Source organism: Mesocricetus auratus, unplaced genomic scaffold (genome assembly GCF_017639785.1).
Source record: "Mesocricetus auratus isolate SY011 unplaced genomic scaffold, BCM_Maur_2.0 Super-Scaffold_100010, whole genome shotgun sequence".
NCBI classification, from domain to species: Eukaryota; Metazoa; Chordata; class Mammalia; order Rodentia; family Cricetidae; genus Mesocricetus; species Mesocricetus auratus.
In genome coordinates, this window is record NW_024429194.1 from 71,996,849 (window position 1) to 72,115,625 (window position 118,777).

The 118,777-nt window shown below is 40.6% G+C and overlaps 2 protein-coding genes across 12 annotated transcripts; one reads left to right on the top strand and one right to left on the bottom strand.

The window, feature by feature from the left end:
* Positions 1–4,121: 4,121 nt before the first annotated feature.
* On the bottom strand, positions 4,122–98,766 carry Pphln1 (periphilin 1). Of its 10 annotated transcripts, none has more exons than XM_040753933.1 (10): positions 98,535–98,766; positions 84,654–84,745; positions 75,244–75,450; positions 72,474–72,535; positions 55,513–55,631; positions 48,636–48,692; positions 45,480–45,559; positions 37,219–37,338; positions 30,468–30,608; positions 4,122–6,643 (listed from the first exon to the last, which is right to left on the bottom strand). In XM_040753933.1, the coding sequence occupies exons 1-10, from the start codon at positions 98,764–98,766 to the stop codon at positions 6,449–6,451; spliced, it is 1,305 nt and encodes a 434-aa protein (XP_040609867.1). In that variant the 3' UTR covers positions 4,122–6,448. The 10 variants fall into 10 exon arrangements, with proteins under 10 accessions (XP_040609867.1, XP_005067194.2, XP_012966765.1 ...); XM_005067137.4 differs by having other exon boundaries at positions 55,513–55,724; XM_013111311.3 differs by lacking the exon at positions 98,535–98,766 and adding an exon at positions 98,296–98,457 and having other exon boundaries at positions 55,513–55,724.
* Positions 98,637–110,013, top strand: Zcrb1 (zinc finger CCHC-type and RNA binding motif containing 1). 2 transcript variants are annotated; one of them, XM_005067133.4, is made up of 8 exons: positions 98,637–98,776; positions 99,708–99,793; positions 101,479–101,507; positions 104,723–104,834; positions 105,125–105,232; positions 107,675–107,784; positions 107,878–107,953; positions 109,832–110,013. In XM_005067133.4, the coding sequence occupies exons 2-8, from the start codon at positions 99,710–99,712 to the stop codon at positions 109,961–109,963; spliced, it is 651 nt and encodes a 216-aa protein (XP_005067190.1). In that variant the 5' UTR covers positions 98,637–98,776; positions 99,708–99,709; the 3' UTR covers positions 109,964–110,013. The 2 variants fall into 2 exon arrangements, with proteins under 2 accessions (XP_005067190.1, XP_021081137.1); XM_021225478.2 differs by lacking the exon at positions 98,637–98,776 and adding an exon at positions 98,863–99,017.
* Positions 110,014–118,777: the final 8,764 nt, after the last annotated feature.

Below are 118,777 nucleotides of genomic sequence, written 5' to 3' on the forward strand. Positions count from 1 at the left end.
AGCAATTTATTAATTGCTGTGAGACACTTTCCTATGTTGAACTATATATGCAAGGTGGTGGTAATCTGTAAGCTTTGTTAGATATATGTATACCAAACAGCACATATGTACTGGGGTCAAGATTTGAACCAGTACTAAGTGACAACCTTTTCTATTTCTTTCAACAATTATGAGATCAGACTGGAATGTTTGGCTTAAAGCCCTGGCCCTAACATGTGCTAGCTGCAGCAACGTTAGGTAAATTGTAACTTCTTTTGTCACTGACAACAACAAAGTCCTCACTGGGCTTAGGCTTTATCCCCAGCACAGGGGGAACAAATACATTCACTGGCAAAGGATCGCATGCTAACAGATTTTGAGAACCACATACACCACAATGACAGTTGAACCAAAGTGAAATAGATTAGCATCCATGGAGTTCTATAACAATCTCCAACATAATAAACCTCAAGTACATTTGAAGCTATATTCAATATGGTATAGCATATTCTACTCTACAAAAGTAGTGGAAAGGTTTTTCTAATGATCGGGAAAAGCCTTAGACAACTGGAGTACCAATCTAGAGTTTTAGAGCACCATCTGTGGGGAAGAGCTCAGCTGCAAGCGGGGCCTGCTGTGGTATAATGCACACTAGGCTGTAACATCTGTCACTGTCACATACAACTAGATGTGCACTGTAATCGCAAGAGCTCTGGTGAGGTCTTTTATACCAACGCTTCCCCTTAGCCCAAAGTCGTTAAGGACAATGGCAATGTAGGACAGATGCCACCTGCATAGGCCAATACTGTTGAAGCTTAGCTTTGGATGTTAGTTGACAAAAATCAAGTACTCAATGGCAATAAAAAGTTTCCACACCAACTTGTCACACAGCAATATGCTTAAAGACATTTACCCTAACCTCACCCAACAGCTCAATGCAGGGACTAAGGTTCCCTCTATCAGTGGCTTCACACACACAGGAAGGCTGTACTGTTGTTGCTCACAGTCTTGGGAATGGACAAAAATGAAGATGAGGTACCTCCACTGCCCTTAGGCCCCCAGTCCAGAGCAGCACTTCCTCTGAAATTCCAGTTAAGAACTGAGTTCATATACTGAACCACGAGGAGGTCATAGTATCCAATAACTACCATGGAAAAGTGGAAGAATCTATGCTGGTAACTTTAGCTGCCATTTCACCGTCACCCCCAAGCTGTTTTTTCGTGTTTACTGAATAGGATAGGATAATATCAGGGCTCTCAAGAGCTGGCAGGAAGGGCATGTAAAATACACACCATATGTAGCCCAACCTAGGTCTGTCAAGCAGAATGTAGACTTTGGTTTCAGCAGCTCCAGCTCCAAGGACAACTGGGTGGCTGGCTGTCTATATCACTGACTGCCAACCACCACAAATCCTTCAGAGATGAAAGATCGGCAACCCCCAAAATGGCAGCCAAAGAGCTGTCAGAACCTACCTTAGAGGTCAGGGTGTTACAGCAGAACCTGGAGTGAAACTGACACCAGCATCCATTCTGGCATCTAAGCAGAGTTCTTCCTCAAGCTTGCAGCTCACTGAGGTTCAGGATCTGTGAACTTGCTTGGGGCTAGGAAGTGGTTGAAGGCTATGAAAAGTCAACGTACTTTGGCAGTAACACTAGTCATGTAATTTCAAATTTCATTAATTTCTTAATGCAAATTTCTTAAGCAAAGCAACAAGTTCGATGCATCATCCTTCACATTCCGCTCTAACCTACCTTCTTCCTGCACACGGGAGATGTGTTTACTCTTCAATTACACCTGTAGTTAGAGGGCTGGAAATGTGGCTCGGTGCTCTATCAGGACCAGAGTTTGGATCACAGGACCCACACAATTGGGTTACAATGTGTTAACTAGCTCCAGAGGATCTGACATACTTCTGGGACTCTGAGAAAACACATGTACACACACAGACACAAACACATCTTTAAAAACAAAACAAAACTCTGTAGTTGGGACAAACCCCCTGTAGATTAACAACAAGAAAAGATTAGCAAGAATATTAACATGTGCTCAGGAGAAAGAAAGCAACTCAAAGCAATTGGGAATGAGTATACCTTAAGTGCATTTCAACTAAGAATACACTGCAGAGAAATGCTAAAAGAAAACCAATCCTGGGCTGGAGAGATGGCTCAGAGGTTAAGAGTATTCTTCCTGAGATCGAGTTCAATTCACAGTAACCACATGGTGGCTCACAACCATCTGTAATGAAATATGGTGCCCTCTTCTGTCCTGCAGGTAAACATGCAGGCAGAACACTGCATACATAATAAATATTAAAGGAAAAGAAAAGCAACCCCAAACTTGAGAAGTGAAAAATAACGTGTATAAAGACACACCACAGATTTATAAAAAAGCTAATGGCTACGGAGGTCATAGGCGAAATGTAAAGTTGCTGCAAAATGAGCATGATATTCTCATAAAATCACCTTCTAAAGGATATGTAAATGTCCACAGATTGCTGCCAGGTTTGATTTGCAGTGGGCAGCAGTAACTGGAGATACTAAAGTCATGAGATCAGCCTGAGAAAAGTTCAGAGAATATCAGAATAGAACAGAAAGGATGGGATGGAATGTTGTGACCGTCTTCTAGGCAGGCCATGCTATCAGACTCGAATTCTCAACAGATCTGCCTACGGGTACAGACCCTTGTCCTGGAGTGGGGAGGGGCTCACGAGGGTCTATGAAGGTTACTAATGCCATTAGTAAAAGTGTCTATGCTCCTGTATACAAATTCTCATCCAGGCTTCTGTAAGAAATCCTAATGATACTCATTGCCCCCTGCCAAAAACAAACAAACAAACAACAACAACAAAAAAAAAAAAACCAGGAAAGACTAGTTGAGAAGGTGATAAAAAATAGGACAATCGGGTGTAATAGGAGATAAATATGAGTAACATATATTTTATATATACACATATATATGAAAATAATGAAACTTACTATGTACAATTAATACAAGCTAATCTATGTAAAGAACGTCTGCTGTAGCAGATACCTTCCAATTTTTAGATAAGGGAAAGGGAACTGACCTTTTCTGTTCTTGGTGGGACAGGGTTGCCAAACACTTTATTCAGAGGTTTGGAGAAGGGTTTAATAGGTTCACATGACCTAATGTCCTCAGCAGGGGAGATTTTTCAAGGCCTCCCCATCACCATCCGTTTTTTTCCTGTGCTTGCACAAACACAGCTAGACTTCGACATTCTGTCTTCAGGGCATTTCCTTCACTCCTCATTGTGTATCAAGTCACTTATCACCATCAGTGTCACAGGACTGAGATACACCCTAGAGGGTCACTTAAAAAAGCACACTTCTGGATGTCTATGAAGCTCCTTCTAGAGAGATGGCATTGAGGGGGATGGGGATGACACTCCCTCAATGTGGTGCCTAGAGGCTCAGGAGGAAGGAAGAGGCCCACAAGAGTAAGACATCCCACATCCCTACCCCATGCTTCCTGGTTGCCATGGGGTGAGCAACTCAGCTCTGCTTCAGTCCCCCATAAATCCACCGAAGTCATACAGATCTAGATACAGTGAAACCCAGTGACAGTGCACCCACACACTTGAAACCACGATATAAAATAAACAACCCTCCCCCTCCTCCCCCATTTCTCTCAGGTACTTGTCACAGCAGTGAAAACTGACTGTGGCCACACAGGTGCATACCGACCTTTCACTACTGCGTTCCCTTCTTCTGAATTTCTGATACTTCTCAGTCTGAATGACTTCTATCTCGATAAGACTCGGGAGTCATATGACACTCGAAGGCAAAGACACCTTTAAGTTGACAACATCCTCAACATCCCCAGCTGTGCTCAGAACAAGAGCGACAAAAACATCAAGGCCTTGATCTGCAGAGTGACAGCTCTGATGAAGGACTTTCAATCCTGCAGTTCTTTGAAAATTACATTCGCAATCATCTAATTCCCAGGCATTACTGCGCCAGGCACTATCAGAATCGCTCCTTAAAATCATAGTTCGTAGTGGCTCCGTTCTCTCGCAGCACGCTGCTGAGAGGGGATCTGAATAGTGAAGCGTTATCCTGCAGGCGGACAGTAAAGTCCACTCTTTATCATAGACGCGCCGGGGAGAATGAGAGAAGACAAGTTCATTATTTAGCATTGGTTGCTTTATTTTGCATTTTTAAAGTTCACAAAACCTTTACAGTATCTGCCTCCCCCATGTTGATCATCAAGGCTGATCAAGTAAGACATGAATTAGGCATACTCAAAAACAACGGATAATTTACAAACATCTCTCTAATCAAAAACATTTTACAAAATACATATTCTAGTACACATATGAATTTATCTACCTAAGACTTTAAAACTTATTTAAAAAAACAAAAATAAACAAAACATTTAACATTGACAAGTCTACAGAATAACGCTGATGGCAAGCTAGAAATAGCTTCAAATGCTGAATGTAATTTGAGGGAAGGAGATTATTGGTTGGACCTAGATTTAAATAGTACTAATAGTAAGATTCTGTTTTTAATGAATTTCTACCAAATGAACAATTCATTTGCCTTGGCAGCTTCTCAAACTTAATAGTTGTGCATGTTGACAACTTGATTAAAGGAGCTGGAGACTAGTGGGAGGGAAAAAGAAAAGTAGCATCAGTACTTCCCGTCTTTCCCAAGGAACCAGCAGTTCAGTTATTGCTTCCACTGAGGAGGCATATGTCTATAAAAGGTATGTATAGAATATCAACGCCAAAAACAGCTCCAAGTGTTCTCACTTAAGAAATGTGAAAAAAAATAAACGTCCTCAATTAGATTTTAATTTTCAAAGTGGCATAATATATATCTTCACACATCCATTATAGGGCTCATTAAAATTACTCATACTGCTATTTCTACATTAAATATAATCTGTATGTACTTTGGGGTATCTGTGAGGACAGCATCAGTGGAGGCCACCGAAAGTAATGGCAAGCATGGTGGCTCACAGCTGCAAGCCGAGCAATCAGGAAAGACAGGCAGGAAAACCAAAGTTAGAGGCCAAGGCAGGAAAGTCTGAAGCCAGCCCAGGATACACAGTGACACCCTATCTCAAACTAAAAGGTAAAAAAGCAGAAATGAATGAAAATGGGGGGGAAAAAAAGGAAACCGAGTATGGTGGCACATGTGCTTAATGCTGGTCTATACGGAGATATTCAGGCTAGCTAGGGCCACACTATAAAATCCTGACCCCCCCCAAAAGTAGATAATGAACTAGGACAGGAATTAAAATCATGATTTTTTTTAAAGGTACCTAACATCACAAGTTATGTGTTTTGGCTCAGTGCTATGCCGGAATGGCCCAGGAAATGAGTGGGATGCAGTAATTGTCTCTTCACTTACTCACTGGCTCGCTCCCACGGTGAGGGGAGGAGCTGTGCTGGCCTCGCTGTTTTCTGCCTCATGTCTACGATAACACTTTTGAAGAGGGAGATTCTCTAAGTCTACAGAATTGAGATCATGGAAACTAGCAGAGAAATCTGTTGTTTAATCGAAAGCACGAGCTCCTTATCAGGTTCTTCTTTGATAAAGAACGGACCTAAACATAACTCCAGGTTCTTTTTTTTTTTTTTTTGGTTTTTTGAGACAGGGTTTCTCTGTGGCTTTGGAGGCTGTCCTGGAACTCACTTTGTAGACCAGGCTGGCCTCGAACTCACAGAGATCCGCCTGCCTCTGCCTCCAAAACTCCAGGTTCTTAAATAGTCTAATTTTTCAGTGGAGTCACCAGAAGTGTTTCTGAGAAATCAACTTCAAATGCATCTCAGATTACCCCTCCTATCAGTCTTTATCTATAATGTTGTTCAGAGAGAGCAGTCAGGACTTTCACCTCATAGGAGAAGTGCAGGAAGTTCGCCGACTTGAGAAGAAGATTTTGTTCTAATGTGTCCTCTAGAAATTTAAGTGCTTCTTTCTTATGCTAAATAAGAATGAGTCTCAAAGTAAATATCGTAAGATAGCAAAGTTCTAATTCATTAACATAGCATATTTTGATGTCACCAAAAGGTCCAAATTGAAGAAAAGCAGCAGCAAGTCAAACTCAACAAAAAATGCTAACAGTGCCATGATATGCAACCTGGAATGATCTCTATCTAGAAATTATACTCCCGAGACCAACACACCATGGAAGACTATCGAACATGAATTAAGTACAGAAAACTGCTCTCCAGAACTGCTTTTTTCAAACGCTAAAAAATTAATTGAACATTATTTTGGGGAGGGAGGAGGTGTATGAAGATCGATGAGAATATTCTACACACAGGGAAACCATTCTAACTGAGATACTTTAAAAGCTATTGTACATGTTTATTTGATACTAGAAATGTGGTCAGCTATCATAAAGTATTTCTCTTCATCACAAAATAGTAAAGATTTAAACAATCCAAGGAGAAAACATCTAGAAGCTTTAAAAAAACTTGTTTGACCTGGGCACTAATTCTTTAAAAAGAGTCTCCAAAATCTTGAGTAGAATTATCATACTCAGTAATGAAATGTTTGAGTTCTTCAACACATCGCTCACCTATTTCATGTAAATTCTGTCTCAATGCAAACTGTATAGATTTTTCTAATGAAGGGTCTTTTTCAATCAGCATTTTCACCACCATCCCGAAAGTTTCACAGTCTTGTCGGTAAACCTAGAATGTTCAAATATATTTTGGTTAGTATTTCATTAAGTAATTACTTATTTAAACGCTTGGCTGACTGAGCTGGCAGAACTCTATGATGCTGAAATCTAGAAGGGATACATAGTAACTTGGCTGAACCTCCACAAAACAGGCATAACCACTGCTGGAACCTGTCTTGGATATCTATCTGTTCACAACAGAGTAAGGACAAGGAGACACCCATCACTGAGTAGAAACATGGCAGGCATCTGGAGCAATGCAACCTATCTAGAGGGTGTTGGACCCAAGGATAAAAGAAGGTAAGAACAAAAGCAAGGCAAACAAACCACTCACCTATTTCTTAAGAAGGAAAAGGCTAGACAGAAGTTGTCAACACACCTTTAATCCCAACAGAAGCAGAGGGATCTCTGAGTTGGAGGCCAGTCAGGTCTACATACCAAATTCCAGGTCAGCCAGGCTATGTATAGTGAGACCCTGTCTCAAAAAAGAGAGGGTAATGGGGAAAGAGGGAGAGAGGAAGAGAAAGGGAGGGAGGAGGGAGGGAGGGAGGGAGGGAGGGAGGGAAGGGAGGGAGGGAGGGAGGGAGGGAGGGAGGGAGGGAGGGAGGGAGGGAGGGCAGTCCAAGGCTGCCAAACCTCTGACTTCTAAATGCTGGGATTAAAGGTGTGCACTACCACCACCTGGCTATATTTTAGTTTTCTAATGTACAATAACATACCACCACTCTTCAAAAACTGATTTTATTCATTGTGAAATCATAGATTTGAGATGCAGATGAGTTTTACCACAGGGTTTTTGTTTTGCTTTTGGTGGATATGTACATACACAGAGTGTGGAAGTGAAAAGCCCACCTCTCCCACCTTTCCGTGTTTTACAGAACTGAACTCAGGGCGGCAGGCTGTGAGGCCAGCACCCCTACCCACTGAGCCACGGTGCCAGCTGGTCACTACTAGTTTGTGGGGAATACGGTTCTGAAATCTCTGCAATATGTCTTGGTTGCTTAAAAACCGTATTTAAGGACAAAGGCAAATGTAGTAGTGTAGCTCACAACAAACTGAAGCATCGGTTTTAGGCCAACCCTGTAGTGATATAGTACTTATGATTTATTAAAACTTGACTGTGGATTCAGAAAAGCAAAGTCAGTCACAAGCCATAGAGACCAGGCGCACACCTTCATTCCCAGCAGCTAGGAGCCACGAGGTGGTGGTACACACCTTTAATTCTAAAACTCAAGATCAAGAAATAAATGAATTTCTTTGAGTCTAAAGCCACCCAGATCTACACAAGAGTGAATCAGTCTAAAAGAGAATTACAGCTCACACCTTTAATCCCAACATTGTTAGGGAAGTGTATAAGACAGAAGCAAGGTCTCAGAGAGGCATTCATTCTCCAGCCACACTGAATAGGAACCCTCATTCTCCAGCCATGCTGAGTTGGTTACAGTTTGAGACTTGGTGAAGAGTTTTGTGAACAGCCCTTTCAGCCTGAGCTAGAGCTGAGAGCTAGTGGCTGGCTGTTTTGCTTTTCTGATATTCAGCTTGAAGTTTGAACCCCATTATCGGTCTCTTATTTCATGTTGCAAACCCGAGCTACATTACAGGTTCAGCCTGAGACACAGAGCAAAATCTGTGTGACAAAAACAAGACAACAGGAGGGGAAGAGAGGACAGGGGAGGGAAGGCAAGGCAAGGCAAGGCAGGCAGGAGGGCAGATACACAGAAAGATGAACGGGGGAAGGGAAAGAGAAGGAAGGGAAAGAATTTACCAGGTCCAAGGAAACGGAAAAGAACTTCTATCTATGAGGCAGCAAGATGGCGCAGTGGGTAAAGGAGCTGTGCTGCCAAGCCTGAGGACCTGAGTTTGAGCCTACATAGAAGGAGAACGAACTCCTCTGACCTTCATTAATGCGCATGCACTGGTACACACACACACACACACACACACACACACACACACACACACACACACACACACACACACACACACACCACTCCACTCCTAGTGGTCTTGTTAGCAATAGTATAAAAACATATATACTTTTCTAATATGATAAAGTCAGTATATAACCTATCATGTTCAACTCAACATTTTATATTCCAGTTTATCCCGAGGTGAGGCTTCCTGGAAATGTAACTGGTATTATTGTTGCACAAACCTATCAGAAACAGTGTATTAGTCACATACATCACATGTAGTATTGTGGCAAGAGGCACACTAACGACTGATCTCACCGCACATGATCCCCAAGTCAGGTCAACAGAGTAGTGTGGGAAAGGGGTCACAATGCTAGAGTTGTGTGAAGGTGAATCCCAGCAAACACAGAGCTTACACAACAGTGCTCTAAGGCCAGCCACAGGCTTCGGCAGACTGCTTTGTGGGTGGCCTACATTTTACTGGCTGTTTAGAAAAGTAACAGATGAAAATAATGCTACACTGAAATAACCTGCATAATCTTTAATGTCAATCTGCTTCCTACTTAGACTCCACTTCAGAACACAATTGTTCCACATTTCTTAGTATGAAAAAAGTATCCTGAAATTCTAACATTGAAACCATGACCTCCTGTCACAAGAAACAAGTTTTGCTTAGTGTATGTTTTAAGTCCTTTTTGAATTATCCACTGGAATATAAAAATGTTTGTACATTTTTTTGGGCAGGAATAACAAAACTATTGAAAGCAACATAACTGTCGACTTGAGGGAATTTCTCTAAAAGACTGTTTAAAATGCCCTAGTTGGACATCAGATAGGAAATAGATTTAGTTAAAGGAAGACCTCACCCTGAAACATTTTATAAACACAACTTGAAACTGTCAGGAACCTATTTCCGAAATCTGTTCCACTGTAAATCCAATCCCCGGCAGGAAGGGTGTAGCTCTCTGCAGCAGAGCTTGTTTGCCTATGGTCCCTAGATGGAAACGCATCAATAACCTGCAGGGCTGATCGCTACAGGCCACACAGGAAGACTCTTGCTGTTGTTGTGCTTGGACCTCATCAACGTAGGAAGCAGGTCAGTGTCCGGGTGGGGCTCATACAAACTGCACTGAGAGCTAAATCTGTCAGTGGAATGAAAACACCATCCAAAGCTGTTTCACAGTCTTTACCATAATGGCAGTGTTAACAACCAAATTCTCACATAGTACTTTCAGGAATAAATTCTGGTTACTAATTATGTTTTCAGACCAAACAAAGATTTTCAGTTGAATATAAAGGATATCTTGGCAAAGCAAACTCAATGGCAACTCTGCTCTATTTAAAATTGCTTGTCAGGGCAGGACAGGTTGCAGAGTTGGTAGAGTTCTTGTTGAGCATGCATAAACTGTAATTCAGCGAGTAAATGAACAAACACAGCAGCTTGGTAGGGCAGGACGCTACGTTTACTCGATGTTCCATGAGGGGAGGGAACACAAAATTAAGGCAAGATAAGATGTGGTTAACACATGCATTCCAAGTGTGGAAGATTCGGGGAGGGACATGATTGCTGCTTTATCCAACAAGACTCATTTCCTCTGCTGTTGCTGTCTCATTTCAAATCATTTCCTTTAACCAAACTCACTTGCTTAAAATACTGTGTCCTGCTTCAAGAGGGTCACATCCTCATGACAGAGGTAAACAGGGATAATTAAAAACCAGCATAGTTAGATGAGCAGGGTAGGCAGAAAAGGAGTTCCAAGGCATTGGATTCCCTGGAGCTGGAGTTACAGGCAGTTGTAAGTCACCATGTGGATGCTAGGAACTGAACCTGGGTCCTCTACAAGAGCAGTCAGTGCTCTTAACCATCTCTCTAACCTCATGGAAAATCTTTTATTTAGCACTATTCCCCTAAAATGTCAGAAATATGAGTTAAACATGTTACTGAATTACTCCTTAGAAGAATCAACAGTCTGTGCTTTCCATGGTACCTTATCTTAAGTTAGGAATCAACAGAATGCAGCTGTGAAAACTCCAAGTATTAGTGGAGATTAACGACATATTTCCAGGCAACTGAGCTCTGTGTCAGATAGTAAGTTTTCTGTTTGTTTTTTTATAAGACTAAGGATAGAACCCAGGTTCTTACTTATTTGGCAGACACTCTACCTACCACTGACTTAAACCTCCAGCCTAGTAACATAGTTACAAATATGTCAAGGGAAATGTTAAAAACATTTTTAATTAAATAACAATAAAATGTCAAAATTTGCAAAGGTCTGTCTGGGTTGTGGCGTGCACACCTTTAATCCCAGCATTCGGGAGGCAGAGGGAGGTGGATCTATGTGCCTTTGAGGCCAGCCCCGTCTAGAGCTCATACCAAGACAGGCTCCAAAGCTACACAGAGAAACCCTGCCTCAAAAAAACAAAAATTGCAAAGGGCAACAAGAACTGTATTTAGAGAAATAGGAAAGAATCAGTAGTTATGACACTAGAAAAAGAAATAAAATTCAAAGTAACTAAAAAAAATTAAAAAACTACAACATAAAAGTTAAATTTAAAACAGGAAGTAAGGATTAGGAAAATGGCTCAGAGAGAAAGCCGTGTTACAGAAGCACAAGCAGAAAGGTCTAATTCAGGCTCCATCTGTCCCAGAGGATCTGTCTCTGAGGCAGAGACAGGAGGATCCCTGAGGCTTACCTCATATAGAGACTACAAGCACACATCACTATGCCGTTTGTGTGGTGCTGAGAACGGAACCTAAGCCTCAAAGCTACCACAGTAACCACACAGTCACTAGAAAACAAAGGGGTAGTAGAAACTCTCGTCCCACTAATCAGACGAAATGGACCATTTCAGTGAAAGACATAATCTGCTAGAACTCTTAAAAGGAGAGACAGGGTCATCTGAACAAGTCACATCCACCTCATGGCACTCACAGAGCAGACAGTTGCAGATGCAGGGTTCCACTGGAAATTCTACCAGCACTTGAGGGGATGGAGTAGAAACTTTCAGCCACCTCTTCTAGAAAACAGAGCTAGAAGTTCTCCCTAACTCAAAAGGCCTACAATATTCAACTGCACCAACTCCAAGATGCAGACTAAGGAGTTCAGTTCAGTGAACAATACATGCAATGCTGGCGTGCCAATCACATCAGTACTAAGGAGAGAGCACCTGCAAGGTGAAAGGTTGTTTGCAAAAGTTTCCACAACTACAGGTACTGAAAGCCATGCACAGAAATTAACATTTTAATTAATACCGATTCTTTTAAATTGGAAAACTGATAAGCACACAGATGTTGAACACTGCAGACAAGTTTAAACATCTAATTTGAGTCTACAGAAATGAAAAGGCATCAAAACTATTGTAGCTTATGTTGCTCCCAGCACTGTATTAACAGAAAAAGATGTAGTGTCTTAGGGTTTCTACTGCTGCAAAGAAACAGCATGACTAAAAAGCAAGTTTGGGAGGAAAGGGTTTATTCCATTTACATTTCCACATTGCTGTTCATTATTGAAGGAAGTCAGGACTGGAACTCAAACAGGGCAGGAAGGAACCTGGAGGCAGGAGCTTGTGCAGAAATTATGGAGGGGAGGTGCTTACTGGTTTGCTTCCCCCGGCTTGCTCAGTCTACTTCCTTGTAGAATCAAAGACCACCTGCCTAGGGATGGCTCCACCCACAATGGACTGGACTCTCCACCATTGATAACTAATAGAGAAAATGCTTTATAGGTAGATCTCATAGAGGCGCCTTCCTCTCTTCTGAGGACTCTAGCTTGTATCAAGTTGACAAATAAAACCAGGCAGTACATAGAGGCTGCTAAGAAATACATTGTGAATACAGAGATGTCGGCTACTACTAACATTTAATATGTAGATGAAATTATTATAATCACAAATTCTAGCACATAGCCTAGTATTTATGCGTGTGCGCACGCACACGCGCGCGCACACACACACACACACACCAAAGCTATAAGTGCTGGTATGTAGCTGGTGGCGTCCTAGCATATGTGCAAAGTCCTGGCTTTCATCTCCAACACCACAGTGTAAACAAATACAAAAACTAAATAACAGTTCTGAAAAGAGAAATGTTTATCTGAAGGCTTTATATTTTATATAAAGAAGATAGTCACAAATATTAAACTCTACCCATGACAAATATATTAGTGTGTTCAGAAATGAAGTACATTGCGATATACAATATACTGATGCATGCATTAAAACTAAATGAACTAACCAGGGCTGGAGTAAACACACAGACACAGACACAGACACAGACACAGACACAGACACAGACACACACACACACACACACACACACACACACACACACACAGGGAGAGACCTAGGCACCTGTGCTGCTGACCACACCCATTTTGGACGTGGCTACAGGTGCATATGGGCGTGTGGAATTAAGGGCTGAGGAGACGGACACTTGCCCTCTCTTGGGGTTCAGTCAGGTCTCGGAATGCAGTTGAGACTGGATTTCTCAGAGCGCCAATTTGGCTATCGGTTTCTCTTGTGAGTGGTTTTCTTTGATAAATTGATCACCAATAATCATATCCCATAACCCCATAACAGTTGGTGTCAGAATTGAGATTCTCAGCACACTGCTGAAGGAGTGCTCAGGCTGACCACAAGCACTGCTTGCTGAGATGCCCGTGGCACCAGGTTGCATCTGCCCAACAGTAGCAGTGAAGCCCAGCAGCACGGGCCCTGAACCACCGCAACTTTCCTACGCCCTCCTCCCCCCAGTAGTCACAGTCAGGTGCCTGCTGCCATCCTGCAGCGGTCCAGGCCAGCCACATGCTGTCGCCACAGCTGCACTTGGGACAGCACGGGGTCCAGCTCCTTGACCAGCTACCGGTCATGTCCTGCTGCCTGCAATTCACATGGGGCTAGTTTTCACTGCCCCTTTAACCAAATCCTGCCCGTTCTAACTTTATGTGAAAGCCACTTAGAATTTTTCAGATTCCATCTGGAACGGAAAAACCATCTGTGACTGGATTCTGCCCCGGCAGTACACCTGTGCCACCTGCTGGCCAAACAAAGCTACTACAAGTTGAGATCAACAGGTTAAAAACAAACACCCCAGCCTCGAAACTAGAAAATCTACAAGGCAAGTAGGTACTTTGGCCATTAAAGACCAAATGAGCATCACTGGATGAATGAGTTCTGTATACAGCTAACCTTGTGTATTAAGATCACAACACAAAAGCATGGGTAGGAGAAGCAATCTTGAAAGGTATGAAGAGGCACCAAGATGCCAGATGCCTTAACTTTGGTGATACAGAAGCTTGGGTAGGAGAAGCAATCTCCAAAGGTTTAAAAAGACATCGAAATACCAGATGTTTTAATTGTGGTAGAATAGAAAATCTAAGAAGAAATTACAGGCAAAGCATTCCTAGAAATAATGCTCTTCCTAGGAATGACTCAAAGACAAGGCCTCAGCCTTCGGGATTATGTAGGAGATGTGGCAAAGGCTGTGAGCATAGATCAACCAGAGACAAAGTAACCCTTTACAATCAGGAAACTCCTTGGGGGCCTCTCGAAGTCCCCCACGTAAAGTGTTTCGGTCATTCACAGTCACTGTGGAGGACAGTCTCTCCCAAGATAATTAGAAGATCCACTGCCTATTGTAAAGAATAATACTGCTCTGGATAATAGATTAGCTACTGAGGTTGAACCAATCATTAACTGGAGGAAACAAAAACATATATTTTGGCCTACAAGAGGCAAATGTTCAATTCTTAGGGACTGGAACCCTATCTCTCAAGTAAAACAAAGCATGAGATAGGCTGAGTGTATGGGGCCAGAATGACAAAGGAGACTGAGGCCATATGTCGTAGACATCGAAACAAATCTCTGGGGTCATGATGTATCGCAACCAATACCCAGGTTAACATTCCTCAGGTATCAGATATGAATCATAAACAAGCTCTTGGTGGTGTAAGGTACTACAGAAAATAGATACCAACCATCCAGGCTGTACATAAACAGAATATGTGTGCCAAACCTACAGAGGAACCAAAAGTCCTACCCTTAAAATGGCTAACAGAAGAACCTGTCTGGGTAGGGCAATGGCCTATGACCTCTGAGAAGCTAAAGGCTTTAGAAAAGCTGGTTCAGGAACAGCTAGATGCTGGACATATTGAAGAATCTACTAACCCTTAGAATTCCCCTGTATTTGTTATCAAAAAGAAGTCTGGTAAATGGAAAATGCTTACAGACCTGAGAGCCATCAACAAAGTAATTCAGCCTATGGGATGTCATTGCCTTCTCTGATACCTAAAGGATGGCCTATTATAGTCATTGATCTAAAAGATTGCTTCTTCACTAGACCTTTACAAGAAAAAGATGGGGAAAAATTTGCCTTCATAGTGCCTACCTATAACAATGGAAGGTCTTGCCTCAGGGAATGTTAAATAGTTTTACACTGTGCCATTATTTTGTGCAAAACCTTTGAAAACAATTCACAAACAATTTCCACAATCCATAGTTTACCATTATATGGATGATATGTTGCTGGCTGATTCGAAGGAATGTTGGAAAAGATGTTTGAGACAATAAAGGAAAATTTATACCTTGCTGGGGATTACAGTTTGCCTTTGAAAAAATACAAAGAGGAGATTTTATCAATTATTTAGGTTATAAAATAGATATACAAAAAATTAGACCACAAAAAGAGCAGACCGGGCTGGAGAGATGGCTCAGAGGTTAAGAGCACTGACTGCTCTTTCAGAGGTCCTGAGTTCGATTCCCAGCAACCACATGGTGGCTCACAACCATCTGTAATGAGATCTGGTGCCCTCTTCTGACCTACAGGAATACATGCAGGCAGAACACTGTATACATAATAAATAGATCTTTAAAAAAAAAAAAAGAGCAGACCAGGAGAGATCGTTAACAGATTCTTAACGATCTCCAAAAACTACTAGGGGAGATTTCTACAGATAGTTACTGGAGAAGAAGGGCATGATTTGAAACAACTAAAAATGGCCCTAACGGGGGACAAGAACTTAAATAGTCCACGAATATTATCAGCTGAAGCTGAAGAATTAGAATGGGTAGAAGAGAATACTAGAAGCACATGTGGACCATGTGGATCTAGAACTAGGGATTTTGATGTAGAGGGAAATTATAGTACCTTGAACTAACGAGAAAATTTCCTCCTAATGGAAGGATAATTAATACTGGCAAAGGGCTTGCAGTAACTTTTTGGGAACTGTTCTTAGCTCTGAAAAGCTGGATTCTGTATCACACATTTATTAGAAGTAATGGCTATTCTGGGTATATCTGCACAAATAAAAACTGACAATGCTCCAGCATTATGTCTCCAGGAAATTGGAAGAGTTCTTCAAATATTATAACATAAAGCACATAACTGGTACACCACACAAACTCACAGGACAAGTCGTGGTCAAGAGTTCTAACCGCACTTTAAAAGAAATGCTCCATAAACAGGTAGGGGGAACAAAGACCCCTAAACACATATTACACAAGTTTTATTAACATTAAACTTTCTTAATGCTAATGAGAAAGGACAAACAGCTGCAGAAAGACACTGGACCAAAGAAAAAACTTCTGAACTAAATCAGCAAGTATATTTCAAGGATGTAATGACCTCAGTATGAAAACCAGGATATGTGTTACGTCAGGGAAGGGGTTTCGCCTTTGTTTCCACAGGAGAAGAAAAGCTTGGATTTCATCAAAATTGATCAAGACCAGAGAAACCTTGAGGTAAGGAAAGATGACAGGAAATTCACAAAGTCATATCCCATGAGTCACATGGAGACCTTACAAAGGAAAGGGAAGTGTTTTGTTTTTGTCTTAACATGAAAACCCATCTCCAAAAAGCAAGAAGACACTGAATGTGTAGATGCCTAAAGAAGAGAGGATGGCTATCAGAAAGAACCATCACACAAAGAGGAACTGATATTTGGTACCAATGTCTAATTCTCTTAACCCATATCTTTACAAAACTCTTATTTCTCTTTACTTTCTAGTACTCTTTTAGTCCCAATTCACTTCACCCAACGCTGGCTTTGGAGTTGGATCTGGCTATCCTCCTCTAAATCCAAGCATGTTGTTAACATAAAATTCAGAGTTTTTGTATTATTTCAAGAAGCCAACTGACACAAGAAAACAAAATCTAGGGACTGTCTTTTATCTATACTTGGTTCTTTCTCTGAAAGTCTAATTTTCCTCATATTTATTATCTTCCTTATTGTTCCCTTTCCCAGTATGCATACCGACAAAAGTTGAAATTTCTTTGTTGACATTAATGTTTAAGTCCTCCACAGTGAATAAAGACTTTTCTAACAGCAATCTTCAAACTCTCCGGAAAGAAAATGGGGCCCCACTTTATCAATTCCATATCTGATCCAACTTAATGCATCTGAACGGACTATTACCAACCCGAAACCGGTTTGGGACAACATCGCTCTAGACAGCTCTAGACAAGCTAACTAACTGATATGGCGCACCTTCTTATTACACTCTGACCAGAGCCTCAGACAAGAACTTCAGTCAAGCATCTCCCGCCAAACAGAGACAGGGTACAAATGTTGTAGCTAGTCCACTCAAGACATTCACTACTCTAACATTTTCTTCCTACAGGACCCCATGAGGTTATCGTCAGCCCATTTCAGCAAGAAGTAATTCTGAGATTACTACACCCCCTTTCCATACTGTTGACATTAAAGGATAATTTACACTTGTTTAAGGGTTAGTTTTCAATTGTTTAGGTTGGGACTGGAAGGAGGTATTCAGACTTGGGCATCTCTTTCAGATAAGTTTAAGGTTTATGAAATAGATATGCCTAGGATGGGATATAGGTAGATTACTATAAGTTCTGGTGATTTACAATTTGTACATCACAATTTATAATACTGTGTAAGGTCTTCTTTCTATTCACGATGTTTGATGCATAAATATCCTTATCTTCTATGTTTATATGCTTTATATATGTTTAAGACATTTTGTATATTGACAAAATTTAGTTTTGTTTTAAGTATAAATATTTTCTTTAGACTAGAAGGGGAATTGTAAGGAGAGACCTAGGCACCTGTGCCGCTGACCATACCCATTTTGGGCGTGGCTACAGGTGTGTACAGGCGTGTGAAATAAAGGGCTGAGGAGAGGGGCACTCGCCTTCTCTTGGGGTTCCAGTCAGGTCTTGCTTGGAGTGCGGCTGAGACTGGATTTCTCTAATAAATTGATCATCAATATTCATACCCCGTGTATGGTCATCTTTTCATAACATACATACATACATACATATTCAGGTTCATATCCATAGCTATGTACTCACATGCACACACTTCTTTTCATTAGAGAGAATATCAGGGTCTACATCCACAGCTATGTACTCATATGGACACCCTTCTTTATTATTCCTTACAGTATTTTACATTGAATTATGTCCGGCAAGTAATCTAGAGATGTCATAAAGTACATTGACTGTTATATTAGTACAAGGCAGGGAGAGGAGCAAAGACCATGCTGGTAGCAAGTAGGGATCAAAAAATGCACTGAGACAGTGTTCCCCATTCCAGGCAGTATGGAAAACCAAGCAGGACAGTATGTCTAAAGAGTATTGACTCTCAGGATCCTCTGAACTTTGGAAGTGACACTACTGACAGACTAGGGTCAAAATGGATTTGAAATGCACAGCAAAGGCAAAGCTTACATGAAAAAGCAAAACAAACATACAAAAATTACATCCAGGGTTAGCAATGCAGCTCAGATGGTACAGTGTTTGTCTAGCACAGACAACGCCCAGGGTTTGAACCCTAGCACAGTATAAAACTGGACTTGAGGAGCACATTCTCCTGATGCTATCTTTCATCTCACTGTACAAGTGCTGGCCGTACAGATGCGCACCACCACATGTGGCTTTTTATACACGGCTGAGGACTTAACTCTGGTGTCAGGCTGTGAAGATAGTGCTTTTTACCTGCAGAGCTATCTCACTGGCCCAAAATGCCCTTGAGAAGACGCATTAAGTACAGGCAAGGATTTTATGTAGAATCTAGGAAAAGAAAACGTATATGGTAGTTATGCCTATTTGTGTAAGAATTGCTGAATATCACTCAATATTTCTGCTTATAATAAATTGAGGGCAGATGATAATACAATTAAATTGAAATTCTACAAGAAGCCTGAAGAGCAAATCATCTTTGCCATATATATTTTCACTATATAGTACATTCTATTTAAATGGGATTGTTTTCAAAGTTGAGCTATTGGTGTAAAAACTTTTTTGCTTGTTTGTTTAGTAAAATCACTAGGACTAGAAACACTGAATAAATATGGAATAAGAATAACAGGGAAATCAGAAATAAGACATTTTGTTTGGACGAGTGTCATTGTGACTATGTGATTGGTTCAAATAAAATAAGGGTCAAAGGTTGCCTGCCATATCATGTGAGGCAAAAGGAACGGCAGACAGTCATTTCCTCTTTAAGCTTCCTCTCACTGGACTACGATGTGCTCGTATAGATAGGACAGACACAGAGGGTTTTTCATATAAACACATTCTGGAAAAACACATTAAGCTACTCTCATCTCCAAGCATATTTCCAGGATCATATGATAAAATACCAACTTTAAAATAATGTGGCTTTCCCGTTTGAGTTCAATGAACTCATACTGTGATATTTAAAGTCTAGAAGTTACTACTTATAGCAACAATCATCTGTGAGTTAACTAGTAAACTAGACTATTATTCTATATTTTTAAATTTTAATTTATTTGTTTGTTTATGTTTTTGAGGCAGGGTTTCTCTACATTGCTTTGGAGGCTGTCCTGGAACTCACTCTGTAGACCAGGCTGGCCTTGAACTCACAGAGATCCATTTGCCTGCCTCCCGAGTGCTGGGATTAAAGGTGTGCGCCACCAATGCCCAGCTAGACTATTTTAAAAAGCAGTATTCATATGTTTTCAGAGGTACCAACCGTACTGGAGAAACCCGATTTGATTATGCATACTTAATGTCTTCTGGCTCATGTATGCAGTCATAGCATAAGAATCTTAAGCAATACGATACTGTCCAATTGGAGTTTGCACCATAAACAATGGACACAAAGAGAAATGTTTTAAGAAAATAAGCTTAAATATTGCTAATATATCTTTTGTAAAAACCAAAGCAAGTGTGGAAACTGTACCATTCAGGGTGCACTATGTAAAATCTCAAAAGGATTTTAAGATGAAGCAGTAGTTTAAAGAAAATGTCCTAGTCTGGGCTCCTGCCTCCATTGTGCAGCTGTGACAAGGCAGTTCTGGAATTCTTTCTCAAATACTGAGTCACCTCCAGTGAATCCAGCCAGTATTTGTGTCAAGCAGCTCAGCTGTGTCCCTGCAGCTGGTTTACTCTTGGCAAACCGTTGACAATAAAAACTCTGTACCTGTGCCTGAGTAAATTCTACCACAAATGTGCTTGTCTACCTTTCTGACAGTGTGCTCATATGTCTTCCACAAACACTGAAGCTGCAACTGGAGTTTTGCTTTTAGTCAACAAAACATGAATGTCTAGCTTAAAAAAAAAAAAAAGCCCAGTGGTTAAGGGCAAGCACTGCTCTTCAAGATGGCTGAGTATAAGCTCTGGAGACTGCTAGTGCTCACTTCTGTCCCTCTCTACACATTGATCCTGGGAAGGTGGCTTATCAAGTGTAGGCACTTGGAAACCTGATGCTGGGAGTTTGATACCCAGAACCCATGTGAAGACGGAAAAAGAGACCTGACTCCAGAGTTGTCCTCTGATTCCAATAGAGGCACCTACTCTTCCGCATCCTACAGACATCATGATGATGGTGACGATGGCAATGACAACAATAATACTAATGGGTTTGTTGATGTTAATTTTTAAGAAGTCCATGTTTCCTTTCCTTTTGGAAGGCCTTTCCTGATGCAGAATTTTTCTTTTTGACTTCTCACACAAACATTATTGGCCATTTCCTTCTTAAAATATTTAGCATGGGGGTGATGTTTTCTCTTCTCCCCCATCCTTTGAATGCCTTATGATTAATATCTAGAGCTGAGAGTTACGGGTATAAATTTATTTTTATTAGTTGCTTCTTTAATTCTAAACTGTGGAATTTTAGCAGCTTAAGAACCTGATCATAGCCAGACGGTGGTGGTGCACGCCTTTAATCCCAGCACTCGGGAGGCAGAGGCAGGCGGAGCTCTGTGAGTTCGAGGCCGGGCTGGACCGACAGCCTCCAAAACAATACAGAGAAACCCTGTCTTGTAAAACCAAAAGAAAAAAAAAAAAAAAAAAAGAAAAGAAAAAGAAAAAAAAAGAAAAAGGACATACAGTTAAAGGTTAAAGACTTTGTAACTCTCTTTAATGAAATAAATCATCACTTTCGCAAAGTCAGTGAGCATTTTTGACTACTTGATACCACGCAGAATATTTTCACTTGGTCAACCAGCAAGGTTACAACTTGTTAATTAAACAGTTTGGTTTATCCTGCTACCTTTACTCCCAGGGTGCTATGAATTGTTGGAAGAAGTCCAAAACTACACTTATTCAATCCCCTGAGAACTACTTAGATCTCTCTGGTGACTTCTCTATCAGCACATAACACACAGAGCATTCTCAGGCCTTCTTCCCACGCCCAATTCAGGAACTTTGGATGCCGATAGGACCCCCTCCTTCCTATCTCGTTTCCCTCTGCTCTTAGCAGAATTGCTTCTTTCAGGACTTATCTTATTCCCCACTCTGCTCTCCTTCACTCTTGGTCTCAGGAAAGGGTTGCTCTAAAGTTTTAAACTTAGCCTCTCTTACTTCAGCAATTACTGTTATCTTAAGTTTCCCTCCTAACCCTTACACAGAAAGTCACTCTCCTCCACGCTAATCCAGGCTCTCTGCATGAAAAGGAAACAAACATGTCTCTATAGCTAAAGTAATCTGTCCAATACACACTGATCACAATATGCCTGTGCTAAAAACCCATCAATAAGCTATTCTGTCCATCAATAGAATTTAGATAGTATGTTCCTCCTTTAGCATTCAAATTATTCAAAAATTCACCTCTAACCCATACATTCATTATATAACCATCATGGAGTATTTACTCTATTTTTTTCTACCCTCGAGTCTCAGTAAATGTACTCTATACTCACATTGTTCTGTTTCCCATCTAACCTTGTCAACTGTGCCTTTCACCTTGTGGGGTCTATACTAAACTTGAGGAGTCAGGGATGAAACAGAACTCTTCTTCCCGCTAGACCCGTTACAGTAAAATGTAGACATATGGTGCCTTCCTGGGTCCTAACTGTTCAAGTGAGGGCATGTCATTTCCCCTGGAAATCCACATAAACTTGAATTTTTAAACATAAACTAACAACTCCAAATCTTTTTCTAGTCTGAGCTGATGTCCTTCTTGCCTCAGTTTCCCAAGTGCTGGGATCACAGAATTCCAGAAAGCACCATTTTGCTGTTGCTTTGTTACTGGTGGTAGAAGTGGGGTACATTGGGATCAAACTGAGGGTTGGTTCAGACTGGGAAAACATTTTACCATTGAGAAACATCCCTATATTTGTCTATCTCTTTAAAAATCTTAAATTACAGGTTATCTTGGTTAGGACTGGCTCTTTAAATCTGTCTCTGATATACTGTTTAATCCATATATCGAGGGTTTTTTCTTTTACTTTTTTTTGTTCAAGTTACATTTTATTTAATTATAAAAGAGGGGTTGCAGAGATGATTGCTGGCCATGAAGAGTACCTGGGTTCAGTTCCTGGCCAAAGCCAGATTGAAAAACGATATTGTCAAGAATAAACTTATGGGGCTATGTACAGAGTACATGCAAATACTGATTATGAAAATTTTCCAAGAAAAAAAAGTTCCAAAACTAACAAAAAAAAAAGCCACAAAAGAACAAGAGTAGGAGAGAAAAAAACAAAACAAAACCCCAAAACACATCAACAATAAATAGGGGCCAGTGAGGTGGCTTGGCAGATGAAGGCAGCTGCCACTGGTCCCAATAGCCTGAATTTGATGCCCAGGGCCTGTGTAACTCCACAGACGGTCCTGATACCCTTCCCCCACCTACAGACAGAGACAGATAAGGAAGACCTGAAAACATAATCAGCCGCTCCAGCTCTGCACATATTGATATATGACTAAGTTACCTTTAAACAGAATCACAATTCTACAAAGGTCTTCCATAAAATACCAATGGACTTGCACTGTATTGAGTGTGGAGAACACATGAGAGTCAAGTTTGCTATTTCCAAGCATGAAAGCCATACATTCAACAACTGCCAAGAGAAGACAGCAGATGTTAGATATGATTATTACATCTTGAAAAATAGGACAGCACAGAAATAAAAATAAGGGAATAGTTTATTTTTTAAGAAGGGAAAACAGAGCATAAAACTCTAAGGAAGAAATTATTTTTAAAAAAATTATTTATTTGTATTTTATGTACATTGGTGATTTGCCTGTTTAAGGGTTTCAGATCCTCTAGAACAGGAGTTACAGACAGTTGTGAACTGCCATGTGGGTACAGGGAATTGAACCCAGGTCCTTTGGAAGAGCACATAGTTCTCTTAAACACTGAACCATCCATCTCTCTAGTCCTGAAAGAAATCATTTTTAATGTTACATGTTTTACTGTGCTAAAGAACAGAAATAAAGAGAAAGCCAAACATAAAAGATGAAAATAAGATCAGAGTTACGAAGAACAAGCAAGGTATTCCATACTAAATTTTTACATACATTTTGAAAAATTATACATGAGAGGAGGAGAAAAAAAGAGAATATGTTCGGCATTGGAGGCGCACGCCTTTAATCCCAGCACTCAGGAGGCAGACGCAGGTGAATCCCTGTGAGTTTGAGGCCAGCCTGGTCTACAGAGCAAGTTTCAGGACAGCCTCCAAAACAATACAGAGAAACCCTGTATCGAAAAAGAAAAGAGAGAGAGAGAGAGAGAGAGAGAGAGAGAGAGAGGGAGGGAGGGAGGGAGGGAGGGAGGGAGGGAGGGAGGGAGGGAGGGAGGGAGGGAGGGAGGGAGGGAGGGAGGGAGGGGAGAGAACATAGAGAAAAAAAAAGTGGGAAATGAAAGAGCAAGCCAGGAATAGTAGAAAGCTAAGGCTCTCGTGGGCTCCACAGAAAGGAAGAACAGAAGGAACAGAGGCAAGAGGGTCCAAGCTCTGTCACAGGTGAGTGCTAGCTACAAAATAATCCCAGGAAGGAATCCAAAACTAATCATCACCTCAGAGCTACAAAGAATCAGGCAAGGATTACTTAACACTGGCACAAGCACTTGATTTCCAGTGTAGGGAGGGCTTTCAGAGACAGCTTGTCAATAATGCTATAGAACCAGTACTTACAAATGTGGAAGGGACCCAGAAACCACTAACAGAAAACAGTGGCAACTAGATTGTGCTTTATGAATGTGTGCAATGTTTTATTTAGCAACAATCAAACTGCTGACTTACAATAAACAGAACTGAATGGCAGGGACAGTAATTTATACCACTAGAGAAAGTCTTCATAGAACCCCGAATAACTACGGCAGTGTGCTTGGCCAGATGCTACTGGAACACTCACCAAAACAGCTTTTTCTGCATTCCCTTGGGGCAGCATCCCAAGAATAAGGTCTGTATTGGACTCCTTGTACCAAAGCATGGTTCTTACCAATGTTTGGAATGTATACTATATTTTGACTAAAAAAAAAAAATCCAGTAAGCTTATTATGGACTTATGCCAGGTATAACTACTGAAATGTTAAAGACTGAAAGACTTAATTTTGATAGTTCCAATATGACAAATTATATCAAGTTAGCTATTTCTCTTTCAGACCCCTAAACATGATAAACAGAAAAGGATAACCTTGGGCCTTCTGCCTCTGCCTCTGCCTCAGATCGCAGGCAAGCACCACCACACCAAATTTAGGCTTTCCTGAGGCAATCAAACCCAGTGCCTCATGCATGCTAGACGATTACCAACTGTGTTATATCCCCAGCTCCAACTACTTCTCCTCAAATGAAAACTTTACCCCAATTCTTCAGCAGTAAGTTCCCATAATAACAGCACAAATGAGATTTAACTGGCAAACTGTGCATTTCAAAAAACTTTAAGATTTGGCCAAAATCAATTATTTTTAATTGTTTTAGAAATGCAATTTTTTTTCCAGAGGCAAATCTAAGGAATGTGTTTTACAAAATCTATATGCAAAGTCTGAAGAAGTGGCTGGAAATGGATTGTAAAATACAACTGAGTAGACTTGATGGCTAGACAAGATAATACAGAGGGAGAACTCTACATTTAAGAACATTTGTAACTTAATTTGTCTGATAACAAGGAAAACCAGAGAATGTTTCTATTATGTGAGGTAGGCTAAATGCTTCCCTCCTATACATATGACAGTAGATATTTCTTCCTCTATTTGAAAAGTTTCATTTTAATCTACCACAAACTAAAAGCTGATTCTTCTCTGTGTCTACAACTCCCATTCACATTTCTAAGACAACTGTCCATCTGACTACCCCTTATTTATGGACATAGGAGCTGGTGCAAGTGCTGGGACTCACCAGGCTGTGGACAGGAGCTGTGGGCAGACACTGTAAGAGGAGCCACAACTCTGATAAACTGATCATGTACCAAAGAATTTTGAGTTCCACTCAGTAAAAGTGAAGCACTAACTAGTGACCCGAGTCCAAGAGGGTTTCTTCAAAACAGTATTTCATTTTTGCATAGGATCCCTGGGTCCACTAAGAAGGTTACAAATTAAAAGCACACACAATTCTAGTGTTAAATGAGAAGTAGCATGCGACAGAAAGTACAAAGGACTGCACACAGACCTCAACAGCAGTGTGCCTGCTCAGCATGCGAGCGAGGGCCTGGGTTTGATTCCCAGCACTACAATAAGACAAATCAAACACACCCAGCTCATAGACAAAAAGAACAAGAGCTTTGAACATCAAATATGATTTAAATAAGAAATGTCAAAGATTACCTAGTCTAACCTTTGCAGAGAAGCTAATAAAAAAGCACAGTTAAAAAATGGAATTTAAAGCAAACTAAAAATTGATAAACTAATTTTGGAGCAGAATAATATTTACCTATCAGTTAAAATCTCGGCCAAAAGCAAAACGATTTCTAAATTAACTTGACATTTCTTATGTAGTTGGAGCTCCTGGATAGTTATAGCCTACAGTCATAGAACACGTACCAAGGCTGTGACGAACAGATCGTATCTGACCTCAATGAGAGCATGTGTGTATGTAAATATTCTCACACACACACACACACACACACACACACACACACACACACACACACACACACACACTGATAGGTATACATAGTCTGAGTCTTTTCAAGTTAAAAGAAAATCAGAACAGTCAATCCCTTCATCCAATGCTATAGAGTACACACTACTTTTTATGATTAAGAACAGCCATAGTACCCTTCCTTAAAATGTTTCTACCCTCCAGACAGGCAGTGGTAGTATATGCCTTTAATCCCAGACTTGGGAAATCAAGGCAGGTAGATCTCTGAGTTCAAGGCCAGCCTGGTCCACTGAGTGGGTTCCAGAATAGCAGAGCTACAGACAAACCTTCTCTAAAACAAAAAACAAAATAGATGTTCCTATTCTCACCACATTCAATTAGGTATTATCAAACAAATACACAATAATCCAATTTTAAGTAGGAAAATAAACAGTTTGGTAAAGCAGTAGTATTTTGGATTTATGACAGAGCCGGGGGTTAGAAGTAAATCCAGAGTTCCTTCTATTATTATTATAAAACAAATAAAAGGAAGACATCCTACATACATGGGGTTCCCTAAAAACAGTAATTTTCTTTGATTTGAGAATACCATGAACAATGCACTAAGGCGAAGCAGAGAATTCACCTGTCATCTAAATCATTGCTTAAGCCACAAAAAATTAAGTTTAGCCTCTACAAGACAACAAGGATAAAAGGGGTTATTATTTTCAGCCACATTACTACAACTATATTGGTTTAGATTTTATTAATTATATTTACTAACTTCAAAATTTCACAAGTGATTTGTATATGCAAGAAATTAAGAATTCTCTGCAAATTCATATAAAGCAATTAACTCTTCAGCTTTACTTGTAAGTAGTTTAATATAATAATGCAGACTCAAAAATCTATAAAAATAGGAATCTACTTACCAGGTTCTCTAGTAAACTCCCAAGCACTCCAGTGAACTCTCAGGCAGTATTTAAAATCCATACTTCTTATTTATAATTTTCCAGTACAGAACTAACATTTAACTAAGAAGATGATTTTATTCAAAACAGCACGCAGAATCAGAACTAAACAGTAATATATGAGAAAATTCAAATCTTAATGCCCCACTTAGACCTACTGAGTAAGAATCAAAAATTCAAGTGACCAAGTGTTTTTAAGGAGCTCTGGTACCTAACAGAATATTTATACTGAATTCAAAAGGCACCACCTTTCTTTTTACAAAATGTAAAACTTAGCATTACTGTGTACATGTGCACATTATATGTGGGCCTGTGCCTCTGTTCCTGTGTGGAGGACAAGGCACAACTGGAGTTGATTCTCTCACCTTCACATGGGTTTCGGAACTGAACTAGGGTTGCCGGGCATGTGTTACAAAGCACCTTTACCCGCTGAGCCTTCTTCCTGACCCTCCACCTTACAAAATAGCATCTGGGAATATAAAATAAGCACTTTGGCATTGAAGGTGAAGAACCAGAGGTTCTCTTTCCTTCATAAAACTAATTTTATACACAACTGAATTTAGTTACATGTGTGATAGTTTGTAGAACATCTCTTAGTCAAGAGATTGATGTCAAAAAACATGAATGAATGAATCCCATATAACCTTGAGGACTAGACCTCTTCAAAATTAATAAAAGGCCAGAAGAAAATCTAAAACTTGTGCTCTAAACTCTGAATGCAGGAAAAGTGGACCAATAATTTAGCATGAAAGATGGACAGATCTTGGTTACAGATAATCAGAATACACGAGGGGAAGAGGGAATGCCTAGGATCCAAAGCATAAGGGAGTCAAATGTACTGGGGTAATAAGGTAGACCATACCTAACACAGAATGGTGAATAAAAGTGGGATGGTTTGAAACTGTTCATCTCCACAATACAACATTTCTAGACACAAAAGAATGTCTTCTGGATGGAGAATTTATACTTAGCGCTCTACCACATTTAATTCTAATCTTAATCTTTTATTTAAAAAAAATCACCAGCACTCTTAAAACTAATAAAATTCTCAAATGTCCAAAGATGACAATACATCAAAGCCGTATGTCCCCAACTGAGGTGATTCTGTGAGAGTCTTTAAACTTCAATGTGCCTGCCTTTAAACTTCAAGGAACTGCTATATTGTGATCACTATAAAATTCTGAAACTATAATATTGCCTCAGTTAAAAAGACTTGGGGTTTCAAACTTCAAGGGGAACTGGAGAGATGATTCAGCAGCTTAGAGTACTGGCTGTTTTTTCAGAAGAATTAGGTTCAATTCTAGCACTTACATGGTGGCTCACAACTGTCTCTAACTCCAGTTCTAGGGATCTGATGCCCTCTTCTGGCCTCTGATGGCACCAGGTAGGCAAGTGGTACATAGACATACACGATGGCAAAACACTCATACATATAAACTAACTGCTACTGTTCACTTAAGATATTTTAAACAATCCACGTCCATGAGAAAATAATATAAAGAGGTATTACTGAACACCAATGTAGCTAACCTCGTTTTTACAGACCTTCTATCCGTTGATATTTAATACTTAAATTGGAAAATCCTGAAAATTATTTCCTCTATCTAAAAATATTTAATAATAATTTCATAAGCACATCTATTATCATGTACTAGCTTCCTGAATTTGGGAGATTTTGGCTTTAATTCTTGCCCAGGTGTGAAGGCAAAGTCTCTAGCAGAGACTTGTTCAAGGTAGGGTCTCATGATGTGCTCAGGCTTATCAAATTATTTTTCTCCTGCATCCACAAGTTTGGATTACAGGTACCTGTCACCATGCCCAGTTATTTTATAACTTTTTCAGTAACGATTTGACTCCTCTAGTAACACCAAATGTAGTGATTCTGTTTTCTTTCTTTATTCCCACTTTGTGTCATTTCCCCTCCTCCTTCTCCCCTCACCGTCGCTTCAGTCCCTCTCTGATGGAGTCTCTGGCTGACCTGGAACTCAGAGATCCTCTTACCTCTGCCTGAGTGCACTGCCACACCCACACCGAGCTCCCTTTATGTCATTACATCACTTGCCACTCTACACTAGCAGCTATTTCACATGCTTTAACAGCAGCTCTAAATAGTCTTTCATTTCGAACGTGTAGGTATCCATAGAGAGCAAGAAAGATTAGCTTCATGTTAAACAATTTTCAATGTATCATCAACCTAGTTTGTATACCTTACTGATAATTTCCCCACAAACAAAGAGACCAACTAAAACAATGTGAAAATATTCATACATGACAACACAAAACACTTAGTATTTCAATCAAGTGTTTCTTTCAGTTAACATTCTTAAGAGAACTTGTCCTTAATAATGCTACAGCTGGGCCGGGTGGTGGTGGCGCACACCTTTAATCCCAGCACTTGGGAGGCAGACGCAGCCAGATCTCTGTGAGTTCAAGACCAGCCTGGTCTACAAGAGCTAGTTGCAGGACAGTTTCCAAAGCCACAGAGAAACCCTGTCTCAAAAAATGCCAACACTAAGCAGATAGATGCAGGTAATCTGTGTAAACTCGAGACAAGCTTGGTCTACACAGCAAGTTGCAAGTTCCAGGACAGCTAAGGCTACACAGAGAAACTCTGTTTCAGAGAGGAAACAAACAAACAAACAAACAAACCTACAACTTAGGGGCTAGAGCAGTTAACAGCACTAGCTATTCTCCCAGAGGACATGGTTTCAATTCCCAGCACCCACACAGCAAGCAGCTTGTAACTAACTGCCTGTAACTTCAGTTCCAGGGTTGTAATCCCCTCTTCAGACAAATGAGGGCACCAGGTGCACATGTGGTACATAGACACACATTTAGGCAAAGCACTCATATATAAGAGCATATAAAATAAAAATTAATAAGTCTTAAAGAGAGAGAGCTACAACTTAGGAAGAAAGAGAGTATCATTAAACCATTTACCCTTTTAAATAACACTGTGATCAAACACTGTTAGGAATGGAGCCTAAGCAACGTAGGTGGTAACATAAGGCAACCTCTGATCTTGAAGCATTCAAAAGTCACTGTCAGGGTTACGACTTTATCTGTCATCCAACCAAAAACTACTTTCTTGTGTCTGTCACACATGACTTACTGCTTAAGTGGTAGATATACCTACCCCTAAACAGGACAAAGTCCCTGTCACATAACTCACTGTTTTAAGTGGTAGAGAGTACACCACATAGCAGAACAAAGTCCCTCTCTTGTGAAGTCTCTATTATGGTAAAGAGAGACAAGGAAACAAACATGTGCCAGGAGAATTTAAAGGAAAAAATGCTGATGCAGTAACTCATAGCAATAACCCATTGTATAAGAAACAGGTAGCAAGACTGTAGTGAGTTCAAAGACTGCCTCAGGTTCATACCAATCAGGGCTACAGCATGAGACCCAATTTGGAAACACAAAGGAATTGCAAGGAGACGAGACTGGCGCATCCTAGGTCTTTCTGGCTCGCCAATGTCAGCCACTTCATTGGTTCTAGACTAAGGAGAACTCTGTCTCAGAAAAAAGAGAGAGAGAAAAAAAAAAGAGGGGGGGTAATAGGGTGTTTCAAGAGAAACACCTGAGGTTGTCTTCTCATCTCTACATACATTCATGGAATTTTGAAGTTACAAGATGAAAAGACAAACCAGTTTATTTATTCAGCACAAATATACACACAGAGTGATACAAACCAAGAGCTGTGTCTACCAGAAGACTGCATTCTTACCTGCTCAATTTCTTTGGTTTTTGATGCAATGGCTTTAGAACGACTGCTAATCTGGCTGTCTTCATACAATTCTGTGCCATCTGTTGTGTTTGACTCGGGTTCTTCTGTCTGGTCGATAAATAAGGGTGCCATGGATCCCGTCTTGAAAACAGAGGAAGTCCTTTGTTATTTTCTTAAAGGACATAAGAGAATTTTCGAGATAGCATATGTGGTCACTAACAGAAGATTATCTACAAAGAAGTGCTGTTTAATTAATTTTAAGAAGAGAAAATATATAATGTCATGATATGTAAAGAGCATATGTATGAAGGCTGGAAGATATGATTTCTACTTTTCTGAATTTTTGATGAGACTAAGCCTTACAACATTCTAAAATATAATAAATATACTAAATACTGAATAAGATACAGCTAAAAGGTTTTGTCCTATGGTTATTCCTTAAACATATATTCATGGAATATGGACAACATAAGAAGAAAAAAAAATCCGAATATGAATGAGAGCACAAGCTCACATAAAGGAGCACGGTAAGAGAAGGCATGGGAACACATGCCAACCTCATAAGATAAACACCTGTAACTTTATTCAAAACCATTAGAAAGGATGTGACAATACAGCAATGATTAGTTCCATTACAAACAATCCAATAGTGAGGAAGTAATTGAGATTAACCCCAAACAGTGATGGTGACTGCCTTCAATATGGGAAGTGTAGCCGGGAGTTGGTGGCGCACGCCTTTAATCCCAGCACTCGGGAGGCAGAGGCAGGCAGATCTCTGTGAGTTCGAGGCCAGCCTGGTCTACAGAGTGAGTTCCAGGACAGCCTCCAAAACAATACAGAGAGACCCTGTCTTGAAAAACCAAAAAAGAAAAAAAAAAGAATATGGGAAGTGTACATAATCATACTACGTTGTAATGTATGAAATTCTCAAAGAATAAAAAATGAATAAAAAAGTAAAAACAACAGCAACAGGGAGTATTAATGAAGAATAATATTGGTAATGGGGCATAAATACGATCAAAGAGTTATATATGAATGGAAATAATTTCATACAATTAATAAAAATTCTCCTTGTTTTACTCCTTAAAAATAATCATTAAATTTCTGAATTTAATGAACACAAAGTAAAAGTTTTAAATAAAGAGCTGGTTCTATTAAAAAATAAAAAGTAACAAGTACTTTGCCAGATTAAACAAGAGAAAGGAAAACCCAAATTAGTAAAACTAGAAATGAAAAGGGAAGCATACCAACAGATACCAAAGAAATTAAGAAATCATAAGGATATACTTTTTAAACTCTATTACATTAGCTACCTTGAGAGGTAGCTCAAGGGTTAGAAGCACTGAGTGCTCTTGCAGAGGACCTGGGTTCAATTCTTAGCATGCACATGGGACTTATAGTAATTCCAATCCCTAGGGATCCAACACCCACTTCTGACGTCTGCTGACACCACATACACACACACACACACACAAAACTGATACACATAAATAAAATAAACCCCCAATGTATTAAATTGAAAAAAGCTTTTCTAAAAAAGGATAAATTTCTAGATGCATACAAACAAAGATGAAATAAACAGCTGAAATGGATTCATTACCACAAAGGTCCATAACCAAATATACTCACCTCAGAATTCTACCATAATAGTAATACCACTAAAATTATCCCATAACATAGAGGGAAAAAAAGAAGTCTTCCAAACTGTTTTTTATGAAGTCAGAGTTACCATGATACTAACGCAAAAAAAAAAAAAAAAAAAAAAAAAAGGACAAAAAAATATCAGCTAATCAATAAGATGCCCTACAGGCTTATGTATGTTATGTGCCTGCTTGTCTGTATGATCACTGTCTGTGCAGTACCCAAGAATGCCAGAAAACAGCATTAACTAGAACTACAGATGCTTGTTAGCTACCATGTGTGTGCTAGGGACCCAACCTGGGTAAATTCTAACAATCAGCCACCTCTCCAGCTGTGGCCCACCCCTCAAACTCTTATTGTTCACAGATACTTTCAGTAAAGTTAACAGGATAAAAGGAATCTGAAACCTTGAACCTACTAGAGCAGTGGTCCCTAACCTTCTTAATGCTGCCACCTTTTAATACAGTTCCTCATGTTGTGGTGAACCCCAACCATAAAAGTAAGTTTCATTGCTACTTCATAACTGTAGTTTTGCTACTGTTATGATTTGTCATGCAAATATCTGTGTTTTTCTGATGGACTTAGGCAACCCGTTTGAAAAGGTTGTTTGACCTCCCAAAGGGGTCATGACCCACAGGTTGAGAACCGCTGTGGTAGAGGATAAAATAGGGAGTGCATGGTAACAAACATGGGTAAAGACTTTCTGCATAAGGAGTGCAGAAGATAAGGCCAAAAACTGACAAAGAAACACTTCCGTACAGCAAAGGAAACTGTCAAGGGGGTGAAGAATGGGAAAGAAATCTTTGCCAGCTGTAAATATAAAAGAGGCTGAGTATCTAGAACACACAAAACCTAAACATAAAGAAAAAATTCAATATTAAAATGAATATAAAGTTCTCAAAAGAAATCCAGTGACTAGTAAACACTTTCAGTACTCTTTTTGCTTTTGTTTTTTCAAGACATCATTTCTCTGTATAAGAGCTCTGATTGTACTAGAACTCGTTTTGTAGACCAGGCTGGCCTTAAACTCACAGGGATCTACCTGCCTCTGCCTCTCAAGTGCTGGGATTAAAGGTGTGTGCCACCACCTTCTGAACAGTACTCTTAATTATAAAGAAAATGCAGATGAAAACTACTCTAAGGTTCTATCTCACCCCAGTCAGAATGGCAACCAGCATCAAGAATACTAATGGCAAGAAATGTTAGTGTAGATGTGGAGAAAAGGGAATCCCTCTACACTGTTGATGGGACTGTAAACAAATAGCCATTTTATAAGTTGATCTGCAGCAGTCCTAAAAAAAAAAAAAGCCCAGCAAAACAAAAGCAACCCCCCAACCCCCCAAAAAACTAGATGCACTTCTCCTGGGTATAAATCTATCAAGGACTTTGTATCTTGTTCACTCTGTTCATTTAAAAGTTGGAATAAACCTAGTTACCCATCTACTTATGAGTAGATAATAAAAATGTTGTACACAGACACAAGTAAACATTACTCAACTGTAAAGAAAGGCAAAATCATACAATATGTAGGTAATGGAACTTGAAAAAATTATGCTGAGGTCACCCAGGTGACACAAGACAAATGCTCCTGCATGTTCTCTCTCACATGTGGGTCCAAGTTTCAAATCCTTTGCTTTGTGTGCTTAACCTGGAGTATATGTGAAAGTCAGGAAGCTGAGAAACAGGCCATTGGGGTACATTTAGACATAGGGACTAGAAGACGGGAGAAATGAAATAGAGGGAGAATGGTGGGAGGGGCAGCAGCAAAAAGGTACAGGCAATCAGAGGAATGAATGATGAGGGCAGACAAATGAGGGGACGGGAGGGGAAACCAAAATGAAGGTTCAACAACAAGCCAATGATATAACAAGCCAAGTAAAAGAACTCGAGGGGGGAATAGATTGCATGTGATATGAAAAACGGGGTTTGGGGATTTGGGGGACTAAAGGTTTAAACTAAGAGAGGGAAAGCGGATGGAGGAGGGAGTAAGTTAACTAAAACTAAGACTGTGTGAAAACTCCCACTAGTTTGCAAGCTAACTAAAAACAACAAAAAAGTAAAAGGAGTTTGAACAGACAATGCTGCTCCCCAAAGACAGTAATTATTATATAAAACTCTCAGTGCCAGCACAGGTTATCATCCCAGAGATGTTGAAAACATTCCATTGCTCTTGGTTGTGTACCATAATGAGATGGCTAGACCTGATTACTGAAGACACCATAAACTGGTTGTAGGACATAGAGAAATAAATCTTGAATTGATTAGAAAACTCACTCACAGAGCTCAAAGACGCTGTGCTGCCTGTTGGAAGCTGACATAAATAGTCTTACCGGGCACTGGATCTTGCATGGGCAGTATGTGCTCAAAGGCACAATATGTCAAGTCTGAATATGGGCACAAGCATTCTCTTAACTGGATTTCAGGAACATTCCACAGCAATGAATCCACACCTTATACAGCAAACTAAGTCAAAATCAACTCTGGGGAAGTCAGGCCCAGGGGGTAACCTATTAATGGTGTTTTGTTAAATGGTCATGTTTTCAAAGTGCCTTCTAAGAATCTGTGTTTATGCCCACAGATTTGTATTGCCCACCATCTTGATACAGAACCTGCTTATTGCAATGGGTAGTACTTAATGCAGACATTGGAACCTGCTCAGAGTGCTAGAATAAGCAACCGTGAGTGCACACCATACAGTGTTGAACATCTCTATGAACCTTCTCCCCAGGACTCAGGGAACATCTCCTAAGATGGCATAAGAAGAATAAAAAGCCAGAGGATGGGAGATAAGACTTGAAATGCTGTCTTCTGGACAAGATGACATAGTGTTACACACATGGACTCACAGCACCCAAATAAGATCTCCCGAAGGTCAAGATAGTCAAAATCCTGTCAGGGACAGAAGAGGGAACAAAAAGTCCCATTCCTAAAAGAGTTGATATTGGAAGCTGATAGCTGCTTAAAAAAACAGGGGGTGGGGAGAGTCAATTATCTTTGCCAATGGCCACTGGTGGGCTGTTCCTGTCTCAGTGGATGACCCATGTGCACATGAGAAGCCCTAACAGACTCAGTGGGTTTGAACAACAAAAGTAGAAGAACATAAAGCTGTGATGGATAAAGTTAGGAGATACGTTAGGGAAGCCCAGTTGTAGCTGGATTGGAGAGTAAGATTGGAAGAGATTGGAAGATATATATGATCAAGATACATTACACATATGTATGAAATTTTCAATGAAAAATAATAAAATTTAAAAGATACACTCAAAGGGAACTTTAGGAATGAGCTTTCTGCTCTTGATTGTCATGTGAAGAACAGATATTCTCCCCTCGAGAGTATGCAGCATTCAAGGCATCATGTTAGAAGTCAAGACCATGTGAGATACCAAGGTTAAAAGCATCTTGATATTAGGCTTCCCTGAATTCTTAACTGTAAAAAGTCCTGCTTTGTGTAAACTGCGCAGTCTCAGGCATCCTGGTTCAGCAGGACAAAAGTGAACACACCATCCTATATTCAAATAGATGAGAGTTTGGGAGTATAATGAACACATCACAGGTAACAGGAGATTTTGTGAAAAGCAAAAGTCAAGTAAGGAAAGAAGAATTGAGCTAGCAAATGGTAAGTGCTACCTCACAAGCTTGATGGTAAGTCTGACTCCTGCGTCCCACAGTGGAAGGAGAGAAGCAACTCCAAAAAGTTGTCCTCTGACCTCGACATATACTTAGTGACACACACACAGAGGAAAATCAGAAGACAAGAGAGACGGCTCAAGTCTGGCAACTGGAGTTTATATGAATGTGTCTTATGTGGACACAGATGAGCAGAGCATAGCCATATAAGTTAAAACTTCTACATATATTAATAATACCAAAAAATTGAGTAGACAAGAAATCAGTCTTGCTCCAAATTCGACCTCTGAAGTACAAGTATCTACTGTCAATATAAACACTATTAGTCTAAATTATTAAAATAATCAACATTAAGTAAATAATCCAATATTTCTCTTGTCTATGTGTCAACTATTTCTAAGTGCTAAGAATAACAGCTTGATACGTCTGATGTATTTACTTAAGAATACTAAAAATATCTGTTATTGCACCTAAAATAACAAGAAAATTTTAACATGCTTAACAGAAAATCACTATCTAAATGATGAGCCAGCATCGCTCCCGCCTCAACAAGCAAACCAACAAAAGGAAGAAAGTTCAGACATTCATAAACAAGTCTTTCTGGACTCCATGTCTACCTATCTGAATTATGCACATTATACAGTAGACACTTGGGAAAGCTTTTCTCATATTGAAGATATGGGTTAGTACACTGTTGTTATACAAATGTTTAATCTCATGTATCATAAAACCTTCCATGAGGATTGGAGATGTAACAGACAGGTGTCATGGAATATTAGTTTAGGATGTGCTTAATTTTTTTATGCTGTGGAATATTTGTTTAACGTTGCAAAGATGTATTTCATTATTTTATGTTGCATTTATTTAACTCTGTAAAGCTGTGTTACTTTGCCTGTGTAAAACACTTGATTGGTCTAATAAAGAGCTGAACTGCCAATAGCTAGGCGGGAGAGGGATAGGTAGGCTCACAAAAGCTGGCTAGAAACAAGGCAAGCTAAGGCTGGGCATTCATAAGTAAGAATAACTATGTGTATTTGAGAGCTGGGTGGAGGACCCTCAAAGTGTAAAACAATAACAAACAACAGATTTCATCCCCACGCAAAAGGTCTGGGAGGAACAAAGCAAAATTGAAAAAAAAAAAACCCTTCCATTCAGATCATCCAAAAACATACTTTTCACACTCCTACTTTGTGTAATAAATTCAACAATTCATAAATATTTTCTTTTCAAGTCCCTGTTGTTGAGGTACAAGAACAAAGCAAATACATTTTTTTCCCTCTTGTCTTTCTTTTTTTAAGGCAGGATCTCATGCATCCAAGGCTGTCCTCTGCCTGGGATGCTCTGATGATGACCTTGATGATTCTCTGTCTGCACCCCTAAATGCTGGGATTCCAGGTGTAGGGAACCACCCAGGACTTCCATTCAGTTTAAAATTCAGATGAAATGTTCAGGTGTGAAACGCAGAGATCAAATTAAATCATACCTCAAACTCGGAAATCTCAGTCAAGTTATTTTCATCTGCCTTCTCCGGCTTTTCATTAGCCCACTTGCTTGCAGCCTCAGCAAGTTCCTTCTCAGTTAGCTGGCTAGGTTTGTCTAACACCTATCAGAAATAAAGAGACATCTTGGTTAGCATTCTCAAAGCACAATGAACTGGGAAATTTCCCCTTTTCACCCTTCAAAACCATTCAGCAGAGAGCCATGCAAGACACCACGTGTGTATTGCTAGCACAAGGAAGGCTGAGGCAGGAGAAATGCAAGCACCGGGCTAGCCACAGCTTTAAGTAGCAAATCCTCTAGGACACATAAAGTACACATCACTCACAATGTCATTTATATAAAACTTCAATACCCCATCTAAAGGGCCAATGCAAACAACCTGACAAATACATACAAATTGACTAGGCAGTGGTAGCACACACCTTTAATCCTAGCACTCTCGAGGCAGAGGCAGGCAGATCTTTGTGAGCTTGAGGCTAGCCTAGTCTACAAAGTTGAATTCTAGGATAGGCTCTAAAGCTACATAGAGAAACCCTGTCTCAGGGGAAAAAACAAACAAACCAAACATCATATAGATGACAACTTTTAATCTTTTATTATGTTCAAATAAAATAAAACAATGGTTAAATTGTATTACAGTAAAGCCTTCTCAAAATGGATTTATTACTTATTTTTATGTGTATGTGGGTGTTTTTGCCTGCCTGTATGTCTGTGCTTCACATGGGATCCACTGCTCCAAGGTCAGAGCAAGGGCACTGGATCCACTGTAATTAGATTCACTGAAAATTATGAACCATGTAGTTAGAAGGAACCAAACTCTGGTCCTCAAAAGAGTAGCCAGTGCTTACTGCTGAGCCATCTCTCCACCCCTAATGTAAATTCTTAATGCACAAGGAAGGCCCAGATATGTCATCATTACAGTCTGGTAAATTATAAGTCACATTCCTTGCACAAGACTTTAAAGATTTAAATTTCTTTGTTTTGGCATAATGCTACTTTTCTCTGAACAAATACAACATAATCAAAGCATGGGCTTTGGAGCTACAGGCAGATCTCAGCATGCAGTAATAGCTTAATCACCTGTTAGATGGGACTTTCTTCCTTTTACAAAGCACTTGTGAGAATAAAGATAATGAGCGTAAAAAATATCTATAATAATATCTGGTACTTTATCTTTTCCATATTCACTGACATAAATTTATTCTACTGAGACTAAGTTGAAAAAGATGAGTGAGATCATGGAGGAAACAAAGACAAAGAAAGGTCTTTCAGGCTCACTCACAATCGCAATAAGGGCCTTTGCTGTGGACGAATGAGTGAAAATACAGCACAGATTCTAAAGTCTTTCCCCGAACCTTTATGAGGACATTCTGATTCCACCCTATTTCCTAGAACAACGTTCACCAACTAAGTCCCAGCACCCCATCTCTTCCCTAAGCGTGTGTCACTGATTACACACGTCTTCCTCCAGATGACAGTCTATGATGATCAATCTAGACCTCCAGCTTGAAGGGATATGGCATAAGAAATATGCCTGTTGGGTTCATAAGGCTGCTTTCAGTAAGGAATGACTGAGTGGGGAAGACTTGTGCTCATAGGGCCTTCAAACAGGTAGTCCATGTCTATGAAGAAGCTCAAGGAAAAGGTAATGCTGCAGCTGATGTCCTCCACGGACATCTGAGCCTGGTTTCTCTGGCCTTGCATGCCAGATTTACTATTAGCAACTTTCCAGTAATCTTTCAGGCCTTAACACTGGTCTGGAACCACTCAGGCATCCAGCCAAGAGGACTGAGCAGCTCAGGTCCTCAGCCTCTCTAGTGTGCTGCCAGTCACAGACTACCCAGCCCTATCATGTAAACCAAGGTAGTTCTCACTTACCCTTTTATAGTATGTACACATTGCACTACTTCTTTTATCCAATCCTCCAGTGAAAATAAACAAAAAGAGAAAACCACCTTGGCAGTACTGGTACACTGTTATGAATGAAGAACTTACACAAACCAAAGACTCTGTTAGAACTCCATGAAAAGGACCAGGGCAGGCCTCATCACCTCAAATGAGATACAAAACAAAGTAATTTGTCTAACCTCACTAATAAATACTGACAGAAAGGGGTATATGAGCAGCATCCATACCTGATTAAGCTAAAACCAAAGGGAAGGCTGGCCATGGGTTATATTTACCGTATGGGTTTATACAGCATTGTGAGGAAAAAGATATTTTGCTCCAAATACACTTGACTATTTTGAGTTAACTATTCAGAGAAACTGCAGGACTCTGTAAACCCAGGAATGGCTCCGAAAAGGTGCCTGTTGCTTTATAGCAAGAAATCAACCAAAGCAAAATGAGTAATTCTGTAAAAAGAGGCCTTTTCTCTAAGATACCAGTGACTGCCTAGGAAAGATTTTCACATGACAAACACTTAGCCTACAGAGAGGCCACCAAGTGGTCTTCAGAGATTTCCACCTGGGAAAACTGGTCTGCATAATATAGTTTTGGGGGCTAGAGAGATGGGTAAAATGACCAAGAGTGCATAGTACTCTTACAGAGGACCTGAATTTGGTTCCTAGCGCCCACATGCTTGGCTCATGAAATCACCTGTAACTACGGCTCCAGAGGGTTAGAAGCCGCTCATCAGTGACACTAGCACTTACGTGCACATACCCATACATGTATAATTAAAAAATAATCTTTTAAAAAAGAAAAAAGGCAGCCAGCAAAAGTCAACACTAAGCTCCCCTGCCTTTGCATGCTTCAGGACACAATATCAACGAGGGGCTAATGCTCTGTGTATGGCCCCCGTGTACATATACAAATTTTAAGATTTATTTCCTATAGATCTAGTATCAGCTCACATCAGACTAAAATTGTCAAGCCTTCAGGAGACAAAGAGAAAATGTGAAGCATACCTCCATAGTACAGCCAATAAATAAGGATTAAATCCCTCATTTCAATTCTCTACCTATACAGACAATTTTGTTTTTTATTCCTTAGGTTTGTTTGTTTTTAAGACTGCCTCAGCCAGGCAATGGTGGCGCATGTCTTTAATCCCAGCATTCAGGAGGCAGAGGCAGGTGGATCTCTGCGAGTTCGAGGCCAGCCTGGTCTACAGATCAAGTTCCAGGACAGCCTGCAAAACAATACAGAGAAACCCTGTCTCAGAAAAACAAAAACAAAACAAAACAAAAAGATAGTCTCAATCTGCAGCCAAGGTTAGTACATGCTTATGCAATTCCTTTGTCTCAGCCATCAAGTATTGGGATCATGGATATAAGATGCCTACCCAGAGCCAGGCATAATAGCGTATGTCTTTAATCCTAGTACTTGAGAGGCAGAGGCAGGTGGATCATTGAGTTCAAGGCCAGTCTGGTCTACAAAGCAAGTTCCACGACAGGCTGGAAAGCTACACAGAGAAGCTCTGTCTCAAATCCCCACACCAAAAACAAAACAAAATATATCCAAGAAAATAATGTATATTTAATTTCAAGAGAGTTATAAAGCAAAACCAAGCTAACAACTTAGGAGTTCTTGTAAAATGTAAAGAAACCCTACCATAGAAAAATTTCAATCTGTTCATCTGTGTGTGCGCACTATCACATGGAATTATTTTCTAATGGCTAAAAATAAACGGAAAAAATATACTCCCAAAGCCATAATGTTTGCAAGAAAGAGCCCTCAGTTGAGAAGGTAAACTAAGAACTCAGGAGGCTGATTCAGGATTAGCAAGACCAGCCTGAGCTACTACTTAGTAAAGCCCAATTTCAAAAACAAATTTTTCAAAGTGCTGGGTTTCTAGGGCTGGGAAAATATCTGTCAAACATGTGCAAGGGCAAGAGCCTCAGTCCACCCATGCCACAAAACACAACAAAAAACAACCTGACAGTACTGAACCCTCAGATTTCTAGAGATAGGATTTGTTGCAGAAAGGTTACTTTTTCCTCTCAGGCAGAGAAACTGCTGTCCCTGCAGATCAATGGCAGACTGACAGGCAGTAAGTATTTCTGCTAAAGTCAAAAACATTAAAAGAAAAACAAAACAAGACTCCCCTGCCTGCTGGAGCCTATGCAACCCAGTTTCCTGGTCTTCCCTCCACCCGCGGGACCATGTAAACTGGGCCCTGTATCTGGGCCTGCCTTTCACTGCCACTTAGCCTCCCCTCCTGGCAAGTACCTATGCACCCCAGTTTCCTGGTCTTCTTCTCCACCCAAGGGACCAGGACCAGGAAGAGGAGAACTACCAGAATATTGGACTTGTTTGTACCCACTGAAAGGGAACTCTGGTCCCCTAACCACCAGGCCAGGAAGAGACTCTTTCTTCACCCACTAGAAGAGGGGATGGGAAGAAGACAATACAAAACACACTCAGCAACAGAAAAACAAATAGGATACCACCAGATTATAGAGACTCTATACCAGCAAGATTCCAACATTCCAATGCAAATGAAGCAGAAGACAATGACCTTCAAAACAACTTCATGAAAATGATAGAGGCCCTCAAAGAGGATATGGGAAAATCCCTTAAAGAAATAGAAGGAAAAAAAAATCCAAAAAATGCAACAAATGGAGTAAAAGACAAAGCAAAAATTGCAAGAAACAATTCAAACAGTACAAGGGTTGAAAACTGTAATAGAGACAATAAAGAAAACACAGTCTGAAGGAAGGTTGGAAATAGAAAAGCTGGGCAAATGTTCAGGTACTACAGATGCAAGCATAACAGAATACAAGAGATGGAAGAGAGAATCTCAGGTATTGAAGATACACTAGGAGAAATATATTCATCGACCAAAGAAAATCTTAAGCCCAGCAAATCCCTACCACAAAATATCCAGGAAATATGGGACACCATGAAAAGACCAAACCTAGGAATAAGAAGCCACCTCATCAAAGGGACAGAAAATGTATTCAACAAAATCATAGAAGAAAACTCTGCTAAAAGAAAGACATGCCAATGAAGGTGCAAGAAGCTTACAGAACACCAAATAGAGTGGACCACAAAAAAAGTCCCCCTGCCACATAATAAACGCCCCAAACATACAGAATAAAGAAAGAATATTAAGAGCAGCTAAGGAAAAAGGCCAAGTAACATACATATAAGAATCACACCTGAATTCTCCATGGAAACTCTGAAAGCCAGAAGTTGCTGGATAGATATTCTACCAACACTAAGAGACCAAGGATACCCGCCCAGACTGCTTTACCCAGCAAAGTTTTCAATCACTATATATGGAGAAAACAAGATATTCCATGACAAAACCAGATTCAAACAATACATATCCACTAACCCAGCCATAAGGTAAGTTCTGGAAGGAAAACTCCGACCCAAGGAAGTTAACAACAACCAGAAAAACATAGGCAATAGATGATCCCACCTTATCAACAGCCAAAAGAAAAAAGGGTGTAAATCCACATATAATTTCACTACCACCAAACATTCCAAAACAAACAAGAATGAGCAATCAATGGTCATTAATATCCCTCAATATTAATGGTCTTAACTCGCCCATAAAAAGACACAGGCTAACAGAATGGATTCGAAGACAGTACTCATCCTTCTGCTGTATACAAGAAACACACCTCAGCCTCAAAGAGAGATACTACCTCAGAGTTAAAGATTGGAAAAAGATTTTCCAATCAAATGGACCCAAGAATTGCCACAAACAACATAAAATACCTTGGGGTAATGCTAACCAAACAAATGAAAAACCTGTATGTATCACAAGAACGTTGAGACTTTAAAGAAATAAATTAAAGAAGATACTAGAAAATGGAAGGATCTCCCATGCTCTTGGATAGGTAGGATCAATGTAGTAAAAATGGCAATCTTGCCAAAAGCAATCTACAGACTCAATGCAATCTCCATCAAAATCCCAGCACATTTCTTCACAGACCTTCAAAGAACACTTCTGAACTTTATATGGAAAAACAAAAGACCCAGGATAGCCAACACAACCCTGTTCAACAAAGCAATGTCTGGAGGCATCAGCATCCCTGACTTCAAGCTCTATTATAGAGCTATAGTCCTGAAAACAGCTTGGTCAAAAATAGACAGGTAGACCAATGGAATCAAATTGAACACCCCGATATTAACCCATACACATATGAACACCTGACCTTTGACAAAGAAGCTAAAATTATACAATGGAAAAAAGAAAGCATCTTCAACAAATGGTGCTGGCATAACTGGATGCTGGCATGTAGATGAATGTGGATAGATCCATGTCTATCGCCAAGTACAAAACTCATGAATCTAGCCACACTGAACCTCTTGGAAGAAAAAGTGGGAGGTACCCTTGTACAAAGTGGTACAGGAGACAGCTTCCTGAACATAACACCAGTAGCACAGACACTGAGGTCAACAATTAATAAATGGGACCTCCTGAAACCGAGAAGCTTCTGAAACTGGGAACTTCTGAAACTGAGAAGGCAAAGGACACAGTCAACAAGACAAAAAGGCAGCACACTGAATGGGAAAAGATATTCACTAACCCCACATTTGACAGAGGGCTAATCTCTAAAATTTACAAAGAACTCAAGAAGCAAGTCTCCAAAACATGAAAGGATCCAATTAAAAAATGGGCCACAGAACTAAATAGAGAATTCTCAATAGAGGAGTCTAAAATGGATGAGAGGCACTTTAAAAAGTGCTCAATATCCCTAGCCATCAGGGAAATGCAAATCAAAACAACTCTGAAATACCATCTTACTCCTGTCAGAATGGCTAAAATCAAACACACCAATGACAGTTTATGCTGGAGGGGATGTGGAGAAAGGGGAACACGCCTCCACTGCTGGTGGGAGTGCCAACTCATACAGCCACTTTGGAGAGCAGTATGGAGATTCCTTAGGAAAATGGGAATTAATCTACCACAAGACCCAGCAATTCCACTCTTAGTCATATATCCAAATGAGGCAAATTCATACAACAAGGGCATCTGCTCCACTATGTTCATAGCAGCATTATTTGTAATAGCCAGAACCTGGAAGCAACCTAGATACCCCTCAGCTGAAGAGTGGATAGAGAAAATGTGGTACATTTACACAATGGAGTACTACTCAGCAGGAAAAAAAAAACAATGGAATCTTGCAATTTGCAGGCAAATGAATGGCACTAGAAGAAACCATCCTGAGTGAGGTAACCCAGTCACAAAAAGACAAACATGGTATGTACTCACTCATATATGGGTTTTAGACATGGATCACGGGAGTGCCAAGCCTACAATCCCATTGCCAGAGAGTCTGGGAAACAGAACCTTCAGCCAATGACTGATGGAAGCAGGGGCAGACACCCATAGCTAAAACACTGAGCTGAACTCAAGGAACCCAGAGACAGAGAGAGAGGACTGATGAGCAAAGGAGTCAAGACTGAGCTAGTGAGACCCACAGAAACAGCTGACCTGACAAGGGGGAGCTCTTGAATCCCAGACTGATGGCTGGGAATCCAGCCTGGGACTGATCCAGATCCCCTGAATTTGGGTGTCAGTAAGGAGGCCTAGGTAATCTATGGGACCTTGGGTAGTAGATCAGTATTTAGCCCTGGCACACAAATGGACTTTGGATGCCCATCCCACAATGAGGGATGCTCTCTCAGCCTGGACTCTTGGGGGGGGGGGGGGGACCAGGCCCTGACCTGATGAAATGACAGACTATGGATACCCCCATGGAGGGGCTCACCCTCCCTGAGGAAAGGAGTGGGGATTGGGGGAGGGAGGGAGGGAAGCTGGTAGGAGGATATGGGAGGAGGAGAAGGAGAGGGACCTGGGATTGACATGTGTGAAGCACCCTAGTTTCTAATTTAAATTTAAAAATAAAATAAAGACATAAAAAATAAGTGGAAGAGTATCTGAAACAAGCTATGAGCAGGAGAAAGAACGAGGGCTGATAAATGTAAGTAAGTAAGCAAGTGAAGACACACGGCTCCATCTTTCCAACACAGTTTGAGATGCTGGCAAATAAGAAAAAAATGTATGTGAGAAACAGCTACCACTTGGAGGAAATCATGTGCTCGCATTTGGATATGGTGAAGATGAGAAAGGCTACAACAGCAAATACTAACCGTATCAACACCTATGGAAAAATATCAATGAGAAAAGTGATAATTTATTTTGGCCTGTGTAATATGATGTGATGACTTAAAATTCAAACTTTCAAATGAGTCCATTTAGTACTATGGTACACATAATATTTGTGCTGGGCAACCCATCATCTCTAGACTGTAGTTCTACCTAACCTTAGAGAAGTAACAAACCTTGGATGAAGAAACTGCTGAAGAACTTGAGGGTGAAGTATCTCTTGATGTTTTCAAAGACTGGATGGACCTCTCTTTACCTACATAACAACGGCAAGAAAGAATATAGAACATGAAACAAACTAGGATTTGATTTTCTAGCTTATGTGTTTCCAGTTGATAATTAGGAAACTCTAACACTGCAAGTTCTCATCACATTACTGTATAAACATCTAAATCTACCTCTCAGTAACACCACAAAATGTTAAAGTAACATAGAATAAAATAATACCATCTATGGTATCTACAGCACACCAATGCCAGCTGGTAAGTGTAATCATGGAAATGCTGAAAAGGGCAAAATACCTTTTTTAGAGGTTCCACAAACTTCCTTGCCACACCTAAGCAAGCTCTAGAGACTCAGGTTTCTAAACACCTTGGATGGTATTAAGCAACAATTCTTCCCAAAGTCCTGAAGACAAGAAGTCACCCTCCACACCAGTGGTTCTCAGCCAAGGGCAGTTTTGTTCTTCCCACCCTGACACTGGGCAGTATAGAAACCATGTTTTCTGTTGCTGAGAATCTAACATATCATAATACAAATGCACCAAATGTTATTACAGTTAGTATATAGATTCCATAGAGCAATCAGTTAAAAGGCAGTCCAAAGAGTATTATACACAGGAAATTTAGCAGATAGTCCTAAAACTTTCACACTATTTAAAAGAATTTAGAAATCCATTAATTTGAAGCACTGACAGAGAGGCTGGCATAAATGATGTTAACAATTGTTTTTGTTTAAAATAAACCTCTATAAGATAAAGTCACCATCATTAGTTATTTAAGATACTCACATAACGCTGCATGGGATCATTTTTAGTAGAAACATAAGCCAGAAATTATATGAACATCATTATGCTAGTAGGTTCAACAACCAAAAATTTATTTAATTATATTATCTTCTAGTTAGTTAATTAAAATGCTTTAATATCATATTATAAAAATTATAAAGTAAGCTGTTCCTGATTTTTAAAAAACCTTATTAATAACTTTCAACATACAACCGGTCCTATAATCTTAAGTTCTGGGAAACTAATCATATTAATGATACAAAGCTGCTTTAGAAAGTGGCCACACAAATGCTGCTAAAGCCTAGAAATGGGAGAGAGCCTGGGGAGCAGGCAATAGCAGAAGCAGACACCAAGTCACCTGCAGAGTGCAGCAAAGCCAGCTTTAATCAGAGGTTCCACAAGCTTCCTGACACAGCTAAGCAAGCTCTAGAGACTTAGGCTTCTAATCACCTCGGTATTAAACACCTGTCCCCAAGGCCATGAAGTCAAGGGGCCACTCTACACCAGTGGCTCTCAGTGTCAGTTTGTCCTTCCCACCCTGGCACTGGGCAATGTGTAAAGTGTAAAGACACTCTGTTTTCAGTGAGAGAGTATCACTGGCATATACACCACAGGCCTAAGATGCTGTGAAGAGTCTTCTATGGGGGATTAGTCCCACCCATCATCCTTAACAGAAATCATCCAGCTCCAATGTTGATGAAGCTGAGTGAGAAATCCCCACTCTTAAAATTAGTGTCCCAATTCTGAAGATTCAACAGGTTTTTGTAAAAGACAGAACCTAGACGCTTATGGTACCATAAGTTCCAGGCCACCCAAGACCGTATTACTGAAATAAATAAATTACTTGGGGGGGGGGGGACACAATACTGTTACAATCATCATGACATCGTCCAATAGGCAAGAACATAATTCAGCTATTCCTTACTGTGTTTCCCAATGCATGTGGCAAATTGTATGCTGAATTGTAAAGTCTATCCTACTGTCCAAAGATCTAGAGCATGGTTCTCAATCTGTGGGTCCAAACCCCTTTAGCAGGTAACGTATCAGACAGCCTGTATATCACATCTACATTACGACTCATAACAGCAGCAAAATAGTTATGAAGTAGCAACAAAATGCTTCTATGTTTGAGAGTCACCACAACATGAGGGACTGTAGTAAAGGGTCACAGCCTTAAGAAGGTTGATAACCACTGTCCTAGATGAACAAGTACCATGACTGTCGTCTCCACCCTATTCTGCTAACCAGTATAGCATAGGCTAAATAAAGGCATAATTACGTTAGGTAGCTAGTTGCATATGAGGTCAGAGGTCAGTCATTAGGGAAGAACCTCTCTTCAAACACAGCACATTGTAAAACAAAGAGCTGAAACTGGAAAACTCTGATTTTGGGTCAAAGAATGGCATCCTATCTCTGGCCCTGAATGGAGTCTTGACATTCTGACTATCCACACGGTCTGAAAGTCACTATGGAGCTAAAGGAGACAGACATATACCCTTTGTCCTCTTCCTTAAGAGTTAATCCAAATGGGCTTGTCAATCATTTGTGGAGGAAAACACCCTTCTAGGCAAACTTTCTGTCCTAGAGACCTTAGAAATACCAGGAAGATGTTTAAATATAGATGGGACAATGTTCCCTTTGGCCATTGGCCAGTCTTACACTTCAAGCATGTTCGTTTTAATTCTGTAATAAACTCCACATATTATCTAACATACTACCTTCTATGTGGTTGTTTCAACTGCTTTCAAGATCACAGGGATAGACCAGAACAAAATCCTGGTGCCAATTACATATGCAATTTTAGCATGCACTAGCTGGAACACAGGGAAAAAATAGCAGCAACACTGAGAGAAAAGATGACAACTCAACAGTTGCCAATCTCCAACTTTACGCTACAAACAGGACACTGCTATGATAGCTAGGCCAGCTGTGACCAAGCAGAATGTCAGAATCTTTCATGATTTCAAATCTCAATGGTTAACGTAAGCAGACACCAACCAATCTCGGTATGCAGAAGCAAAGGATGGCTGAAGGCAAAGAAATGTTTCTCACAAACACTCATTTATAGCTGTTTTATAGATGAGTGGACAAGCAAGAAGCGAGTGACAAAGACAAACAGAGACAACAGCAAAAACTACAACGTAAGTAGAAATCTCTAGCTCCCACTACCCACAGTCTCGTTTTATAGGCTCTATCCTCCTGGGGGGGGTCATTCCTAACTAGGAATGGGGGGCCCAGACAACCAACTAGCTGGCTGTACTGCTGTCCAACCCCTTAAAACTTCCCAGCCCTTAAATCCCAGACCACAACCTACTTCCAAACTCACCTCTTCCTGGATTTGCTTCATTCTGTCGTTTGTAGGAAGCACCAACATGCGCGGACTCTAGGGAAAGGTGGCAGGGAGGAGTTAACACCAGCACCTCTGTGCCTGGGAGGAGCAAGGTAAGACCCAAGAAGGAGGAGCCAAGAGAAGAGGTACTTCTGAGCATTTGCTGGTGATCTTAAACACCTCCAACCCCACTGCAAGCTGAGCTGCCCAAGCAGCCCTCACTGAAGAGAAACCAAAGCAGAGCAGTAAAGAAGCAAATTTCTGCACACTGCAGTGGTCACTCAGAGAACTAAAAGACAACAGTCTTTTACAGAAGAAATGTATATTATCTACATTAATAAACAGATGCAAAAAGATGCTTCATATGAGCCCCCATAAACTACCTAAAAACAGATCTAGTAAAAATATCTTACCACAGGAAAGGAGACTAGAGTTTAGCACCCCAATCAGACACCCACAGGCTGCCACCTATTCTGAGAGTAACCCAGAATTCACCCACAACTGTGCGTGTAATAAGAAAAGCTTTCTTTTCCCCATATCCAGCCATTCAAACACCCACAGCTTGCTAACATCTCCCCATCAGAAACCAGTAGTAACTTGCATTCAGAAATCCTCTAAGTTCAATATTGGGCCCTTCATGTGAACACGTCTTCCTGCAGGTCTCCTGTCAGTTTGTTTCTCAATTATAAACTACCAGAGAATACAGAAGGAAAAGACTGTAATTCCTCTATCAAGTTCAGCTAAGTTGAAGTGTAAGGAGGAGAACTAGCCAAGGATAACATGAGAGGATATATAAACACATGATGCACATAAAAATAGCATCGTTTGTCCATCCAAGAACCATAAGGTTCACATTCAAAGATCTGGTGCAGAAAGGATCACATACTCTAATATTGCAATACCTAAAACTTAATGATTCTCTTTACAAAGTCTCTCATACATGGATTTTCCTCAGTCAGACACAAATTTATGGCTACTATCCTGGCTGAACCCTTCATTATACTATATTTCGAATCTTAAAACACTGTTAGATTCTTATAGAGACAGAAAGACCAAAAATAAAGGGTCCCAATAAAGCGCAGAATCCTCTACTATTTAACAATCAGATGCTAGCTGCTTGGTGCTTAATGAAGCAAACTGTTATGAAATTCCTAATAACTCCTGAGCTCTTCCCCAAATAACCTGTCTTGTAATAATAAATCCCTCTATAGTAGCAGGATCTTGGGCTTGCCAACTTCTTATCTACCACAATGGCCCAGAAGGCAAGGTTGGGTAGCTTCTCTTCATCTCTATAGAATGATTTTCCTCTTGCACAACCACTGTGCTCCTGTCCACATTCTTTTCTACAACCCCGCTATCAACTCTGGCCTGATAAAATGCCCTTTCTCCTTGGCGTTTCTCACCCAGCAGAATACTTGGGTGGGATAGCTGGGGAGAGCACCACATGACTCCCTCAGAGTCTCTTGGTTGGGTGTTTGTGGTGCCAGGAGGAAATGGCCCCCAAAAGCAACTGAATAACTCTGACTGGATCATCTCTCCAGTGAGGTCCCAAGGCTTCTGGGCTGTAACGTGCTTTAAAATCAGAGCGCCACAGTCATCCCAGAAGAATGCTTGCACACACACCTCATCAAATCAAACACCACCCCCTCTCACTTCCCAGTGGAAGCTGCTTAAGTTTTATCAGGCCAAACATTGGGACGAAAGTCCTCCAATTTCTAGTTGAGCCTCTTTTCATTAGCAAGCAAATTTTTCAGAACTTGTGACAGATAAGACTGTCTTATCTGTAGCCAGGCCAATCCTGAGCAAAGGAGAATGTGTAGCTTCTGGGAAACAGATTTTTAATAGTCACCAGCTTTCACGTCCAATATAAGGTAGGAAATGGGTGTGTACGCTTCAAAATTAAGTATTATCTTCATGCAGCCTTATACTTTTCATCTACCAGGAAGGAAAGGAGATGTAATTCAGCTCTTAAAGATCGCTTAGTAAGCTTCCACTCAAGAATCAACATCACTGGCCCACTCTTTTGCAAATTAGAATCTTTACAATCTAGCATTATCCATATCTACAAGGCATCTCAGATTCTTACGGTAAGCCTTCCTGGGACAGTCCTCATAATTGACTCACATTTTCAGGGTAACCTCCTTATATTATTAACCCAGAGAATGGGTCTATCTTTAGACTTCTCATAGGATAAAACGCCAACCGCAGCTGTGTGCACCAGACCAATCAGTTCCTCCTAATGTGTCCAACTGAAATCAAGTTAAAAGGCCTGTCACTGTGGATGCCTCTGTCTAGAATTAAGATTGTTCCACTACACTTTTCAGCAACCTGAACAGACAAACATACTGGCACATCTATGTTTACTCCTGCACTATTCCCAAAGCCAGATAAGGAAACCAGCCTACACCTCTATCCAAAGATGGATGGATGGATGGATGGATGGATGGATGGATGGATGGATGAAGAAAGTATAGGACCTATGTGCAGTGAAACTGTATACAGATGCTAAAAAAGAAATCATAACATTTGAAAGAAAACAGGTGGAACTGGAAATCATTATGTCAAAGTATGTCAAACTCAAAAGAGGCAACTACCATAGAAAATGCAGAGAGAGAGAAGGTTGAGTACTGAGCATTAAATGGGACAGCCGTATCACACCCTGTCCTTCCAAAGCTCAGGAGAAAGACTGTAGGAGCCAGAGGTTTGGGAAGATTGCTGCAAAACACGTTTCCAGACACCAGGACCCTGACACACAAGAACTTTCACAAAACCTGCACAAGACCTCCAAAGCTCCAGTGGGGGAAGGGGTGTCACATCGATGGCTCTTCTTGATAGAAACACAATTTGACTGGCTGCTTCCAGTCCCTGTCATCTTGACTTCCCTAAGCAATGACTGAAACCTCAAGCTGTGCACTAAAAATAAGTCCCAATTCCTCTTAGTTGTTTTTCATCAGGGTATTTTATCACAAAAATGAAACTAAGGCACATGTTGTGTGATACACTGGATGTTATCAGGAGCAGTGTGCCATAGTGAGCCATCAGCCATGCTGATCACTAGGACCAACAGCTCAAAATGTAGGAGAATGTGTTTCTAAGCTATGAAGCTTAAATACATCACCACCTTTAAGACGTATTCAACTTATAACTGAAATTGGTGCCATTGTAAACCAAGGAGAACTTCCACTGATTGCACATACCAGGTATAAAGTGTTTGGCACCATGAGTGAAACTAAAAGCTGTAAACACAACTTAAATGCTTTGAAGAAATATTCATTAAGTCTTGTAAGGGTTTGATGGTATTTGATGACTCCTTGCATATACTAGCTAAGTATACATCTAATACAATCCTTCAAACAATACTTTCTTCCTGAGATAGGATTTCCTGCTAAAAGCAAAGATAAATGTAACCAGAGTCATCCACTTTAACAACCAATGTTCATTCTTGACAAATCACACGAGATCAAAGGACACTTTAGAAAATCAAAACCAGAAAACATCATTACAGATGATGAAGTTATGGGTTATGTCTTGCAAACTACTGTAACTCAGGGCAATGCTTAACAAGCACAGACATGTCAGATATATTTTAATTCAAGAAACAAACACCACAACACAGATACTATACTGAGTTACTTCGACAGTGGAAGCTTTAAAATGAAAATACAAAGGGACTTCACAGATGACAAGGAATTTTGTGAAATAATTACAAGAGAGATTTTAATGAGTGAAATAACCAGACTCAGAAGGACAAAAAAATTGCATATTTGCTCTTATCTGTGGAATCTACATTGCAGGGTATGAAAGCAGAAAGGGTACTACTTGGGAATAACAAGGGGATTACAAGATTGGAGACAAAGTGGGGCAGAAAAGAGTATGATTGAAGTGTGTTATAGACATGAATAAAAACGTTGTATAGTCAACATACACTGATTTAAAAAAAAGAAACATAAGGACTTTGAAGAATGGGTGTGAGACCAAACCTGATGGTTCTGCTAAACAAATTATAAATGATAAAAGGGTAAGGAAATGAGACAAACCAGGCCATCCTGCAGTGTTAGGATTTAAATATGCACAACCAAAGACTGAAAATGATGAGCTCACAGCTATATTCAGATCAACACCACCAGGAATCTGAGACAAAACTTCAAAGCACTGAAGTCAATCTGAGGATTTGAGCATGTGGCACACTCCCACAGTCCCAGAACTCAGAAAGCAGAGCCGCAGGCTCTTACAGCAAGCTTGAAATCAACCTGGAATATGCGAGACCCTCTCCCAAAGTAAACAAAACAAGAGAAAAATACAAACTGCCAATCCTGACAACCTGAGTGCAATTACATAGGACTCACATAGTGGAAGAGAAATGACTCTCCCCAAGTTGTATTGACATCTGTATGTACACTGTGACATGTATGAACATGAACATTTGCACATATAGCAGATAAAAAAAATACACTACTACTATCAATAAAAGAACCTGAAGTGTGGGAAAAGATGGCTCTATCAGTAAAGTCCTTACCTCATTAAGTTTAAGAACCTGATTTGATCCAAGTACCCTTGTAAAACAGTCAGGCAGGAGTTCAATCCCCAAGAGCCACACAACGAAAATGAGAAAACAGACCTTTTCAAAGTCATTTATTGATGTCCACACATGTCAAAATGTGTGCACCCTCCCCAAAACCCCCAAACTAAATCCCTATGCTCTGCTTAGTTTATTTACCACACACTGTGTTCTTTGTTAGTGTTCATCACTGCAGACTCTAAAGAAGGGACACTCCTGAGATCCTGACCAATACCACATAATGGCTCACATATGCTTCTTTTCTAATTCAATAGTCTTAGCCATTGAAGCCCAAAGTGGAAACAGGAAAATGCTTCCCTAGAAAACTCTACTTTAAGCCTGATCTATCACACAAGGGAAGCTGGGACAGGAGAACAACAGAAAGTTCAGAGCCGTCCTGGGATGCACAATGAATTCAATGACAGCCTGGGATAATAGCTAAATTCTGTCTTAAAACACAAAACATTTGTTTCAGAAAACAAAAAGTGGGGCTCATCTGCCATCCAATGGCTACCTTTAATGGTTTTCTGGGTGCTATCAAGTAAAACCCTCATTTCCATTACTACTTTATGTTTTATTAAGATTTCATTATCAGCTATCAAAAGATATTTTTTCTTTCCCCCATACTGTTAAGACAATTACATTTAAGCTACACACATCTGAAAGGGGTGCAGGAAGTTAAAAGATGTGTGGCCTCTAAAATATAACTCTACTCTTGATAGCATTTAGTAGAGTTAGTGATAGTCTACTGTCTTAAAAGCTTTTTGGGGTGAGGGTGGCTGCCTTTGGGGGCCAGAGGGGGGAAAAACAAATGAATGTACACTAACACTAACCAATAGAGCACAATTCCAAGTTTCCAGAAGTTTCTTAAGCAATCACACAGTATGCACTGCTGTTTGTTTTAATTTTTAAAGGGCACACTTTTTAAACATCTTTTTTCCTGGGGCTGGAGCGATGGTTCAGTGGTTTAGAGTGCTTCCTGTTATTTCAGAGGACTCCAGCTCAATTCTCAGCATGCATATGGTGGCTAACAAAAACCTGTAATTCTAATTCTAAGGAATCTAATGCCCCCTTCCAGCCTTCTAGAGCACCAGACAGACATAGACAAACAAGCACTATTGTTGCAGGAGATTTGTTTGTGTTGTTGCTCCAAGAGCACCAAAGGAGTCAGGGTCCACATTCAGCTGTCTGGGGTGGACCACTGAGTTTTCTGTCAGACACACAAGAGAAATAAGGAGGGGCCAAATGAGAGGCACAGATTTTTTGAGTGGGGAATTGTGGAGAGGAGTTCGCTGATCGCTTTCTCTATACCTCTGTCGATCTACCAGGTTTTACCCTGATATCTGACTTCTGACTATTTTATAATAAAACAATAAGTCACTTTATCTGGGACTAGATCATGCAGTGGGATTAGATCATGCAGTGACAGCCACCACAGTACCCCAGGTCACCAGGAAGGGCTTTTCCTGCTGCGATCACCCCACAACACAGTGTATATGGTGCACAGACATAGGAGTAGACAACACATCCATACACATCAAATGAATTAATTTAAAAACAAAATTTTGTGTATCTGTTCATCTGTGTGAACACTGGCATGGATGGAATTCAGAGGCTGGTCCTTGCTTTCTACTTTGTAAGAGATGTCTCTCCCAGTGCTCACCACAGTGTACAATAGGTTATCCATCTATGAGCTTCCCTTTGTCTAGGAGTGGAGAGACTGGCACTGTCTTTTTTTTTTTAATATATATAAGTTCTGAGGTTCAGAACTTGTACACAAACCGCTTTTATCCACCAAGTCTTCAAATGACATTCCTAACTCTTCAGTCATCATTTACATGCCTATATGCAAAAAGACATTTTCTGGGCAGCTTCACTGCTTTGCACATAACAGACAACTTACAGATATTTGCTGAGCACAAGAATCTAACATCTACCCAGAAAGACAACGTTAGGCTATCCGTGGGAGAAGACGACAAAGGCTATTAATATAAACCCAGGATCCTATTTGGACTACTAGGACATACGAGAGCATATTGACTTTTGGACTTGATAACAAGATCTCTTTTACACACTGATGAATTCAAACATGAATTGTCATGCAGGCTCTAATTTCAGACAAAGAACTGAGGAAGGTGTGTATATGTACTTACTATACTATTTTGTAGTGTTTCCAGGTGTTTGAAATTTCTCAAGAAAAAAAGACCTAGGTTCTTTATCTCTGAGTCAGTCTGACTCAGTACACTCATGGATGGAGACTGAAAGGCAAAGTCTGAAAACACTTCAGAGAAAAAGAAACGAGAAAAGCAGACATACTTCTGTGCTGCGACTGATGGAAGGAGTGTGTCCTGCTTCGTTCTGGAGAGTAGCTTCTACTGCTGAGACTGGAGCCAGATCTGCTGTGTGGGGAGTCCTTCCGGCCTACAGGTGACTCTCTGCAAAAAGGAGCGTCCCTTTTATGGGGAGACCGTTCTCTTGAATAATGGGAAGAGTAGAAACTTTTTCTTCTAAAGCCATCTCTCATGTCCCTTTGAAGGAAAAGAAAGTTAAGTTAATTATATCCTCTACATCTGAATACACAAATGGCAAAAGATCTGATTACAGATCTCTATACTAAAGTCTTGGCACCCTTTTATAACAGTGATGAACAGTTGAAGTCAGTTAACAAAGTGAAACTTCAGCAAAACCTGACTTAGAATGCACCACTTTCTCAGCCTGGAGTAGAACCAGATTATTAAGTACAAAGGTACTTTATTCTAAATTATGAAGAAACACTCTATACTAGTCCCAGAAATACCTAGGAATCGCAATTTAAAAAAAAAAACATACAAAAACAGATCAGAGCAGTCTCTTCTAAATATAGTATGTGATGGGCATCTCTCACCCAAAAACTCTGAGATATGAAACCTATATTCACTAGCACAACGCTCCCAAGATTTCCTACACTGCCACATTTCAAGAGTTCACACCAGGGATGTTCAACCCATAAGTTTATGTAAATGTTTCAAAAAAATCTGAAAATTACTTATTTCAAAAGCATCTCTAAAAGGAGAAACTCCACCTGTATATAATATTGACCTTTATCTCCAAACTTAATAGCTAGAGTGTTTTCATGGCTATTTGGGTGGAGAGGGCACTGGCCAACAATGCCACCAAAATCCTGTTAATACCCAAGAAACCAAAGTCATACAAACTAAAGAGCTCCATCTAACCCAAAAGTTGGCAATCGCCATCCTGTCTCTAGCTGTTAAGTGGTTACTCTCCAATCGTGTCCCCAGTGCACAGACTGCTATGAGGCCTGCCACCTTTATAAGTCACTGTGACTTTTGCAAATCCAACTTCTTTATTAATCAGTATCAATTCAAGTGAACCTATTAAAAAATGTTAGGCAGGGCTGGGGATAAGCTGAGTTTGCAGTGATCACTTTGCATGCATAACATTATGGTTTGATACTAGCACTGAAAAAAAAGAGAAACAAGAGGCAGGGAGAAAGAGTAGAAAAACTATACAGGAGAAACATCAAGGTAAATCAAACTTATTAAGTGGATCAAGATATAAACCTCTGTAAAATATAAAAAGAAAAAAGGAATGAAAACAAACCTGTAAACAGAATACTCAAAGAAGTTTAATTAATTTAAGCATACTTTCATTCAGTAACAATTTTTTGTCTGTTTATTTTTGTTGTTACTGTTTTGAGACAGGCAGGGTCATACTTACTCTTGGCCCAGGCTACTGTGTACAGCCATCTTCTGACTTCAACCTCCCATGTACTGACATTACAGGTGCCCACAACCATGCCTGCCAAGGCACAGTAGCTCATACAGACAAGTGCTGATACAAACCAAGAGCATCGATTTTTAGTTTATCTTCTTTTCCCAGTGCTAGAGATCAAACCCAGAGCTTTTTCTGAAAATAACTTTTAACTGATCAGTCCATACTACACAAGCAAGCTGATTGAAAGTTCAACTGAGCACTAGCTAATAAAGCCCAAAATACACCGCTCTACAGTAGCAATTACATTTCCCTAGTAAAAAGCAAAAGCATCTAAAGTTCATCTAAATGAACTCATATAAAGCACCAATACTGAAATAAAGCACTTCAGAATCCCAAGATAATTGAGTCAGGTTCACACCAACATCTCCAGTCAGCTATTAGATATTTACATATTCAGAACTGTACCGCAGACCCAATGAAGAACCAAATCTACCTCAGGTGTTACAGGTTCCTGCTGTCACTCAACTCTGAGGACAGGAAGAAAAGCTGACATTAAACACATACACACAATACATGTAGACGCAATCAGGAAGAGCTGTATGGAGAATAAAGGGGGATTTATGGATTCCAGGGAAGAAATAGTGGTAGCTTAGAAGGAATGGTGACTCTCTAGCTAAGCATGAAACCCAGGATGCTGATTCTCAGACTTCTACCATGACTTACTAGTGAAATGAGAAGAGCCCACACTGAGAAATGGGGATGGGCTAGGATGGTTGATCCACATCAGGATCATGCAATACCTAGGCAAGCAATCAAAGACTAAGCAGTCTTAGGTTCTGAAGAGACTCTGCACTGTCACTTTACACTTGCATACAACAGAGCAGGATTTAGACCTGTGAGCACGGACGGGCAGGAAAAGGAAGCTTACTCTAAGGACAACGAAGAGGGTCTACTGAAATTTAAGGGCCCTTATTGAATGCTCAGTGGGAAGAGAAGGAACAGGATCCTAATCAGGGAAAGGTACCTGCTTCTTCCTTTGAAAACACGAACTACTGAGCTAGAGTTTCCAAATCCTAACACCAGAGGGCAGTCAAACAAAGCACAGCTCAAATGAGCAGTTAGCTTTTGGCCACTTCACATCAACCCCCTGCTACCCACCAACCTCACAGACAACTAACTGGCAAGTCAGTAATTTGTCAGATATACAGGTATGACTATGCACATTACTTGATAGGCACTGTGGAGAACTGCCTGGCTCTAGGGAAGTTTAGCATTTCCTCAGGATCTGTGACGGGATTAATAGTAAATGTCCAAAGTGGCATATATGAACCAGTAAGGTTTTCTGGGGGAGGGCAGTGGCAAGGATGGGTATTTGACATCCACCTCATGACCACAGTCCATCATCCAGGGAAGTCTGAACAAGAACTCAAGGCCAGGACATGGAGACAGGAGCTGAAGCAGGCACCGTGAAAGAATGTTGCTTACTGGCTAGACCCTCATGGCTTGTGGGCCTGTTCTCTCTCTCTCTCTCTCTCTCTCTCTCTCTCTCAAGCTTTCAGTTTTTTCTTTTTATATTGGAAATAGATTATTCAAGCAGTATATTCTGAGTACAGTTTTACTTCCCAATGACTCCCAGATGCTCCCCACTTCCCCACCCACCCAAATTCACACACCCTTTCTCTCTCATTAGAATACAGACGCCTGGTGAGATAGCCGGGCGGTGGTGGCGCACGCCTTTAACCCCAGCACTTGGGAGGCAGGGGCAGGCGGATCTTTCCGAGTTTCAAGGCCAGCCTGGTCTACAAAGCTACACAAAGAAACCCTGTCTTAAAAAAAAAAAAGTAAGATAAAATAAAAACAAAACAAACCAGAATAGGACAGAACAAACAGGATTTTTAAACCAAAGAGAAATTACAACACATACAGATAATGAGATACACACATTAACACAAAATAGGAAGCCAAACATAAGCAAAAGGTCTGTAAGGTTAGAAAAAGAAAATGCTCAAAGCATTGAGAAAGAAACAACAAAAAACTAAAAATACCACTGAATTCATTTTTGTGTTGGCCATTTTCTGATGGGCACAAGGCCTGCCCTTAGGGTTTGTTTCCCCAGTGATGTTCTTTGGAGAATACTAATTTTTCATTTGCAGGCAGTTATCAACTGGAGATAGCTAAGGGTTAGGGGTGGGGACTTATAACTTACTTTCCTCTCAGCACTGGGACCCCGTCTGGCTTAGACATGTGCAGACCCTGTGCGTGCTGCCACAGTCTCTGTGACTTCATATGTGGTATGTCAGTTGGTTTCTTCTGGCCCCCCTGACTCTTAAAACTGTCTCCTCTTCCATAAAGCTCCCTGAGTCCTGACGGAAACGATTTCATGAAGACATGCCATTTAGGACCAAGTGTGGCAAAACTAACTCAGGACTTTGAGTAGTTAGGGTTCAGCCCACCGCACCACATAAAGCTGAGTAACAGCACACGTGTACAAGGTGTAGGCAGGAGGATCAGAATGGCAAGACAAGCCTGACAATCAGAGTTCGATACCCAAGAACAACATTGTACAGAGAACCGACTCATAGTTTGTCCTCTTACACCCACTTGTATACTGTGGCAGGAACACACCATATTCACACGCACAAAAAATGAATAAATCTGTATTTTTTAAAAAAATACATCATTCTCAGCTACTTAGTTTGAGGCCAGCGTGATGGGATACATGTCACACACACTCTCTCTCTCTCTCTCTCTCTCTCTCTCTCTCTCTCTCTCTCTCTCTCTCTCTCACACACACACACACACACACACACATACACACACACTCACACACAAGTAATAAACTCAAACACTGATCTAGGTATTTCAGCAAAAATGAGAGTTAATCAACACTGTGTGTAGTAGGAATTAAATGAGTCAAATATAAAGCAACCATAACTAAATAAATAAGTGAAGCCAGTCAGGGCTACACAGTGAGACCCTATCTATAAAATAAAATATAAATAGGTTAAATAAATGTTAGCAATTTTAACAGCCCAGTATGTCCATATAATCAATGTGTGGTACTTGAAAATCAACTCAAGATATTTTATATTACATGTTTTCATCTTAAATCCTTTTTTTTTTTTTCTTTTTTGGTTTTTCAAGACAGGGTTTCTCTGTGGCTTTGGAGGCTCTCCTGGAACTAGCTCTTGTAGACCAGGCTGGTCTCAAACTCAGAGATCCACCTGCCTCTGCCTCCCGAGTGCTGGGATTAAAGGCGTGAGCCACCAATGCCCAGCTTCATCTTAAATCTTGAAAACCCTGGGTAATATATTTTCCAGTTAAGGAATACTTCTATTTAAATTAGTCAAATCTCAAGTGCTTAACAATATGGCCAGAGATTTGCATCCACAAGCAAAGAAAGCTCATCAGCTTCACATCACGCAGAGGGATAAGTATTGTGTAAAGAAGTTAAGAAACCAAAAAGCAATGACAGAAAATGTAAGAGACTTAAGGAAACTTCTTACGAAATACTGCAAATGCTGGGAGAAATCTACGTTTAGGATCTAGGTCATGTGACCTGTCTGTCTGTCTGTCTGCAAAATATTGGGGGAAACCAGGTTATCAGAAACCTGTACTCCAAATGTCAAAACAATGTTTTTCTTTAAAAGGTTGGGAGAGAGAAATTTGTACAGAAAGGACCTAGGGTTGACCTTGTTTTGATGGTAGGTGCTTACCTTCTGTGAAAGGTGAGCAAAAAAGCCATCTTACAAAATGGGAACTAAAAATCCAACACACAAGAATCTAGTAAAAAAAAAAGGGGGGGGAGAAAACGTTCAATAGAAAAGATAAAACAGGAGAATGAACAAAGGAGAAGGATCAAAAAGGAAAGGGTAAACTGGAATTTCAAACAGAATGACTCATCCCAGCAAGCGACTCCAGAGGGTGCCAAGAGAGAGCGAGCTGCAAGCCAAGGAGACAAAGATGGATGGTCCCAGGCCCCTGTTAGCCACACCTATGAGAGCAACAGAAGGAGGCACTTTCACTAGCCACAGCAGAACCTACAGGTGGACCCAGAACTCGGCATTCTGGATTCTGAACTTCAACAATGCTTCCCTGGAGACCCCTGCTCACAAAATTCCTTTGAGAAGGACTGAGACAGGGAGCCATACCAATATGTAAGCATATACCTGTCTAACAGAATGTCCTCAAGCTAGAAAACAGAAATTCAGAGCTCTGTACATATGCCTGCTAGGAGACATAGCTGAAACATGCGAAAAATAACTGTTATAACATGTGTTGAGATGGGCAGGTATCACAGCTTCAGAGGAGTCTGTCTTCTATAAACATCTCCCCCCCTCTCTCCCGAGACAGGGTTTCTCTATGGCTTTGGAGGCTGTCCTGGAACTAGCTCTTGTAGACCAGGCTGAACTCAGAGATCCTCCTGCCTCTGCCTCCCGAGTGCTAGGATTAAAGGTGTGTGCCACCAATGCCCGGCTTCTATAAACATCTTAAGAGCAGTATCACCCAGTGAAGGAAAGAAAAGGCTAAACACCAAGATCATCCTCATTAGCCTACTAAATACTTTCCAAAGCAACTAGTAAGCAATATATGTAAGAATATAAGGGGCTTTAAAAATATATAAATAAGATGAGTGTGGTGTACACAACTTTAATCCTAGCACTCAGAAGGCAGAGGCAGATAAATCCCTGAGTTTAAGGGCAGCCTAGTCTACATAGTTCTAGGAGAGCCAGAGCTACATAGTGAGATCCTGTCTCCAGACATTCTAGGCAAGGGTCGACCACTGAGTATATCAGCAGCCCCTCAAAAAGCAGATTCTAAAGTGCAGATTCTCCCCTGAGTCCCAGCACTGCAACTGTTCAAGCTGCAGTCAAAGCAAACAGGCCACACAAGATGAGACACTCCTGTTCGGAATGGATGCACATACACACCACAGCATATACACAGAGGTCAGAGGGCTGTCTGCAGGAGCTGGTACTCTGCTCACACTAGCTGGCTCGGGGATGGACACAGCCAACCAAGCTTGGTGGCATGTGTTTTTACCCACTGGGCTGTTTGACTAGCTAGAGACCCATTTTGCTACATGAACTTATATTAGCTAGAGGGAAATTTTAAAGTTAAAATAGGAGAAAGCGATATCAGGGGAAGGAAGGGGGAAATGAATTTTACTTTTTATTTCAGGCCTCCCTCACTGAATAGTGCATAAATACTCCACACACAAAATAGTGAACTGCTTTTCTAGTCAATGGGAACTTCAAAAAGGAATTAGACTTCAAGAATCATTTTAGGAAAGCAGTTTGGTAACAGCTAGACAGTTTTTAAGAGAAAATGAACTGCAAACCTCACATATCTTTTGTTTTTGAGGTGGAAATGGAGAGGCAGAGACAATGACTTCAGCTAAGGGAGCTTCCATCTGACCTATTCTGTACTTTCAGGAATGGGGTCAAGAGGTCTTTCCTGTGCTACTCAGTCTGACTTCAACAACTCTTATGAAACGTTAAAAGCTGGAGTGGTGGTAGCACACACCATAAATCTCAGCACTCAGGAAGGCAGAGGTAGGCCAATTTCTGTGAGGCCAAGGCCAGTCTGGACTACAGAGTGAGTTCTAAGATAGTCAGAGATACAGAGAAACCCTGTCTCAGAAAACCAGGGGGAAAAAAGCAAAGGAAAAAAGAATTGCTGTGGTCATGGTGTTTCTTCACAGCAAGAGAAATTCTAAGACAGTCTCCATTTTACAGATAAGCTCTCAGCTATTGCTCAAGCACTATGCCTATCAAATCTGCCACTATGCTCTGAAACTGTAAGCAATCTAAATTAAATGTTTTGTTTTTTAATATTTCATCCCTTAAAAAAGAAGGTCAGGAGTGGTGGAACATATTTCTAATCCCAGCACTCAAGAGGCAAAAGTAATCAGACTCTAACTCCAGTCCCAGTCTGGTCTACATAATAAATTATAGGTCAGCCAGGGCTATGTAATGAGACCTTGTCCCAAAAGAGAAAGAAAAGAAGAGGGAAAAGAAGGGAGAGGCTGGTAAGAGGACTTAGCAGTAAAGTGTACTTTCTGTTCTTCTGGAAGACCAGAGTTCAATTCTTAGGATTTGCGTTCAGTACCTGTAACTCCAACTCTAGAGGATCAGAGATACCTTCTTCTGCTCCCCACCCCACAAAACATGGATGCATTCATACACAATGAAAATTTTTAAAAAAAAGAAAATAGGAAAGTTCAACAAGCCCAATTAATCACTTTCTAAGCCTTTCTCAGTCCCTAAAGAAGCTAACAGAATGATAGTCTATAATACTACTGTGTATGTGTTTAACTGTGGTATTCAACATAATCTTTGACTTCCTTATAAAACTCCAGAAATACACATTAATCTTGAACTTTGGCATCATTTTCCAGAGATGCCCTTTTATTCTATTGTCGTTTTTTTTTTTTCCAAGATGAAGTCTCACTACGCATGAGCTCACTCTGGCTTGAACTCACTCCAATACTCTGGTTTTAGCTGAGGTTTCAGATAATTAGCACACCTGGCTTTCCATTATCACATTCTAAACACGATGTAATATTCTTTGGTTGTCTTGCTCTACAGTAACATTACCCTCAACAGCTGGGTACCTATTGATACCTCTGTATTTTTAGCAATCCATGATCCTTAACCCAGTCTCACTTGGTGCCCTTCCAACCTTGACAATCTACAAGTATCAATGCTTCATCCTTGAAATTCTGAACGCCACCTGTCAACCCAACCCTGAATTGATACCATAAATCTGTGACATCCTGCAGAGTTGGACTGCTGTAGAACTCCCTGACCTATGAGTCAATCCACCATAGGTCAGTAACATCTTCACTTGTCTTTGGAAGTCCGAACTATCACTGGCCTCAGTAATTGTTCCACATCATTCTCCCTCAAATCCTCTAATCACCACCAAACCCTTGAACAGTCCATGAGGCATTGGACTGTCCTAAAAACAATGAGAGACCAGTTGTAAGGAACACATGACCTCTACCTGGTTTACCTTCATGCACACTCATTACTCATCTTTCTTTATAGGATTTCAGCCTTACTCCTTCCCTTCAACCTACGAAAGATGCAAAAGTCACTGATGGCCTAAAGAAAAGGCGACCCAAGGGTCTCTCTTTAGCCAGGGTTTCTCCAGCTAATCATTTCCCCAACTCCTTTTAAAGTATTTTTTAATAACTTATCCACCTATGTTAAATCTACTTCTATCCTGTTCACCTTCATGCAAGCAAACTCAACAGCTATGTTAAGCTTCATACTTCAATTCTCATTGTTTTACATGTCAGTAACTCCGATTCTATTTTAGATGTTCCATTACTTCGAGGGTTCTGACCTGACTCCCTTACTCATGTCTAACTGAATCTTCTCGTTACACAATTTTAACTTTCAATAAAAGTCTATGCTTGAAATCATTCCCGCTATATATACACAGTAAACACCCTCAAAAGGATATTTATCACTTCCTTCTCATGCCCATCAACCACACCTTGATGATCTTTACTTGCAAAACATTTATAAAACAACTCTTTTTCTCCATACTCATTTGTGCTTTCCAATTTAAGACATTCATAATTTCTTTTCCTGTATGATACCTTAAAAATTATCAAATGAATGCCAGGCGTTGATGGCACGCACCTTTAATCACAGCACTCAGGAGGCAGAGGCAGAGGCAGGTGGATCTCCGTGAGTTGGAGGCCAGCCTGGTCTACAGAGTGAGTTCACAACCTCCAAAGGCACTTGAAAAACCAGGAAAAAATATATATATAAAACGAAAAATAAAGACTTGGATTCTTTTAGCCCCTTTCTCCATATCTAGTTAATATTCCCGAATAACTTACTGCTAACAAAAATGAAACTCAGACTTCATAGTTAAATATGAAATTTCTTAGCTCATAGTTAATCACCTATTAATAACTCTTCCAACATGCTTTATGTATCTGCATTAATATTATTCCCGTTGCAAGAATATGATCCTAACAACTCCTCTTTTGGGGGCTGAAGAGACAGCTCAGTGGTTAAGAATATTGGTTGCCTTTCCAGAGGATCCTGGTTCGATTCCTAACACCCACATAATGGCTTACAACAATTGGTACCAAAGTTCCAGGGGATCTGATGACCTGTTCTGACCTCCACTGGCACCAAGAACACATATGATACACACACACACAGATGAAGGCAAAACAGCCATATGCATAAAATAAAGATAAATCTTAAAACAAAAACCAAAATAACAAACAACTCCTCTCTTTTCCTTCAAGTCCTGTTCACATGATCAGTTCCTAGCATAAAACTTCCAAAGACATCCACAAGGCAAGTGTCACTTTTCTCACCTCCTACAGCACTCTATACAACTTTCAACACAAGCCCTATTGCCTATTTGTGCTTTTACCTCACTTGTTAGACAGTAAACTGGACATAGAAGCACTATGCTACATAAGCACTAATCACAGAGCTAAACCAAAACTGAGGTTTGTAATTATTCTCTACCAAATCCCAACTAAGATGAAAAAATTGTTCTATTAAAGATAAATATCAATAAGTATAAAAACAATGAATGAACTATTAGTACTTACGTAAAAGTGTTCATATGAATTCAGAAAAAGACACTTAAATTTAAGCTTACCTCTTGACACTCTTGTTCCTAATTATATTATTACCTAACACTTTAAATCTGTTACACCCTAATGTTTATTATAAGACCATGTAACTAAAGGGCAGAAAATGACTGTCAAAATCAACATCAATCTATCTGAATCAGTAATATTTAGTAAAGCTCCAGATGTTCCCTTAATACAAAGCAAAATGAAGTCTAAAATATTCTGAATTTCATGTAAAATATGTTTTAATTATAAAAAAAATTAGCTGTGTAAACATAAACAAAAGGACAGGTGATGACACACCTGACATATAGATAGTGACCCATATCTCTACCGGGTAGGAAGGAGGGAGGAAAGGAGGAAGGAAGACGGACAGACTGACCGACCACCAAGCAAAAGAAAAACCTTTGCAAATTCTAAGTAAGTCAGTGATTTTTGTGCTGGGCCGAACTCACATTTATCTTTTGCTACATGCAGCCCACTGGCTATATGTTAGAGGAATTAAACAGTTCAACTGCCATTAATAGGCTTATGGAAGACAACATGAAAGTAAGGTAGCCTGTGGAAGTCAGTAATTACAAACCACAAAAAGAAGGTCCCGGAAGGTAAGATCTACAAGGTCAAGATTACCTGCATCAAAAATATAAACAAACACAGCAGATAATGATACTGATGAGGCATGGCTGTGTCAGCTCATAAATCAGATAGTGCTTCACAGATGCTTGTAGGAGATACAAAATTTCTGTATCAGACTCAAGGACTTTTTTCAGCAGTAATCAATAGGAGCGTTAACACAGTAACATCAGTTCCCACTAGTCTCCAGCATGCAAGTGCATCAGGCTTGTTCAGAAATGGGAAACTCTGAATATGCCAAATATAACATTTTTACACCTAGTAAACAAGACTGATCTATGAACAAAGAGAAAGAATAGTCACTGTAAACACTACTCTAAGAACCATCTGAATAACAAGCAGTCTCCTGAATACTTTGGTAAGATGTGTAAGAGCAAAACTCAGAGCCTCTTCTGACAACCCAAAGCCAGGGTCCTTACTGACAGAAAACCACGTGCAAACATAGAAAGGAAATCACAGTGCCACAAAATCGTGGTCCTCAATGTAAGTAAATACTGTATAAAACATGCAGTTATAAAAGTCCAGGCACCTTCATATATGTGCACACCTAGCATATGTCTATTCTTCCTACTTCTGGAGGACAGAGAGCCTGAGATCGAGGTACCAGCAGATCTCACATTTGGCAAAGTCCTTCTTCTTGGTTGCAGTTGATCCTCCTCATTATATTCTCATGATGGAGAACAGAGAAATAAGTTCTTACTGTTCTTAATACAGGTCCCAATCCCTAATACAGGGACTGTACCACCATGCATAAAATACCTTCCAAAAAGCCTGATCCAACTGGATCTTGTTGGGGATTAGAATTTCAACATGAGGGGTTTGGGGTGTAGTTGGTAGAATGCTCGTCTATCATACATTAAGTTCTGGATTCCATTCCCAGAATGCCATTAACTAGGTGTATGGTTATACATACCAGTAATCCCAGCATTTGAGAAGTGGAGGCAGAAGATTAATATTTCAAAGTCATCCTCCATTGTATAGCAAGCTGAAGACCACGCTGAAGTACATGAGACCCTATCTCAAAACAAACAAAAAAGACCCACCAAACAAACAGAAAACAAAATTAAACTAACGTAAATTTCAAATCATGAATTGGGAGGAGTGAAAACAGGTCTATAGCATAGCTCATTCAGGCAAGAGAAACTAACGTCACAGAGAAAACAGGTCTATAACATAGCTCATTCAGGCAAGAGAAACTAACGTCACAAAGAAAGACTGTGTGAAAGTGGGATGGAGAATGGCAGTTGCATAGCTTCAAAGCACAGCCATTGACGGCCAGCTACTAATTCCCAAGGGAAAATTATCTCACAGTAGAAATGTCTGCAAATTCTCTCCAACAAGTAAAAAAAGGCAATAATATAAGACAGCAAAAAAAAAAAAAAAAGAAAGAAAAGAAAAGAAAAGAAAGCAACATGTGCAACCTGATATGAAACTCAAAGTACACATCACTTTAGGGACTGTGGAACACATTGCTAATCATGAAGAAACACCAGACTTTACAGAGAACACGCCACAAAAACAATTTGGGGCTGGGGATGAAGCTCAGTAGCAGTATGTCTCCTTAGTGTGTGAGGTCCTAGGCTCAGTCCCCAGTACTGCACATAATACTTTTATAACTATCTGCCCATTGTCCATCTTGCCAAAAACAGGAGCTCTGAAGAAAAAATAAGTTAGCCCAAACCAAAGAAGTTTACCTTAAAGGTAATTTGTAAACCCATCCCAATCTTTCTGTAGCACATTAGGGGCATTGTTGTGTAGTAGGAAGTCTGCATGCCGCCATTAAACATGTGACTTACTAGAGGCGCATACAGATGAGGTAATAAAAGGGCGGTTTACCACACCGCTAACCACACCCACTTTAGGCAGGACTAAAGACGTATACGCCTTTAATCCCAGCATTCGGGAGGTGGATCTCTGTGAGTTCGAGGCCAGCCTGGTCTACAAGAGCTAGTTCCAGGACAGCCTCCAAAGCCACAGAGAAACCCTGTCTCGAAACACCAAAAAAAAAAAGTAAGCTACATGAATGCAGCACCTTTTTACTCAGAGGCTAAGAAGAATATCTAGCATAACAGATACACAAGCAATGCAATAAATGAAGATAGCATATAGAATGAACTCCACTCATAAAAACATGAATTTTATCTTGTTTCAATGCCCATGGATTAAGAAAACTTACTGATGATAATTTATATGATCAGAAAATAATTAGAATATATCAAGATCGGACCAAAATAATCAAAAGGAGCCAGAATTATGGGCTACACTTATAGCAGTACATAAAAAGGAAATTACAAATCCATTTATATTAACAAGAAAAAAAATAGAAAATCATCCAAGTTAAAACTAATCTTTCAGGGAAATGTGTTCCAGCTCCTTACAGAGGGCACACTGACATGTCAGACTAAACACACATGCACTGCGTGCAAATCTCCCGCCTGACCAGGCGTCTTTTTAGCTTGCCTCACTTCACTACGACTGCACCCACAGTGCTGCCCTCCACTCTAGACTTTGCATAGATGTCTTTTTATAGTAGGCTATTTCCCCCCACTTAGCTCTTCATTCTTTCATGTTACCCTTAGAAACAATTTACTGATTTCCAATATTTTAAAAAAACTGATTTTTTTTAACAGAAACAATAAATTACACCCTAATGCTAACAGAAATGGCATTTTTATGGCACTCTGCTCTAAGGGACTGTGTGTTAGCTTTTCTTACTATGACAAATACATAAAAGAAAGTAAATTAAGGAAAAAACAACATCTATTCTGGCTCAATTTCAGATGTTAAGTTGGGGGCACACACCTAGTGACACACACTTCATCCAGCAAAACCCCATTTCTTAGTTTCTAGCATGTCCCCAAATACCAGCAGCAACTAGGAGTCGTGTGTTCATGTGAGGAGCACTTCATATTCCAACCACAGCACTACACCCTAGCCTCAAACAGGCTCATGTCCATCCTGGAATGCAAAATGCATTCAATTCACTTCCAAGAATTCCCCTTAGTCTTTGTTTGTTTGTTTGTTTGTTTGTTTTTGAGAAGGGTTTCACTATTTAGCCCTGGTTGGCCTAGAACTCAATAGGTAAATTAGGCTAGCCTCAAACCCAGAGACCTGCCAGTCTCTGCCTCCTGCAGTAAAGGAATCTACAACCACCTATAGTTGCAACAGTTCTAGCAGTGTGCAAATGTCTAAGAGTAAAATCTCTTCTGAGACTCAAACCAAAGTCTCAGCTGTGAGTCCTTGCAAAATTCCAAAAGTCACATATTTGCATTATACAATGTGTTGTGTGACTTTTCCTTCCTTGTCCCAGTCCAAAGTAAGCATTTATGGAGGACTCAGGTTACTTACAAGAGTGTAAGTGCCTCAAGTAGCTGCCAAAGCCCACTTCAGCAAGGGTGACAACTCATAAAAGCAATGTCGCCAGGGCTCCCTGTAGGACTTACAGTCGGCTCTGTTGGGCTCTTTTGACCTCAGCCTCGATGCTGTTCATTGCATTTATAATAAAGGGGAGGAGCTTTGTGAATTTTGCCACTATCTGAGTTTCTTGGGCCTTGTGCCTCTAGTTTCCTGAGCCCCCCTAGAATGTTTCAATTCAGAGGAATTAGCTACTCAATACAACGGTAAACAGTAAAATACCCACTCCAAAAGAAAGAGAATAGCAAAGAACTGAGCCAATGCAAGTCCAAAACGTTAAATTCTATAGCTCCATGTACTGCATCCCAAAGTATCCAGCATCATGATATGGACCCCAAAAAGCTTAAGAAGCCCTGCCCCTACAGCCTTTCTCATTGCAAGTCCTATCTAGTGGGCAGCCTGCAGCTTTCCAGAACAAATGTTCCACATTCCTAACATCTCCAAATTCCTGAGCTATCAACTGCAGTTTGGGCTTTGCACACCGCCCTCTAAGGGACAGGTGCCAGCAACTCTGACCTTGCCATATACTGCCTGATCTCCTATGGTATCCTCGGAAATCTTGGTGGAAGTCTCTATAAAGCTTCCACTTTGCCCGTCTAAAAGACCAGTCATGTGAATAAAACCAAGGTCAGCTACCAGCTTAACCAATAACTGGGCCTTCCACTTCTACAGCAGCTTAAGTGCCTTAACAGTTACACAAAGGAAAATTCACATGTTGGGAAAGCTAATTACTGAGATGATCTAAGGCATTTTCCTTATTATCCAAGTAATTGGCTTTTTAAGTGCTAATGATGGGACCCAGGATCATGGGCATACTAAGAAAATGTTCTGCTTGATGCTAGAGAGATAGGTGATCATTTAAGAGCACCTGCTACCCTTGCAGAGGGCCTGGATTAAGTTCCCAGGACTCAAAACAGTTTACAACCAACTATAACTGCAGTTCTAATGGATCTGACTTCCCCTTCTGGCCTCCTTGGGTATCAGGAATATATGTGGTACATATACATAAACACAGGCAAAACATTCATATACATAAAATAAAAACAAATGTTAAAGAAGAAAGGGGGGGAGGTGCTTTACACTGAGCTGCATCCCCAGACCACAGTTTCTTTATCTCTTTATTAGCTACACTTTGCTTGGTCTCAACTTCTTCATATATATTTACTTGATTAACACTCTCACTGTGCTTTCTGCTCAAGTTCTCACTGTAAACTTGGATGTAAGAAACCAGCAATAAACATACCCAAACCTAAACACCAGACTGACTTCAAATCTCTCCCAATGCATTTACTTGTCTATTATCATTAAATTCAGCTGACACAGTCTCAGAATATGGTCAAGATGAGACAAGGATTTGCTGCAATGTAACATGCATGACTGACCTCTGGTGCAGTTACAGAGTAACCTTGGTTCTGCACGACTCTAATGAACGCTCCTTACTTACAACTACCTGTTTATCTGTATGCTGGGCTTCTGAGTTCTCACCAGAACCACAGTAAGGTCTACTTGCAGCACGTGAAGCTGTCTCTACTGACACTGCCAATCCCTCACATCACAGACGCACTTCCAAGGGCTTAGGAAGCACATGGCCACAGCACCAACCCACCCTGGTCACCACCTTCTGTGAGACTTCTACCATTGTAAAAAACAGCTGAGAAACAGCAACTTCAGGGATGAAGGATTTAATCCTGACCACAATTTCAGAGCTTTCAATCCATAGCTGGCTTGCTCTGCATCTCTGCTATGGAGCTTAGGTATAAGGAGAAGGAGGAAGCAGCAAGCTGTAATAGTAATTAAATGGCATCATCAAGCTTACTAGGGCAATAGTTACACAGGAGTAAGAAGCTCTGATCTGAAACAACAGAGATGAGACTTACCTACTGATGTCTGCTTTTCTAAACCTGCTTGCCCTTTCCCTCTTTTTCTGGAAATGAGCATACCCAGCAAGTTCTGTTTGCTAAAAATAAAACTGACTTGATTTGAAACCTGCAAATTTCACCATCTGTAAAACTTGAGTTTAGCTCTGAGAAAATGCTCCTCTGGGGCAGGGATGAAAAAACCAGCTGAGAATGGTCACCAAGATAAGATTGTGGTAACAACCATCCCTATATAAGCTGGGCCCCTAGTTCTAGCTGCACAATAATGAAAGTGCTTCCCTTTATCTCCAAGTGTTGGTAATTTCTTGTTGGGTAAGGTAGAACAGCATTGCAATGGGAGCATGTATGAAAGACTTCCGGTAGCTACAAAGACCAAAGTGACCTAACTTTCTCCACTCCTTCCAAAGTAGCACCATCAGCTGAGGACCAAGCTTTCAGCACACAAGCCAACTGTGAGGAACATTTCTTGGTTAAATCACATGTCCCAGGAACCTCAAAAGAAAAAGATAGCAACCCCCCCTAAAAAGTTGTCCTTTGACCTTCATCACAGCCCTACAAACTTCACTACAAATATACATACATACACAAACAACTAAATAAATAAGTAAACAAAAACTAATTCAAATACATAAATAGACACCACCAGAGAAAATACCTTCTAACAAAATACACTTTGTAAGGTTGAGTACTTTTCAAAAGGCTACTTCTGGAAAAATAAAAAATGCTTTACTTGCCAGTTAAAGAAAACTATACCTCATAATCCACAAACATTAAGAATTTAACAATTTTTAAGATTATCAATATTCAGACTTACTTTAAAATATATATAGTCAGTTATAAAATGCCAACAAATGAGGAACACCAGTTATCAACTACATCAATCACAAAGACATAATGCTTTCTATCTGCTTTCAAAAATCAAACCCTAATGAAGCCTCCAGCTACACATCTGATGTTACAGTTCCACAGCACACATTGCAGACAGTCCAATATCAGAGTACCTATTATTTTTATCTTTTTACCTGTATTCAGGCTGTCGGCTTGTGGAATGATCATCTCTTGTCCATCTGTAGCCAGAATCATCCTGTAAAATAAAAAATTTAATTTGACTTTTGTTACCCTATTTTGAGTAGCCTCTGGGGTAAACTTACAATGTGAGTAAAAACACTTCTCTAGGTATTCCTGAACTCCCACAACACAGTAAATAAAAGATATAAGTCATCCATTTCAGCAACTAAAGAAGACTATGAACTTGTGGTACCACTTACCTGTATTTTAAAGACTGCATTATTCCCTTGGTGAACTCACACAGGCTTAGCGCCACAGATACATGTGTCAACATGACAAGAGATATTTGCTGTCTGAGGACAAGAGCCTAATCGAGCCACGTGTACATACACTGCTAACCTTTTCATTTTCCAAGCTCTCTCACCAATATTCAGGCTCAAGTTCAAGGAAGAACTTGGGGTACTCTCTCCATTTTTCTTATTTTATCGCTTGATAAAGACATAATTAGAAGCCATCTAGTAAGAATTATCATTGATACGCAATGTTATAGTATCTGATACAAAATTTAAAACTAATCAAATGAAGCACATTTGATCCTCTAAAACGCATGTGCAAAGAGACGCCAATGCTACTACTCTTGCAGATGACCCAGGTTTGATTCTTCGCACCCATAGGTGATGCACAACCATCTGTTAACTCCAGTTCCAGGGGATCCAAAGCTCTCTTCTGGCCTCTATGGGAACTGACACACATAGTGCAGACACGCATGCAAGCAAAACAAATATAAAATAAAATAAAGATTTAGGCTTGGCATAGTAGCACATGCTTTCAATCTCAGCACTCCAGAGGCAGAAGCACGCAGATTTCTAAGTTTAACACCAGCCTGATCAAAACAGCAAGCTCCAGGACAGGTTGGGTTACAGAGAGACTTTGTCTCAAAAAATCCCAAAGAAATAAAAAATAAACACAACAAGCAAATTACTTACAGTCAGAGAAACTGGTTTAGCTAAAATATTACTTTTCATCTTCCTCATTAACATCACAAACCAACACTTGTATAAATAAACTGTGTCTGTATTTTCCTTCTCGATGTTATATAAAAATAAGAGAAAAATACTGGACCCAGTAAGTAGTTTAAGTAAATTCTAGATAAAAATTAGTGCTGAAAAGTTGTAAGGAGCACAGGCATAGTAGTCATTTATTTAAAGAGAAAAAACAGTTAAATCTAAGAACAAAAAAGTTTTATATTAATATGGTTTTGTTTTGTGGTACTGTGGATTGAACAGAAGATTTCTTAGTATGCAAAGCAGGAACTCTCACCCCTGAACTGACCCAGTGCAGACAATCTGGAAGAATGAAATAAAGTAACTGTGCTGTTGCTGAAACACTACTTCAAGCTTTTAGAAAAAAATTCATGTTCATTGGGTATTAAACACAAGCCCAATGAAAAGAAAACTCACCAGATGGCCACAAGAGTTTTCATGAAAGGGTACAAGATGCTTTTGCTATGACCAAATCCTTTTTCCCTGAAACTACCTGGAAAATGGGTCTGACAGTGAAACAGTATCTCTAGTACAGAAATAATGCTTACTTCCCAACATTTAGACCCTTCCTAGAGAATAGCATGGCACTATAAATAAGCATAATAGAATCCAGCAATACCAGGAAGAAAGCTGTAGCACTGCAAACTTAAGCAATAATCACCAAACCACTAAAAAACCCCATTACCACTTAAGACTTATCAGGGCTGACACTATGAGGGACCATGAGAACTGGACTGCTGTACATGCTAACCCTCAGGAAATCACTTACCTCCATTTCTTCAATTGCCAACATGCAGTCAAACAGCACAGTGTTTAGATGTATTATAATGGTTACCATGTTATATATTATGGGGAAGGAAAAAAGGGAAAGGGAAGGCAGACAGTCTAGAAGAGAACTATTGTAAATCTGTAAAGTCTAGGACATAACAATCGCTTCCAACACTTTGATAAATTATCAAAACCTTAAATACCTACTTCTAGATTATCAAGAACACACTGATAATCTTAGTAGCTAACATTTTAAGCGTTTACTATCTGAAACAATGACTTGTCTGCATTCTAATCCCAAATAGTAAAGACCTTAAAAGCAAACAGACCTTAAGAATTCTAACAAAAATGAGATAATCAACTTAAACCACCTTACCCACAGCATCCTCTTGTTAAAAATGAAGCAATTATAAACAAGGACATGAAGTGACAAGTGTTGGCCATCTGCATGTCACTATCAGTAAATCCCTACAAGTTTAAAGTAAAAAGGCAAAGGATGTATGGTCAGGGACACAGCTCAGCAGAAAGTGCTTACCTAGCATGAGTGAGGCCATAGCCTTGCTGCCGAGCACCTCACAAAAAGCAAGCACCCTGGAATTAATATCTCTTAGAGGTCCCTAGGGGGTGCCTACTCACCATCCAGCATCACAAGATTCTTGACTAGTAGTACCCTCTAGCTGCATTGGCAGTCAACAGCACCTGGCTGAAATGGAAGCCAATCCCTGAAAGCCTAGCTACAGCATCCAAGAGGCTGAGACAGGAGGCCAGCAAAAGTTCTTGGAAAGCCTGACCTGTATAGTGAGACCCTATTGCAGGGGAGGGAGGCTGCAAATAAAACCAAGCCAAGCAACACAAGAACACAACACAAGCAGCAGGTGTCCATTCTACTTCCAAGGCCTGCACATAAACTTTGGTTACATGAATTTTAAACTTGAGAGAAAGAACAATTAGTACACGGGGGAAATTTACATACTCCTCTGTGAGGTGGGCCACTTCTTCGATCATGAGAAAAACTGCGGCCCTCGTCATAGTCTCGGTAATCAACATGACTGTAATATCTATTGTAGCCTCCTTCATCAGGTCTGGCTAGCAGAGGCGGTCTCTTGTCTAGCAGAGGCGGTCTCTTGTCTAGCAGAGGTGGTCTCTTTGGCACAACATTAACTACTCTATGGTAGCCATCCTAAAACAGACAAAAAGAAATATAGAGACATCACTAATTTCTCTATTTGGTTTTGGAAATGTTTCTTGTAAGCATCGGAGTTCTTATCCATAATTCAACAGAGTAAACATACAAATGAACAAAACACACTAATGAAAAATGCGAATATAAATAATAACATCTTCATATAGATTAATGGAAATAAAAAAATTATTCAGTGAAAAAATGCATTCAAAATAACACACAATACAAAATGACAATCATAGGTTAAGAAAAGGGGGCTGGAGATATGACCCAGGGATGAAGAGCACTTGCTGTTTTTCCAGGAGATATATAGATGCAGTTCCCAGCATCCAGATGGTGGCTCACAACTGTAAAACAGTTCCAGGGAATATGGCACCCTCTTCTGGCCCCTGTGGGTACTTCACTCACATGTGCACATACATACATGCAAGCAAAGCACTTGTACACATAAAATAAAAATAAACCTAAATAATAGTGTAAGCAAAATAAAAGGTAATTTTAACAACAACCAACAAGCTACACACAGTAAGAAGGCTACAGCAGTGTTTCTCCTAATGACAAGAGGACAGCACCTATGAATGTTTCAGCAGTGTTATTCCTAATGACAAGAGGACAGCACCTATGAATGTTTCAGCAGTGTTATTCCTAATGACATGAGGACAGCACACTGTGGTCTGTGTTTAAAATATTTTATGTAACTATTTAAACAGGGCTTGCATTCATATACCAACAAGCAGTAAAGACTACATACTGAACTAGAAAGCTAAAAATGAAACACTCTGCTATTTTTCCAGAAGCTCAGAAGAGAGGGCTTTCAGCTTTTTACGTTCGGACTCAAAGCTGACCTAAAATTAGAAGTGGTTTCCAAAGTAACATACTCTTGAAATTTATTTACTTGGTTGGGTTTGGAGAGACAGCCCAGTGGTGAAGGGCTGTGACTGGTCTTTGAAAGGACACATGGTAACTCAGCAGTCTAGAACTCCAGTTCCATGGGATTGAAGCCCTCTCTGGTCGCCTTGAGCACTATATACAAATGCTTCCCAGCCTTACTACACACAGGCAAAATATCCATGCATATAAAAAATAAAATGACTTAAAAAATTTAGTCACTGAGGAGTTCTGTGGGATATGAAGAATTAGACAGGAAAAGTCTATCCTATGTTAATAGCTAATATGAAATAAAACTATTAGGGTAAGAAGTAAGGAACTATACAGTACACATGTCATAATCTGACCTAAGCCATCCAAGAGACAACCACATACAGATTTTTTGGTTTTATGTAGTCCAGGGTGGCCTTTACCTCATAATCTATCTCATTGTTCTTTTGAGGCAGGGTTTCATGATAGAGACAAGAGTGAGTGGCCTAGAACAACAATCCTCCTGTCTCAGCCTCCTGAGTGATAGAATTACAGGTGGCTTAGCACACACAATAAACAAATTGATTACTTTTTAAAATAAAAATTTTTAAGTTAATTAATTTTTAAATCTTAATTTTTAAAAATCTGTGGAAGATACTTTCTACAAAGAAAAACTAGATAGTTGAGTAATCTGATACATAACTATATTATACTTTCCATATAAATTTAAATATCATAGTTAACTGAATACAAATTAAAGCATTTCTTGAGACTAGGGTGGTATTCAGTTGCAGACCAAGGGTTAGCATTCATAAGGCCCTGGATTAATCCCCTGGAACAAAACAAAATACACCAATTTTCTAATGTATCATTAAATATATATATGTATATATATAGATATAGATATGTCAACTTATTTTAGCACAAAACACTGGCTTTTATTTATCTGCTATTTTATTTATTTTCTGTATGGTGAAAGAGGTCTACATGTCTGCTGTAGTTTGCATGCAAAGGTCTGAGCTAATTCTCAACTTCTACCATGTGGTTCCTGGAGATGGATCTCAGTTAGACAGGTTTGGTAGCAAGTATTTTACCACTGAGCCAATTTGCCATCCTACAGAAAACATTTTGCTTAAATTTAAAATATTATAAGGGCCCTCCTTAAACATCTTTATCCTTTAGAGACAATGGAAATGTTTATTTACATTTAGTTAAAACATAAATAGTGGGTTTATTTCAAAAAATTTTCAGGAAGGGAGGAGTGGAGTAGTCAAGAACACTGGCTGTTACTCTAGAGAACCTGGTTCAATTCCTAGTACCTACACAATAGTTCTCAGCAGTCTGTAACTCCTGTTCGGGGGCTCCAACGCCCTCTTCTGGCCTCCTTAAGCATCAGGCATGTACACATGAGGTCACAAACATACATGCAGACAAAACACTAATACACATAAAATAAAAATTTTTAAATGAGATAAAAATAACCTGGAAGACAGGAAAACAGATAAGAATAAAACACAAGCAACTAAAAGTAGACAATTGCTGCTTTCATGACAATACTTTGGGAGTTGCTTATCTTGCCTACTTTTAAATACTTGTCAACATGTTTAAACACAAGTCAAACATGGTTATACATGTCCGTAATCCCAGCCCTAGAGAAGCTGAGAGAGAAGGATGGAAAGTTCAAGGCAGCATTTCCTACCATAGTGAACTTACAATCTGAATGTAACCACAGGAACCTTGTTGGCCTTACTATCCAGCTCCTGGAAAAGCAGGTTGCACACAGTAAGTACCCTATACAACATGAAAGATCAAGCCAGCGTCTGCCCTCTGAAACTTGCCAGTCCTGTAGAAATGCTTGCCTAGATGAGCCCAGGACACTGAAATCTGAAGAATTCAAGGGGTGTAAAGAACACACAAAGAAACAGCTCAGTTGAGATGAAGGAGCAAGAGTTTTATTAAGGATCATAAACGTCTGAGTAATGCACAAGATCACACTGACGAGAATGACAAAGGCAGCCCAGGATCAGAATATGAAATTAAATAAAGACAGAAATACTGAAGGGGACTCAAGAGAAAATTAGAAGGAATCAAAAACTAAGCAAAACATTTCATAACTAGAAAACTCACAGAAAAGCCTGACAATCTGAATCAAGCAGAAGTCAGAACATCAGGCGACCTAGATCAAATAAGCAAGGAACACGAAAAGAAATTAAAAACATAGGAAAGAAACACAAAGACATGTGGGGCACCATTAAAAAACAAACAAACAAACAAACCTTTGAATACAGGCATAGACCAGGCAGAGGAATCCCAGGTCAATGGCATAGAGCAGATTTCCAACAAAACCACGAAGAAAATTTCCCCAGACTAAGGACAGATACACCCATATAGATACAAGCAGCACAGAATAGCAAACACACAAGACCAGAATAGAAAACCCCAATAGAATATCATATTAAAATGCTAAGTATACATAACAAAGAAAGTGTTTTGAAAACTGCAAGAGAAAAAACACAAGTCCCATATAAAGGAAAACCTATGAAAATAACAGCTGATTTCCAAATAGAATCTTTGAAAGCCAGATTAATACAGTCCAAATACTAGAAGACTATGAAAGCCAGCATAAAATAAAATAATACCTAGCAAAGCTATCAGTAAATGATTGAAGGAGAAAGAAAACCTTTTACATAATTCAACTCAAAAATTTGGAAAAACAAGAACAAGCCAAATCCAAACCCAGCCAACAGCAAAAAATAATAAAAATCAGAGCTGATTCTTTGACCCAACTAACCAAAAGAAAGAACCCAAACTATCAGTCAGAAGTGAACAGGGGAAAGAGTATATGAGAAGGTTTGGAGGGAAGAAAATGAAGAAATGTTGCAATTAAAATAAAATCTAAAAAATAACAAAAAAAAGTTAAAATACATCCTCAAGTAGCTCTAACACAGGGAAGTACTATTCAATTAAAATTTGCACATCAACACTCTAGTCTTTAGTCTTTTTATTTGGGGGAAGGGTTGTTTGTTTGCTTTTTGTTTTTCAAGACAGGGTTTCTCTGTGAAACAGTCCTGGCTGGCCTTGAACTCACAGAGATCCGCCCGCCTCAACTCCCAAGTGCTAGGATTAACAGTGTATGCCAACACCGCCTGGTTCTAGAGTTTAGATTTTGATGTATGTAATTTTCTCATTGGAAGAAACTATGTAAACTGAGTATGGTGACGCACAATGTCTTTAATCCCCATCCTCAGCAGTCAGTGATAGGCCTGGTCTACATAGTAGGTCAAGTATACATAGTGAACTCCAGGCCAGCCAGTGCTACATGAAAAATAAAATAAAATTTAATTCATACATGCATTTGTAACAAAACATGTTAAGAACAGAGGCAAAGCTGGATGGTGGTGGCGCACGCCTTTAATTCCAGCACCTGGGAGGCAGAGGCAGGCGGATCTCTGTGAGTTTGAGGCCAGCCAGGTATACAGAACAAGTTCCAGGACAGACTTCAAAGCTACACAGAGAAACCCTGTCTTGAAAAAAAATACAAACAAACAAAAAAGAATGGAAGTGATATGGTAGGCAAAGTAATTTTCAAACAAAAAATACTGAGAATCACATGGGTAAATTTATATAAACATCAGGCTCATGTAGTTCAGCAATTTAACTCACATGTCTAAGATGTGTGACTCTAAATTCAAATACAAAACAAATAAAATAAATGAAACACAAGAATAGGAATTAAGTTACACGTGTGAAGGTTTTGAATAGAATGTCTCAGGAACTACAGATGAGAAGAAAAGAACTATCTACTCAACATTAACATTCTGTAAGTAGTTCCATACAGAATATGAATTATCATATGAAACACTCTTGACTTTCAAATTGAAGGGGAAAGGAAAGATTTCAGGATTATAGTTAAAGTATATTCACTATTTGGAAACAGAAAGCCTCAGATGTAGCAAAGTCAAGTTGGCTAAACTGGCTGGGAAAGAGAAGTAGTGACAAAAAATATTAAGATTACACACCTGTAATCTCAGCACTCAGGAGACTGGGGGCAAGAAGACAGGCAAATGAACACAGACACCAAGTAAAAAACTGAAAAGAAGTCTCTGCCCTCATTACAATTTGTATCAAGACCCAGCATATTTACAAAGCAGTGTGCATGCCGGGGGCGTTGGTGGCACACGCCTTTAATCCCAACACTCAGGAGGCAGAGGCAGGTGCATCATTGTGAGTTCGAGGGCAGCCTGGTCTACAAGAGTTAGTTCCAAGACAGCCTCCAAAAAAGCCACAGAGAAACCCTATTTCAAAAAAAACAAAATAAAACGGAAAAAAAAAAAGCAGTGTGCAGACCAAAAAACTACCATCACTGGGTGAAATTCCATGAGGTCAACACAGGTTCAGTCTCTGCATATGCCTGGCAGACAAGCCTTGGGTTCTCTCCCACTGTTTCCTTCCAGGAGTGACCACTGTTTTGCCTCCTTTGGCTTGTTTGGAATGTTTATATACAGGAACTTCCGGGAGATACACTCTTGAGCTCAGCTTCTGGCCTTCAATGCAATCTGTGAAGTTCATCCGAGCTGCTGCACCTGGCAATGGACCACTTACCCCATTCTCTATCTTCTTAATACTGTAACCATTTAATACGGTTCCTTGTGTTATGGTAATACCAACCATAAAAGTATTTTATAGTTATTCATACCGATAATTTTGCTACTGTTACGAAGCATAATGTAAATACCTGATGGGCAGTATATCTGATGGTGCTCCATAGACTGAGAACCATTGATTTAAACAGTTCATCTATTCTCCTGTTAGACATCAGCCTGCTGCCAGCTTGAAGCTCTTAGCGATGCTGCTTTATAAACACACATGCAACCAAGTGGTGGCAGCACACACTTTTAATCCCAGCACTCGGGAGGCAGAAGTAGGCGGATCTCTGTGAGTTCAAGACCAGTCTGGTCTACAAGAGCTAGTTCCAGGACAGTCTCCAAAGCCACAGAGAAACCCTGTCTTGAAACTCCCCCCCAAAAAATAAACACACATGCAATTTCATTTTTAAATAATGTTAGATGATCTCTGCTTCATAAGGAAAGACTTTAGAACCTTTTTTTACTTCTATGAGCATGTGTGTGCCTGTGTGTGAGTGTATGCCACTTGAGTGCTGGGGCCAGAGGCCATCACATATCCTGGAACTAGCCCTGATGTGAATCTTCTGGAAGAACAAAAAGTATTCAGATCTCAGAGACATCTTCCTAGCCCCTTAAAACTTAAAACAAGGTAAGATTTTATTAAATCAAAAAACTGCATTTTACATTTCTACTTCCACTGCTAAAGTCAGACATGAATATAAAACTACTTTCACATACATGACTAAGCACTGTTCAACCCTAGGGGGTGGTGGGGGTAAGGAAAAAGGAAAAAAGATGGAGGCCAAACTGGGATGGTGAGGAAGAAGAAAAGAAACTATTCTTTTCCTAAATAAAAACAACACAACAGCAGAATCTGTTAACTTTGTTAATAGAAATCACTGGTATTTTCTTTCAAATCAGGTTTGACTGAGGTGGCCTTCGGTTGCAGGCATTTGAGAATCTATTAACTTTGTTAATAGAAATCACTGGCATTTTCAAATCAGGTTGCTCTACTCTGATCATAAGCACACTGATGCTATAAAATGTAACTCCCTTCCTACTTACTGATATTGAAATTCCACTGGGAAGGGAGTGTGAGGCGTGACTATTTCACATTTTTACACACACACACACACACGAGAGAGAGAGAGAGAGAGAGAGAGAGAGAGAGAGAGAGAGAGAGAGAGAGAGAGAGAGAGAGAAATGGCATAGGATAAAAAAAAGATTGCTTACATTTTACTCTAAAATGCTCATTTAATGAAGACTTTCATCCCTTTTCTCCCCTTTTTTGGGGTGTTTGGGATTAGTACATGTGATCAAGCATACTAGGCAAGCACTAACTGAACTATATTCTCAGCCCTTCAATTCTAATTCTTACACTAACATTCTGTAACCAATCAATACACCCAACTTCACCCAGAATGCTGCCATCCTGGGAACTCCATGCTCTAAAACACCAATTGCTCATCCTTCTACCAAAAGGTGGCCTTAGGTCTCTAGTAGCTTTTCTTTGTCCCTAAACCACCACTCCTTTTAAAACGCTCCCCTTCTCAGTTCTCTCTTCTTGATGAGGTCATTTCACAGAACACTGATTCTTCAGTGTCAGCCTTGGTCAATCACTCATCTTGCAATCTTTTTTTTTTTTTTTTTTTTTTTTTTTTGGTTTTTACGAGACAGGGTTTCTCTGTATTGTTTTGGAGGCTGTCGGTCCAGCCCGGCCTCGAACTCACAGAGATCCGCCTGCCTCTGCCTCCCGAGTGCTGGGATTAAAGGCGTGCGCCACCACTGCCCGGCTTTCATCTTGCAATCTTAAATCAATACAATTTGCTTTTCACATCCACAATTAAGCCACTCAGTGAAAAAGCACAGAGTCTGCATGTCAATCAATGCCCAGCTGGTAAAGTAAAATTTCCAAGGACTATAGTGCGTAAGAGAACTTTGGTCTCCCTCATTTGTTTTCCTATCTTAAATCATTTTATATCAACCCAAGCTGTAATTCAGAGCAGTGAGTGACAACCTTGCAAATGACACTATTCATGGAGGTGAGGTATACGATCAAGTAATAAACTGTCAGCTGGGCCTGGCAGCAGTCCTAGAAGCTACAAGAAAGGCAGGAGGATCATAAAGGTGAGGCCTACATAGGACACGCAGTGAGTTCAAGCCCAACCTAGACAATTTAGTAAGACCTCGTCTCAACATAAAAAATGAAACAAAGAACTAGGGGTAGGACTTAATGGTTCAGTGTTTGCCTAGCATGAGGAAAAGTCATGGATTCAATTCCCAGTATTACTACCACACACACAGAAAGCCCTAATTCTTTAACTAAAAAGTACTTGAAATGTGAACAAGTATTTATGCCTTCTGTGGTAGACAAAATGTCTACATAAGAATATAACCTTTACAGGGCTGGAGAGATGGCTCAGAGGTTAAGAGCACTCACTGACTGCTCTTCCAGAGGTCTGGAATTCAATTCCCAGCAACCACATGGTGGCTCACAACCATGTATAATTCAATCTGGTGCCCTATTCTGGTACGTAGACAAAAACACTGTATATATAATAAATTAATTTAAAAAAGAATACAAAATCTTACTGCCAGGGGAGGGGTGGTGCTGCTGCTGCTGCATGCCTATGATCCCAGCACTTGGGAGGCAGGGACAGGTGAATCTGTGAGCTCAAGGCCAGCCTGGTTTCAAAGCTACAGAGAAACCCTGTCTCAAAAACGAGAGAGAGAGACAGAGAGACAGAGAGAGAGAGACAGAGAGAGAGAGACAGAGAGAGAGAGAGAGAGAGAGAGAGACAGAGAGAGACAGAGAGAGAGACAGAGAGAGAGACAGAGAGAGAGACAGAAAGAGACAGAGACAGAGAGAGAAGAAAAAATACAACCCTAATGTCCCAATGTTCAAGATGAGTCTGCAGAAGATTAAGAACTTCTTGATCGCCAAACCTCTCCTTAATTCTCCATGCAGAACTATGGGGAGAACACACCCACTCACTTAGCAAATGCTGAGTCCCTGCTACAGACTAGATACAATTCTGGGTAGAGTCAACAACTTATCAACAACTCTCAGAACAGAGTCAACAAAACAGACAGAAGAGAACCTCAGCACACTCCTCAGCCTGCATGACCAAACAGAGGCATGCCGGCAGAAGTGCTGACCAGGACAGCAACATGCTTCTAGTGCAGAAAGTCTGATCTCCAGGTAGAACGTCTATAACTTCATTTTAATTTTAATTTAATGTTTGTTGATGCTGTTGTTGAGACAGGGTCAGACTATGTAGCCTGGTCTAGAACTTGCTATGAAGACCCGGCTTGCCTTGAATTCACAGAAATCCACCTGATTCTGCTTCCTAAGTGCATGACATACCATGCCAGGCTCAATTTATAAATATTTTAAGGAATCAAATAAATGGCAGCCATGAGTAGAAGCAGATGTCCAACATTTCTTTGTCAATGCACTATAGTATTTATAAAAAATTTTTCTCTACAAACAAAATCTCTGTCCTAGAAATTTAAGTATAAATTTAGTATATTTAAGTATAAATAGATTTTGCTTTTTGCTTAAATAAAATATTGCCATGTATTCTTTGGCTTTTAGAGGGTGAATTTGATCTATTTGTTCCAGCTAGGCTGATAAACTTCTGGTATCTGAAGATGCTGGAGAAGACAAAATGACACAACAGGTTGTGAACCTTCCTCCACAGCGGAGTGACTTACACTGGCATGGCTCCGAGGCGGTGCTCGTTCTCTTGGAAGACGTTCGTAGTCATATCGTCCCTCAGACCACATCTCATCTCTTATGGAAGCCACTAAAGAGAAAACAAAAACATTCTGGTCAGCAAGTAAGAGACAGCAAGAAGCAAATGTCTACCAAGACAGCAGGAAGAGAGCGAGTGAGGGGAGGAATGAAAGCAACAAGTCCTCCTACTTGAGATTCTAGAAAGCATGTGCGCAAGAATATGTGAAGTCCTACCTTCCTCCTGTTTTAACCTTCCTTCTGTTTTAAAGGGTATTTAAAAGTTCCATAAAACCTCCACCAACATGCTGGGTAAGAGCCATAAGCCACATAAAATGTCTTCATCGCCGCACAATTTGAAAAACTAGAAAAGATTCCATTTGGTAAGTAGTTTGGAAACCAGGCCAGCATGGCTACTCCAATAAAGGCTGGCCTCAAACTTACTATGCAGCCAAAGCCAACCTGGAGACAGCAGCCTTGTCTGAGCCTTCCAGAGCACTGGGATTACAGGTATATCCCAGCAAATTAATTGTTTGTCAATGGTCTTATGTACTCTAGGTTGGTCTGGAACTGGTTTTCGTTGTTTGTTTTTGTTTGGGTATTTGAGATGGGATTTTCTTGTGTAGCCCCAGTTGTTCTGGAACTCACCCTCTAGGCCAGACTGACCTAAAACCCAGAGGTCTGTCTGCCTCTGCCTCTTGAGTACTGGGATTACAGTTGTGTGCCACTGATGGTTGTGGTGGTGCAGTACTAGAATTCAGCATTTGGGGTGCCTTGTCAGGAGGCTCAGCAGTTTAAGGCCAGAAACTAAACCAGAAGGCTGGTGAGATGGCCTCTCAATAAAGGTACTTGTCATCAGGCTGAGGCCCTGGATTCAATCTCTGGTACCCCCCATGATGGAGAGAATTGATTCCTGAAAATTGTCCTCTGACATCCACACACATTCTGGGGGATGCACGTACATGCCTACTTGCCTCATGCATGATGTGCACATATACAAAAAAATTAATATAAAATTAAAAAAATTAAAAAAACCCACACTGGAAAATGCCTCCATAAGATCCAACTACAGGGCATTTTCTTAGTGATTGAGGGCCAGGGCCCAGCCCACCGTGGGTGGTGCCATCCCTGGGCTGGTGGTCCTGGGTTCTGTAAGAAAGCAGGCTGAGCAAACCATGATGAGCAAGCCAGTAAGCAGCATCCCTCCACGGCCTCTGCTTCAGCTCCTGTCTCCTGTTTCCTTTCCAGTTCCTGTCCTGACTTCCTTCAGTGACATGGAAGTGTAAACCAAATAAACCCTTTCCTCCTCAATTTTGCTTTTGGTCATGCTTTTCATCACAGCAACCTATATAACCCTAACTAAGACAAGTGTGAGTATGGGCTATATTCACATAAAACTCAAAGCCTAGCAGAGTGCTCTCCTACAAAGACTGGGCCATGTAGGGAAAAGGGGCCAGCCAAAGAAACACAGCCTGAGCAGAGCCCAAGAAACACACTTTGGCCCTGCAACCAGAACCAAAGAAATGTACCCTGACCCTGAAACCAGTGCCAAAGAAACACACTTTGTCCCTGGAATCAGAACCAGTGAAAGAAATACACTGTAGCCCTAAAACTAAAGCCAAAAGGCTAAAGAGGACCAGAGAAAGAAACACACTTTGGCGCTGAAACCAGAGCCAACTCTGACCCTAACCCTGTGCAGAAAACTAACCAATCCTCGAGCAGGAGCTCTAGCCAATCTGAGCTCAGCACTGAAATCTGACCAATCCCCACCCTGAAAGCCCTATATAAACCCTGTCTCTGTTCAGCTTGTGGCAGTTTCTACTACCCTGCTGTCCTCTGGCAGAGGACAGCCACTCTCCTGGATACTTCACTCCCAATAAACCCCTTTGATAAGCTTTGGGTGAAGATCTTTTGAGGCGGAGCAGAGACAACCATGGGCAGAGCAGAGCGGACTGGGCTGGACTGTAACACTTCTGCTATGGAAACCTTCCCCTGGCTGAGCAGAGTTATTACAGTCGGCTCTCCACTTTCCCGGGAGCAGGGCTGAACTGTAGGAACTTCGTCCTGGAAACCGAGCAAAACTGCTACACTGGGCAAACATCCCCAGCTGGAAGACCCTCTCCAGCTGGAGCAGAGCCAATACACAGAGGAAGCCTTCACTTGAGGCAGGGCTGTAAGCTGCTATGCTTACTGAAGCCTGTGGTAGTCCTTGGCTCCCAAGCTCCATGATACCTTTCCATCTGAGCTGTGTAACACTCAAGACTCCTGAGTGCCAGTATACCTGTCCCACTCGATCCGTCTGAAATGCCTACAGGCAGCACAGACATTCCAGGAAATGGTACACTAACCCGATTGCAGAATGGAAACCATCATTTTCAGGTTGTTCCTGATCCAGTTTGGAATTTTCTGCCTATCAGTTGACGATACATACCTAAGATATTAGAATTACTCTAGGAGTAAAAAAAAAAAACAGTTAACTATAAAAGAAGGATCTCTAATCAAGCTGGATTATGGGATTAGGCTGTTTTGTTTTTGTGGGTTTTTTTTTCCACTTTCATACATCTCTTGTTCAAACTGAATCTTGAATTAAATTATCACAAAAAGGAACAGAAAAAATAGCAGGGAAGAAAGGATGATAAAAAGCACTATAGAAAATATGCTAAAATTGCTTTCAATTCAAATAATACCCTACAATTTTCAAAGTCATTTAGAAGAATTCTTAAGTACAGTCATCTTTTGATTAATGGCATGTGTTACTTATGACATTATCCAGGTTTTGGCAATCAATCCATCCCACAACCAACAAACTACACTGACTCATGACACTAAAGAATCCCCTCCCATTACTGGAGTCTCAAAAGTACTCTAGGGCCTAAAGAGATAGCTCAATGGCTGAAAGCTCTTTTCAGTGAAGCAGGAGTTTGGACCCCACCACCCACACAAAAGCCCAATATGACTCACTCACACAAGAAGCACCAGTAACTGAGAGGATAGACAAAAAGATCACTGGATGACCTCCAGACTCAGTAGGGGACCTATCTTAAAGTAACAAGCTGAAGTGTTGCAGAAAACACACTCCTCTGGCCCACACGTTTGAATACAACACACAGGAGTTTTGTTGCTTTTTGTTTTTTTTGGGGGGGGGGATTTCGAGACAGGGTTTCTCTGTATTGTTTTGAAGGCTGTCCTGAAACTCGCTTTATAGACCAGGCTGGCCTTGAACTCACAGAGATCTGCCTGCCTCTGCCTCACAAGTGCTGGGATTAAAGGCGTATACCACCAATGCCCGGGTTTCATTTTCATTTTTTTTTAAAGATTTTTTTATTCATTATATATACAGTGTTCTGTCTGCATATATCCCTGCATGCCAGAAGAGGGCACCAGATCTCATTATAGATGGTTATGAGTCATCATGCGGTTGCTAGGAATTGAACTCAGGACCTCTGAAAGACCAGATAGTGTTCTTAACCACTGAGCCATCTCTCTAGCCCTTGTTTTAATTTTTAAAAGCACTCCAGAATAATACTCTGTATCACAATAAAGCAGACAACAGGAAAGTGCAATATTCCTTTAAAAGTGTGCCAAAAAACTGATTCCAAAATATAAGAACGCCATTTTTATGCAAAAAAAAAAAATACAAGGGCTAAGTAATACTGTCTGTGGGTCAAGTACAGAAGAAAATAAGCCCTTCCTAAAAGCACTCGGCTGAGGGATCCCAAGCTCTATGTAACTTCCACAGAGAATTGGCACTGTGAATGAAATTTAAAAGAATTTGAGAAAACAAACTCACAGTTAATGACCTTTTATCCAACCTGTACTCTGAAAATTTGAAAATTTAAAGGAAATGGACAAGTTTCTGGATAGATACCAAAATTAAATCAAGAAGAGATGAGCAGTTTAAATAGACCTATAACCCAAATGAAATAGAAGCAGTCATCAAAAGTCTCCCAAACAAAAAAAGCCCAGAACCAAATGGTTTCACTGCCAAATTCTACCAGAAATTCAAATAAGAGTTAATACCAATACTCCTCAAAGTGTTTCACACAATACAAGCAGAAGGGTCATTGCCAAACTCTTTTTAGGAGGCTACAATTACCTGTTACCCAAACCACACAGAGACACAACTAAGAAAGAACTACAGATCAAACTCCCTCATGAACACTGATGCAAAAATACTCAATAAAAAAACTAGCAAATCAAAGCAGAAGCAGATACCCACAGAAAAACAGTGAACTGAATTCCTGGAACCCAGTTGCAGAGAGGGAGGAGTGATGAGCAAAGGGGTCAAGACCAGAATGGGGAAACTCACAGAAACAGCTGACCTGAACAAGGGGAGCTCATGGACCCCAGACTGATGGCTGAGAGGCCAGCATGGAACGGATCCAGACGCCCTAAATTTGGGTGTCAGTGAGGAGGCCTTGGCAATCTATTGGGCCTCGGGTAGTAATGATGATAGTCAATGCAATAGGAAATACAATATATTTATTTACCAGAGAGAGAGAGAATCACACAAGCTGGGAGTCAGAAGTGTGGCCGGCTTCCAAAAGAGAAGGTCCTTTAGCCGGGCGTTGGTGGCGCACGCCTTTAATCCCAGCACTCGGGAGGCAGAGGCAGGTGGATCTCTGTGAGTTCGAGGCCAGCCTGGTCTACAAAGTGAGTTCCAGGACAGCCTCCAAAGCTACAGAGAAACCCTGTCTCAAAAAACCAAAAAAAAAAAAAAAAAAAAGAAGGTCCTTTTTTCTTTTGCTTCCTTTTATCTCTGCCTGTGTTAATTTACTTGTCCCTGCCCTCATGGGCAGATAACTTTGTGGGGTTCACTCCTACAAGGTAGTATATCAGTATTTACCCCTGGCAAAGAAATGGACTTTGGGAACCCATTCCACATGGAGAGATGCTCTCTCAGCCTGGACACAAGGGGGAGGGCCTAGGCCCTTTCCAGGATGAAATGACAGTTTCTGGAGATCCCCCAGGGAGGGTGTGGGAGCAAAGTGGGGATTGGGTGGAAGGTTTGGGGGGCAAAGGGGAATGGGGTAGGAGGGGAGGGAGAGGGAGCTGGGATTGACATGTGAAACAAGCTTGTTTCTAATTTAAATTAAAAAATCTAAAACAAACAAACAAAAAAAACCTGGCAAATCTAATCCAAGTACACATCAGAAAAACCATAGACCATGATCAAGTAGGCTTCATCCCAGGGATGCAGAGATGATTCAATATACAAAAACCCATCAATGTAATCCATCATATAAACAAACTGTAAAAGAAAAACCACATGATCATCTCACTAGATGCTGAAAAGGCCTTTGACAAAATCCAGTACCCCTTCATGATAAAGGTCTTAGAGAGATTAGGGATAAAAGGAACATACCTAAACATAATAAAAGCAATATACAGAAAACCAACAGCCAACATCAAACTAAACTGAGAGATAATCAACATGATTCCTCTAAAATTAGGAACAAGACAAGGCTGACCACTCTCTCCATATCTCTTCAATAATGTACTTGAAGTTCTAGCTAGAGCAATACAACAACAAATGGAGATTAAGGGGATACAAATTGGAAAGCAAGAGGTCAAACTTTCACTATTTGCAGATGATATGATAGTTTACATAAGTGATCTAAAAAACTCTACCAGGGAACTCCTACAGCCGATAAACACCTTCAACGAAGAGGCAGTATACAAGATTAACTCGGAAAAAAATAAAAAACCAGTAGCCCTACTATACACAGATGATAAATGCGCTGAGAAAGAAATCAGAGAAACATCACCCTTTATAATAGCCAAAACAGCATATAATATCTTGGGGGTAACGCTAACCAAACAAGTGAAAGACCTGTACAACAAGAACTTTGAGCTTTAAAGAAAGAAATTAAAGAAGATACCAGAAAATGGAAAGATCTCCCATGTGCTTGGATAGGTAGGATCAACACAGTAAAAATGGCAATCTTGCCAGAAGCAATCTACAGATTCAATGTAATCCCCATAAAAATACTGGCACAATTCTTCACGGACCTTGAAAGAACAATACTCAACTTTATATGGAAAAACAAAAGACCTAGAATAGCCAAAACAACCCTGTACAGAAAAGGAACATCCAGAGACATCACCATCCCTGATTTGAAGCTCTACTATAGAGCTATAGTCCTGAAAACAGCTTGGTGTTAGCACAAAAATAGACAGGAAGACCAATGGAATCAATTTGAAGTTCCAGAATATTAACACACACACACACACACACACACACACACACACACACACATACACGAACACCTGATTTTTGACAAAGAAGCTAAAATTATACAATGGGAAAAAGAAAGCATCTTCAAATGGTGCTGGCATAACTGGATGCTAACATGCAGAAGACTACAGATAGATCTAAATCTATCACCATGCACAAAACTTAAGTCCAAATGGATCAAAGACATCAACATAAATCCAGCCACACTGAACCTCTTAGAAGAGAAAGTGGGAGGTACCCTTGAAAGAACTGGTACAAGAGACCACTTCCTGTACATAACACCAGTAGCATAGACACTGAGATCAACAATTAATAAATGGGACCTCCTGAAACTGAGCTTAGGTAAAGCAAAGGACACAGTCAACAAGACAAAAAGGCAGCCTACAGAATGGGAAAAGATCTTTACTAACTCCATATCTTACAGAGAGCTGATCTCCAAAATATATAAAGAACTCAAGAAGCTAGTCATCAAAACATCAAACAATCAGATTAAAAAGTGGGATACAGAACTAAATAGAGAAGTCTCAATAGAGGAATCTAAAATGGCTGAAAGACACTTAAGAAATTGCTAAACATCCCTAGCCATCAGGGAAATACAAAACAACTCTGAAATACCATCTTACTCCTATCAGAATGACTAAATCAAAAACACCAATGACAGTCTATACTGGAGTGGATGTGGAGAAAGGGGAACACTCCTCCATTGCAGGTGGGGGTGTCAACTCATGAGGCCACTTTGGAAATCAGTATGGCGGTTTCTCAGGAAAATGGGAATCAGTCCACCTCAAGATCCAGCAATTCCACTCTTGGGCATATACCCAATTCATACAACAAAGACACATATTCAACTATGTTCATAGCAGCATTGTTTGTAATCACCAGAACCTAGAAGCAACCTAGATGCCCCTCAACCGAAGAATGGATGGAGAAAATGTGGTACATTTATACAATAGTGTATTTCTCAGCAGAAAAAAAAAAGCAATAGCATCTTGAAATTCAAAGGCAAATGGATAGAACTAGAAGAAACCATCCTGAGTGAGGTAACCCAGTCACAGAAAGACAAGCATGGTATGCACTCACTCATATATGGATATTAGACATTGAGCAAAGGAGACTGCCAGCCTACGATCCACACCTCCAGAGAAACTAAGAAACAAAAAGGACCCTAAGAGAGAAATACATGGTCCCCCAGTGAAGGGGAAAGGAGCAAGAACTCCTGAGCTAACTGGGAGTATGGGGGGAGAGAGGTAGGAAAAAAGAGAAGCGGAGAAGAAGAGTTGGGAGAACAAGAAGGATCAGGAAGACTGAGTCAGGGGAGGAATAAAGGAGAGCAAGAAAAGATATCCTAATAAGAGAGTCACTATAGATTTAAAGAGAAATCTGACACTAGGGAAATGTTCAGAGATCCACAAGGATGACTCCAACTAAGAATCTAGGCAGTAGTGGAGAGATAGCCTTTGATGCCCTTTCCCTATAATGACATTGATGACTACCTTAATTGCCATCCTAGAACCTTCATCCCATAGCTGATGAAAGCAGAAGCAGACACCCACAGCTAAGCACTGAGTCATACTCCTGGTATCTAGTTGTGGAGAGGGAGAAGGGATGAGCAAAGGAGCCAAGACCATGTTGGAGAAACCCACAGAACCAGTTGACCTGACCTAGTGAGAGCACATGGACCCCAGTCGTAAAGCTAGGGAACCAGCATTGGACTGAAATAAGCCCTCTGAATGTGGGTGTCAGCTAGGAGTCCTGAGCAAACTATGGGTCCTCTAACCATGGAACCAGTATTTATCCCTAGTGCACAAATGGACTTTGGGAGCACATTCCCTATGGTGGGATACTATTTCAGTCCAGATACACAGAGGACCTAGGACCTTCCCCATGTAGTGTGGCAGACTTTGATGACCCCTCATGAGGGTCTCATTATCTCCGGGATGTGGGGGGGCATGGGAGGATGAGAGGTAGTGGGCATGGGGGACTGACATGTAAAATAAGGTTGTTTCTAAATAAAAAACAATAATAAAAAAAACCATCCCTCAGCTGGGCGGTAGTGGCACACCCCTTCAATCCCACCACTCAAGAGGCAGTGAAAGGTGAATCTCTGTGAGTTCAAGGCCAACCTGGTCTGCAGAATGAGTTCCAGGACAGCCTCTAAAAGGTACAGAGAAACCCTGTCTCAAAAAAAAAAAAAAAAAAAAAAAAAAAAGAAGAAGAAGAAAATCTCTCTCACTAAACGATTGGACATCTCTCCTTCCATTCTAACTTCCTCCTAAAGAATGTAGCACAGACCTTCAATTCACCATGCCCCAACAGTTCTTCACACTTTCTCAGAGACTCATCTCACCTCCTGTCTTCCCCCTTTTGGTCAATGAAACCCAAAGACTCAATCAGAAACTTGAACAACAAAACTCAACACCTGTCACACCTAAACGTTTCCTCCATCCAGTTATTTCTAAGACCTCAACAAAGCACAAATACCTAAGCTTCCTACTCAGGTTACCAAGCATACACTGCACCTTAACCTCTACCCAGAGTATCTCTGAACTATCCAGTCTATGTTCAAGATGCAGCCCAAATGTCAACATTGCTTACATCCTCCCAAAGAGCTAAGCCAGTACTTCTCTGTGCCCCTCAAAAGACCCTACAGTCCCATATTCTATTCACTCTTCCTCTTTCTAAATCATCCTCCCACTGCAAAGGTAACGTCTATACACCTATATTGTTCCTCGGTCTTAGCAGAGGAAAGCACTTTTTATCAAGGATAAGTAGTTCATATGACAACCCAGGAAGCATTCTAGGGAATCTTAATACTAGAGTAGTTGGCACCTTTAATTATTCAAAAAAACTTCCTATGAGCACTATTAAATGAATCTAGCCACACTTTTTAAGGTATCAGTGCCATTTCAATTTTAACAAAAATACGGACAAGAACTTTTAAACCCCACATGCTCAGGTGAATTTCAATCTTGTTGCACACTAGCATTATCCAAGAGCTTTAAGAAACAACACTATCCAGAGCCTGTCTTTTCAAAGTCTGCAAGATGCCCTTGGAAAGATCTAACTGCTTTCAAATCTTAAACTCATCACAGACTAAGATCAACAGATTAAAGAGAAGCAAGCATAACCCTGAAACACTAAGGAGATGTTCAAGAGCTAACCTGAAACTAAAAACTGTAAAGATTGCTCCTAGCAGAAAATGTTTACAATTCTAGACAACTAAGCCAAAAATCACTTTTAGAATATAATTAAAATCTTTGGGGGGAAAATGTCACATTTTAATAATGGTCAAAACAGCAACATCCCAACTAGAATTCCGTGTTGCTTGGCACTCAAGAGTATGCTAGGTGTGGATATGGTGAAGCACCTCTTTAATCTCAGCTTTGTGAGTTCTAGGCCAGACAGATTTACAAAATGAGAGCTAGCTTTAAAAACCATATGCTAGGTAAGACAACTTTTAAGAAAGCTAAGATAATTTTTAATTAATAATAATTAATAGAACCCCGAGTGAGGACTCAAATGAACAGAAAATACTAAACAATAGAATCCAAGAGAAGGAAAGGCATTAGGAATGATTCTCAAGTGCCTGAGAAAGAAGTGATCATTGCTTCTCAGCCTTTTGGCTAAGATCAAGTGAAGAAGAGCTGACCAAGGGAGACCACAAAGCAATGATAGATAAACAAACAAATAAATCTACCCACTCAGGTATCTGACAAATTTTTATTTGCTCTCCTAAATGCAAAACTTTATGCAATAAGCATTCAAGACATTTAAACCCTTTACCCACACTATCCTGGTGACAGAGATATAACCCCTCAGTTTTACATAAAAAAACTCTAGCGCTCTCAAAAACTGAAACTCTAGTCTTAAGCCTGGAGTACCAACCCCAATCCTTCCCAATGTTATCACAAAAGAAGCAGGCAAGCAGAGAGAACAGGTTCCAAGACATCAAATGATAAGGTCTAGACAAGATATTCAGTAGAGGCTTTTAACCTTGGGAAAAAGTGGAGGAAGGATGTCATTTCAGAAGGTTAATTTATCAGCATACAAAATAGGTTAGAAGAGGAGGCAGGAGGCTAGAACAAGAAGACCATGGACTTTTTTTCCATGATAAATTATATAGCTGAGTAATGGAGGGGGCAGAAATTTGATATAGAGCTTCATTCACTGTGTAGGCCTGGCTGACTTGGATGGGACTCAAAGACAACTCCCACCACAATTTAGCGCCTTTAAAGCACTTCACTCTTACTAGCTTCACAAGTCACTCTACACTTTTTAGGACAGGTGTAGTAGTACATATCTGTAATCCAAAGACTCCAAAAGCAGAGACACACATTAAAAGCCAGCTTCACCCATATTGTCAGTCTCAAGCAGCTGGGGTTACAGAGCAAAACCCTGTTTCAAGAAACATGTCACCTATAAAACTTCTTAGTGGAGACTAGAATGGTGGTTACTGGCAGTACAGAACACTAGCAGAAGAAAGGATAGAGACAGGTTAATGAATGGGGACAGTTATAGCTAAGTAGGGCAAGAAGTCCTGGTATTCCACTGTGTAACAGAGCAGTTATGGATAACAATAATAATTATTGCACTTCAAAAAGTCTACAAGAGTTTTGAAATACTTTACCATAAAGAAATGGCATTTGAAGAGAAATGTTTATTATGACCCAAAATTATGAAATACACATATTTATTTAAGCATTAATGATACCCCAATAATACATGTATTTGTTTTAAAGTTATTATCTTATGTGTAAAATAAAAATAATCCACAAGTACAAAAATTATAAACACACAGATGCACAATTAATCTAGTTTCTCAACAATGTATTTTCCCTCACCTGCTACCTTCATTTTATGAAGTGTTCTTGATCTTAATTTTAGGTATATTATACCCATTATATGTCACGCTGTATCACATTCAGAGGAAATAAATGAACAAGTCAGACTGGGACCCTAACAGCTAGCAGAGTTTGAAGATATGATCCAAGAGTTCCTTCCTTGATGTCTTTGAGAGCTATTCATCTCTCCAGAAAACTGTTCTCTTGCATACTAAGCCCCATCTACAGATTCTAGACAAAAAAAAAAGAATTCAAATAAGTGTCTTATTAAATTAAATCCAAACTTCCCTATCATTCATAGTCTCTTTTTATTTTCTCACATAAACTATTCTGAGCAAAAGCATTCTCCATGTCCCACTGCCCCATAATGGCTAACCTGGATTTCTCCAAACAGAAATGAGTAATTTTCTTCCTATTCACTTTCAATTTCCAATCATACTCATGACTCAGTTCTAGAAAACCTGTTATTCTCTAAAAACTCCTCATCAGTACTCTCCAATACCTAAAAAGGATTCCCAAATTAATAACTGATAGGCAGTGTGTGACTTTTATACAAAAAAACACTTAGAGCTGAGATGTAAACCAGATGTGGTGGTGAAGGCCTTTAGTTAGTCCCAGCACCTGGGAGGCAGAGGTGGCTGGATCTGAGTCCGAGGCCACACTGATCTACCAGGACAGCCAGGGCTACACAAAGAAATCCCAAAACCCTGTAGGGGATTGGCTGAGGCATAGGGTTTGTTGCTGTTAACAGTATTTGAAAATAAAATAAGTAAATAAGGTATAAAAAATAGTATTTAAGGTAAGTGTGGTGCATACCTTAACTCAATTGGGAGGGAGAAGCAGGCAGATCTCTGTTGAATGAGACCAGCCACACCCCCCAAGACACAAAAGAAAGTAAGGAATTTGAACTGTTTCTTAAACAAACTGGATGGCCTGGCAATACTGAAATCACACCTCACAAATGGTGCATTCCTTACAGCTAAACAGCAGGTAACCAGTTCCTGCTCCCTACATATTCATTAGGCAACTACCTTAACCTCTAAAGCTACAAAAAGCTACATTCCAAAGATAAGCAAAACAAACAAAAAACACAATTAGGAAACAAATGACTCATGCTAGGAGGGAAACACAAGGCAATTTAAAGGATGCTACCTATCTCTAAGAAGTTAGGGAGTGACTACTCAAAAAATAGAGCGCTAAGCCTGAGGAAGGGAAGTAATCAGAACTCCGGAGGACTGAGGCCCAAGAGGATCACCAGTTCCAGGCCAGTCTGGGATACACTGAGAGTCCCCGTTGGGGGGAGGGGGAGTAGAAATGGGAATTATATTAATAGAATGAGATAAAAGTGAGCAGAGAAATCATAGGACCAAAAGAATGAGAACTTACCAAGACACTGAAGGGGGGGGGGGAGAATTTTAAGGAAATGCAAAAAAAAATTTTTGGTATAGATGAAGCAACAGTCTGTCTTAAAACTTAGGTGTCACAAAACGAGCTCAATTTAAAGGCGAAAGCTACACCTCAATCAAGGTCAGAAAATGAAAGACAATTTCAAAAAACAAGGCTGCATGTGTGAGAGTTTGGCAAGCAGACAAAAACGATTCCAGGGAGCCGGGCGGTGGTGGTGCATGCCTTTAATCCCAGCACTGGGGAGGCAGAGGCAGGAGGATCTCTGTGCGTTCGAGGACAGTTTGGTCTATAGAGTGCCAGGATAGGCTCCAAAGCTACACAGATACACAGAGAAACCCTGTCTCGAAAAAAAAAAAAAAAGCAAAAACAAAACAAAACAAAAAACGATTCCAGGGAGCACAGAGACGCTGCGCTGAAGGGTGAACTGAGGGAGAGGCAATGATACCCCAAATCAAGGGAGAGGAAGCACGAAACAGCGGGCGGTGAAATGATGCATAGAAGACCAAAGGGGCTTACATCTTGGGCGATAACCAAGCACAACCGGGATGTGAAGCATGGCAGTTTTTGGCTGGCCACAAGTTTGCCAAGCGAATCAGTCCCAGTGGTCCCTTGGTGGACGCCAAGGCATTAACATTAATGCCTCTCAAAACTCTGTTGCGCCCTGGATGGATTGCACTTCGTCCCTCCGCTTCAGTCAGGGTTGATTGTGCAGGCTTCAGGGCAGGCTTTGGGCTCCGGGCTGCTGACACGCAGGTTCCCAGGGGGTAGTTTACAGGCCTGGTCTGTGTGTGCTGGTGGGTAGAAGTTAAGTATAAACTACCACGCATTACTTTCTGATTTCTCTGTAGAAATGGACGGCCTATGACGACCTCTTAAAGAATAACCAGTGCGTGCCCATTCCATATTTACAGGGGAGGAGAAAGAAAGGTACCAAGAACTCAACATCTGTCCATGCCAGTACTCGAGAATGGGTCACTCTGTGAACCCAACTCTCCCCCACGTTGGCTTTGTCTCCCCAGCCACACCGAGACTCTCAACAGCAAGTGGGCTACTTTCGCACTTTTTCTCAGTCTCTGAAAGTGCCTACTAAGGAGCTGGGTATGTCCAAAAATAAAAAGCACAGACTTCCTGACTGACCTCAAGCCACTGAAGTTACCGAGCTGCGTGTTCCTTCTTGCATCTTAAACCGCTCACGAGAAGCCGAACCTTGTGTCTTATACTCAAGACTTTGATTTCCGCCCAAATCCACTGAGTCACCCCCAGGCTCCACCAAGAAAGCAGAATAATGCACACCTCCAACGCGGCAGGAAACGCCCGCCCGACCACCCGCCCGCCGCATGCGCCCCTCACGCCTCTGGGGAGAGCAACTCGCTCACCTACGTTCCTCCGCTGCCGCTGAATCCCGCGAAGGCAGACGTCCGCCCTCGCCGGAGGAACTTCCGGCGCGGGCAATGACGTCGCCGGGCGCGCCACGCTCGGGCCCGCGCTCTCCCAGGCTTCAGGGTTACCGGAGAATTCCTGCTCCGCGCTGTGGCCGCTGATGCTCGCCCCGCAGACGGGAGCTGGGGGTGAGACCACCGCAGGCTCGCAGCCTCCGCTGTCGTCCATTGCGCTGAAGGTAAGCGCCGACGCCGCGGCCCCGCGACCCCCGCGGCCTCGACCCCGGCCCCGGCCCCGGCCCCGGAATCGGGGACGTCCAGCTCGCATCGCTGCTCTTCAGCCAGAGAAACTTGAAACGTGGCCTGCAGGTGTTGGATACCTGAAGCTTTCTAAATAATCCCTCCAGGCGGTGGGCGTGAAGCTCTCTTCCGGCTAATACGCCCATTGTCATTCGTCTAGCCGATACTTTGTTATTCCAGGTACTCTGGAATCCTGTCGACACCTGCGCTTTTTAAACCAAAATGTTGAATTCTTTTAGATGGAGTATAATTTTCCCTAGTAATTTGCAGCTGTAAATAGTGAAATTGATTACTGAGCCTTCTTATAAACATGCGGATTAATGTTCATTCAAAGCACATAATTCATATCAGATAACGCCAATTCATAAATTGGTTAGGCACAGAATTAAAAATAGTAAAGAACTTTATCAAAATGTGAAACTTAATTTCCCGCGGAAAATCACTTGGGAGAAAAATAAGAAAATTAAAAACAAGTACCCGAAGTTATTTGAGACATAGATGCAGGAGGTTGAGGATTTAAAATTAAGAAAAAGGTGGCATTGGCAGGTATCCCTTCCGGAGGAGGGCGGGAAAGCTATGGAGTATACTTGGAAAGCATCTTTTTGCTTTAACCCTAAAACGACGTTAAAAATAGCCTTTTGGCTTCTCCAGCTCTTTAAATCCCTCCCCCTCCAACCGCAGTGCAGCACTAAAACGTTTACATCCACTGCTTGAAAGGGATTATGGTAATTCACACCCCACCCCCACAGAGCCTACTCTAATCTCTTTAAATGAATGGAGGTTGTGGAGTTCTGCCTTAATTAAATCAGTGATTGCCAGTGTTTGGTTTTATTTGGAAGAAGATTCCTGATGGCTTGTTTTCCGTTTTAGAAATGAGTGGTGGCTTGGCTCCAAGTAAGAGCACGGTTTATGTATCCAATTTGCCCTTCTCTCTGACCAACAATGATTTATACCGGGTAAGTTTTACTATCAGTACATCCAATAAATTCTCTCTTTAAGAGAGAAACTATATCTTAAGCAAATTACTGCTCCCTGGGAAAGTTCTTAATAGATAACTCCTGTAAATTTTAGTGAAAAATCATTAGAAAAATTTAATTTCCGTAGAGAATTTGCACTGCTTTTTGTTTGTTTTTCGAGACAGTGTTTTTCTGTTTAACCCTGGCTGGCCTTGAACTCAGATTGGCCTGCCGCTGTCTCCAGAATGCTGGGTTTAAAGGTGTGGACCATTACTGCGTTTATATAAAGAAAATAATATAAACAGACGATGTGTGTCTATGATCCTAACACCCTGAAAGCTGAGGCAAGTGGGTCATGCGTTCAAGGCTAGCCAAAACTATAGCACTATACTATCTCATATTTGCATAGCATAGCTACAAAATTCCTGTAATCCCAGTGCATCAGAAGCTGAGGCAGGAGACCAGACTGGGCAATGTAGACCCTGTCTCACAAAAAAGGTAAAGAGGCATACTAAATTAGGCTGGAGGTAAAATTTTCAACTGGGTGGCAAAAAAATAACCTTAGTTAAAAGCTAACTGTTGAGCCAGGCATTGGTGGCGCACGCCTTTAATCCCAGCACTCAGGAGGCAGAGGTAGTCGGATCTCTGTGAGTTCAAGACCAGCCTGCCTGGTCTACAAGAGGGAGTTCCCGGACAGCCTCCAAAGCCACAGAGAAACCCTGCCTCAAAAAACCAAAAAGAAAAAAAGAAAGTCACAATTAAATAGGAAACTGCTGGGCCTTGGGATCTAATGTTGCTAACACTGTGACCCAGAACTCAGCATTTCATTATTGAACTGCATGTGATAAGATCTTCTAAAAAGCCTTTGCTCAGGAATATGATTTCTAAGCATTAAATAATAAACTATAAGTATCTAGATATTTGCTGAAACTATAGAGATGGCTAAGTTTGTTAGGATGTATGCAGAAGTACAAGGGAAGAAAAGGCCAGCTATAAAGTCCCACCACTATACTAATGTTGGGATGAGGATTGCACCTATAGACATAAAAAGATTTTTGTTTTGCTTCTGATCTTTGCCAGCAAGGTCTTGCTTTGTAGCATTAGCCTCTCTCAAACTCATGATCTTCTCACTTTGATCTTCTAAATACTAGGATCATAGCCATTTACCAACACTCCTGGCTAGAGATGCTTCTTTGTTTTTTCTTTTTTTGGGGGGGGGGGAAACTTTTAGGAATGTATTCAGTCTGGTTTAAACAGTTCATTGCTTAAGTCGTTGCTGTTGTGATATCCTGCAGTACAGGTTTAGCTGGAACTCTGGTGGGGTTGATAGTCCCACAGATAAATCAGGAATTCAGCTGCTTCCTAGTGTATGTGCCATAGATCTAGGCATGTTGATAGGGAGTGGAACTGAAACCGATTACCTTTATCTCATGTAACTTAGAAATGTTTCTTTGGTTTGTTGATTCAGAATTTTGTTGTGTTGCCCAAGGTGACCCCTAAAACGTGATCATCCTTTTTAGTCCCCTAGATGTAGGAATATTTCTTGTAAAACCTGTTGCACACACTGAAGGCTGAAATTTTTCCACAAACTATAACAAAGAATCTGGTCAGTGTGTACAATCAGAATATTTAATTGTGGCAATATTTTAAATTATAAATTATTATTCTGTGATCTTTTGTTTCAGATATTTTCCAAGTATGGCAAAGTTGTGAAGTAAGTATTTACATTACAGGATGCTTGGTTGAATAAAAATACTACTATTAACAATATTACATAAAGTTCAGTTACTTTTCCATGTACAAAGCACCTGACAGTTTCATATCATAAAGTCATGATATGTATCAAAAAGATGTAATAGTTTAGTGGTAGTATTGTTTTTAAAGTGCTGAGAACTGGCCTCAGGGCCTCTGGCTTACTAACCCCTGAACATAGCTAGCTCCTGAAGGTTTGTGGAGCTCGTTCTCCTGCAGTGTAGAGATTAGCTGGAAATGTCTGAGGAGGTGGAGTACATTGGCGTGACATTGTCTCAGTACTCATAAGTGGTATCGAGCCACAGTCAAAATGGTGTCAGTTATCTCAACAGCCAAACCTTTTTTTTTTTTTTTTTTTCCGATACAGGGTTTCCTCTGATTGTTTTGGAGGTTTGGAGGCTGTCCTAGAACTCCAGTACTTACAGAGATCTGCCTGCCTCTGCCTCCTAAGTGTGCACCTCCAACACCCGGCTAACAGCCTAACCTTTGACCTGACTGTAAACATGCCCCCTACCTTATGAATTGACCCTTGAAACATTCTTAACCTCTATTGACCTGTGTATAATGGACTATCCCCCAGACTACCTAGAAACCAACAATGAACCCAGTCATAAATCCTGACTAAGAAGTGCTGTGATTTCAAATTTATCTGTGGTTTTAAAGCAGTAACTACAGCAACATTTTATAAATCCTTGGAGCACATCTTCAGGACTACCTGAGTCTGTTTTACTAGGCTACAATCCTCGTTAGCTCCAACTAAGTGTAATTCCCTCTGCTATAGACCAGCTTGATGGCATTCTCCATCTAATAGGTGAATGCGAGCTTACTGAGTTAGCTAACTTGATCTATAACTACACCACAGAAGAAACTTGAAACAAGACAGTCACATTGAAAGGCTGGCTGTTCATCCTTGAGAGACCACTTGGGGGTGAGGTTGGCTGTGCGTGGTGTGCACAAGGACTGGATATGCAAGAAGGATGTGTGAGGCTAGCCTCCATGTCTTCAGGCTAGTGTCTGCTTCACGGTGTGTGCTAGAATGAGCCCCTCATACTTACCCTGCATCTCAAAACAGTGCTTGCTATACTCCCTCTTCTATGTGCCAGCAACACAGAGGTCATTACAGATTTGGTTGTTTTGAAGTCCACGGTGTGATTTTTTTTTTCTGCTACCAGAGAAGAGCTCTCTTAAGTGTGTACCCTATTGTAACTAGTTTACAGTGTCTACATCACTAAACTTTCTTTTCCTGAGAGTACATATGCTTTTATATTTTTTCTGTGGCGTTCATTGCCCGAGCCTGAATATAATAGTGACTTGAGTGTCCAAATGAATAACCATGTAGGTGTGCCCTTTAGGAAATTTTGTGTGTATGTGTTTTTATTCCAGTGTAATGAGGAAGATACACAGGTTACAATGGTAGCATTAAAAGACTTTACACTCAAGTAGATGAGGTGAGGTATTATCTATATTAAATAGATGAAGGAGAATTTAGTCAGTAGAAAGGAGAAGGAATTTCCATAGAATACATTAGGACAGATACAGGATCGTAAACCCTGTAAATCAGGCCTATTTTAACGAGCAGGGATTGAGAGATGGAAGCGGGTAGAAAACATGACAGTAGACTCCCTTTGGAGAAGCACCTGCCATGCTGCATGAGCCCAGTGCCACCTCATTGTTTCTGAACAGAAAGGAGCAGTGAGGTAAGAGAGTGGGAGCCAAGAATACTGAATTCCAGAAGTGCCGGTCGTGGCGCCAGCTGTCATGTGCTGCTATAACTCCAGTTGTTCAGAAAGCTGAGGAGGGAGATAGAGATGTCAAGGCCTGACTTATACAAGGAGACCCTTATCTCAAAAAAAATGTCTCAACTTGCCTTGAAACCTTCACTTGAATCCAATGACCTGCCAGGGCCACTTGCCTGGTTTTTATTTTAAAAAACAAAAATAAAAACTGTGTTTACCTTAACCAATTAAAAAATCATTATTTCTTTTTAAAAAAATAATTGATTTCACTTTATTGTACGTACATTGGTGTGAAGGCATCAGATCTCCTGGAACTGGAGTTGCAGACAGTTGAAAGCTGCCGTGTGGGTGCTGGGAATTGAACTCAGGTCCTCTGGAAGAGCAGCCAGTGCTCTTAACTGCTGAGCCATCTCTCCAGCCCCCAAAATAATTATTTGTTATGGACTGCTGAATCCAGCTTATGACTAGTAACAGGTCAGTGTTGACAACTCCCTAGTTGTTTTAGGTGAGTTTGAGGCCAGCCCTGCAGAGCGAGTTCCAGGACAGCCTCCAAAACAATACAGAGAAACCCTGTCTTGAAAAAAAGAAGAAGAAAATATCTAGTGAAACTGCCATGCCCCTCTCCTTTTTGGTTTCTTGTGCACACCCTGGCATATGCACATAGAGAAGACAAGAGGACCTCAGCTGTCCCGGATCTACCACTCTACCTCACTCCCTCAACACAGGGCCTCTCACTAAACCTCAAGTTAACCATTCTTGATAAACTTAGCGTTTTGCCAGGATATACCAGTTTCTGCTTGCCAAGGGTACATGCATGTGCAGCCATGCCTGTACTTTATGTAAGTGCTTAGAATTCAAAGTCATGTTTCTATAACAAACACTGTGAACCTGCTGAGCACTGTTACCCTCTTTTAAAAAAAAAGACAGTTCCTTTATCCACATGTACTATCCTTAGTGTTTCCACTTGCTCTCTGTATACAAAGGAATGCCTCAGCTTGAATTTTGAGTCTTGCGAGGAGAGGGTTAGTAGGGAAGAGGAAGAGAGAGGACAGGCATTTTGATATGCAGTTGATTGTGGTGGGACAATTGCATCAGCCTATCTTGACTGGACCCTTTCAAGTTCTGATTAGCTCCCAATTCTAGCTATGCTTTCCTGTATTGTCAGTGTCATTTTCTCATTTCTATTCTTCTTGATCCCTCATGACTTTGAAGAGCTGGGTGGTTTAACTCATTCTAGCCTCAAGCTTTGTAGCCAAGAATGACCCTGAACTCCCCGTTCCTTCCGCCTCTCTCTGCTGAGTGCTAGCATCACAAACATCTACTGCCAAGCATGATTTTTTTATTTCTCTTTTCAAATATTTTATTATTTAGCCTTATAAAAATAGTCTTGAGTTCCCTGAGTAGTTTTTGTCTATTTTTAACTGATTCTTTGTGCTTTAAGGGTTACTATTATGAAAGACAAAGACACAAGGAGGAGTAAAGGTGTTGCATTTATTTTGTTTTTGGATAAAGACTCTGCCTTAAACTGCACCAGAGCAATAAATAACAAACAGGTAAGCCATTCATTTCATTAAGGTTGTAACCCAAACGTCTCTGTGTTCATCTAAACCAAAAGCTAACGGGGTGCAGGCTATCATCAAGCCTAATTAATAGCTGTAATTCAGATTACCTTTTGGAAAAAAAGATGTCAGCATTGTATGGGATTATCAAAACATTGTAAGAATCTTAAGATAAAATTACGGCATAGAATCTATCACATATTTATTACAAGAGTTGTGACAGTATCTGATAACTAGGTCTTGGTGAACTACAGCCTCTGCATTTATGTTTTTCTCTGATGTAGTTATTTGGTAGAGTGATAAAGGCAAGCATTGCTATTGACAATGGAAGAGCAGCTGAGTTCATCCGACGGCGAAACTACTTTGATAAATCTAAGTGCTATGAGTGTGGGGTGAGTAAACCTAAAATTCAGTAGCTCTTCTGTAGTATAAAATGTTCTTCATATCAGTCTTTTAGTGGTGTCCACACCCATGGGGGGTGCACAGGGATGGATGGGGGACACAGAACTGCAAATGTCCTGCCTATTTTATCACTTATTCCCTTTTAACAAGATTCTCTGAACCTGGGGCCATTTTATCTATACACACAGAATGCTGGGGTTGCAGGTACACATACAACCATGCCTAGCTCGCTCTCCTTTTTTTAATGTGAGATGTGGGCATTTAGATCTGGTCTTCATGCCTGTACAGAAGAAGCACTCTTACCTGCCATGTCATCTCCCCAGCCTCACCATAATTTCGTTTTTGTTGAGATTGTTTTCAGTTTGTTTGAGACAGGTCTGATGTACCATAGCTGGCTCAAACTTACCATGTAACTAATAATGACATTGAATTTAAGAACCTCCTGTCTCTGCCTCCTGAGTGCTGGGATTACAGACATGTCCCACCACTTCTCGTTTATGAATTACTCAGGATCAAATCCAAGGCTAAGCAAGCACTCTACCATCTGAGCTAAACCCCAGCTCCTCAAGAAAATTTCTGGCTGGCTAAAGCCAGATTATGAAAGTGACTTTACTTGGAAACTATAAACTCATCTGAGTAAACATCATTGAAATGTAGTATTCAGGGGCCAGCAGGACGGCACAGTGGGTAAAGGTGCTTGCCATGCAATCCCAAAGACCTGAGTTCAATCCTTAGAACCCATGTAAAGGTGGGAGAGAACCTAATCCACAGAGTTGTCCTCTGACTCCACACTCAGGTTGGGGCACATGGATGTCTACACACATCCTAATATATAAAGTTTAAAAGAAAACATGGCATCTAATGATACTTGGCTTAGGACTATAGGCATAACTGAGTGTCAGGAAGATTGCCTGGCATGCTGAAGGATATGGATTCAATTCTCAATATAACAAAAACAAAAAACAGGTAAGAGAATAAAAATATCTATAGTAGGTATTAAAATCATTTTAGTAGTTTCTAAGTCTTTGAAATTGTTTTCTATAAATACAAATGCTAGTAACTTTCTTAATGCCTTGAAAGATTTTCTGTTCATTGGATACTACATGAATTTTGTTGTTGCCAGTGTTTAAGCATCATAGTTCACTATTGATATGCTCATATGACCCATCCTCTAAGGTAACATATTGAACTTCTGTTGTAATTGTTATTGGGACGGGATTGCACGATGTCCCCAAGACTAGTATTGAACTCATGGCCTAGAATGATTCTCCCATCTCAGCCAAAGCTATAAAGGTGTGCTACACCACACCTATCTTAATTGTTAGTGACAAGAGAATGTCAATCTGAGTCTCAAAGCTGTCAGTTCCTAAATATGGCAATATGAAATACTTAGATACCAAATCCAGAAGTATTCATGGAGAAGCAGAGAGAAATGGTGAGTCTTTCGAATCCTCAAAGCCCACCTCTAGTGACACACTTCCTCCAACAAGGCCACACCTTCTAATCCTTTCCAAACAGTTCTACCAGTTGGGGACCAAGTATTCAAATACATGAGCCTGTTGGCCATTCTCATTCAAACAAGCACCTCCTCTCTCCAGCTGCCACTCCTTATCCCTCTTGACCAAGAAAATGCGGGTAAATAACTAGAAAGGAGCCGGGCAGTGGTGGCACACACCTTTAATCCCAGCACTCAGGAGGCAGAGGCAGGCATATCTCTGTGAGTTTGAGACCAGCCTGGTCTACAAGAGCTAGTTCCAGAACAGCCTCCAAAGCCACCCTGTCTTGGAAAAAAAAAGAAAAAAAACTAAAATGGGAGTAAATATGGCATGAATACATACTAATTTAGTCAGTTCATTTTGTTTAAATCCTGTTAAATGATTATTTTGAAAGTATTTTAAAGGCCTAAGTTGTGTTTGTAAAAAGAACAGTGCTAGCTGAACATAGCAGCACAAACAAGCTAATTTCAAACTTTTTTAGAGTTAGTGACCCACTTAAATCTAGAGTCCTTCTATATGGTGAAAGTTGAGTTTTAAAATGTTTTGAGAAGCCGGGCGGTGGTGGCGCACGCCTTTAATCCCAGCACTCGGGAGGCAGAGGCAGGCGGATCCCTGTGAGTTCGAGGCCAGGCTGGACCGACAGCCTCCAAAACAATACAGAGAAACCCTGTCTCGTAAAAACCAAAAAAAAAAAAAAAAAATGTTTTGAGAAGAGAATGCTTCTGTGATCACTAGTTGCCACTGCAGATGCTAGCAGTTAGAGCATCACACACTTGTCTCCTCTGTTGGTGAGGAACGCATGCGTTTGGTCCTGTGTTCCCACAGTGAGAGTATTGTTCCTGGGATTCTAGCCTCTCAGTCACAGGGTCAGGGCAGGTTTCTATCAGTAACAGCAGCTATAGCCTTTTCTCTTTCTTTTTTACTGTGAAACAAAAGGAAAGCGGACACTTAAGTTATGCCTGTCCTAAAAACATGCTGGGAGAACGTGAGCCTCCAAAGAAGAAAGAAAAGAAGAAGAAGAAGAAAGTTCCTGAACCAGAAGAAGTGTATGTATAATGGGCTCACTAAGGTAATGTGTTGTTTTGCCTTTTTACTGTGAGCTGACTGCACCTGAATTCTTTTTTTCTTTGCTGACCTAGTGAGGAAGTAGAAGTGAGTGAAGAAGAAGGGGAGGATCCAGCTCTGGACAGTCTCAGTCAGGCCATAGCATTCCAGGTACTGATGTTCTGCAGGGACTGGTGGCTGGGGACATAGCTCAGTGATGGACCACTTGCTGGGCAGGGCAGAGGAAGGAAAGGAAATTGTGTGACTGTGGAGTTATAGTGTCCCAGTTGATTTAACCGAGCGAAGCTATAGCCTTTAATTCTGCCTGCCTGGGAGGCTGAGGTGAAGAACCATGTGAGTCTAGGAATTCAAGACTGGTCTGGAGAGACCTTTCTCAGAAAAGGGGAACAGTGTAGTAGGCATGGTGATCCATCCCGGTGAACTCAGCAGGGGAAACAGGAAGATGGGTTTGAGCCTAGCCTGGACTACAGAGTAAAACCCTGTCTCAAAAATTAAATAATTGTTTAAAAATATATAAATAGCCGGGCGTTGGTGGCGCACGCCTTTAATCCCAGCCTTTAATCGGGAGGCAGAGGCAGGTGGATCTCTGTGAGTTCGAGGCCGGGCTGGACTGACAGCCTCCAAAACAATACAGAGAAACCCTGTCTCAAAAAACCAAAAAAAAAAAAAAATATATATATATACATACATACACACACATATATATATATACATACATACATATATATATATATATCACAAGGCACTGTGGTGTACTTGATGTTACAGTTTATATCTTATATCACTGTATTGATCATCTTGTAATGACAGTGTCTGTGTTTCCCTTTCACCTTGTAAATTTGAGGCAACATTAACATCTTTATCTGAATGAAACATTCTCATTTGTTCTTTCTACACTGTAAGGTCCCATGTACTTTTTTTTTTTTTTTTGGTCTTTTTTTGTTTTTTTTTTTTTGTTTGTTTTGTTTTTTTAAGACAGGGTTTCTCTATAATACTTTGGCCTGGAACTTACTCTGTAGACCAGGCTGGCCTTGAACTCACAAAGATCTGCCTGCCTCTGCCTCCCGAGTGCTGGGACTAAAGGCGTGCACCACCAATATCCGGCCCCATGTACTTTCAGGATATTATTAATCTGTCTTAAAATTGGGTGAAGTATTGCATCAGCTTAGTAGTTCTCAACCTTCCTAATGCTGCAACCCTCTAATACAGTTCCTTGTGCTGTGGTGATCCCCAATCATAAAATTATTTCATTGCTACTTCATAACTGTAATTTTACTAAAGTTATGAATCATAAATATCTGATAGGCAGAACAGGAAATCTGACATGTGATCTTTAAAAGGGTCACAACCCACAGGTTGAGAACCAGTGGGTTAGCTGGGTACATTATCACATCTGTAATACTGGCACATGTAAAGTAGAGACCAGGCTAGGTAAAACTATTGTTTAAATTAAAACAGCACATTGATTAAAAATGCCTTTAGCTTACCTAGAAAGAGTCTTTAGACGTTGCCTAGGATGGAGCTAATCCTCATATTGCACACTTGAATTCTCACCTGAGAAGGTTGCTGTAGAAGATCATGGGTTCAAGGCTAGCCTGAAATACCTAACAAGTTCCAGGCCAGCATAAGCTACATAGTGAAACCCTGTGTCAAAGCAGACTGGAAAACAAAATTGACTAGGGGTTCCAGGATTCAGCATAGCTGCCAGCATGCACAATGCCCTGAGTTTTATCCAAGCACTTCGCAATCCTGGGGTGAAGATGCAACCTCAGCCTTATGGAAAAAGAGACTGAAGGCTAGTTTAGAATCATCATGCTATCTTAGAGAGTTCAACACTTACCTCCTGGGGGAGGGGGGCAACACTTCCCTAGGATAATTTTGAATAGGACCATGATGGAGACCAATTTGTCAGTGTGGCCTAGGAGAGTGGAAATTATTTGTGTTCTAGTTTTTCCATAGTAATTCCTTTGAATTGACATGATGTGCCATAAGTAACTGGTTTTGTTCTGCTTCTGAATCATATTACAGCAAGCCAAAATTGAAGAAGAACAAAACAAATGGAGACCCAGCCCAGGGGTTCCCTCAACCTCAGATGATTCTAGACGACCAAGGATAAAGAAAAGTGCATATTTCAGTGATGAAGAAGAACTTAGTGATTAAAATTATATTTATTTGTAAATATTACTCAAATAAAATCTTACTGTACAAAATGCTGCTGTGGACTAGGTTTTTTTTTTATTTTTTCTTATTTGAGTATGTAAAAACACTAAAATCCAAAGTTATTTACTATAATGTAGTTCAAAAGAAATTTTAAAGTAATTTTGAAATATGTTTCTAACTTGCCTTAGCACAGTAAATATTAAATCTCAAAAGCAAATATCTAAAGTGTTCTAAACTTTGAGCACCAATGTGATGTCTTAAGTAGGAATGTGAACTATTTCATGAACGGCATTGTTAAAAATAATGTGTAAAACTGCTCTCAAACTGCACTGTAAACGTAAGTGAATTTTGTGTTTAGATTTGGTTCTTATCCAGATCTCTCTTTATGTGTATGCAGTTATACCAGAATCTGAGCTACTGTAGTCCAAAGCATTCACATGTGGAACACTCAATTTGCACTAAAGTCAGAATTTGTTAGTATGAATAATCTTAATACTACCAGCTATTAAAATGGAAGGGTAGACAGTTAAATACTTTTCATAACCTAATGTAAAACTTTATTTGTGCCTGAGTGGCTTATGAAAGGACTTGTGAAAAAAATTTGATCTCTTATATTTTTGTCTGCACTATATGCATGTCATACCCAGGCCTGGAGACCTGAAGAAGGGCAGGCATTGAGTCTCCTGGAGCTGAGATTACAGGTGGCTGTGAGCCACTGTGTGGCTGCTGGGAATTAAACCCATCGGTACTCTTAACCACAGAACCATCTCTCCAACCTCTCATTTTTAAGCCAAAACCTTCATAAAGACCAGACAATTAAACGACCTGTTGTTTTGTTGTTTTTGTTTTCCAGACCGGGTTTCTCTGTAGTTTTGGAGATTGTCCTGAAACTCTCTTTGAAGACCAGGCTAGCCTTGAACTCAGAGATCCGACTGCCTCTGCCTCCCAAGTGCTGGGATTAAAGGTGTGTGCCACCACCGCCTGGCTAAATGACCTGTTAATGTTAGAATTTCTTTCTTTTTTTTTTTGGTTTTTCGAGACAGGGTTTCTCTGTATTGTTTTGGAGGCTATCCTAGAACTCACTCGGTAGACCAGGCTGGCCTCAAACTCACAGAGATCTGCCTGCTGGGATTAAAGGCATGTGCCATCAATGCCTGGCTGATGTTAGAATTTTTAAAGATAGTGCTTTATTTCAATTTGAACGAGTTGTCAATCCACTGAAATAAAGCTTTGCAATAGGACACAGTGAGAGGCCAGCCTGAGCTACATACTGAGTCCCTTTCTTGATATAACAAAATGAGATAGTAAATTTGCTCTAAAAGTCTTAAAGCTAAACACTGATTTGCTGACTCAACTGGCCTGAGAGCTCCCTAGAAGTGAGCACTGGTTACCCATCTCCTTTCATGGGTCTGTCTTTGCCCGTCCATAAAAGGATCGGGAGGGTGTTTTGTTTTTTCTATTTTTCTCTCAGCCTTCCATCTCCACATTGTTTCTGTTAGATTTTTGTTAATATTTATTGCATTAGGAGCAGGAAGGGTTATAATGTTACAAATTTTTTTCTTGTCATGTATTAAATTTATTTGTATTCATGACTAAGTCTTTCCAAATCCTTTATATTTAGCGCTATAAAAATGAAATTGTGGGCCGGGCAGTGGTGGTGTTCGCCTTTAATCCCAGCACTTGGGAGGCAGAGGCAGGCAGATCTCTGTGAGTTGGAGACCAGCCTGATGTACAAGAGCTAGTTCCAAGACAGCCTCCAAAACCACAGAGAAACCCTGTCTCAAAAAACCAAAAAATAAAAATAAGTGAAATGTGGAATCTAATTTTGTATTTAAATTTCTATAGGTTGACTTTGTAAGATTTCCCACCTTTCAATACTAAAGCAGTGAAACTATGGCATCTATAAGTGTTAACTATTCCACTATCAAGGAATATGAAAGCTGTCAAAAGCCAGACGTGATTATACACCCCTGTAAGTCCAGCAGTTAGGAGGCTGATACAGGACCATCAGTTCAAGACCAGTGTGTGATACATAGTCAAAGTGCTTCAGAACGAAATGATCTTCCAGATCTCAATAAAGAAACAGGGCAGAAGGATGGGCTACAATACTTCCAGCTCACCATTAATTAGGAAACATACTGTGAAAAACCTCAATACACCCCCCCCAATTTTTGAGACTCAGAAGGTTGCCTCAGTAAAAAATTCCCCAAGGTCCCTTCCCCTAGACAGGGAACAAGGTTGAATTAAACAGAACATCTGGTCCAGAGTGCTGATGCAGGAGACCGCCAGCCTGTTAAGATAAATTTAATCTTGACCTTGTGGTTTCTCCAAGAAGGATGAGTTATGCCCGCGCTTCTTACAATATCCCTATTGCTTGCCCGGATCTGCACCTGCAGTGGCTCCGCTTTTTACAATACCCCTATTGCTTTGCTTGCCAAAATTATGTACATAAAAAGAAAACTGTCCTAAAGCCCAGGCTTTCAGCTAGCAAAAGTGGCTGGAGTGCCTGCAGACACCTGTGTAAACAATAAACCTCTTGCCGTTTGCATCCAACTGTCTGGTTATTGAGCTCGGGATGTCACAAGGCATTCAGCCTGACAACTTGAGGTTTTTCACCTGTAAAAACAAAGCATTGGGGAGTTGAAGCAGGAAGATCAAGAGTTTCATGTTAGCTGAGCTACATGAGATCTTATTGAAAACAACTGAAAATCTACACAAAAATGTAGTTCATAGTTTAGTATCAAATATGTTCTATTCTTTGAACCACAAATCTTGCCCTATCTTATTCTAGAATGCTAATCAGAAATGTAATTCGAACATGATGATGCACACCTGTTGTCTCAGCACTCAGGAGGCTAAGGTAGGATAGAGAATTTGAGGCCAGGACCTAAAGGCATGGATTAGCAGCTGAAGTCTCTTGTTTTTTTCAAAGGACCTGGGTTCAGTTCTGAGCACCTACATAGCAGCTCACAACCATCTGGTACTCCTGTTCAGGCTATCTGGTGTCACCTTCTGGTCTTTGTAGGCATCAGGCAAGACACTCAGACACAATAAGTAATCATTCCAGGCCAGCCTAGGCTGCACAGTGAGACCCTGTCTCAAAAAATTGTTTTTGACAATGTACATCCCACTTAGACCTGTGAACATAGGGCAGTATATGTAACCTGAATTAATTGAAAAACAGTAAAACTGGGGATAGAGGGGAAACTGGGGTTGGTATGTAAAAGGAAAAAAAACAGTAAAACTGAAAATGAGAAGTATTTTTATTTCACCTACATAAAGTAACTAATAGTTTGAGGCCAGTCTGAACTACATCATTTATGACCTTGTTTTTCCCTCTCCCTCCCTCCTTCCCTTGTATCTTCCTTTCTATCTCCCTCTCTCCTCTCTTTTTCCTTCCTCCATCCCCACCCCATACACTGAAGAATTGAGTGTTAGTAATTAAGTATGCTTGCTACTCACACAGAGGACCCAACTTCTGTCCCCAGCACCCATGTGTTACAGGTGTTCTCAACCCACTGTAACTCCAGCTCCAGGGAAACCGAAATTAACCTCTGGCCATGGTGGGTACATGCACATATACATAATTTTAAAATAAATGAAGCCTTTTTAAACCTTAAGTTTTGTCTACATGATGATAAAAGTTCAACATATCAGGGCTGGAGAGATGGCTCAGAGGTTAAGAGTTAGTATCTAATTGCAATTCATGGCACCGGATCTCAGCTCACTTGGAATAGAAGGTCACCCTCAACTGGACAAAGCGTGTGAAGAACATACAGGCATCAGAAACCTTCCCTCTAAGATTTATTCTCCAACTTTCAACATGACACTTGTGATGTTAGGCAGTGCAATCTAGTAAGGAAAAAAAATTACAAGAAACCCACAAAAAAGTTAGCAGAACTAATACTAATAATGTGATTCAGGATTGAGATATAAAATTAAAAACGAAACAGGGCCACTAACATGGCTCAGCAGGTTAAGGTGCTTTCTGTGAAATCCTGGCAACCTGAGTTTGATCCCTGGAGCCCACTTAAAGGTGAAAGGAGAGAACGGACTCCACAGAGTTGTTCTCTTCCACACATCCCCCACCTTACACAACTTTTTTTTGGAAGGGGGGTTCAAGACAGGCTTTCTCCGTATTGTTTTGGAGACTCACCTGCAACTTGCTCTATAGACCACGCTCCCTTGAATTCAGAGATCGGCCTGCCTCTGCCTCCTGAGTGCTGGTATTAAAGGTGTGCACCACCATCGTCCAGCTGTCAAATGCACACTGGAAAATGCAACTATTGCTGAAAGGAATCTTGAAAGGTCAAAATGAATGGAAAGGCATTACATCAGTTCACAAATTGGAAGGTTTGCTATGATTATAATGGTGGTATTCCCTTGTTAAAATATAAATTAATAGCCGGGCGTTGGTGGCACACGCCTTGAATCCCAGCACTCGGGAGGCAGAGGCAGGCGGATCTCTGTGAGTTCAAGACCAGCCTGGACTACCAAGCGAGTTCCAGGACAACCTCCAAAGCCACAGAGAAACCCTGTCTCGAAAAACCAAAAAATTAATTAATTAATTAATACAATACTATGAAAATTCTAACAGAATTATTACTTTCAAAATTGGCAAGTTTATCATAAATGTGGAAGTAAAGATCTCATTACAGATGGTTGTGAGCCATCAAGTAGTTGCAGGAATTGAACTCAGGACCTCTGGAAGACCAGCCTATGTTCTTAGCTGCTGAACCATCTCTCTAGCCCTTGTCTAACTTTTAGAACCTCACATAAAGCTGTAGTTCTTCAGAGACTAGCCAGGGCATGAGGGTAGACAGGCTGGAAAAACAAAACCACCTTTTTGCCCAGAAACAATGTAGCTATGGTAAAACCTCCTGGACATCCAGGAGAAAAACATCCTGATCCCATGTGGTGCCAGGACAATCACGCAATGACATTCAGCAGGATGCATTTGTAAACAAAGCTTCGGATTAGATAAACAGTGGGTCTCCTGGTAGGGCCCCAAAGGACTGAGCCTTTTGATAAAGCCAAACTACCAGCAAGGACAAGTCCAGATTGGCCCATCCTATTACAAGCTTGCAGCAGGAGGAGGAGGAGAGCTGCTCTGCAGTTAAGACTGCTTCTCTTTCAGAAGAGTAGAGTTCAGTTCCCAGAACCTGTTATGGGCTCACAACTGACTGTAATTCTAATACCCGGAAATCCAACGCTCTCTTTTGGCCTCCAGTGGCATCACATGTGCACACACAGACACATAGACCCCAAATAAATATTAAATTCCAAAAACAAATACTGATTCTCACTAATGTAACTGCTGCTAGAACAAAACAGTACTGTTCATAGGATGATGTCAGTGCTCATAGATGTCTCATGGTATCCTCTGCATCAGTTACTAGACACACAAACTGATTAAATCACCAAATTGATGATGCCAGTCACGAGTGCTTTGGATTTTTTTTTCATTAAAACACATAAATAACAATTTTTGGATGTTCAGGGTAAAGAGCTGAATAAATCCCTAACTGGGTGCTGGGCTGCCTGCTTGTAATCCTAGCACTTGGGAAGCAGAGACACAGAAATTGTGAATTTGTGGACAGCCTGGGCTACACAGTGAGACTGTGTCTCAGAAAGAGAATAGACAGGTCTGGATGTGTAGCTCTGGCTGAACTGGTTGGTACTATTCAGGCATCTGTACTGGCCTGTCCTTGGGGTTCTGACCGGATGCATCCTCAGCTGCAGCCACTAATAGCACCACCTGAGCACATTAACTATGTTCCCTTTTAAAAGAGCCCTGCCCACCTCCTTTCCTTTCCCCCTCTGCTTCTCTGCCTGTCTATCGCTCCCCTTCTCTTCTGCCATTCCCGTCCCCAAGACTGGTCTCCCCTTTACCTTTCCCTTGAAAGACCCCAAGCGGGGGACTTTCACGGGAGGGAGACCCGAACCCAAGGAGCAGCGAGACCACGAGCTTGGATGCAACAGCAAGAGGCTTTATTTACACACGGGTACCCGGGCGTCTCAGTCTTGGGGGGCTGAGCGCCCCGAGCAGGGGACTCAGGGGTCCTTTTATAGCAAAAAGCGGAGTACAGAAGCAAGAAGCCTAGTTACAGGACCCTGATTGGACAATACAAATGAGGCCGGGGCTCAGAATGAGGGCTTTTGAGGTTTCTCTCAGAACTCAAGTCTCGGCCTTGGCCCTATCTGAGGAACAATAGGTCTCTTTGCCTGCCCAATCTCGCTGGGCTGGCTATGCAGACGCTATGCAGATAGCAGACACCTGTGTCCTGCCTGGACAGAGATAGTAGTGACTATTCAGCTGTAAAGACCTTGAGCTGAGCTCCCTTCCGATCAAAAAAATGACTATTCGGCTGAGCTGTGGGGGAAAGGAATTTTCCATAGGCCTCAGCCACCTGTGCTGGGCCGGGGTCTTTCACCCTGTCTTCCCATTCACTTTCCCCCAATAAAAAATATCACTCCACCCAAGTTCTGTTGTGTAGTGTTTTTCTCCCATGCATGCTTTTTAAATTACAACGCTGGCATCTCAAAGTTCCCTGGACAAGCTGCAGTCCTGCTTTGGCGTATGCATGGATGACAGGCAGGTGCCATCATACTCACCCCATTTTTCTAAGCTTAAAAACTGGAAATTGGAAGCCATGTAAGTAACTGCCTTCTACGGTACACTGAACCCTTCTCTGGGTGCTTTTTAAGAAGATAGCTCCTACCTGTTAATGCTCTCACAGTTCTAGAGACTCAAAAGTCTCTCTACCTTAATGTTAGACTCTTAAGAAAGACCATAGTGTTTTCTAATCATAAATTTTAGAGGGCTGAAGATATACACTCTTCTGGTAGAATATTTTCCCAGTGTGTACAAGGCCCTCGGTTCAATCCTCAGTACCACATAAACAGGTATGGTAGTGTACACCTGTAATTCTAGTACTAGTGAGGTAGAAACAGGAGGGTGATCCTTGATGAAGATGGAAGTTTCTGTCCCTCAGCTACCACAGCCATTTAGTCCTAAATGAACAGAGGCTTATATTAAATATAAACTGTTTGGCAGATGGCTCAGGCTTATTATTGGCTAGCTCTCTCCTAATTATTAACCCATTTATATTAATCTGTGTACCTCCATGTGGTCTTGGCTTATTGGTTGATGTCCAGGAGTACTATCTTCCCAGTAGCTACATGGTGTCTCCTTGAGGCCCATCCTCTGCATTCCTGTCCCAGAATTCTCCTAGTCTGGTAGCCCCGCCTACAATTCCTGCCTGGCTACATCCTGCCTGTCCATTGGCTGAAAGTTTTATTCCTCAGACAATAAGAGAAATATGTATTCACAGCATTCAGAAGGACATCCCACATCATCTTGGCCCAGTTTAAGGCCAAACTGGGCAAAAGACCCTTTCTCAAAATTAAATGAATATATGCATCAAATAAATCAATAAGTAAAAATAAAAATTTTTAAATTCTAAGTTCTAAGTACCCTTTCTCTTATTACACCAAGCCTAGAGTCTGAATGAGTGCAGGTAAACTATTACTATAATAATACATATTATCTAACCCAGAAAACCCATTCTCTCTTTTTTTTTAAATGGGGGCTCATGTAGGCCAGGTTAGCCTCAAACTCACTATGTACCAGAACTCTACCTCCTAACTGCTTAGATAACAGGCAGACATGTGACACCATGCCCAGTCTATTTCATCTCAACTCATTGTCATAATACAAATAAAACTACCTTAATCCCTTTTTCTACATGATTAGTATACTACCTAGGAATTAAGTAACTTTGCAGTACTACCATGTGATGCTGCAACGATAAACGGCACACTTACTGAAAGTATAAGTAAGTATTTATTGCAGAAATTACTCACAAGAGAAAAACAAGCAACCCAGATGAGCCAAGTAGTTTTCCACCATCAAACTGGAAGCTGGAAAGCCAGAAAAGAGAACTAGACTTCTGCTGTTCAGTCTTTTATACCTTCCTCTGTAATGCCCCTAGGCATGCCCAAAAGTAGGCCTGGCTAGTGATGTAGTTCACTGCCCACGTCCACATACATCTTTAGTCATGCCTAAAGTGGGTGTGGTTAGCAGTGTGGTAAACTGCCCTTTGATTACCTCATCTGTATGTGCCTCTAATAAGTCACATGGCTAATGGTGGAGTACTGTTTCCTCCTACAACCATGATTCACCGTCTCTTCAGTTCTCTCATACTTAACATGGCATACTTAACTAACCAAAATCCTGTTTTAAAATTTTATCCCCAAATGACTATTCTTTCAGAAACCTACAGAGGTCTAGAGTACATCTTAGTTTTTGAGTGCCTCTCTTTCCTTTAACCCTCATGCTTAAAGTTTATATGCAATATTTTTAACAATGCAGGTGTGGTGGCGTGTTTTCCTCCTGCTAGATATTGATGTCAGAGGGTCAAGGCCGGGGCAGGATAACAGGACTAGAAAACAGGAGGCACTTGGACTGGAAAACAAGAAATACTTGGACTGGAAAACAAGTTGCACTTGTAGGCTGACCAGCAACTCACAGAGACCTTTGGGGCCGGGGCCCAACAGTGGCACACACTTGAGAGGCAAAAACAGGTTAATCTCTGTGAGTTAAACCCTAGCCTGGTCTATATAGCGAGTTCCAGGCCAACCAGGACTACACAGTGAGAGCTCAGCATATATTTATTTTAAAAACAAAAATCAAACAAACAACAACAGAAACTCAACTCTGCTTCATACTGACTAGTCTTGAAATTCTTTTCTACATCAAGGTCAAGGGTTCAGTTTCACCCGAGTTGAGGTCTATAAAAGATAAGCAAACCC

Excerpts from the sequence above, each read along its gene's own strand:
- Zcrb1 (XM_005067133.4), top strand. The coding sequence starts at position 99,710 with ATGAGTGGTGGCTTGGCTCCAAGTAAGAGCACGGTTTATGTATCCAAT. Across the intron at positions 101,508-104,722 it reads AAGTATGGCAAAGTTGTGAA|GGTTACTATTATGAAAGACA; the intron begins GTAAGTATTTAC and ends TTGTGCTTTAAG. Across the intron at positions 107,785-107,877 it reads GTTCCTGAACCAGAAGAAGT|TGAGGAAGTAGAAGTGAGTG; the intron begins GTATGTATAATG and ends TTGCTGACCTAG.
- Pphln1 (XM_005067137.4), bottom strand. The coding sequence starts at position 98,766 with ATGGACGACAGCGGAGGCTGCGAGCCTGCGGTGGTCTCACCCCCAGCT. Across the intron at positions 72,536-75,243 it reads GTGGCCCACCTCACAGAGGA|GATGATTCTGGCTACAGATG; the intron begins GTATGTAAATTT and ends TTTATTTTACAG. Across the intron at positions 6,644-30,467 it reads AAACCAAAGAAATTGAGCAG|GTTTACCGACAAGACTGTGA; the intron begins GTAAGAATGCAG and ends TGAACATTCTAG.